The 122,317-nt window shown below is 38.0% G+C and overlaps 2 protein-coding genes across 2 annotated transcripts; both read left to right on the top strand.

Moving 5' to 3' along the window:
* Positions 1 to 30,000: 30,000 nt before the first annotated feature.
* Positions 30,001 to 99,719, top strand: LOC145983900 (sorting nexin lst-4-like). The gene is made up of 12 exons (XM_083117010.1): positions 30,001 to 30,056; positions 54,180 to 54,341; positions 58,587 to 58,736; positions 64,843 to 64,978; positions 70,666 to 70,799; positions 76,394 to 76,522; positions 78,634 to 78,748; positions 80,271 to 80,505; positions 84,154 to 84,335; positions 87,916 to 88,088; positions 90,906 to 91,118; positions 95,610 to 99,719. Exons 1-12 carry the CDS (start codon positions 30,042 to 30,044, stop codon positions 95,655 to 95,657), a joined length of 1,692 nt encoding a protein of 563 aa, XP_082973136.1. The 5' UTR covers positions 30,001 to 30,041; the 3' UTR covers positions 95,658 to 99,719.
* Positions 99,720 to 121,057: 21,338 nt separating this feature from the next.
* On the top strand, positions 121,058 to 121,576 carry LOC145980555 (uncharacterized). Its single transcript, XM_083113582.1, has one exon. The coding sequence runs from the start codon at positions 121,058 to 121,060 to the stop codon at positions 121,574 to 121,576; it is 519 nt and encodes a 172-aa protein (XP_082969708.1).
* Positions 121,577 to 122,317: the final 741 nt, after the last annotated feature.

The raw sequence follows: 122,317 nt of genomic DNA, 5'->3' as shown, positions 1-122,317 counted from the left end.
ACACCGAAAACGACGTTTACCAGTGTAACAAACTTTAGTTCCGCGAGAGAAAACACACAGAACACCTTCTGCTGTGGAGTCCACATGGCTAGTGACGTGCACGTTTACGTGAACAAAGCAGTTACGCGCATGCGGCACCAACTGCCGCAAGCATACGTCACCAACTGCCGCAAGCATACGTAAAAAAACATTTTGAGTTAACATACTTGTAGAAGCAAACCACCAATAAATATCTCAATTACTTCTCAAGTTATTAATTTTTCTTTAATTATACTTTTAAGCTGGACACGCTGTATGATAATATCCAGATCTGATTTTCAGGCATCTTATTTTGGCTGCAAATTGTGGTGAACTACTGCCAGATGTGGAGTTTTTTATTATTATTTCAATAAATTGTGTGCAACTATTAAATGTTCCTTATGGTGAAGTTACAAGTCAGTTTGTCAGTAGGCCAGCTGCAGAATATTCTCCCGATCTTGTACCAGAAAATATCAGATTGGCGAGACAAAAGTTCCAAGTATTCATCAGTGCTTCAACCTCTCCCACTGCCTTGGAGAATATGAGAAACAAATCCCATAAGCCACCTGTACGTGGAAGTGCAAGTGGACAAAACTGTAAATCAAAGGACTCAGGATGTGTGACCCCAGATGAAGTTAAACAGAGCTCAGCGTCAAATCTTAATCCCCAGAATGATATACCAAACAACAGAGGATTTCAAGTTCAGGGTAACAGAAGTGACTCCATGAAACCTGATAATGCTACAAATCAAGGGCAAAGTGTACCAGGGGTGTAAGGGGTGACCTTTTGAGAAGGCATCCAAAAGTCAACCTCACTTCCAAGTAGTACACCCTGGTAACTGCAGTGTTGCAGGCTAACGAGGCTCTGACGTCTGGACTTACAGCCAGTATAATCCTCTGTAGAGTTGTGTTTTGTCATTTATTTTGTCCATATATGTGCTGTGCCCCTGGACAGTGTTGGCTTTTAATGTGGGAAAGAAAGTTTAGTCCTTGGACACAATTGTTAGTTTTAGGTAGGACCAAGTGGGGATAGAATTTCAGGGTGCGAGATCCTGGGGAATTTCCCCCCACCAACAATCTTGGCCTCAAAAATTTGCGGGTGGAGAGTTTTTGTTCCAGCAAACAAAAGATAAACATTTACTTTTAATTTCAAGTGTACTTTACTAAGAATAATATCGAAAACACACAGAAATTAGTGTAGTTGCGAGTGTTCAATGCCATTTCTCTCTTAGAAGATCATTAACAAATCTACATCAATACGCACAATAAAACATTCAAAAGACAAAATTAATAATAATAATACTAATATATTTTTAATTTAGTAATTAATTTTTACTTTTAATAACATTAAAAATATGCATATCTTCTAATTTATATGTATGTTTGTAGGGGAGGGAGTTTGTAGATTAAGATCTTTCACCCCACCACCAGTCTTAAATGATTTCGCACCCTGGGTGGCTACCCACCAGGAATTCTTTGAATTCCAGGAATAGTGTGTGAATTATTGGCTTCGGGAATAGTGTGTGAATTATTGGCTTTGGGAATTGTGCTTGAATTTTTCTCTGTAGATGTAAAAAAGTTGCAACTTTTATTAATCCAAATACCATTGAATTTATACATCTTTTTAATGCTCTGATGGCAGATTTTTTAGTTAACTTTTATAGATGGCAGATTTTTTAGTTAACTTGTATTTTTATATAAGAAGAAAATAAAACAGAATTCTCTCAATCTGTTTGCTTAGTTAGTGCTCTTTACAGAACAGTCACAGATGGAAGATAATTGCAAGATAGGATATCTTGAAGTTGATTAGTTAAATTTGAGTTTGAAATTCTTAATACAATTAACAATTTCATGTAGATTACTAGGTCCCTTAACATTTGTGACTTGTGTTTGTAGATGTATTTCTGGTCTGAGTGTGCTAAATGGCAAATGTAAACTGCAAACTTTAAATTAAATATGCATATACTGTTCAGTTGAATTTAATTAGAATTTGTGGACATGTTGGAATCGCACAGACCCTATTTATACTTAACATATTTGTGTGTCTGAACAGAAAAATGAATTTAGAATTTCTTAAAGATGCTTTTCTCTTTCACCAATTTTGTCACAGAAAAAACAATATCGGACATGCACTGAAGGTAAAAGAAAACTGCACTATTTATGGTAGCCATGTTGATTTCAAACTGAGAAATAAGGATATTGATATCAACCATCAGTATCGCTCCAATTGATTTTAAATTGTTGCATTTAAAATGTTGTACATTGTTCTTTTTTTTTTTTTTTTTTAGGAACAAGTGTTTATATTAGAACTGTTGTTAGGTGACTACGGGTACTTCCTTTGCAGTTTGCCATACAGACTTGTACTTCAGTTAAAATATAGTACTGAACGTAGGGTTGTGAAGTAAGATGTTATTTAAGTGCTAGAATCTTCTTCCTTCTACTTTCATGAAATAAGCAAGTGAAAGGACTTGATTATCACAATGTATTAAGAAAGAAATGATGTATTTGAAAGAACTACTGTACTTCCAGAAGGATGATGAATACATCATATTATTATCACATGTACAACTTATTGAAATGGGGTGTAAGGGATGATCCTTTCACAAGGCACCCAAATATCAATCCTATTATACCTTGGATTGCATTTTGTCAGACAACAATGCTCCGACATCTGGACTTGCAACCAGTGTATTCCTCCATGGGATTCATGTTGTGTCCTGCCCTTGTGTGTTTGTCCCTTCATCCATTTCATCTTAGCACTATTCATCCTCATCTTTGCCAGAGGTGGCAGAAAAACAAAGTAAAATCAATTAATCAAAGTTATTAAAATATAAAGCAGTTATTTGAAAAATGACTGGTATTGTTAACATGCATTATAACAGCAATAGGTACTTTTAACTATGCATTATGCTACAAATTTCAATCATTTGACTGTAATTATAATTGTGTTATCAAAGTTAAAAGTGCCAATTTAGATATCTAATCTGAGCTGAGAGATGCAAACTTTCAAGCTCATAGTTTTGTTAGCAGACGTGAACAAAATATTTAAAATGTGGTATCACTTTGTAAAATTACATGTCTTTATACTTGCTAGTTTTTACTGTTAGATATCCTATGCTGGGTTACTGGTAAGAGGCAATTAGCCATTTTTCAAGTGCGCTCTTGTTTGGTAGGTAATTGCCAGTATCATATATTGTCTATGTAAACCATTGGTGCATTAAATGATCATTTCAGCATATTCACCTTATGTACAGGATACTATTAAATATTCAAGAATGCTGTTTTAGTTACCTTGCTGCAGTATCTCAATTACTGGTAATAAGCAGCATGAATTTCCCCATAAATGGTACTCTGCATCGCATACAGTCACAGAAATGCCTGGGATGTAGAAACTGCATTGATTTTACAACCCAGAAGTGTCCATGACTGTACATGTTCTGAAATTAACAAAAATTACCATGAGTGTAAAAAGGTATGTTTTATTTTTCTGTAGTTGATAATTAAAAGACCAGATTTTTGGCATAAATAACTATTTTTCCCAATCCATTTTTAATAGGATTGGTTCAATCTGGATGGACATCTGACTGTCATTGCAGGTCTGGGAGGGATGTGGGCATGTGGCAACTTAATATATATTTTACCAGTGTTAAGAGAGATAATTTTTGTTCACCATAGGCATCGTAAGCTCCAAATTATGGAAGGGAGTTGATCATGTGAGCCTATGTCTGTTAAATTTTGGAGGCAAATGAAATACTCATGTAAGTAGTGTAACTTCTGTTTTACACACTGGAGAAGTTCAAACTGAAAAATAATTGACAGCGTAAGGGGTAGATTTACATAATGTAATAAATTGAATGAACAATATTAATTAGAAATATAAAAAATATTGTAAAATGGTGGTAGAAATTAGAGATATTGAAATGAGGAACAAGAGACAAAGTATTTTCTCCTATTTTTACTGAGTGAACAATTCCTTTAAAGGAGATTAGATTTTTATTATTAAATACATTGGTCACAAAATAGTTATCCATCAGTATCTGCTTACATTTTTTTCTAAATGTAATGATGATGATTTTAGTGTAATGTATTGTATAGGTTTAAACCTTGGTGTGTCATTCCTATTTTTTGGTTTGGAAGTATGAACTGGACTTGCATGTAGTAAGTTATGATTCCTTGTGTGATTTGTGTACATCATTATTTTTGCTGAAAGCGTTGCTAATTTTGTGAATGAAACTTAATTCTCAAAATATTTCTTTTTTGATCTAGATTGTCCCATTTTAAAATCCTTTTCTGCCAAAAGAAAACTTTGTGCATTTTTGATGTACAGCCCCAGAAAGGTCTAGTTGCAACTATAATTGTATCTGGAGTGGTAATAAAGAATCATCGTGAATTTAAATTCTTTTCTTTTTTAGGTCATTTTATGAATGTTTTTAAGGTAATAACTGCATCATTTAAGTTTTTTTTGTCATTTATTGGTTGGTGAACAAAATCCTAGCAATAGTGATTACTTTACAAGTAACGAGCCTGTATTTTTTTTCTAGTCACAGACAATTTATAGTTTCATCATTGAAAATTACATTATTCAGTGCTCTATTCTCGTGTCATAATTGAATAAGGATATGGAATACAGAATGGCTTTCTTCTTAACCCTAGAAGGGAGAAGCTGGTTCTGCGAGACCCAGGTGGTAACATTTCTCTGCATCCCCAATAAAGTTTTCAACATACTGTACTGTCGCTGTACTACATTCTGTGTGTGTTGCTAGTTGTATCATCAAGACCGCTATTGCATCAGCCATTCTGATACATGTGTGGACCCAGCCCATCCACTTGCGTAATTTTTTTTTTTTTTTTGAGAGAGTTTTGCAAAATTTCAGCCCATTTGTTTTGTACATTTTGTTAGTGGTATTTTGTAAACATTGTGTGCTGTAATCTGTGTTTATGAGAAGTTTTCTCCACAATGGCTCGTCACCTGACATAAGAAGAAATTGATGAACTTCTGGTGAAAATTGGGGGTGAGAGAGACAAAATGAAATTTTTGGTTCAGAGGTACTAAAAACTTTATTTTATTAAAACATATATTCTAAAACAATATTATGCTCTATATTATACACTTGTAGTACTAAAATTGAAATAGTTTTTTATAACCTCTGAACCGAATATTTCACTTTGGGTCTGCGAGACCCAACCCGTCCACTTACGTAACTTTTTTTTGACAAGAGAAGTCAGCTTCACCCAGGGGTTTGGATGGTTTTGATTTGAGGCAGTGAAGCTGGTCACCCTCCCATGCTTGTTATTTTCTTTATCTTCATCAGAGAATGCTTGCAGACATGTCATGCATATGCCCCTGTGCCTCCTTGATAAATCTGCTAATAATCCTAAAATGCCTCCCCTTTTTGATTGAAGTGTTGTTGCTTTAAGTCCACTTTATGCACAGAAAGGATAATCGGGACTGCACATACAGTTTAAAGTGGATTCGAAACACTGTGCCATTGGGGAGACCTGTTCCCTTTTTGATATCTCCCTCTGTAGGCTGTTATTCCTTGGCCTTGTTTCTTGGGAATCTTGTACAGTACACTTATACTTTTCTTCATGTAGTTGGAGAATACATTTGTCAGGATCACCAAACAACCATTGAAGGTAAAAACCACACAAAACATTTGCATTAAATGCATTAGTTTTTCTCAGTTCTGTAAAACACAAAATGGGAAGAGGGTGAGTCATCTGTGTGTCCTACAGACAGTGGCTTGCCCCAAACGTCAATTTGGGAAGGTCTGACCATTGTGGTTTGTTGGTAGCTTGCTTTGAATCTTTTGCATGTGAATATTTTTGTAGGATTCCATGCTAGTAGACCTGCTTTGTTCAGTACATTAATAAGTAGTTCATTATTTTCTTTTTTCAAAGTCAATGTTGCCTATCACTGCGTTATTGAAAAACCGCATAGGCCAGGATGCTGGTGGTTCCACCTACAGTCCGGCCAAAGAAGACTAAACTACCTGGAAAGGACAATTCCAAACAGGAGAGGGGAAGCAGGGTGATGTACTCCCCAAAATTACCCTGTGGTATTTCGCTTGTTGTGTTTGTGATGGCTCTTACAATTCGCAAGAAACAGTTTCGAAGTGGAATAAATAAAATTGGGACGTTATGGCCCCTGTTGCACATTCTACAAAACACCCTCGTTATAGTAGAAAATGTCACAAACCATTCAGTTACTACATTTATATTTATAATACTACATACAATGTTACTATTATTAGTGAATACTATCCTGATTGGTGCTGTGTACATTTGTGCTAATTAAAATATTTACTAAGGAGATCAATTTAATTGAATGATCTGAAATAAAGCTACTGGTTTACAAACAAGTACATCTACTAATGTGACGTTTTGAATACTGTCCACGATGTGTTATGTTTGCTGATATATAGTATATGCATGGCTGTAATTTCGTTTTGAACCCTTACATAATTCGTAAACATCTCTATGTATTTTGGCGGCGATGTTACTGCGCTGAAACTTCAATGTTGTTTCCACAGCAGACGATTTTCAAGGAACCGCTTCCTGCCCAAAGTGCTGTCACCCCTATTTTAGGGATGGCCAGATTCCAGATCCTGGCGGATCCAAAATCCGGATCCGGAATTTTCAGATCGATCCGGATCCGGAATTTTTGGACCCATATCAGTTTTGCCATCCCACATGCGCCTCTTTGGAAAGTAAGAATGTGTTTATAACATATTGTTGCCTGCTAATATACATACATACACACACATATACAGGGTGATTCTAAAGGTATAGTACAAACGAAAACCACAGATACCTCCCATGAAATAGAGACGAAAGTTCCCCTTCCACTTTGCCGAGATATGCCTCCGTGAGGAGCTAGACAATGCCGAAAACGTGTGAAAATGAACTTCACACCTCTGTACAGCCAGTACCAGTGAAGATAGAAAGGCGGAACAAACGAAGTCAAAAGGAACACCAAAGTTGCCCATCCGAAAAACACTAGGCGCCAGCTGCGCAACGCATGCGCATGGGGTTCCACAAAGGAAATAGGAGTGTCCCGCAAGACAAGTGAAGGGAAAGGGTAGCGATCGACAACGGTAGGGAGAAAAGAAGCTATGAAGCATGAAGTAACAATTGCACAGCGGGAAACAAACACCATGACTGAAGCAGTGCAGTCGAGAAAAGTAGTGCGGGGTTGCAGAACCGTGGGAGGACGACGTAGGATGTAAAAACACACCGAGAATGCAAGCAAAGTGGTCCGTGACACTCGACAGGCAACAGACGCGTACATGGTTCGGGGCAGAAATGGCGGCGCTGGCGGTGCAGCGCAAGGGGAGTCCCCAAAACAGTGGGGAGACACCGCAGCAAGAACAAAGCACGGTGCAACAAAAGAGAAAGAGGACCGGATGGGGAATGGTACCTGCCAAGGAGACAACAAATGCGGGACGAGGGATTTCCCGTAGAAGCACCGAGGGGATGTCACACACAGGTCGTGCGCCAGCAGGACAAACACAGCAACTACGGGCACAGGAGGTTATTGCTAATGAAAGGTGCACGTACAGATAGGACCACGTACCCTGTACTGACGTTGTAACAAACGTCGTGATGGGGCCCAATCAGCCTCTTAGAAATGAAGCCGGAGGCACATCGCTGGGTGGGAGCGGGCGAAAGGCTGCTGGAGTGTCGTACGGACCCCACCACTCCGTACGGTGGACGACACTAATGGACGAGGTCGGAATGTTTCCATCCCAATCACCAGGTCCACCGTTCCCAGACCTGACGCGGCTGCTTGCTTCCGAGCGCAACCCCAGCCGAACAACTCGAGTCCCTCCTCGGCCGCAGCCTTCCGCTCCGAAACCAAGCGTGGCCTCACACCACCGCAGCCGCAGACTGCCGCGTGGGTGTGAGACCGGGCCGAGCAAGGCTGGACAGATAAACTGCGTGGGAAAATCATGTAATGAAGCTACGTGGGGGTATGCACGTCTGTTCAACTGCTGGGTTACCCCACATTGGTGTACACAAACACCACACGATCATACGTAGTGCTCCCCGTCGGCTCGAGCAAGATGGACAAAGTACGTGTTGTGGGTGAATGGGGCAAGAATGAAGGACGCTACATGTGTTCCACGATGACGAGGCCCTAGAGTACATGGCCCCATCTGACGGCAGTGGTCAGGTAGTGAAGAGCACAGGCACGGGTGGCTCAGGAACGTCAGCTGATTGTACCACAGCGCCGTGCGGACGTGTGGGCTGATTGGAAGTGCAGCGTCAGGGAGCGTGTCAGTGAAAGAGCCGGTGCGGTGGTGGTGTGCTTGACGTACGACAATTGAGTACGTTGTTTCGAAGCCGTTGCGACCAGTGTGTGTGTGCCACCTGTGCACTGCAGTACAGTATGCCATAATTGGCACTATCCTCACCGTACCATGGAACGCTACACATTTGTAGAACTGAGGGACATGCATTTTGTCTACGGCCTTGCAGATGGCAATGGCCGAGCAGCTGCACGCCTTTATCGCGGACGGTATCCGGAGAGGCGACAACCCGACAGCAGGTTGTTTTCGAACGTGCACCGTACCCTTGGCGAATCCGGTGTGTTACGTGCAGGCCATCATGTCAGTCACCCAAGACATGTGCGCACCGCGGCGGTCGAGGAGGACGTACTTGCTCGCGTGGACGACACACTGTCCACTAGCACCCGTAGCATTGCACGTGCAGTGGGAGTATCACAGTCGACAGTGTGGCGTGTCCTTCATGATGATCTGCAGTATCCCTATCATCCACAGCGAGTCCACGCGTTGCAGGCTTGGGATTACCCACGACGTGTGGAATTCTGTCAACGACTGTTGCAGTTTTGTACCGACGATCCCCGTTTTTTGCGCCATGTGCTTTTCACGGACGAGGCAACATTCACCCGTGAGGGCATCTTCAATTGCCGAAACAGCCATGTGTGGGATTATGAAAATCCACATGCAGCAGTCGAGGTGCACCATCAGACCCAGTTTGCAGTGAATATCTGGGAAGGTATCATCGATGAACAGATTATCGGTCCATACCTGCTGCCACCACATTTAAATGGCCGCCTCTATCGCACCTTTCTTGCATCAGTCCTTCCAGAGCTGCTAGAAGATGTACCCCTCAATGTGCGACATAGTATGTGGTTTCAATTGGATGGAGCGCCTGCACATTTTGATGGCACAGTGCGAACTCTTTTGCACCGTACCTACCCACAGCGCTGGATCGGCAGAGAGGGCCCCGTCCTCTGGCCCGCCCGTTCGCCTGACCTCACACCAATGGATTTCTTCTTGGGGGGCCATGTGAAAACACTCGTCTACTAGACCCCGGTGCCTGACAAGGAAACATTGGCAGCGCGGATACTTGCAGCATCGGCCGAGGTGTGTACCATGCCAGGGATTTTTGATAGGGTTCGCCAGAATTTCCTGCGACGCTGCAATGCCTGCATTGAATGTGGTGGTCGTCAATTTGAGCAACTTTTGTAACAACGTCCGTCCGGGGTACGACTACGTACTATTCCTATCTGTAAGTGCACCTTTGCGTGGCAATAAACCTCCTGTGCCCGTAGTTGCTGTGTTTGTCCTGCTGGCGCACGACCTCTATGTGACATCCCCTCGGTGCTGCTACGGGGAATCCCTCGTCCCGCATTTGTTGTCTCCTTGACAGGTACCATTCACCGTCCAGTCCTCTTTCTCTTTTGTTGAACCGTGCTTTGTTCTTGCTGCGGTGTCTCCCCACTGTGTTTGGGGACTCCCCACGTGCTGCATGTGTTTGTTTCCCGCTGTGCAATTGTTACTTCATGCTTCATTGCTTCTTTTGTCCCTACTGTTGTCGATCGCTACCCTTTCCCTTCACTTGTCTTGCGGGACACTCCTATTTCCTTTGTGGAACCGCATGCGTTGCGTAGCTGCCGCCTAGTGTTTTTCGGATGGGCGACTTTGGTGTTCCTTTTGACTTCGTTTGTTCCGCCTTTCTATCTTCACTGGTACTGGCTGTACAGAGGTGTGAAGTTCATTTTCACACGTTTTCGGCATTGTCTAGCTCCTCACGGAGGCATCTCTCGGCAAAGTGGAAGGGGAACTTTCGTCTCTATTTCATGGGAGGTATCTGTGGTTTCGTTTGTACTATACATTTAGAATCACCCTGTATATAGTGTGTACGCGATTTGTAATTAATTAATACACTTACAAGGGAGGTCTAAGTCTCCCCCTCCGATTTCCATGAAACTTGGCACGTGTATGGAGGGGCCCAAAGGAATAAATTCGTGTTTTTGTGTTTCAGCTAAAAAAAAAAAAAAACTTTTAGGGGGCAAAACCCCCCTCAAAGGTCAAGATGAAGACAAATTGACGCGGGGATCTGACCCCTGCGTGCCACTCCGATTTACATGAAATTTGGCAGGTGTATGGAGGGGCCCAAAGGAAGAAGTACGTGTTTTTGTGTTTCAGCTAAAAAACGGTTTTAGGGGAACCCCCCCCCCCCTCAAATGTCAAGATGAGAAGAAATTGAAGTGGGGATCCGACCCCGAAACCATGTAAATATGGCATAGGAAGAAACAGGGGGCATAGGGCCTCTCTATACACCTGTCAAATTTCATGGAAATCGTAGGGGAACACAGGGGTCAGATGATCCCCACGTCAATTTGTCCTCATATTGACATTTGAGGCGGGTTTTGCCCCGTAAAATCTTTTTTAGCCGAAACAAAAAAAAAACACGTATTTCTTCCTTTGGGCCCCTCTATACACCTGCGAAGTTTCATGGAAATCGGAATGGAACACAGGGGTCAGATCCCCACTTCAATATGTCCTCATCTTGACATTTGAGGGGATTTTACCCCCTAAGACAGTTTTTAGCTGAAACACAAAAAACACGTATTTCTTCCTTTGGGCCCCTCTATACACCTGCCACGTTTCATGGAAATCGGAGGGGAACACAGGGGTCAGATCCCCACTTCAATTTGTCCTCATCTTGACATTTGAGGGAAGGTTGCCCCCCCTAGAACAGATTTTTAGCCGAAACAAAAAACAAAAAAAAAACACGTATTTCTTCCTTTGGGCCCCTCTATAAATCTGCCAAGTTTCATGGAACTCGAAGGGGGACACATGGGTGAAATGCCCACTTAAATTTGTCCTCATATTGACAGTTGATGGGTTTTTGCCCCCTAAAACAGTTTTCTAGCCGAAGCAAAAAAAAACGTATTTCTTCCTTTGGGCCCCTCTATACACTTGCCAAGTTTCATGGAAATCGGAGGGGGACACAGAGGTCAAATGTCCTCTTAAATTTGTCCTCATATTGACAGTTGACAGTTGCCCCCTAAAACAGTTTTCTAGCCGAAGCAAAAAAAAACGTATTTCTTCCTTTGGGCCCGTTTATACACACATCTGCCAAGTTTCATGGAAATTGGAGGGGAACACAGGGGTCAAATACCCACTTAAATTTGTCCTCATATTGACAGTTGAGGGGGTTTTTGCCCCCTAAAACGGTTTTCTAGCTGAAGCAAAAAAAAAAAAAGTATTTCTTCGTTTGGGCCCGTTTATACACACACCTGCCAAGTTTCATGGAAATCGGAGGGGAACACAGGGGTCAGATCCCCACTTCAATTTGTCCTCATGTTGACATTTGAGTGGGTTTTGCCGCGTAAAACCGTTTTCTAGCTGAAACAAAAAAAAAAAAACATATTTCTTCCTTTGGGCCCCACTATACACTTGCCAAGTTTCATGGAAATCGGAGGGGGACACAGAGGTCAAATGTCCTCTTAAATTTGTCCTCATATTGACATTTGAGGGGAGGTTTTGCCCCCTAAAACCGTTTTTTAGCCGAAACAAAAAAACACGTATTTCTTCCCTTGGGCCCGTTTATACACACACCTGCCAAGTATCATGGAAATCGGAGGGGGAAACAGGGGTCAGATCCTCACTTCAATTTGTCCTCATCTTGACATTTGAGGGGGTTTTGCCCCCTAAAACCGTTTTTTTTAGTTGAAACAAAAAAACACGCATTTCTTCCATTGGGCCCCACTATACACCTGCCAAGTTTCATGGAAATCGGAGGGGGACACTTAGATAACCTCCCTTGTTAGTCTTACACTTTGTAATTATATAACACTGCATGTATTATAATGTTTAATTTAATTTTTAAAACTGTAACCGTAGAACAATTGTATAATTTTTGTATAACATTTCTATCTTGTTATATGTGTTAAAGGTTTCATCCTGGAATGGAATGTCTCACATTTATGTGTGTTTTCATTTCCAATACATTCGAATGAATACATATTCGTTCAATGGCATTTACAAAATCACCTCTGACATTTTATGTTAAGAGGGAGGTGGAGTTTGGCGAAGGTCGCCGTGAAAAGTGCTTAAATTTAACATGGGATTTTCTGCATTTTGTAGAATATAACGTTTTAGGACAAAAATTCGCCGGAAAACACGCAGTAGATGTGAACTTACTTTATGAAACTTTGAGTACATGACACATTTATGCAATTTCAGTTCGATAAATGTGCACAAATTCCATTATTTTTTTTTCAATTTCCCATAAGGAAATACGTAAATAAGCACAGAATGGTTATAGGATTTGTGGGTAGCACCAACGAAAATGGCCATTATGATGCATACTAACGTAATGCTTAATCCATTTATGACTAAGCTAGGGAGGGCTTTTCTTTCAAAAGTCACTTGCCAGCCCAAAATGATTGTTTAAAAATGTCATGTGTTATCGACGGCGAAAGATACGGCCGCTTCAGCCGAATTTCATTCATGATAGTTCGCCACTTGGCCACTAGATGTCTCTGTTCGGAAATTGCCCCAGGCTGACGGGAGGGCTAGTTCGCGCGGGTGTTTGAATCCAAGACTACTAGAAGGAAAGGCTGGGGTCAGACACGCCTCTTTTCGCGACTGCCGCGGTGTGACGTCATGGGCGGACAAAACCCAGCTGAGTCTTTACCCCATACGGAAAGAAACGTGGAAAGGCTGATCTGTTTTGTTCTTTTCGCTCCTTTTTTCTTGTATTGTTGGGTTCAGGGTGCGAAATCCTGGAGTGGACGAGGGGGATTTCCCCCCACCAATAATCTTGGCCTCAAAAATCCCCCGGCCAAAAATTTCCCGGGGGGGAAAAGATAAGCAATTACTTTTAATTTCAAATATACTTTACTAAGAATAATATCGAAAACACACACAAATTAGTGTGGCTGTGAGTGTTGAATGCTTTCTCTCTCAAGAGATCACTAACAAATCTACATCAATACGCACAATAAAAGTAAAACAAGAATGCAAAACAATAATAACTATGAAATCTAATTGATTTATATTAACATAGTGCACAAACTAAACAAAAACTTACACATAATAAAACCACTTCAACTGCCATAATTTATTAACATCTTTAACCGGTTAGTAAAGGAATTAGTTAGCTGCTTTACACTATCTGGTATGTATGAAAGTAACAAATTAATTTCTAATTAATAATCATAATAATTATTTTAATTGAGTAATTTATTTTTACTTTTAATAACATTGAAAAATATGTACATCGTATAATTCACACATATGTTTGTGGGGAGGGGGTTTTAGGTTAAGAAGTTTCTCCCCCTCACCAGTTTTCAATGATTTCGCACCCTGGTGGGTTGTGGGGTGCTGCAGTTTACAATGCCTCCAGTGAGGTGTTGCGACGTGTCGTAATCTCCGATGAAAAAATAAAAACAGCGGGTGACAATATATAACTGAACACATCGCATCTAACGAGACTTGTTAGTGGATTGCGATACCAGTAGTCTCATTACACAACATCAGGTTACCATACACTTCAATTGGGTTACAATTATTAGAATAAAAAATAATATTATTGTAATTTATAATAAAGGCTCTCATGAGTATAGTAAGATAAAAACTGCAAGCATATACCCCCAATTTAATATCCTGCCCCACCAAAATTCCTATGTCAATTTTAGGTTCACTCTTGGTATTGAAGAGTTAAATCTCGACCTCCTCCAAATAATTTAATTCTCAATCGCCACACCAAAATTCCCACAACAGTCTAAGCGCAACAGTAATTAATACTCAAGACTTGGCTATCTCCCATCCTAGTACTCAATTTCCTTACTATACAGTTGGAAACTTCCCCAACCAAGGGTAATTCCACATCAGAATTCGTGATAAAATTTTAAGGTTTAATATGTAATAGCTGGATATTGTGCACCTCAAATAGATATACCGTGTTGCCGAGAGGCGACACTGGTATGTCTCGTCGCGTGAAAATTCCATCTCTTCTCGTGTCTAGTCTCGTTAACAACACGAATAATACATAGTAACTGTTATAATTCCCTTGGAAATACACAACTTGCTATTTATATACGAGTGATGCTTAAATGACAACGTAGTTCAACTTCCGTCCTCCATTGTTCTATTATTTATTCAGTCAAATTTTCATCACAATCGCCCCCCCCCCCAAAGTTAAGTGGCTTTCACATACCCGCCTGTGGGCACCCCTGTTCGACATCCCACTGATTATATATATATATATATATATATATATATATATATATGTATATGTATGTATGTATAAAGTGAGCCTCGACTTTCTTCAGTTCTATGTCTCAAGTTTTCGTTCAGTCGAAAGTTGATTAAAAGATTTGTGACATAATACACACGGAACTTCCTCACATTCCTCCCTGTGTAGTTCAAAGATTCATAAGACTCACAACTGTAATCTGAATAAGGAAAATTAATGATGAAATAAATATCAATAGTCGAAGCAAAGTTACCAAATTTGAAGAAGTTAAGTGAAAACAGCTCCTCTCTCACCCCTAAAAGAGAGCAATAGATGAGGTTGTTTTCTTTTACATATTCAACTTATCCATAATTTTGGCTTTCTGCCTTTCTTTATTTAACAAAACGCATGACCAGACATATTAACTTCAATTTTACATGAAACTTTAGGTTTCAGAGAGAAATGTGGCGACCTAAAAACTACCGATTCAATGCAAATGTTAATAGCTGTATAATCCAATTCTGAAGACATACATTATCTCGGATCCTAAGTGAACCTGTATATTCAGTCCCAGCTAGCTTCTGGGCATAATGACGGCTCTTTTTTGTTCATAATTTCTGCATTGATTCCGCTGCGAAACCGTGGAGCGGAGCGATCTGTCCGCCCGTGACGTCACGCCTGACGTCAAGGACCACGTGATCAGGTATGGCCCCAGCCTTCCTTCTAATAGTCTTGGTTTGAATCCTCTGCACAGCTGGGTTCCGTCCCCTCGTCAGAAGGTCCCGTAGCTGTCACAGCTTGATTTATTGCCTCTTTCCCAGGCAAGAAAGCAGGAAGGCCATGAGTTTGTGTATGTTTGAGTGTAGAGAAGCAGAGCATATTTACCGTGAATTGGAACCAGTGACACAGTAACTTTATCTCGACCCCTACCGCGAAGGACGTATTTAGGGGGTCCAGTTGTCCCAACCTCCCCCCGAAAGACTTACCAAGTACAAAAATTAAATAATGAAAATAATGAGATCATAAAATAACTGCAATTAAGTAATGAAAATAAGGTGGTTGTTTAATCGCAAATTGTTTATTTCCGCAAGAATGTTGGAAAGCAATACGATTTTGAATGACAGTACCAAAGAAGATTTATGCAAGAATTATTACTACTTATAATAATATGCAAACAAAATATTACCAGGAATTTTACTTTCGTCAACTGGATCTAACATCATTTTTTCATACTCAATAAATATTATATTCTTTATCTATTTGACATTAATTTCCTTGCCAGGGCAGTGTCTATTTTTTACAAATTTTGCCGACCTTAACTACATGTAAGCTAGATAATGAATACGTGATGTTATACTGCACTGTTGTTATACCGCCTTCTTACCTATTCATGTAATAAAAATATATTAATTAATTTAATATAATTATACTTATTTTAATTTAACATTATTAATATTATTATTTTGAGACATTACGTTCGGACGCCCCTCCGAAATATATATCTAGATACGTGCCTTGTGTTCGATTTGAATAAAATGTAGAAAAGACGGGGAGGGTGGTAGCGCTTCCTCTTTTTATATTTCGATAGTTTTACCTCACATGTAGTACTTTGTGCAGATAGGAAATACGTGTACACACACACACATAATTGATGATTCGCAAAGGAACTTCGTTAAATTTCCATGCTTGTTCCGCTCACAAATCACATCCTCTCCAAATTACAATAACCTACTATTGTTGTTGCTTACATATATATATATATATATGTGTGTGTGTGTGTGTGGTTCCTAGAACTTCACTACTTCCAATCATAAACTTGATGTGACTCTTACAAAACATTTGTTTTTGGAGTGGAAAGATCATGAAAAGGTCTGCTGTTTCTTTGCAAATCTTCAATTAATGTAAAATTTAGTATAAAAACATAATTTTGGCTGACTTGCTAACTTGAGATTTAAATAAATTATTAATTTGAATTCTTCATTAACAATAACAAAAGCGACATAAAATGTAGAAGGACAAGATTCTTGGCTTGGTTGATAATTACATTAGAGATGAACAGGTTAGGAAAGGGGAAGGAGAATTCCCTGTCTTCTTCCTCTTCAGCGCGAACCCTGCCTCCTACATTCTACATGTCCATTCAAAATGTCTTCTTAGTTTCGGATATATTTTGCCTCCCCTATAGCGTAATGGTAAAGATGACCCTCATAATGTCAAAAGGTCCCGAGATTGGTACCTGGTGGACGCCCAATAGTTCAATCCCACTATAAATGTAGGTCCAGTCTCGATTAGCCTATCTATACATAAAGTAGACTTACAGAAACTCAAACTCAAGATACTCAAACTACCGGCATAGGGTTGACGGCGCTTGGTGCTGTGAGAGAGCCCCTTTGCCAAATCAAAATTAGGAAACAAAAACTCATCTTCAGGTGTTCCCCACTTTTTCGCCATTAGATACTGTTCTGCATCGTGACCGTACGGTCTAAGGCTTCATGCTTTGGGTTCCAGCTACGGGACGCGCGCAGGTTCGAGTCTCGTGGATGAAGAATAACAACTTTTCTCCTGATATTTCGGCCAGTCAAACTCGCGGCCAGCGGGCCGCATGTGGGCCCCAGCATCCGTTAATCCTTGGCCCCACTTAACACTTCATGCTTGAAATTATCTATACATTTGTAGTTATCCCGTTTTCTCTTTTCTCGTGATACAAGACCAGACTCATCCAAACTTCAACACATTGACCAATTTTCCCTACACAGGTATACATTCCATTATAGAGTAGGTGTTGTGTCAACTAAGCAAGCTGATGGACAGGTTACTTCTGAAGTACGAAAATATCTTGCCAGCTGGGGGAGGGCAGCGTGCATACTTTCTGTCGCCTATGAGTCTGTTTCTTGATTTTCAAGGATTTACCTGGAAGAAAAGCCAGTTTCTGTAAAAGTTTCAGTTTCAGTTTCTACCAAAATATTCACACACGATCGTTCTGGGAGATATGAATACTGACCTATGTAGCAAAAAAGAAAAGGTTATAGAATTCCGTGATACGTTCTCTGCTTTAAATCTTTCCATTTGCCATTTAAATCCAACCCACCACACGGCCACTTCCGACTCGTGGCTTGACGTCATCTTGGTTTCTGACGAAAATCGTGTAACGCGCCATGGCCAAATACCAGTGCCTGGAATTTCCTACCACGATTTAATTTACGTGTCCTATTATCTTCGCATTCCTAAATACAAAGCAAAACAAGTTTCATATAGAGACTTCAAAAACATTAACGAAGCCCGCCTAAATGAAGACGCTGCCCTTATACCATGGCATTTAATCAGTACGTTACCTACAGTGGATGAGCAAGTCTTATTGTTAAATACCTTTATCCTCCAATTGTACAATAAACATGCTCCAGTCAGGAAGAAGCGTGTTTCGCGTCCCCGTGCTCCCTGGCTGACGGACGAGTTGCACCGGCTTATGGCGATGCGTGACAAAGCGTACACCAAATATAGGAAGGCGATCAAGGTCGGTGATTATAACACATCCATCTTTGAAAATTACAGAATTCTGAGGAACCGTTGCACCCAGGAAGTACGAAAATCAAAGCGTCGATTCGCGTCTGAACTACTAACATACGAAAGCAAACCTGACGTCCTCTGGAAAAAATTGAAAATACTGGGAGTTGGGAAACGGAGAAACCACGAATCCGTGAATAAATTTCCACCGGAAGTATTGAACGATCACTTTTGTGATCTTCCGATCGTCGATGATAATGTGAAACACGAAACGATTCGTAACATTGAAACACGCTCCACAACTGCTCCAAAATTTTGTTTTTCTTATTTTTCGCCGGAACAGGTCAGAAAATCGTTACAGAAGATAAAGTCATCGGCCGTAGGAGTAGATGAAATTTCTATCCTCATGATTAAAAAAATTCTCTACCACGTACTTGCTCCTATCACTCATATTTTTAATTTTTCTTTAATTACCGGCGCATTTCCCTCGTCTTGGAAACTCGCCCTGGTACGCCCTATACCTAAAACAAACAACATAATAAACGTCAACGATTACCGACCAATCAGCATCCTCCCAGCCTTGTCTAAAGCCCTAGAGCATCTCGTTAGCGATCAAACCCGGGACTTTCTAACGCGAAATAATTTAATAGATCCTCTTCAGTCTGGCTTTCGAAGTAACCACAGCACTTGCACGGCTCTTGTAAATGTAACCGATGACATGAGGCTAGCCATGGACAATAAACAACTTACGATTCTGGTACTTCTAGACTTTACAAAAGCTTTTCAGACAATTGATCATGAAATTCTACTCGCCAAATTATCATCGATTTTCAATTTTTCCGACTCCGCGGTTAATTGGTTCTGCTCCTATCTACAAGAACGTCGACAATGTGTCGTTGACCTATATGGAAAATCGTCGTGGAAAAACATTCTTTGTGGTGTCCCTCAAGGCACTGTACTCGGCCCCCTCTTATTTGCTCTGTATATAAACGACCTCCCGACGGTGCTTAACTGCTGTAAATACCATATCTATGCCGACGATTTTCAGTTATATTTCTCTTTCCCCCCGCAAGAAATACTGCATGCAATAGAAATTGTGAACAATGACCTTAAACAAATAAGTACTTGGTCTGCACACCATGGCTTACATCTAAACCCGACTAAAACCCAGTGTATTCTTGTAGGTTCCCCTAGAATTTTGAGCAAAATAGATAAATCTAGCCTCCCTAGACTCAACGTAAATGATATTCATCTGCCCTTCTCCACTACTGTTAAGAATCTGGGTGTGATACTCAACCAACATCTCACCTGGGCAGACCAAGTTAACTCTGTATCTAGAAGAGCTTTCGGTGCATTGCATTCACTCTATCGGCTCAAAAACTTCCTCCCTGAACGCATAAAAATTAAACTGGTCCAGTCTCTTGTATTTCCCATTGTTGACTATTGCGACATTGCTTTCTTGGATGTCAATCACGAGCAAGCTAAACGACTGCAGCGAATTCAAAATGCCTGCATTCGTTTCGTTTTCGATCTAAAATATTCAGACCATTTGACATCGTACTTTGCGAAGGTCGAGTGGCTTAAATTAAGCGATAAACGTAATTTTCATAAGTTAATTTTACTGTACAAAATCCTCCAAATAAAAGACCCGCAATATCTCTATAACCGATTTCAACATCTTTCCGACTTTCACAGCCACAACACCAGATCGCGCGAAAGGTCTCTGCTGTCCATTCCACTCCACAAATCCAACTTTTATGAAAATTCTTTTACTGTTACCTCAGCAGGCCTTTGGAACAAGTTGCCACCTGAAATTCATGTCTCTTCCTCAATTGTGACGTTCAAAAAATTGTTAAAGTTACACATATTATACAATGAAAATTAAATGTTTGATTTCCCTATTAATATGGCGGGTGCAGAGAATGATAGAAGGACGTAAGGCACAAAAATGAATTAGAGTAATAGTTAAGATGAATTATCGTCAAAGTATACCGTTTTGGACTGTGTTTTAAGTATGTGTAATATTGGACTGTGCTTAAGTAAGTGTTGTGTTATGTATTTGCTTGTACGTGTGTAAGGGCAAAAATATGTATGTGTGAGTGTGAGTGTGAGTGTGTGTGTCCGTATCTATAGGTTAGATTACCTTTCTTATATGTAATTTCTCTTTGTATTTTTTTATTTCTCTGTAATTTTTTATATATTTTTTTTCTTCCTTTTTTTTCAATATGTTAATTATTTCATATTCATTTTTTTTTGTAAACATGGTCAAGTGGAAGAAAAGGCTCCACAGCCTTAACTTCGCCATGTAAAAGAAGACGAAATAAATAAATAAATAAATAGAACCATATCGCTGCCCAAACTTCGTTGGAGTAAGAAAAGGACTATAGAAGAGGAATGTAGATTTTTCAAGTGAAATGCTTACTTTTGTTGTGAATTGAATACTGAAAAGCGTAGAAATTGTGTACCATGAATAAGTAAATTAATTCAGAAGTATTTCTTTATCACGAAATAAATTTGCCATAATCTGTGGCGGAGTGGTTAGCACAACCCGTTGCGACACCAGAGGTTGCGGGTTCGAATCCTGGCCTGAGCATGGGTTTTCTTTGTATGTGTCCCTTCATCAATTTCATCATATCATTACTCATCCTCATCGTCGCCATTAGGCAAACGTGGCAGAAAAGCAACGCTAATAAAAACATCAGAAATACAGTTGAGGAGAGGATTTACTTAGTCAATGAACAATTGAAAGCGAAAATTGTTCGTGTTGTTGCCTTTTCGCTCACAATATGCGAAATTACGCACGTCTGTGAGCTAGCTCGGTTAGCTCCCTTCATTCGTGGATGCGATTCTCATCTCGATATGACAGTAAAACTACTTGAATGATTCCTCCCGTGACACAAGAGTTGATATTTTGAAGGAAGTGGAGGCCATTTTGCAAAGTTACAGTCTTCCGTTATATTAAAACTTTTTAATAAAGTTATAATTTGTACTTCCCAACTTCTCAGGAATACCAGGAATGACAGGAATATTTGTCCACAGTAAAAATACTACGTGATGAAGTTGGAAACAGGTTTCAAGACTTCAGAGGGTGCGAAGGGCAATAATCTTGTTCTGGTCTGCTCCCTTTTCTTTTGATGATGCGTGTGCAAGTCCTGACTTCGAATGGAACTTATTTAATTGCAGTGCAACTCGTATAGGTGGGCTATCCTTGATTTTTCTTATATCTCCCATAGCAGTATCCTCGAATAAGCTATTTTGCTGTAGAAATTTTATTAATTTTGGTTGCACTTGCCTTGGTGAAAAGTTGTTTTCCATAATGAAGATTAATGAAACAGCCGAATGATCAAGAATGACTGACAAAACATTTGTTGTCTGCATTAAGAGTTTCATGCTAACAAAAAACTTATTGCAGACTTTTGAGAAGCTTGTTAAAAAAAACAGTGAAATCTGTGCGAAACGAAACTATAATTGAAAACAAACAGTTACAATTGTAACCAATTTATACTCGAAAGTAACATGTAAAATACTATAACCATGAAAAAATATGGGGGGAGGTCTATATAATTTACATATCGATGCTGCAATAATAATCACTGGAATCCCACCTCCCCTCGGCCCCATTGGGTCGAACCACTTAGTTCTATTTTAAGGTGTTGGGGTTCTAGATGTGTGGCCCGGATAGTTTTGACATTATCGTTATGCGGCCCTACTCACGACTTGAGTTTGACATTGCTGGTCTATAGGACCTGTTGAGGAGATATGTGTGTGTGTGTGTGTGTGTGTCATACAACATCACTACTTCCAAACACACTTGATGTGGCTCTTACAGAAACATCTGTTTTTGGAGTGGAACGATCACGAAAAGGTTTACACTGGCCTCCCCGATTGCGCAGTGGTAGCGTCGTCGCCTTGTAATCAAGGGGTTCAAGGTTCGATACCCGGTGGAGGCACATAGTGGTTCGGATTCAACTTTGAACTGTAGGTCCAGTCCTGCTTAGCCTTACTGTGCATAAAGTGGACTTAAAACACTAAATCAATCAACCAACAAAAAGGTTTACTGTTTCTTTGCAAATCTTCAATTAATGTAAAATTTAGTATAAAAACATAATTTTTGCTGACTTTCTAACTTGAGATTTAAAGACAAATTATTACTTCGAATTCTTCATTAACAATAACAAAAGTGATATAAAATATTGGATAAAATTCTTGCCTTCGCTGAGAATCAAATTAGAGATTTACAGGTTAGGAAAGGGGAGGGAGAATTTCCTGGCTTCTTCCCCTTCAGTGTGAACGGTGCCTCCTACGTTCTACATGTCCATTCAAAATTTCTTCTTAGTTTCAGATATATTTTGCATCCCCTATAGCATAATGGTAAAGGTGACCCTTGTAATTTAAAATGTCCCGAGTTTGGTATCCGGTGGACGCCTAATAGTTAGTTTAATCCCACTATAAATATAGATCCAGTCCCGATTAGTCTATCTGTATATAAAGTAGACTTAAAACAGAAACTCAAGATACTCAAACGATTATCATAGGGTTGGCGGCGGTTGGTGCAGTGAGAGAGCCCCCTCTGCTCAATCAAAATTGTGAAACAAACTTTTCAGTCAGTAAAACCATCGTGGTACGAACATTAAAATTTTTGTTTCAATTACATATTCGACGTCGATCTTGTTCACCAGATTACCAATTGTGATAACTTTTCTCTGTTTTAAAAACTACACAAGGAAACAAGTTGATAACGTGAATTGGACAAGGTTTCTTCTCTAGAACTAATTTTTAAAAGACCATGTCTTAGAGATGCTCTGAAGGATATTCTATTCTTAAAACGCCAATCAGAATAAGGGATCAGCACTTATGTATATTTTCTCCCGCAGGCACGTGACCGGGGGGGGGGTGAGGCTGAAGACCGTTCCGAAATCCTACAAATATGTAATTAAAATAGGGTATAGCGGTGATTAATTTTACTTACATTAAACATCTTGTACAATAACTTGTAATATACTGAGAAATTCATCTTCAGGGGTTCTATTCCCCACTTTTTCGCCCTTAGATGGCAGCTGCTGATAAGGGATGAGCCTTCCCCCTGAAATAAAATTCTGGCTACGGGCCTGCTGTTCTGCATCGTGACTGTATGATCCGATGCATCATGCTTTGAGCTCCGTCTACGGGACGCGCGCAGGATCGAGTCTCTTAGGAGAAACGTATCAACTTTTCTCCTGAGATTTCGGCCTGTGTATAGGACCGGTTGCCACCCACCATCGTGAGGAGATTGGGAAGCTATGAATGAGTCACGGAAACCTACAACAAAGATTAGGGGTTCGTCGTGCTGACCGCACGTAACTGGTTGGACTGGAAGTGAGGCCGGCAGTCGGTAGGTGGGCTCTGGCCCTCAGGGGCTGTAGCACCACGGGTTTACTTACGTATATTGGCGTAGCCATGTGTGGGTCCACAGAGGCTCGGCCTCTCCTCTTAATTCTGTCACTTTATTTTGACCAATTCACTGGGATTGTTTTAAGAGTACTTTGTAACACGTATAGTGCTGATCTTGAAGATCATACTATAATTAGTTGGACTGAAATTTCACTTGGGAAGCAATCAATTAACATTGGGAAAAATCACAATAGGAGAGAGCAACTAATGTGATGAAGGAACTGGTCATATGTTTCCACAGGGGATTCCCATCACCACTGAGAGTTTGTCCCCACCCTTGGCCGATTAGCCGGCCCCGTGGCGGAGTATTTATCTCATTTCGCTACGACGCCAGTGGTCCCGGGTTCGAATCCGGTCTGGGCATACGTGTCCTTCGTGAGCGTCTCTTCGTCGATTACATCATATCATCGTTAGCCAAGAGTGGCAGAAAGGCGAAGTAAAATAAACAAAATCAATCAATATTGGCCGATTAAAGCTGCTGTGAACTCCAACGATGAGAACTGTGCAAAGGGACTTAATTCAGATCATAACAAAGAAAACTACTTCATCAAAGTGTATGTTCAATATTATACTAATGTTTCCTGACATCTTTGTTACTACTGTACATTTTGTTACATTGTTTTCTCCGTCTTTCTCCTTTTCAGTTTTTCGATATGTTATTACGCATGTCCACGTTTCCCCTTTTTAAATTCCAGGTAGTTTCGCTCCTGCCCATCTCTAATAGGGACTCGATTCGTTAATAGTTGAAATAATAATTGTTACTAATTCTTGCCTTATTATTATTATTATTATATATCGATTTTATATAAAAAAACACCCCCTTCAAAAAAATACTTTCTTTTGAACTGATATTCTCTACCTCCTTCTTTACTCTCAATTGATAATTCCAACCTCAACAAGAAAATTCAACATAATTATCGCAGCCACTGTAATCAACCAAATTTATTCAATCAAACCTTCAGTGATGAAGGTTCTGTCTCTGGAGCCTGCCACTCGTCTCGCTCCATGCAAGAGTCAGCCAGCAAGCAGTGAAATGCGAATTGCTTTGCCAGTGGAGAAATTTTAGCCTCCGAAACCAGAATGAAAAGAAACAGGTGGGTGTCCTTTTCCTGGAAACCTCACTGCGGGAGTCACGCGGAGGGGAGGGGGTGGTGAAGGGAGGAAAGTTCTCTTCCTAGTCCTCTGATATGTCGCTAGGTGTCTCTGTATCGCATCGGGCCAGGAAACTACTTTCATGCCAACCTCCAGGCATAGAATAGTTAGACTTTTCTATGCTCCAGGCCACTCTTAAACAAGTAAGATTATTTTTTGCACGAGTGTGTTAGCCGATGCGAAGAAAATTATTTTAGGAACAACACTTGAAAACAAATATTGTAGGACTAACTAATGAAAAATTTCTTTGTATTCGAAGATCATAATACCTTTTAAGGTGTGGTAATATTATAATGGGATTGAGATACGAAACTTTTGAACCCGAATCCGGATCCGGATCCAGATCCGTAACTTTTGGATCCGTATCCGGATCCGTAACTTTTGGATCCGTATCCGGATCCGTAACTTTTGGATCCGTATCCGGATCCGGATCCGTTTGGCCATCCCTACCCTATTTAGCCATTGAACACGTCTGGTTGGCGCACAATATTTCAGCTCACCTAGAGTAATTTGCAATTTTGCAGGGTAACCAGGCTTTGGCACCTGGACGTACAAGTAGTATAATCATCTACTATGGTGCTTGTGTTGTCATCTTCACATCTTTGTGATTGTTTCTCCATTCATCTAATCTTATCATTCAAATGGGGTAGAAAAGTAACATAAACTAAATCAATGAAAACAAGGAAATTTTTGAGAGACCAGGGCTGAGCCGATACCAATACCGATGTATCAGTATCGGCATCGGTTGATTTTCTTTTACGGATACCAAAGATTTTCGGTGGCTAGAAGAGCGGGCAAAGGCAACAGCTCGTCTCAACATTTGTCCTTTCTAAGTTCGTTCACCCTTCCTTGTGACAGACTGTGAGACCAGCACAAGAAGTTTCATAGATTTTCCTAGAAACACTGGATAAAACCCCACCCTCCTGGGAAGCAGATGGCAAGATCAAAGGCATGGGTAAGTGAAAGCTGAACTGAAACGTGAACATGAAGGCATGTAACTGCTTAGTTAAAGCTGTAGGAAATAAACCATCCTTTGCCAATTCTTGCTTGAAGATCGTGGTGGTAAGATAGATGGATGTTTTTAACCCCCCTCTGCACTAATGCTGGGTCAGGTAGTTGCGGAGTTCTTGGAAAAGAGGGATGAAGGTAACTGAAATTAGCTTTGTTCTATCTACGTTCAATCACGAAGGGGAATCAGCAATTTATACTTATCCTCTTCACTTCTGTCTTCCGTGTTACTGCCGGTATCAGCCAATGATGGCTATTTATTTCCGCCGAAAGTCGGCCCCAGTGGCAGAGTGGTTAGCACATCACGCTACGACGCCAGGGTTCGAATCCCGGCCTGTGCCTGGATGTTTGGTAATGTCCATTCATCAATTTCATCACTCATCCCATCTTCGCAAATTAGCCAAACGTGACACAAAAAGCAAAGTAAAATAAAGCAAATCAATCAATAATTTCCGCTGAGATTAGATTGAGAACATACAGCTTTGAATGACAGTACTAAGAAAGAGAAGTTAATCGGGACTGGACCTACATTTTAAAGGGGGACCCGAACCACTATGTGCTTCCACTGAGTATCGAACCCACGATCTATTGATTACAAGGTAATTGCGACACTATCGGAGAGGCCCCTCTAAAGATTTATGTACACCACTACTTACAAAAATGTACATTAAATATTTATCAGGAACTTTACTTTTCATCAAATGGACGTACCATCAGTCTTCTTGTTATTCAATAAATATTCAATTTTTTTTACTTCTTTGACATAAATTTCGTTGCCAGGACAGTTGTTTTTACAAAATTTTAAGATGAATATTTGCTCTTTTATCTCTGATTTTATATTTTTTAGTCAAGATAAAAAGAACAAAATAAGTATTAACGTTGTCTTTCCTCCATTTCTTAGTCTGTGGTTACATACAACAATACTCCATATGCATCGGAGAAATTAAGTAATACTTAATTAATTTTCATATTATTACAAATAATTATATTAACGTATTAAATATAAACAATTTTTTATTATATTTCTCAAACACTTGGCTCGGACTGGCTCCCCAAATTATATATTTCTAAATACGTACCTAGTGATGTGACGAGTTAGTATGACTCGGTAACTAGCCTTTTTATTTTATACTGGAATTATACAAGTATCGGTATCGGCTCAGTTCTAATGAAGAATATACTAGTTGTGTTACAATATTTTTAAAACTAAAGTAATGGGTAATGGATGTGATTGTATTACCTGTTCCAAATCCAAATTATCATTATGGTGGGAATAATTTACAAGGTGAAACTCTTTGAACATGTTAAATGTAATATGTGACCTGGACATCTTCAAATGGCTTTGTACATTTGATTCTGTTACCCTGACTTCCATATGCATTGTCTCTGGCAGTGGCGTGTTGCTGATAGTACTTCTGCATTGAGGAGAGGCTTGGCATTGATTGGGACTGTCTAATCCTTTAGCAACGCTGACATTGTAGAACCCCTGGAGATCTGTGTGCCTCGACTTGAATGGGGTAATGGAGTAAACACTCCTGGCTGTCAATTTTGCTGGCGTTCTCACCTCTTGTCACTTGTCAGTGCCACCAGGAAGCGTGATATTGACACCCTGGTGTAGACTGTGGCATCCCTACTTGTCATCTGATTGACTTAAAGGGCATCAAAATGTTCTTCAAGTGCAGCTTGCATATGACAACTTTCACTGGCCTTTCCCTTGTGACATCTCATTGTCATTTTATTGTTGAGCTTGTCATGGGCTGTCGACTTCTAAGCTTGATCTTAAGGCGAGGAGGGACAATTTCCCCTTGGTCTTTCTCGCTGGGGCAGCTGCTGATCACTGTTGCCAACTTCGCTCTTTTGGAGCCAAATCTGGCTCTTTCGTGCACTCGTTTGACTGTGAACTGTGGCACCCGCCCTCTGCCCCACCATGATGCCACCACTGGCCCCGGCCCAAAAATACCAACTTTTGCCATGAGTGTACATTTTGCACGTGACGTGATATTCGTATAGCTATAGGCTGCGTCACCCACCTTTTGTTTCCTCCCCATGTATTTTTATATATAGCGCTGTGGCTAAGATGAAGATGGCAATTTTGTTATCCGGGAACCCTTTATTTTCGATTTTATATTAACATCATTGGATTATTGAGATGGGTGATGCCGCCAAATCTAGGCGGTGAAAACTAAGAAAGAATAAATTGCCATCACTTTAAAGCTAACGGTAATAGCAGCACCCCTACCCTTCTGACAACTAAAATTACCCTAGTAGGCACTTTATGCAGCCTTCGTTAACCTAGCCCCTTGAAAGTCCTCTTTAGCTATATTAATGGTGAAATTTAGCTCTATTATGCACATCAGGTTTGGCAACACTGCCAGGATGGCCGTAGGAGGCAAGGAGAAATGCACTAGGCTTATGGGACCATTATTTTATTCGTTCTCTCGGGAATATCAAACATCCGATGACGTAGAAAAGTACATGGACGGAAAAAGGACACGTAGAACTATGTCATAGCAGTAGGAAAAGTCGAAACTCCCATTTGATGAGCCGTAACTTGAAGTTGAAGTTGATGTCTCATAAGGAATCCATGGGATTCGGTAAATACTAATTCATCATATTTTTCAAAAATCGTATAAGGCTTAATAATCAACTTAGGAAACCGCTTCCACTTGCCACATGGGGAGAAATTCATACTCTTCATTTCTGCCGGAGATCTTTTTAGTAGCATTGCTCATTCCGACGATATTGGAATAAATGCATGCCTGGTGCGTAATTGTCCCTCTTCGCCTTAAATCCATCCTTAAATAGTCTTACTGTAGGCTCTTCTTGTACTGCAATCACTACACTAGTTGTGAGGCTGTGGCGATTCAGTATGTGATATACAAATACTGTAGGAGGATTTGGTTACTTTGTCAATATTGACTACAATCCTCTTCGGTTTCAGCCAGCAGTGGGCTGGAAAGTGTTGGTGGTATACACCTGTCTTGCAGCTAGATAGGCTGCTTAATTGGATCAGCTTCTTGAGAAATGTGTTGTTTGGAAGTGGGATCAGGATATTCCCTCTTCCTAGTGGTGGTGTTGCTGGTATTTTGTGTTGTAATGCTGCTCTGGTCCGGTGCTGCTACAGGCCTTCTGAAGCAGTGGCATGCCCAGGATGATCAAAAGGGAGGGGGGCTACGTGTACTCTTTAGTAGTGCCAACTTTGCAATCTTTTCCTGCCTTTCATTTTATGAATACTGAGCCAAGAAAGAGGGACTATGACCCCACCAACTCCTCAGAAATGCCACTGTTCTGAAGTTCTTTGTCCAGTTGCATTGCCCATATGGTTTCCCTCCTTGGGATTGTTGTTGCAGTTTGTCATCTGAATGTGTTGATCTGCTTTTTCTGACCAATCTGCGGGGATGCTGAAGATGAGGGCTCCAGTTGTGTGGCAGAGGCAGGCCTCTACTACTTCTACTTGATTTTTTGGCAACTGGGTATTGTTGCAATTGGAATTAAATATAGTGTTATATTTTACGACGCACAAGTTAAGACTGTAGCTAAGGGGACAGAGGGCTCATGCCATGGGAAAGGGGGGGGGGTTGCAACAAGCGGGGCACTGAAAAGCACATTTGACGTGTAATAGAGAATATTTAAGATAGGAGAAATATAGCTTTTCTCGGAGCGATTTTACAATACCGGGAATTTCTCCATTTTGTTTGAAATTCGGCATACTCACTAATTTTGCCCCCCTAATCACGAATCTGCAGTTAAAATTTGGCGCTCACACATGGAAATAGCAAAATAATCTACATTAAGTTTTATTTCTACACCCTCGATTTCCAAATTTCCCAACGATTCCGGGCTCCGCCCCTAGGGTAATTGACCTACCGCCCCCAACCGCTAGCGCGGCCCCGCCTACGCTCCGCTCCTGCTCCCCGGCTTTCTCTATAGAGTCCCTGTTAAAGGCATGTTAGAAATTGGCCGGATTCACCTGCCCCCAAATAAGCGCCAAATTTTAAGTGCAGATTCGTGATTACGAGGCCCAAATTAGTAAGTATCCCAAATTTCAAACAAATTGGATAAATTCCCAGTATTGTCAAATTATACCCTTTTTTCTTCAATAAATGCATCCACCAACCACTTCTGGGTCATGCATTAAAACAAAAGTGCGCAGTGTCTGAACAAATTTTTCCATTTCAGATATGCGAAAACGAAAGCAAACACTTCAAATTCGAAGAAACTGCACCTGCAGGAGCGGGGGAGGGGTAGGATTATGAACTAATCATCAATTTGCATGAGAAGAAATTCCGATCTCTCCTGGCTAAACCTACGCTATTCGCCACCTTGTTGACATCGATTACAGTGTTCGTTCTGGAAAGAAACTTCGAAAAATTCCACTATTCATCCAGTCTGAAATCTTTGACTGTGACGTAAGAAATTGTTAAAGAAGAGTCAAAAATGGCGGTCACTAAGGTGAGTATCGTGGGCTGTTCGTGTTGTTGTTTGCTAGATAATGGGTAAAATATCATTTGCAACGAAAAGTGATTGACTCGTGATACCTACTGTATTAGATGCGATTTAAATTGCTTCATGAGAAAGTTGGACTAGGTGCTGAACTATTTTCGAAGCAATTGACACGTATGCTTTTCTGCGTTTCAAACACGAAAACTGCAAACATATATATTCTTTGTATTTGTATATGCCTAGAACATTTTATTTTTGCATAGTTATTTCGTAATAAACCTTGTATGCTGGGAAGATTTTGAACTGAGAGATTGGTATGTTGATTACTTGTCATGACAGTATTTCAGCGATGGGCGTAACTATTTTCCTGTGTTATGATTGTTTATTCAAAGATAAATAGGTCCAGATTGTTTATTCAAAGATAAATATGTCCATTTCTTTTTGTAGTGTATTTGAGCCTCGTTCAAGAATGAGTAAAGTAAGTCTATAATCGTTTAATTCAGCTTGTGCGAACCCAATGAACATATGTGGTGACAAGCCCCAAAAAGCATTTGGAAATTTTGGACACGTTTTTGCAGATGATGCAAAATATTTTTGAAACCCCTTCTCCTATCTTTCATGGATAAATATGCCTTTTTAAAAATTATAATTGGAATGATTCAATTATTTTACAAATAAAAACGTAGTAAGTGGCTCTGCGGTGTCTTCATACTTCTGTTATTATTTTATTCACCTTTTGGTTTCGTCATCGTTTTATTCCTGTTGAGGTTAATTGTGAAGCTGGAGACGATGAAATAGATGATAGAATAAACACAATGCGTTGCCCAGGTTCTGATGCAATATTGACCACTCCACCACAGAAGCAATGAAACATGGATATTCAGTTTTCCATTAATGAAAATGTGAGGAATTTTCCAGTTCTGTCTTGCAATCTAGCAGTTTCGATTATGATCAGATGGTGACCACCATCTATTGCAAAATCATTTACTGTAGCCCCAACAATAGATTTGTTGTGCATGTAATTGATATCCCATATACAATTTTTGTCAAAGACATTTCAACAGGGCACTTTGTTTATGTGTAAGGTATGGCTATTACTATTTGACATACAATTAAATACAGAAATTCTTATGGCCCAAGTTCCTTTTGTTTAATTGTGATTTGATCTTAATATGGATACATTTCTTGGTACTTGTTATTATCCTTCGGACATACATACATACATATTTATTTTTACAGAAGAAATTACTTACCGTAATAAGTTCCTGTAGCATTGTCGAACATCGGGAAGGTGTTTTGTGTGATGTGGGAATGTTTCATAGCTGAAATTCATGTTGTTCGTTGAAAATTAATTCTCCGATGGACAATAGCTAGCCCCACGAACCATTGGCGTGTGGATAGGTTAGTTCTATTAGGTTAGGAAACAGTTAAAATTTGGTGTTGTGTTAGTATCAGGATCTAGAAATTGGAAATAATTGTGAACCATTGGCGCTAGCCCCACGAACCATTGGCACGTGGTTAGGTTAGGAAACATAGTTAAAATTTGGTGTCGTGTTAGTATCAGGATCTAGAAATTGGAAATAATTGTGAACCATTGGCGCTAGCCCCACGAACCATTGGAGCATGGTTAGGTTAGTTCGTCTCAGGCAAACGAAAAGGCCTATCAGAAAGACATACTGGTAATGTGAAAAATTGCAATTAATTTCATCAAAACAATGTTGATACACCTTCAGGAATGTTCCGTGAAGCAGATACGTAAGTACGAATGTCAAAAATTGATGAAACGAAAAAACTGGAGGTGTCCAAAGGATAGTTTTCTGAATTGGTCTATTTAACGTGTGGTGAGCTAGTGTGTTGTTTACAGTTATCAAAAAGTCTCAATGCTTTCATAATTAGGTTAGGTGGGTCTTGTTAAAGGCCCATTAGAATTAAAGTAACATGCTTTCATAATTAGGTTAGGTGCATCAGTAATGGTTCAGATTGTTTTATGATTTTTTGGTATGAATTTACAATACCGGAAGTATCTCCAATTGCTTTCAAATTCGGCATACTCACTAATTTTGGCATCGTAATAAGGAATCTGCAGTTAAAAATTGGTGGTCATGTCTAGAAATTGGAAAATAACCTTGTCAATTACCGCTATGATTCTTCATACACTAACATGGAAACCATGTTTTCTGATATGAAGACTTCTTCCTTTCTCCACAACGGTCTTGCTAACATTGTTCAAGTGCTGTGCGATAAGTGAGACCCGTTGCATGGCACGTTGATTTGCACGTGAGAAAATGGCGTCTTGCGTAAAGGTGGAAAACATGTTTGCCCCACGTTTACATAAGCTGACCAAGGCTGTCTATATTTCACTTAACATTACATTTCAACCTTCTATTGTCTATGAAGGTTTTCCTTGGACTTGAAACCAAACCCATGGAGTGGCAAGTGCCTGACCACGTTCCTAGCAGGGTTTGAAAAAACACGTTTTTTAAAAAATAAAACCCACCCCACCTGCGCCAGGTGGGTTTAGTCAGGTTTTTTGGGGTTTAATTGGGTTTTGTCGAGCTTTTATAACTAAATTGTGAATACATGTAATAATTCACATTTGTAATTGCCGCTCAACCTACCCTGCACTTCTCCGCCCAGCACACTAACTAGCAGACCACAGCAAACTGCTAAATCATAGTAATGTTTATTTTTTATCCTTTATTCTCTTACGATTCCTGGTTACCTCTGTGGATAGCAAGTTTGTGTGTTTGAATTGATATTAACAGATGTATCAATAATGTTTTATGATGCATTACGATATAAGATACATTACGACTTTTGTCAGAAGCATCAGGAGATCAATTGCAGGTGTGTACTATTATCTTCAGTCAGAAGCATAATAAAATAGCAATAGTATACATAGTATACCCCGATATTATAACACCATTTAACCTTGATTTCGTGATATGAAAAACTCAGTATGCTGACCAAGGCAGAAATTTATTTTATTATAAAACCTAAACTAAACGTAACGTTTCAACCTTCTAGCAAGGTCTTCTGCAGACTCTGCACCAAGTACAAATGTAACAAGGTACAAAACAGGATGATATATATACACAAAAAGTACTCCCCTCCAGACTATTAGAGTGTTGTTCTGGAACATTCTAGCAGGTGGCTTTCCCTTGTCAACTGTACTTTCACTTGAAAGGCTATACATTTTCTTCCATCTGGAATGTGGTTGGACTCTTTTTCTCACGATCTATTTCTTTCTCTCTTGTCCTTTCCACTCTAACACCTTCTTCCATTCTTTGTTTATCTTCAGTCCCCCATTCCAGTTCATTATGTCTTCTTCACCTTTCTTCTCTATTTCCTTGGCCTCCTTCCATTTTCTCACTAGTATTCTCTTCTTCCATTCCTATCTGCTTAGCCTCGTTCCACTCTATGTCATGTCCTGTTTCTCTCATGTATTTAAAAATCGCATTTCTCTTTCTCTTTAAGTCGTACATCATTCCTATGTTGTTTCAACCTGTCTTTCAGCCTCTTTTTCCTTTCTCCTATGTAAACACACTGACGTTCTTTACATTTCACTTCGTAGATAATCCCTTCCTCTTCTCTGTTTTCCTTTTTCTTGTTTGCATTCTTCGCTATTCTTAAGATGCTTCTCCCTCCCTTCCTGTAAGTTTTAATGCCCACTTTCCTAAGCACTTTGCATATCTTTTCTGTGGTCATCCACATACTCCTTATTCCAAACCTCCTATCTTTTTCTTACTCTTCCTCTTTTTCTTTCTTCCTCTTTTCTCCTGCCACTTTTATTCCTTCTTCTGTTTATGTCCAGTCTATCCTCCTCCTGATAGCCATTCTTTTCCAGCTGTTTGCATAGGTTATTTATTTTGCCTTTTTCACATTCGTTCGTGCATATTTTCTTGATTCTGTCCTCCATATTCTTTATAAAATTTCTTTTTGTCACCTCACTTACATCACGTCTTTTGTAGCAGAATACGCGTGCTTCACACTTCTGATGCCAAGTGGTTTCAATTTCTTGTCCTCTCTTCCTTTGCATCAATATATCTAGGTAGCTTATCTTTTCTTCTATTTCGAGTTCCAATAATGTCCCTTTTTCTTCATCTTGTATTTCTTTGACAAATATGTCGACCTGTCTCTTCGTTTCCTTCCATATGGCAAAACAATTGTCCACATATCTGCAAAACAGAATTATTTTGTCACCTCCTTTTTCTACCACTTCCTTTCCCATTAATTCATAACCAATTCAGCCAGTTTTGGGCTTAGGCTAGAACATATATTCAGTCCTTCACTCATTAACATTATTTTATCCCCCATTATACTGTAACCATTATTCCAAATGGTTTCCAGTGCCTTCACTACTGAATAGCTTCCTAGTTCCTGGGTGTATGGTTTCGCATATGTCAGTTTCACTCTGGTACAAATGAAACATGTACGTAGATTAACTTATACTTTAATAACATGAAGCATTTAAATAACACTAAATATAAAGAAGGGTTCCTCACAAATTTACACGAATATGACGAGCCATACAACACCTGTATGTCGTTTCACGACTCAACTTTGACTCACTCTGTGCATGCACACACTGCATGGCAACAAGCTTAATGAGAATGACAATTCGTCTGAACATCACGGCCTCTCTTGGAAGATCAGCTTCCAAAATTAGAATACACAGTAATTATTAGTACCTTTACAAAATAACATATTACACTTGAATACATAGATGACAATAAACACATAGATTACAATAAACACAAATTTTCTTTCTGGTTACATATTTACACTTTCTCAATTGGTAGAGGTGCAAGCTTCATAATAGGACTCTTTAAATAACAGTTCAGTAAATGGATGATTTTTAGGTAACACTATAGGATATTTCTTATCTGAAGACACATCAGCATTATGTAAACACCTACCTACTCATAACACAGAATTATTGTCAATGAATGGACTCAACGAAAGAAGTTTACTGGATGATGGGAGATCTTGTTCTGTTTGTAAACAGTTAATCTCGATCTCATATGCTTCACGTTGGGTGACCTTGACCCAGAACTCAGTCACAGCTGATAACACTTCGGTTGTCAAGGTCTGCTCGTTTTTCTGCATGGAAGGTGCTCTAATCTAAACAGCCAAGCAGTAACACGTATTAATCTCAAGAATGATGAGAATCTCTGCAATAACTCCTTAGAGTCAAAGGTTGTAGTCAACAGCACACAAATCCTTGTTTTTCTTTCTTCCTTTTTAACTTCTTCACTTTCTACTGTAGATAATTCATGCATAGACAACTCAGGCGAGTAAAAAAATGATGGGCCATTCCACCATAAATAAGCTTCACACAACTGTGTAGGGAAAGCACAACGAGAACCAATGTCTGCAGGGTTTTCTTTCAAACGCACATGAAACCACTATTGAGGATTCGGCAGTTCATGAATGAGTGAAACTCTGTTACTCCATCTTGATGGGTGGCCGAGTGGTTAGCACATCGTGCTGCGATGCCAAGGGTCCCGGGTTCGAATCCCGGTCGGGCTTGGTTGTTTGTGAATGTCCATTCATCATTTCATCACTCATCCCCATCTTTGCAAATTAGCCAAGAGGCACAAAATGCGAAGTAAAATAAACTAAATCAATCAATCCATCTTGATGGATCTGATTTAATCCAACATAAGGTGATCTGTGAATCGACCAAAGGAAAATATCGTCTATATGCATTGACAATGATGACTGCACAACACTAATCAATTTGGCTAACAATACAGCAGCACATAACTCTAATCGTGGCAATGTTACAGGTTTTATGGGTGCAAGCTTTGTTTTCGAAACTAAGAATCTGACTGTAACAGTGTTGTCATCATATACTGTTCGTAGATACACTATAGCACATGTACCTTTCTCACTGGCATCACAGAAACCAATCAGTTGACGCATAGATTGTTCTCTCCATTTTAAGCATTGTGGTAATTGTATGCTCTGTAACACAGGTAATTCAGCACAATGTCTTTCCCATATTTCTCTTATGTCACTAGGAATAGGTTCATCCCAATTTAACTGTTCCTTCCACAGTGATTGAATTAATATTTTAGCTAACATTGTGACTGGGGCTAGTAATCCGAGTGGATCAAATATGCGAGCTACCTCAGACAACAACAACCTTTTGGTTAATACAGGGTGTTCACTAGGTGGGTTAATGGAACTCAAAGGATCAGTATCCGGGTGCCACACAAGGCCAAGAGTTCTTATGAATTCGCTATTATGGATGGAAGATATTGTAGGTTTCTCTCGCAAATGCTCAGGAATACTGTTCAACATGTCAGAATGATTCGAGGTCCACTTATGCAACTCAAATCCACCTTTTCTCAACTTCTTCTCTTCTTCTTCTTCTCCCTTATGCCCACTTAGGCATCGGGTCCTTTCAGCCACTTCTTGAAAGAAGTTCTATCCTGTGCCAGTTTTTTCACTTCGTCCGGTGTCTTCCCTCTCTTCTGTGCCAGTCCATAAATGTACTGGTTCCAGTTCAACCTGGGTCGTCCCCTTCCTCTCTTTCCTTCTGGTCGAGCCTCAAATATTTGTTTCGGTTTACGCTCTTCCTCCATCCTAATAAGATGTCTCCATGATTTCAATCAGTGGTTCCTGATTCAGGCATTCTCTTCTTATTGTTGTGTTTCGTATCATATCTCTCCTTGTCTTTCCTACAGTTTTTCTTAAGAATTTCATTTCTGTAGCAGTAAGTCTGCTCTCCAATTTAGTTTGCATTATCCAGCTTTCTGATCCATATAATAGCGTGGGGAGATAGACTGTTTTATATATTTTCATTTTTGTTTCTTTACTAATCTCCTTTTTACCTATAATGGTGTTACTAATATTATAGTACAGATTATTTGCTTTCTGAATTCTGTGATTAATTTCAGAGTCCATTTTCCCGTCCGCAGTTAGTATGGTTCCTAAATATTCAAACTGTTCTACTTGTTCTAAGGTCTTATTATTCCAATGAATGCACATCCTTGCTGGTTCTTGTTTAGTGAAGTGCATGACTTTCGTCTTGCTAACATTGATTTCCATCTTTCGTTCTTTGAATGCTCGGCCCCACTCTAGGACAGCATTTTGTAGGCTGTTGCTATCTTTTGCTAGGAGAACAATATCATCAGCGTATACTAATGTTTTTACCCATACCGATTTCATCTTATAATTTCCAATTTTACATTTTCTTGTTCTTCTTTTGCATTGCTTTATAATTTGATCCATGAATAATATGAAAAGAAGAGGACTAAGTCCATCACCTTGTTTTACACCTTTTCCCATATTAAATTCCTTGGAGGATTGTCCATTTATTCTAACAGTTCCTTTAACGTTCTTATATAGACTTTGAATTATTCTAGTCAGTTTTGACGTTACTTGGAACTGATGAAGGGCCTTCCATATTTGTCCTCTTGGTACTCTGTCGAAGGCAGACTTTAAGTCAATAAAATCTGTAAATATTTTCCCTCCTACTTAGTATCTTCTCTATTGCGTTCCTCAGGGAGAAGATTAGATCTTGAGTTTGACGATGAGGCCTGAAACCTGCTTGCTCTTCTTCCAATTTATCTTCCACTTGTTGCCTTAATCTTTTCTCTATAATGTGTGAATATAGTTTCTGGGCCATTGGCGCTAAGCATATTGCTCTATAGTTTGAGCATTCGAGGGTATTTCCTTTTTTATGTATAGGAATTATTACATTCTGTTCCCAATCTTTTGGTATTCTCTCTGTTGCCCATATTAGTCTATATAAGTCCCATATCCATTTTTCTATTTCCTTTCCTCCATATTTTATAAATTCTGGATGTATATTATCCCAACTGGGTGCTTTACCAGTTTTTAAGGATTTAATTGCCTCTTGTACTTCTTTTAGTTGGATTTCTTCCTCAGCTTCCACGTTCCCATTTTCTTCCCTCATGGGTCTTTCCTCATACAATTCCTCTTCTTCTTCTCTAAAGGTTTCCGCATAATATTCATTCCACGTATCTAAAATTTCCTTCATATTGGTTTTCACCTCGTTATTCTTGTTTTTGATATTCCTTATTTTCTTTCCTCGTTTTCCTTTCAGATTTTTCAACACATGCCAAAATTTTCTTGGATTATTTTTATGATTTTCTTCTATTTCCTTTCCAAATTGTTCCCAGGTTTCCTTCTTCGCTGTTCTCACTATCCGTTTTGCTGTATCTCTTGCCTGTATATAAGCTTCTTTGTCCTCCATTCTTTTGGTCTTTAAGTATTTTAGCCATGCTTTCTTTTTAATTGCAACTTTTTCTTTCACATTATCGCTCCACCATCTTGTCTGCTTCTTTTTATTTGTTATCTTTACTATTCCACATATTTCTGTTGCAACTTCATTGAGGCTTTCTTTCATTACTTTCCATTTGTTTTCCACATTCCATTCTTGTCCATGGTTTTGTTCCTTTTCTCTAAGTTTTTCTTTCAGTTTCCTCTGAAACTCCATTCTTTTATTTTGGGTTTCTAGTGTTGATATTTCAAGTTTAGTAAGGTTTATCTTAATTGGTGCAGGTAGTGGTTTGAATCGGGTTGTCATTACTAGTAGTCTATGTTGAGTACTGAGCTCGGCGCTGCGAAAAACTCTTACATCCATTACATCATAATGGGTGTTTTTTGTATATACGCAGTAATCTATTGTGCTCTGTGCTCCTCTGCTAATTGCTTCAAAGGTAATTTGATGTATTCTTTTATGCGGGAATGAAGGAGTTTCCGATGCGGAGCTCGTTATCAATACAGAACTCCAGCATTTTATCTCCATTGCTGTTTCGGGTCTTTTCAGCACCATACCTTCCAAAACTTCCATGTCCTCGTCTAATTTCATTTCCCACTCTAGCATTCCAATCTCCCATTATAATAACGTTTTCCGTTACATTTCTAGCCTCATCTAATGTTTGTTGGAGGGAGTTGTAATATAGTTCTTTTTCTAGTTCATCTTTATCCTCTGTAGGAGCGTATACTTGTATAATGGCAATCCTACGGTTTAATTCCAATTCTAAATTCAGTCTTATTATCCTAGAGTTAACTGCTTTCCAGTCAGTTACTCTAGTGTTCAGTCTTTCGCTAATAATAATTCCCACACCTTCTTTTGCTCTACTCCTTCTTTCTACTCCTGAATACCTAAGAACATATCCTTTTTCCATGTCAACCTCTCCTGATCCTTTCTTTTTGACTTCACTAATTCCTAATATTTCTAGTTTGTATTTCTCCATTTCCTTTACAATCTCCACTTCCTTTCCTGAGAGGGAGGTGATGTTCCAGGTTCCAAATCTCATAGTCCGTTTTACCTTGCATTGTTGTCGTTGTTTACTCTGTTCGGCTTCTATTCCTGTGTTTCTCTGAATATGTATTATTTCACTTCATGTGGGTTATTAGCCCTACGATGAACCTTTTCTCAACAATTGTGTCAATTGTTGCTGTATTTCTATTGCTTCTGGAACACTGTCAGCTCCAATGCATACATAGTCTATATAAAACTGTTGCTTTAAGACTTGTGACGTGGGAGCAGGATTTGATGAGACTACACGCAGTAATTAACAGGAAGCGGCTACGCGGCGACTCACCTTCAAAAAGGTTTTAGATCCGCTCTTCACGTTACAAGTTGTATACTTCCTTTCTTTGTGTCGTACTTCCGGCACAATGACGCAAGAGTTTACGAGCGACGAGTACAAGAAGCACGAGACAAATAGGGAAGGAGCCCTGAAAACAAAGAAACTCACGTACGTCGCACAATATGCACAATAAGTTTCAAAAGGGTTCAACAGCGAATAGCAGTACCTGCCTTCTTCGCTGTAAAAGTAAAATTGCTGTAATATTCTTCCAACGTAATTTTCCCCTTTCGTTTCTATTATTACTATTATATCTGTTATTCAAAAAGACGTGCCAAAAGACTGCACACTTATCTCCAATCCTCTCGTTTAGTTAAATCGTGGATTATTTTTGTAACCAATTATTTATTTCGCAATTCTTGCCGTTTAGATTGCAGCAACAGAAATTAAGATTCCACACAATTTTAATTAACAAGCTCAAATGTATTCTTGATTGCTATTCAGTACATCATTCATTTAATACAAACATACCCAAAGTGTAGCTACTATGAGTAATTTAACAACACACTTTCATCATCAACAATTCGAGCGTCCAGCGCTCCATTTAACGTATCGGATAGTTCCCCCATTCAATTTTAACAATCAAGTGCAAACTACAAAGTGCACGTCCACTTAAACAATCTTATATCTTTTGCCAACTACTCTATAATAATAATATTTCGTACAGAGGTTTTACCTCTATTAAACAACGCACATTGCGTGCTTGGATAACAACGTACGACTCATCTTTACTCAATCGAACATACAGGCCAAAACGACCCTTATTTTACTTTACTCGTTATACTTTACTTTTGTGTCCCCATTTTCTAATGCATCGTTAGTGCTACCTCAATGCGGATATGTCTATTATCGGGATACGAGAAAAGACAAACAAAAGGAACAGAAGGGATCGTAGTTATTCTATGCCTTTGCGTTATTTTTGGTTCAACCGCGAATGCGCCCACATTTGACGTCGCAGGAGAAAAGTCTAATTTGACCTGGAACTATAAGTTCGTTGCACAATTCAAAATCCAATTTTGCCCCAACAGACGTTTTACTCAAAAAGGTTCGTAAACAATGGCCACGCACAGTTTCTGTAATTATTACGAACGCCAATTTACAAAAAGGCCTGGTTCGCGTAATTTATGCTGCGTCCACTCTAGTTTTATATTCTATACTTCGATTTGCTTATTTTGCCCTTGCCGTCGTGCGCCAACGAAAATATACACTAGGTTGTAACGCTACGAAAAGTTCACCTCACAAAAAGGGCAAATACACGAGGGCCAATCACTGATGCAAATATGAATTTAAAAAAAATGTATATAAGTTCACATTGTCATATTCACGGTCTAGAGATTATTGTACATACCTCCCCACGAGTGTCAAATCACGTAAAGTTGCATGGCCTTCCTTCCGCTAAAGTCTCTATGCTCGTTTCATCACCTTCTCCCCATTCAGCGGTCGGCGTGGCAGACGTCAATTTTACAAGTCGTGGATCGGGTACACTCTTGCCGGCGTGGACTAGATGATACGGATCGCAACGGAATGGAGCCGTTCGGAGTGGGCGTGCTATGTAGAAAGGCTGAGGGCGAACTGAACTGCCTGGTGCAGCGGGATTTCCGAGCAGACATAAGCTGCAAAAATTCACCGCCAGGGGCAGCACCAGAGAGAGCAATCGAGAGGCAAAACGCCCTCGATGGCTAAAAAATTGGACTAGCAATTTTTAATTACGTAAGGTTGGGCACTCGCAAAAGGGACAAACGTTACAGACTTCTGCTGGAATCGGGCAATTTTCACCATCTGCTAACTGACATAACACACTCATAGCAAGAAAAGCAGCTGGTGCCATGCCATACGTGAGTGTATTTAAACGATAAACAATCACAGATTGATTGGGGGATTCTCTCCACAAAATTAATTGGTAGTCTCTGTCCTGGGGATCCACTTTTATCTGGCGATACATCCGAACATAACTCGTCAATGCAATAAGATGGCCACAAAAACGTAACAAAATGGATAGTAACTCTGGCTGTTGTTTACCTCCATTCATTAAGACATCATTCAAGGACACGCCTGTGCTAGTTTTACTCGATCCATTAAATACTACTCTCAGTTTCATACTTGTGCTTGTCTTCTTTGTTATATAATGATGCGGAATGAAATAAGAATCAGCGGGGGTGCTGGGTGGTTCACAGTCCACCACTGGTGTCATATGATTCAAAGCAATATTCTCCTGCATGAATGACTTGTATTGTTCTAGTCTCTGGCTATGAACTCGAAGCCTACGCTCTTGACTAAGTAAACATTTCATCGCCTTATCCTTTGAATAGCCTAACTCGTCACGGTTGAACTTTAATGGTAAGCGGACGACGTACCGACCATCATCCTCGCGATAATGTGTTCGTAGAAATGTTCCTCGCACAATTGTTCTTCTTGGATCGGCACTCGTAAGTTAGGAATCTCCTCCAATTCAAAAAACGTATTCAGTTTCGTTCAGATCATTTTCTTGTACAACAATGTGATAAGAACACAGAGATTGTTGAGGTCTTTGTTGAGGAGTTTTGCCACAAACAACCCATCCCAAGTTGGTTTGAATAGCCATGGGTTCATTCATTCTCCCCACTCTTCTTCCACTTATTAGTAACAATGGGAAAAGATCAGCCCCGATAAGCAACTGAATAGTGTCAGGTTTGTGATATGAAGGATCGGCAAGTTCAATGTTACGTAAATGTTTAAAACTCAGGGTTTTAGGTAAAAATGCTTGTGGCACTGTGTTGGATATTTTCTTCACATCTAAGGGTGAACAATGATAGGAGCTGTCCCCATTTTTAGAGAGTATGTTCAAATCAACAGTAGAGTGTGAATTGCCGGCGTTTACACCCGAAATTCCAGTAACCAACACAAACACATTTTTTACATTTGAAGACTAATAATTGGGCTGCGTTCTCGCACAAAAAGGATTTTTCACTAGCACTATCCAAAAGTGCTCGCAGGGAGGGAAGCTGATTTTGTTTATCCTTTACTTTCACAACAGCAGTCGGTAACAAGACATGCGTTGCGCCACACTGCGAATCAGATGTTATGTGCGAGACAACTTGCGGCATTGCCACGTTTCCACTTAACTTAACTCTTTGCGATGTTTCACGTTGAATGGAAGTGTGGTGAAACTTACCACAAGACCTACACGAGCCTGATTTACACCTATCCACAAAATGGGAATTATCAAGGCAGTTCAAACACAAGCTCTTCGATTTCACAAACACTTTCCTCTCTGGCACAGATAAGCTCATATATTCTTCACATTTACTCAAAAAATGCGATTCTTGACACACAGGGCAAGAGGACGACATGTGAAATGAATTAGCACGTCTTCTAGCACTGAGTTCACTCTGGGAGGTGGGGGGTTTCCTTTGGGATCCTGGTGTCGGGTCCTTGGAAGATGTAGATGCTGCGAGCGCTCTCGCTCAGCTGTTCGAAAGTAGGAATTTGCTCGGACGACACGCTCAGCTCCCATTGTTGCCTCGAAGTACTGTTCAATTTCTCCACTGTATGAAACACTAGGATAGCGTCCCAATGCTGCACTGGAATGCCCAACACACGTAAAACTCGAACACATTCTGTCGTCACGTCAACCAGCTTGCGTAAGCCGACAGCAGACTCAGTTTGTAATGAGGGTTGAGACACAAGTCACTTAATTGTGTCGTTCACTAGCGTGTGTTCCTGTTCATGTCTGTTAGTCAGAATGTCCCATGCTTCTTTGTAATTTGAATCGGTTATCGTTAAAGACTGTAACAATAACGCGGGTTCAGCACGGACGCTCGATTTCAAATACTGCAGTTTTTGCGCGGGCGAAAGTGATGCGTTGTTGTGTATGGATGTCACAAACAAGTCTCTAAAAGAAAACCACTGCTGCAGATTTCCTGTAAAAGTAGGCAAATCTAACCTCAGTAGATGCACATCACTCACTGTCTTCGTCACGGTAGTTTGCTGTTTTTTCGCGAAGTTTAACTTGGCCAATGCTTCGTCGAGCCTGTCCTGCACTGAACCAATTTCCTCATCATATTGATCAAACTGGTAATTGGTGCACTTTTCTGAGATTTCACGGATCAGTTTTTGAGTGTCTTCTGTTAATTGTAAAGCTTTGTCTATGCACACTAAAACATTACCTTCGGTGAGATCATCTGCCTCCATTTTCTTCTCTAACCGCGTGATGTCCCGTTTGAGAAGACGTTTGTTTGAAAGTATTTGCTCCATATTTAAGTCTCGAAACACGTAAAGTACATACACGAAGATCACAGTCACACCCGGCAAGGAATACGGTGCACTGAATTGCTGGTAAGCACAGAAACACTCTCTCTCGAAGCTCAAACACAAAGCCGTTAATAAGGTGCATTTTCTCAGCGGGAACACAATGGATGACCAGGCCGTAATGAATCGAATCAACCATTTATCCGGGCACAGGAGGACCATGAATAGCTTCCTAGTTCCTGGGTGTGTGGTTTCGCATATGTCAGTTTCACTCTGGTACAAATGAAACATGTACGTAGATTAACTTATACTTTAATAACACGAAGCATTTAAATAACACTAAATATAATGAAGGGTTCCTCACAAATTTACACGAATATGACGAGCCATACAACGCCTGTATGTCGTCTCACGACTCAACTCGGACTCACACTGTGCATGCACACTCTGCATGGCAACAAGCTTAATGAGAATGACAATTCATCTGAACAACTACCCTTTCACTATCCCATTCTCCTATAATTTCTTGTCCCATTCTCTTTTTAACAATGTCCAAAACGTGTCCCGTCTTGATGCTCGGGAACATACTTTTCACGACTAAGCTAAACATTGTTGTCTTCATGTCATTCAACTTAAGTCCTTTTATGAGGTCCACCACTTGTTGACTGTTCTTAACTGCTCTGCTTTCTTGCTGTATTACTAACACTTCAATAACTTTCTTTATTTAATTTATTTTCTACGGGTTCCAAAATATTGTTTCTGCAGTCCATTACTGGTCTCAACTTTATCTCCTCTTTGTGTATCTTTGGAAAGCCTTTCAAACTTGGTAGTCTTCCTGTCTCCTTTATGCACTTCTTGAATCCTCTCCTCCTACAGTCTTGTATGACCCTTTCTCTTATAGTTTGTTCTTCTTCTGTTCCACAAATCTCCTCATATCCCCGATAGTAGATAAAAAAAAAAAAAACTGACTTCAGATAAAGTTGGTGATGGTATACAGGTTTATACGTTCAAATGATAGAGAATCTCAAAATATTGATTGTTTTTTTTTCTAATACTAAAGTTTGTAATTGATAAATCGATATGTTTTTTTCCCAAGAAATACGCTGTTAAGTAGAACGTAATAGTTGTGTTATTGTAATAATGTAGTAATCATATAATTCTATGCTATTTGTTATCAGTGGCGTGCCCAGAATTTTTGAAAGGGGTTATGTGTACTTTTTCTGTGTAGTCAGTCTTCATTTTGCCATATTTTCTTCCCTTTGACATTCTTTTTTTAGAATTACTGAACCAAAATGGGGGGTGGGGGTTATAATCCCCACCAACCCCCCCTTCGGCATGCCACTGTTTGGAATACAAACTGCAGTAATGAATGTATTCAATATTGAGCACTCATAAGTACGTGCTGTTCAACATACATATTGGAATCTTTTGTCTAAAGTACATGCAGAATGTACAGCTTAATATAGGCCTATGTAATTTCTTAATAAAGATTAAATGTTTTTATTGGTGTACTAATTCCATTCTACTTCATTTCAATATTACAAGTGTTGTTCATTTTAGATAGCAAATTTAATCTAGAGTTATAATGATGGTCGTGATCGCATTGTAAGAATCAAAAATGCAATCTTTATTAGTATACGTACACCTCTATGACGTTCCTTCATTTCAGAAATCATTGAAATACCAAAGTTAATGAAAAACCCACGGGGTTTTAAAATGTATTTTTTTTTAAAGTGGTTTCTACTCAGTTTCAGTGGTGAGGGAAGAAGTGCATCTGCTGGAATGAGTGGTGGAAATACCAAGGTTCAAGTTCCTTTTGTTTTTTTGCAATTTCATCATGCTACGAATTTAATTTTAACATGGTTCGATTTCGATTTACTTATGTTAACACATGCTGTGGAGTTTTAGCGATTACTTAAGACTTCATTCATTATATGCATTCATAGTTAAGTTAGGCAGGCCAGGTTTGGTTCTGTTAGCATTAAAATGAAGTCCCTTAATGCATTCTACTAAGGTTCTGATTTACTTCTACAATAATTCCCACTAGTCTACGATACTTAGTCACTTGTCAACGAAAAATGCATTGTCCATGGAAAGCTCACATGCTTGCATAAGGTAATTTTTAAGTTGTTTTTTTCAACATAAATAACTTTCTTTCAAAATCCAAACAGTGCTCATTTGTTTAAGGAAGGTCCAAAATTCTACAATAATTAGTCTTCCTGCTAGGAGAATTTGAAAAAAAAAATATCATAAAGCAATTTGAACAGTTAACCAATACCAATTTCGAACACTGTGCCACCTGTGCTGTATAATTCTCACAATGCAGCGAGGGAGAAATTCCTCTGTACATGACTTGTAGCAACATGACCAATTTGTGATTAAAACACCTCAAAATGGAACTGCAAGAAGTTAGGCCTAAACAAGAGAGTTGAGGGCTTACCCATTGTGGTAGCACTAACAGAGACAATTCCACACAGGTAAAACAGTGGCACTAAAAAATTCAGCAAAACCAGGCTGGCTTGGTAGCTCAGTGGTAGAGCAATGGCATGGTGCCAGAGACCCAGGTTCAAGTCCTGGTTGAACCTGCATTTTTCGATGAAAAGCCTACGTTGTGCATCTGTGTGTGCCTAATTTACCATAATCTCAATTTGTGTGTGTATTTTCCATGGGAGTGTCACAAATATGTTTGGAGTGATGGAAACTATTTTTGAAAGTGAATTACATGACTAACCCCATTTTAGGTAAACTTCTTGAAATCTTGTTTACTTCTGACAGTCACATTTCATTAAATGCCTAGAGCACATATTCATGGTGAATAAAATAACAAGTTTTCGGTGCATAAACTGTGCACATTTCATGATCAAAAGTGGTATATACAAGGGTCGTTCAAGGTTGACCGGTACTTTTATTTCTGCAGAGGAAATAGGTAGCAGAAGAAACACCAAACTATGTCAGTTTTTCAAAGTATTCTCCGTGCGCGCCGAGGCACCGTTGCCATTGTTCTGGCAGCTCCCGAATTCATTTGGCATAGAAAGAACTTGGTTGTTGTCGTAGCCACTGGAGGACATCGCTCCGCAGTGCTTTGTCTGTCGTGAATTTCTTCCCACCCAGATGGTCTTTAAGGGGTGCAAACAAATGATAATCACTGGGGGCTAAATCCGGACTGTAGGGGGGATGTGGCAGAACTTCCCAGCGCATGTCGGCCAGAGTTGTTGTTGTCACATTGGCCGTGTGAGGGCGGGCATTGTCATGGAGAAGAATTACATTTCCAGACAACATCCCAGGTCTTTTCTTGCGAATGGACTTTCATACAGCACCACTCAACAATGTGGAGCAATACTGGGCATTAATCGTGCTCCCTTTGTCCAGAAAATCCACATGGATAACGCCCTTCATGTCCCAGAAGACACTTGCCATGATCTTTCCAGCGGACGGCTGCGTTTTGCTTTTCTTGAGGGGCGGGGAACCTTTATGCCGCCACTCCATGCTGCGTCTTTTGATCTCTGGGGTTGAATTGTGCAACCATGTTTCATCACACGTGATGATGGATTGTAACAATTGATTGCCTTCTGCTCGAAACCGATTCAGAAGCTGTTCACAGACCGTCCTGCATGTCAACTTCTGATCGAATGTCAGCTGGCGGGGAACCCAACTTGCACAGATTTTGCGGAAGCGTAAGTGGTCGTGAATGATTGTCTCAACACCCCCGACACTGATATTCACCTCGGCAGCAATATCCCGCACTGTTACTCGCCGGTTCTCAAGAATCATTTGATCAACACGTGCGATATTCACTAGTTGACTGCAGTCGGGCGAATGTCTCCATGCGCTTCATTTGTCACCAGCTCCCGTCCTTCCCGAAACTGCTCACACCATTCGTACACTCTTGTCCGCGACATCATTTGTTCACCATACTGTGCTTGCAATCGTCTGAAAATCTCAGCTGGTTTCTCTCCTTCACGAGAAATTTGATTACACACCGCTGCTCCACAGCCACAGACACACTGCTTGCCGCCATGTTCACTGCAACTGCTGCGCATGCGCGAAATACGTCATGCCGGGTGCTAGTTACTCGCGAAGGATTACATTACGTCACCCGCACGTTTCATCATGATCCGGCTATTCATCGATTTTTTACGTACGTAAATCCCGGTCAACCTTGAACAACCCTTGTAGAATGGCATTTCGGTGTTAAAATGGTGAATATAACCCTAAATTTAATATTAAAAACTACACTTATTACACAAATTAAGATTTCCCTTCTGATAGTACATTTATGTATTTATCAGAGTATTATGTTTATTCCTGTGTAAAGCAGAATTTTTGCTTCTCAAATATTTACAGTAGAAGAATTAATCAATTTTCCATGATTTGCTTAACTCGCAAGATGTGCATTAACATCAAGTTTTATATTTGACACAAACTAGGGCAACAATATTAATTAGGTCCTTGATGATAAAGATTCTAGCACAAACTAATATCATAGACCATTTTGCTGATATCTTAATTGCAGGATATAACTGTTTCTACTGTCGAATTAAAAATTATAGATATTCGAGTTTGGACTCCAATTTAAAATTAACCAATAAACCTACATAGAAACGAGTTAGAGCAAAATGATGGTTATTCAATTCTGCGTTAATTGATGCTAACCAATTGTTTTTAGATATGCCTTCTGCTTTTATCATCAGAACAATAAAACTTGTATGTTGAACATGACAACACCACACACAGCAATATCCATTGAGTCATGTAAAGTGCAGGCTGGCACCACGAGTCAGTGTGTGCGATGTTGTCAGGTTCCACATGTTTACTCCATTGAATAAAAATCTGTATAAATGTGAATTTATACTACAAAGAAAGTTATTTCGCAAAATTGATAAGAATGGTTTCTTGTCAAACTTTTAAATTCTGATAATTAAGAATTGTCTTTAAAACCTTTCTGCCTGCACCATACTACAATTTCAACCACGATCGGACAACCTGTTTTTTATTTGTAGGAGAGAGTGACTGTTTTCAAAACTAAGAAAAAATGCACTTTTTTGTTCTCATGATGATAAGAAATAGAAGGCATACTCAAAAAAGAAAATAATAAGAATTTGTTAGCATCGATTAATGCAGAATTGAATAAGCTAAATTTTGATGAAACTATTTTTTTATGTAGGTCTATATTTAGGTTTTTATGTAGGTAGTATCTATAATTTTTAATCTGACAGTAAGCTCATTCTCCCACCCATTCATTCTTCACTTGTTTTTCAAAACTGTGCAAATTAACATATTCAATACAATATCACAAATACACTGATATATGCCATAAAAATACTGCTAGAGGTCTGCAATGTGATCCACTGCCCACGCAAATACCACCTGCCATGATAGAAATATATACCTGCCCACTCCCATCCCATCCTGCACAGCTGTTGTCGTGAACCAGCCCGACTTGCACATCCGACTTGTTACTTGTTATTGATTTTTAGTTAAGGTTATTACATACAGTTTTCTACCTACATGTGGGCTGATCACAGCGATGGGGTTGAAATGAAACACCACTTATTATGACTTTAGAATTGGTTTGGAAAGGGGGAGGGTGCTGTTCACATTAACCTTTTGGAGTCCAAGGCCATTTTCACAGGTAACCCCCTTGGTGCCCGTAAGTGCCTTCATCCTTCCCAGAATCCTCACTTACCACCAAAATTAACTATTTCAGGACCAGTAGTAGATTCATTTTTTCTGAATTTGAAAATAAATGAATCAGTTATTTTATTTTGATGTATACTACAATCTTCTAACCCTCTTAAAGACATTTTCATAGAATATTTTAGGAGTCGAAGGAAATTGGAGGCGGGGGGAGGAATTATGCATGACTTGCATTGCATGAGGTATGTTTTGGTTAAAAAGAATGCAGAAATATTTTCATAACAATATTTTTTCTCACTGATTCATGCTACATTTCACTCCGAAACAGGAACACAGCTGTTGAGGGCTGTTTCCAGCCACTTGAAGAAATGCGGATATCCTTGTAGAACCATAGTATGTAACTTGGTTCTAGCCACTCGCAGCTAAAAGCAGCAGTGTTAAGAAGACTTCCTGTTTGTTCTATTTTGGTGGCCATGCTGTCACAGGGTGGCGACAGACCTGGAAAACCAGGAAAAGTCATGGAATTATGAGGTGTTAAAAAAAGTCAGGGAATTTTGTCTTGAATTTTTAAATATATATATACAATATGCATATGCATTGGATTATCATTTTTTCTTGTCCGTATGGGAGTAGTTAGGGGGCAGAACTGTCAACAGATGGAGGGGATGGGAGCGGGTGGCACCATCCGATAGTTGTCGCACATCGTAGTAAGGCATTTTGTTGGACAAACTAAAGAAACATGGGAACGAATAGGCTTCATTGATACATACGATTTTTGTCGAATATCGCCACCCGACAAAGTATCTCACTACAACATGCGACAGAAATTGCATGCATGGCACTCGTATGGAATTTATTTTTCTTTGATGTCTTCGGACTGTAACATCCAACAAAAATCGCATGCATAAACAAGAAGAGCTTTAGACTTCAAATGTGCTGCTGGAATTTTATTACTCTGCAGGTTTACTTCACCTTATTTAATGTAGCAGTGCTTAGGAAGGTTTTCTTTCATCATCCTGACGTATTACTTGTTTCACACAAGTTAACATACGTTTACAATGACATTGCACTATTCTTAGATATCAAGAAGAATCCAACAAAACTACAAAACTGGATATACAGCGTGGGCACAAAGTCGCTTTCCCCAAGTATTTGATTTCTTCATTTATTGGGGAAAGCAACTTTGTGCCCACCCTGTATATTGAATACTATCACGAAAAAGTGAAACATAAATCTGCATTGGTGAACGTTATAAAAATTGGGTTGCCAACTCCCAACCTCAAATTTACTGCAACACTAGTATTGCAATGAAATTAACACCACTCTCTGTCCTTTCTGTTTATACTCTTGAGAGATGGTCATTAATCTCTCACTGAGTGAAGTTAATGTCCAATATTATGAAATAAAATACTAATAATAAATATGTAAATATTTTAATATCATATGTACTTGAATCATTCAATCATAAAAGTATATCACTTTCTACAAGAAATGACTTTTCTCTGCCAGCCCTGCTAAATTTTCACTTTCGATCTACTGATTTATATTTCATGAAGCAAGACAATGCCTGAAGACAGCATGCCATGCACACAGCTCATTCGTTGGTGAATTTCCACAGCATTGTGCCCCTCGGCCTATATAAATCATATCACACTACACACCTCACAGTTGGTGGGAGATTCGATTGTAACAGACATCTCTATGCACCCATCACTCAGGTTCAACTGAAGCGTTGGCCTTGGCAGGGGGATGCCAATCACGCTGCGGGACACCCTGCTTCCTAGCGCTTCATGGGCCTCCTGGTGGCACCATTGGAGGTTGAAAAGAAAATAGCTCTCGTATATCGGTATCTGTCACGTGCGATTGATTGATTTAAATTTTTTGGGTGCGTCACCACTTACGATCATTATGCACCCTTCAGTATGTACGTGGAATATTCCATTATCTAAAACCCTTACCTTAAAATTAAAAAGGGGGTATGGAAATTAACTTTCACGAAGAGGCATAGTCCATGTGACTTACAATTTGAAACAGTAGTTTAAAAACGCCATGAAGGTATAATTTCAGATATTTGCCATAAAATGCGCTAAAATGCAAATGTGAATTTTGGGAAAAATAACACCGAATAGTAAAAAATAAAATCAAGGTCCCTACCGATTAGACACAAATAAAACAAGAATATCAGTTGTAATTTATTGCATTAGTAACAGTGAGTCCTAACCCTAATTTTCAGCATAATCACCACCGTTGTTCTAACATTTGTCATAGCATGGCACTAAATTTTGTATGCCCATGGCATATGTGTCTGACAGCAAAGACTGGAACTATCTCTACCGCAATGTAGCTGTCAAATCCTTCAGAAACCTCTTCAGTTAAACAATGAGATGAAAGTCGGTACATTCAAGGCCAGGGCTGTACTGGGAGTGGTACAAGATCTCTCACCTGAAGTGATGCAAAGGGCCCGTGTATACTCAGCTGTATGGGGTTGTGCATTGTCTTCACCATCGTCTGACCATACTATCACTCATGACATCCGATCTGCACACCTCACACAATTCCTGGTGGTTCTGTGCCAAATTTTGAGTGTGCAAAAATCTGATTACTGCATGTAGGTTACATCGCAGTCTGTGGGAGACTGTATGAAAGATGCAATCTTTAACCTAGAACTGTCTGCTGCATTGCAACTGTACCAGATTACAGCTACATGCCACTTCTTCCTGCCTGCATATGTGTGTGTTGCTCTCCGACCACTAGTGCTGTGTATGGACACCATTGGAGTTTTTTTCAGGACGACACTCTCAGAAGCTGTTATTAACAGTGTGTTCCTGTTTTAATGTGTGGTTAGCTAAATCAGGTACCTATACAATGCAATACTATAAGTTCCTTGTATTAAATTTCTAATATCTACATACCCTTTTCGTCAGCAATAATGGTATAACTGCATGTACTGTACTGAAGCAGAAATCCCGTTGATAATGTAAGGAAATATGACACTTTCTTTTTTTTTTTCAATTCAATTGTTTCACTTACTTGCAAGAGTTAAGTTGTTTGCTTTACAGAGAAGAGAGAAGTAGCTTTATGCATCGAAAAATGAGTCCGCTCTCATGGTTCTTGCAAGCAGAGGATTCCAAACCTCAGTGGAAATATCAACATATAATACCGAGAATGTATAAGAAGACTGATAAATTACAATTGTATTTCTTAATCACTCTTCACTCTTATCTCATTTAGTTGTAACTTTAAAATAGAGGAGACTGATAAATTACAAATTGTATTTCTTAATCAATCACTCTTCACTCTTATCTCATGTAGTTGTAACTTTAAAAATATTAAATCCATACCTGGATCTGTATGAGTTTATTATTTTCATTTGCAAAGACATCAATTTATTTTAGTTTGTAATTGTCAGGGGAAACTGTAAATTTTGTCCTGGAAAAGTTAGGGAATTTCATTTCTGCTTGTTTGTAGCCACCCGGTGTCAGTACAGCACTAGTCGAAGAGAAGGTGTTCAAAACAAAGTGTATGTGTGTGTGGGAGAGGGGGGAGATCATTTATCCAAGTTCGAATCTTCAGCGTAGTACAGGTCTGTCTGCATAATGTCATGAAAGTACTACAGTTTACTGTAGTTTAAATTGACACAAACTATTATAACTGATGTACATGGCTATATATTTGTTAATTATATATTCAAAGGGAAAGGGGGGGGGGGGGCATAAGACCATGCCATAAATCCACCCTTGTTAAAAACCAAAAGGCATATCACAATCCAAACAAGGACGTATTTAGGGGGGTCCGGATGGACCCTTCCCTCCCTCGGAAAAACTTACTAAAATTTAAAATAGTGAAAAATATAATCTCTTGATGGAGGGTTATTTATTTCTACCGAACTTATTGGAAGGCGACCCAGGTTCGATACCTAGTGGAGGCACACAGTGGTTCGGATTTCACTTTAAACTGTAGGTCCAGTCCCAATTAGCCTTACTATGCATAAAGTGGACTTAACACCAACTCAAACTGGAAGAAAATATTGGAAAGCAAGGATTATATTGGGATCATACAACTTTGAATGACAGTACCAAAGAAGATTTATGTAAGATCTATTACTATTATGCATAAAATATTACCAGGAACTTAACTTTTTGTCAACTGGATCTAACATCCTTTTTTTGATGTTCAATAAATATCAAATTCTTTATCTGTTTGACATTAATGCCCTTGCCATGTCGGTCCTTTTTTTTAAAATACATAAGCTGGATAATGAATATGCACTGTTATATCACTATCTTCATACAGTCTTTTTGCCTATTCATGTAATAAAAGTATAATATTAATTTGAATATTTTAATTAAATATAATTATCTTAATTTCAACATTATTATTATAATAATAATTATTATTTTTATTACTGTTATTATTATGGGACACTTGATTCAGACCACCACCCCCCCATCCCCGAAATATATTTCTAGATACGTGCCTGAGTGCAAAGTTGTGTTTTTAGGATAGAGTGTAGAATCACATGTGGTATCCGATAAATCCTAAACAATGGCAATAATTTACTATCAATCATTTTGTACATATTATTTTGTGAAATATTACATTGCATATACTCATATTTGTGTTCTTTCTTTAACAGGTTCGGGCATTATATGATTTTACGGGAGAACCTGAGACTTCTGAATTGTCTATTACTGCTGGTGAAGAGTTGACAGTAACCCGACACGATGTTGGAGAAGGCTGGTGGGAGGGAACAAATGTTCGGGGAGAAACAGGTCTTTTCCCTCAAGCATATGTTGAAGTATGTATGATGCATTACATAAGTTGCAATTTAGTGTTTGCACAATTAGTTTGACATAATTTTAGCATTATTTGTAGTTATTGCCAACGAACATGGTATTCAACAACCTATGTTGCTATTTGATGCAGTTTGTTAAAAATGCCTCCAAAGCATGTGCCAAAGAGCATGCATGCAATGTTACTTATTTGACATTATTCATTGTCTAGTTCTTTTATCTACATTTCGATTAGGCACATCTTCTCTTGTCTTCAGATGAAACTAATTTATTGTAGGATTGAGCCTACAATAGACCTGTAATTTTACTTCAAATCCTGCCCCCAGAATACTGTGCTACTTTTGTTTCCACTTTTGCTACTATTTTCTGTGGAGAGGGGAACAAATTTGCTTGAATTCTATCCTGGATAACTTACTTTTAGGGTTTTGGGCCATTGCTATGAAGGCTGCTGCTTTGATTGTTTGCAGCTTTCAATTTTGTTGTGTTGTGTTGTTCCACTGAATTCTATGCAATTCATTCCATGCATGTTCAGCTACTTTTGACCTACATATTTCACCTTTGCATATGTGCTTCTTGTGTTCTTCTATCCTCTTGTTAACTGGCCCCCGTGGCAGAGTGGTTAGCACATCGCACTATAGTGCCAGGGGTCCCGGATTTGAATCCCAGCCTGGGCATGGATGTTTGTCACTGTCCATTCATCAATTTCATCATATCATCAATCATCCCCATCTTTGCAAATTAACCAAAAGTGGCACAGAAAAGTGAAGTAAAAATAGCAAATCAATCAATCTATCCTCTTGTTGGCCCTGCTAACATAGCATGTTGTTTATATGCAGATTTTGCTAGCTTGTTGTGGGCTTTCTTGTTTGGTGGGTTTCATAATTTGCTTCTTAGTGTCTTCTTACTGCTGAATGATGTCCTAAGTTGTAATTTTGAAGCTATTCTGCTTGTCTTTTCTGACAACCGAGGAGGGTATGGTGTACATACTGTGCCTTTTTAGGCAGCCTTTGCATCTTGCTATTTGTCTGCTTGGCTTCTTCTAGCCCTGGAACTTAAGCAGTGGATTATAGCATTCTTTGTACTCTTGGAGTAGTTTGATTTATAGTGTAGGTATCTGGTATGTGTTGGCTTTTGTTTCACAGCTGTTGATATTTGATTTCCTGATCTATCTGCTAGGACATCTAGGAATGGGAGGCATTTGTTTTGTTTCTTTTCCATAGTAAACCTAATTGATGGATGCATTCTATTCAGGGGCACGTCAAGTATCTGAGCGATGTTTGCTGAGCAACATTTTCGCTCATTGACCAGACAGATAAATTAATTTTAATTTACTTGTCAAAATTTTCATTTTCACACACTTCCACGATTTTGCAAAAACTACACTGTATGCAACACTTTCATTTTAATACAATTACAAAAAGTGGAAATTTATATTACTTCTGTTACTTGAACTTCCTCTGTAATTACACTAATTACTCCATATTGCAAGCCGTTAATCACATAACACTTCTTCATTAGCTGCCATCTCATGAGATCGAAACACAAAAGGATATATTCTGTGCCTTAAATCTGTGGTGAGTAAGGTTCAAGCTTGCTCAGGAAGCAAACGAGCAGCACTCACCGAACAACGCTTATTTGGCCGTCAAGTAGTTGAGCGATCACGTTGCTCGCTGAGCGCTCAGATGCTTGATGTGCCCCTGATGGAAAAAATTTGGTACGTAGTGTGCAGTCACAATGTGGTCATATTATGAATGTATCATGTACAAACCTAACCCATGTCTTAGGCTTTCTGGTGCTTGCTTTCTGGTGCTTTGGGTGAGGGCTGTCTGTTCGAAGTGTTCCATGTATATGTTGTTAAGTATTGGTGATCCCGTTGCCATACCCTCTTGTTGTTTTTAGAAGACATTGCCCATTGGAAAGTATGTTATCTTGATACAGAGGGATGGTAACTCTTATGATGGCTTCAGCCACGAGTGTTGTTCGTTTCTGTAGTGTAGTTTATTGTCTTTCTGAGGGGTATCTTTGAACACTATTAGTGGTTCATCTGTGGGGAAGTTTGCGAAGAATCATTATTAGGGAACAGATTTTTAGGTGCTAAAAAAGAGGGATTTAGAATTTTGTGTACTCCATTTTAGGACTTTTAAATGCTTATAATAAATTAATAGGCATAATTATTAATTAATAATAGTTTTATGAAATAACTGGTTTTAGATTCAATTTGTATACAGAAGTTACTATTTTTAGTGCAATGAATACTATTCTTTGATTATAAAACACATAAAATTTGTCCAATGTAAAAACGTTATCATATTTTGAAGTACTGCACCACCATATACTTTTCAATGTTCTCCGTGGTGAAGTTCTTCCAGTTGTCTGTGAATAGCCACTTGTACAGTCACAGACACTTCTGGGTTGTTACAATCCCATTAACTTTCAATGTGATCGTTACCACCCAGAAGCGTCCATGGAGAACCTTCTCTCCATGCTGCAGGAAGTTATTGGTGCAAACTTCATAAATGCAACTGCTCCTAATTCCCAAGGCAGGCTTGGGGCTCCCCAAGGCTTAATGGTAAAGTCGTCACCTTGTAACAAAGAGGTATTAGGTTTGATATCCTTTGGAGGCACATAGTGGTTCGGATTCCACTTTAAACTGTAGGTCAAGTCCTGATTAGTCTATCTGTGCGTAATGTGTGCTCAAAGAACTGAACACCAAAACTCCAACCACAGGCAGGTTCACAGTGGTATTCTCTCCTTGATGAACAGCCTCTTCTATATTAGGGCAGTTGTAGTTTCGAGCACAAACCCTCCCCTTTCACCTAACTGTTGTGTCAATGGGGGAAATAGACGACGTGATTGGTCACTTGGAGGATTGCCTTTCCTACTCATTACAGCAGGCACTTGAAAAAGCCAATCAGGCAGAGGTATTCTTGGAATCTTCCCGCACTCTTACACTGTTGGAGGCCGGGAATAATACCGGCTCCCTTTCAACAACTGAATGATTTTGTAGCTAGGATTCTGTGTCTTTAATTGCCTGGGAAGTACAGCATTTAACAATGGAGAGTGCCTCATCCAGTCAATTCGCTCCACATTTTTCCAAATTCAAATTCATGATGCAAGCTGGAAGGTGGCAAAAATTTGTACAGACGTTGACATCCCTTGCTGTTGCATTGCTTCTTTTGCTGCTTGGATTTGTTCAACGTCTCAAAGTTCAATGGTTTGAAACCTTTGTGATGGAAATTAAGGGTCTTTCTTAATAAAAGTTATTTTTAAAGTTAATTCATACTATGGGAATGATAGATGTGGTAATAGATAATTAAGGTACTCACATTTTCCGCGAAGCACATAAAATTCCACAACCATAAAATTGAGAAAGTACATGTCAAATACAAAGCACACACTCTGATAGACACAAAAATTAAAGAAACACACGCCATCATGCACTACAACCATGAACTGAACATAGATAGTGGTCAGGCACACCACGCCAGGCTTCCGTTACTGCAGCAATTAACACCGGTGAACAGCAGACAACATATACAAAGACATACAGGCAACAGCAGCACACCTAGTGGCGATTTAGGAAAAAACAAGAAATGCGCCCAGCAACAACACAATGAATTCCAACGAGGATGGTGCCAGTAGGTACCAAAATTAATAGAAAATAATGTAAAACACCTTCGCAGAAAACGTGAGTATCTTAATTAAAGTTAAGCGATTTGTTTAATAGGCATTTTTCAAGTCAAGGCATTCATAGGAATTTATAGTTAATTTAGGCATTTCTAGGAATTTACAGTTCATTTAGGCATTTTTAGGTCCTATAGAATTTCAGTAGAGGGCTGCTATGTAAATGAAATGCAAAGATCTCTAAATAGTATACATCTAGGACATAGCAAAAAAAAATAGGTATTGATCTAGAAATCCATTTCCAAATCATTAGGTATACACAACAGTGAGAATCAAGTGATCGAAATGGAATATGAATCAGGCATTTCAGTAAGTTCATCACAAGAGACCTATTCATATTTGGGAAATGAGAGACATGGCAGTAAATAAATACAGAGAACCTTAGTACTCACTTTTACCATGAAGCTGTTTATCATAGTTTTATTAATTTCAGTTTCATCATTATTGGGACGTGTATTGAAAAACAACTTTGCAGACAGAATTAGTACTAAGGTTCTCTGTATTGATCAGAGACCTAGGTAAAAGTATACGATGCTATTTTTGGTTCCTTTTTTTTTCTTTTGTAGGAGATACAAGCAGCTAACAGCCTGCCACCTGCTATGCCACCACCACCACTACCAGAAGGTTTTAAGGAAGCTCCAGCACAAGAATGGAATGCTGATCAGGATTGGGGACAGAACTGGAATCAGGATCAAGGAGGTTATAATAATCAGCAGGCAGGTGACTCTAAGAAAAAAGATGTAGAAAAAGAAAAAGAGAAAGAGAAAGAACCTCTTACTCATCAACAGTCTCACAGTTCTACTAATTCAACTAACAAGGTGAAAACTTCTGTCTAACATATTAATTGTGCAGTGCAGAGCTTCAGATGCTGCAGTAGTAACCCCAGCTTCTGTAGATACACATCAGTCCAGTAGTAAGCAGATGCTTGGCAACCAACTGTGTTTTTTGGATGTTTTTTTTTTTTTTTTTTTTTTTTTTTGTATTTACATCCTGTTTTCCTTTAATTGCCATTTGCTATACAGCTTCTTGAATTATTTTTTATCCTAGAGGTGCACTGACACAAGCATTGAGATCCAGCCAGTGGTGTATTCTGAAAATTTGAGCTGGTTATCGCAACAATTCTTATTTATTGTATATATATATATATTTATTATACACCACATCTAGATTAATTAGATATAATACAGAGCATTCCCTGACATTCGCTACGAGGTGGCCAGGGGCGTGGTGCTGATCTCATCACCCCCACCTCAGCTGTGACCAAGGAAGTGTGGGACCCTAAGTCCACACCCTCTATATGCCTTCATGGCATGGTGCAAAGCACAGGGGAGCACTTTACTTTTACAACTGATTTTATGTTGTGCTGAGGTTGGCAACAAGTATGCTCATATGATACACCTTGTGGGTAAGAAATAGTGTGGGTAATATGAGGAACTGATGTTGTGCAGCATATAATATAGACTGAAAGTATTTGGATATCGTAAATTTGCCTATATATGGTATGTGTACGAAAATATTGATAGTTGTTTCACATAAATTTTCATCAAAGTTGAACTTTGAAATTGCACCAACAAACCTGTCCTACTTGCATCAGTTTGCATTGCATTCAGTATTGAATAATTTTTAGTTACTACGGGGTATGCAGTGTTGCCATATGAAACCAATGACAATTTCAATGCAGATTCATAATCTGCATTTATCATGCAGATTTGTAAAGTGTTTGGCAAAATATCAGATAGTAGGATGTTGTGTTGTTGATGTTTTACCTCTGGCTTTGAGTACTGGATGCCCAGGGGTGCCCATCTCCCCCAAGGCCTATGATGCATTCCCCCCCTCCAAATGTAGAAAATTTGCTGCCCCCCTTTATGCCGAATTATTTACTCAAATTATTTTTGTCAGACAAAATTTGCGGAACAATATAATACAGACCTATTTAAGCTATATATGTGTTCTTTAGGTACTGTAGGCTCACTTTCATGTTTGCTAACATAAGACATACAAAACTGTTCAGGCTCACTGCCATTGTTATTGTACGTAATCTTATTCTTCACGTTTTGTCTGCTTGACTAATCTTGCATTAATACGAACAGCATCCACCATCCCCCTCTTCCAAACCAGTTCTAAAGGCATAACAGGTGGTGTTTCATTTCAACCCTATCACTGCAATCACCCACAGGTAGGTAGAAAAACAGTAGATAATAACCAAAACTAAAAATCAACAACAAGTCAATCAAACGAAACAATCCCCCATTTAAATTCCCATGATGCAGGGGTGTCATGAAACCCTATGTGGATGCCCACTCTTATTTGCAAGACCCAGCATGTTTAACATTCACGTTTGGCAATTGACAACTCCAACATTGCACATTCATCTGTCTTCCTCTAGTACTTTTATTCTTTTAGAAATTATTTGTAACCATAACATGAGCTTAATAAATTTAAAGAATTATATAACTTTAGATTTACATGCTAGTGTATGATCAAATCATTTTAATACCTTCATTGTTAATTCATGCTTACAAATAAATATTTATATTGAAAATATTTTTCACCTTAACAACCTTTCTTCATATAATGCTGATAGGACAACTTGAGAACTTGATCATATCAGAATCAAAGAACCAAACACTTACCACATGATTTTTCTCAAATTTTCGCTAACGACATATTGGTTTCCTTAGGGGAACGGTAAAGATGATATTGCAGTCACATTAAAAAAAAAAAAAAAAAAAACTTACTGCATGTAGATGTCGATTAAAGTGTTTAAAGTTAAGATGAGGGAAGGGATGGAAACTTCAACCATAGTGTTTTTTTTTTTTTTAAAAAAAAAACAAAAACTTGACGACTGTTACATGATTATTTCCTTGACCTCAAATCAGCATCATATAGTTGTTCATAGTGTTACCATTTTGAACATTTGAAATAGAAATCAATAAATAGGTCACCAATGCTGTTGAAATAAGTGACTTGAGTAGCCCATAATGATGATTGCATATAACAATATATTGGAGGTAGTTCACTGCTGAAAAATATGCAAGATAACATTAAAATATATTTAGTGAAAACATATGATGATGTCCAAATCCTGGCTTTTCATTCGCTGATGCATGGTCGGTATATCAGCTCCTATTTCTTCTGTTGCTTTCAAGTAGCTTTGCAATTGTCCTCATGGTGTTGGGTCAACACCCTTGAATTGTTTGATCTCCCATGGGCATCCAGGACTGCTCACACCAAAGACGAGAGTGCTAACCATTGGCTTATGCGAGCTCAGAGAAGTTGAAATGCAATGTAAAATAACCAAACAAGAAATTTAATAATTTAACTATATTTTATATTCATAACAACAAAATCCTGTAATTTTGAAGTAAGGTAGATGAACATTAATTAAACAGTTCCATCCCCAGTTTCCGCTGCATTACAAGTTTTAAAGATGTAATGGGAGACAATAAGAATCCTAACCAGAAATAAATGGTTTTGGTGAAGGGTGTTTACATCAGGACTTTTCATTCTAGCTCTAGCCATTGCAACTGATATATTTTCTATTTGATCATGAATACATCCAGTAAGTATTATTGGTAATATTACACTATTATACTTGTATTTAAGAAAAAGCAGATATTGTGCACCTCTAACAATATTATAATTTTCTTTTGCATGTATATAGTATGTTAGATGCTTAAAATATTGTAAATCTCATTTCTGTGTAAAACATTTGATGCAGTAAAAGCTTAATTATTGAGATAAGATTAAGGAGGAAAACTAGGGATGGGACAGATTAATCGGTACTCTATCGGTATCGGCCGATATAGGCATATCGGTGTATCGGTTTATTGGTAAAATTACCGATTATTTTACCAATCCGATATATCGATAAATGTCTTATAATTTAGTGCAAAATTCTGCCATTTTGTTGTAATTTTTATGGATGATCTCCATGCCCTTCTTTCTAAAAAAGTAAATGTCTAAATATTGAACTTCTTTTGCACTGCAGTCACCTCGAAACACACATTTATTAAGTAGACCAATTAACATTTCAGGTTCTTCAAGGACCATTTCTAATTTTATATCGGATCGGTAGAATATCGGTATCGGTACATTTTATATCGGTACTTTATCGGTATCGGCCAAAATTTTATATCGGCCCATCCCTAAGGAAAACTAATGAAATAATTTTCTGACCAACTGTTTGTTAGATATATTTCAGTTACTTGTGACTAAGATTTGAACTTAAGTGATTTTTCCTGTCAAAAGGTTTCTCATGCATTGGTTAGATGTAACAAACATTGGCCCTTGTGATTCAAATTAGATAGTATAAACACACTATTTACATATTATTGCCTGCTTGAGAGACATAGTTCCTAATGAGCCAAATATGTGGTGCCTATGATAACTGTTATATTTTAATGTTATTATACAGATACAGGAAAATTCCATTACTAATTAAGTGTAAATGTATGTATAGGATGATCCAATTAAGGCACACATCAAAATTGGTTGCAAAGAATGTACTCAATAAGCATATTTTGGAATGAGAGCATATGTTTGTTTATGATGAAATTTCTTGGCAGTATGTAAAGCACTTCTTATTAATAAAATCCTCTGCCCCTGAGGAATAGCTCGTGCTTCTCCTTAGTGAACAACACCATACTGCAGACTATAGCACTGCATGGGACCCCTTTTGCTCCCTCATACTCATTCAAGTCTCCCACCATCGAGAATGTTATGCCAGTACCAGTGGGGGGGGGGGGGCAAACATTGAAGGCCAAGGGCACCTGCAGGGGCACACAGAGGAGCAATTGCCCTCCCTCGATTTCAAATTTTATGCAAATAAAAATACATTTCGTAAAAATTTTTCCCCGCTTTGCTCGCAATATGATTGTTTTCTGTAATGTATTTAAATAATATGTGTTGTATATATGTATTGAATAAACTTTGAATATGTACACAATTTAGTATTAGCATGTTGCATATGTGTAAAATATATCGTGTACATGAAAGTTATACATGTTATGTACAAAAAGAATTATCTTCGGAATACATTTATCATTCATTTTCTGCCATTCAAAAATACAGTTTGTGTGCTTGTTTTCCATTATTAGCTGATGTGAAATTGAAAGTGTTGAAAAAATATTTCAAAGAGTTTGTTCCAATAAAATGCTTTAGCACCAACTTCTGCCCCCCTTTTTTTGCATAATTTATGAGGATAATCATGTGAGGAGGAGGAGGAGACGACGACGACGACTATTATTATTCCAACCTTACATCACCCACCCCAGGAATCAACAACGACGACGACTATTATTATTATTATTCCAACCTTACATCACCCACCCCAGGAATCAACCACCACCACCACCACCACCACCACCACCACCACCACCACCACCACCACCACCACGCACCACGACGACGACGACGACGACGACGACGACGACGACGACGACGACGACGACGACGACGACGACGACGACGACGACGACGACGACGACGACGACGACGACGACGACGACGACGACGACGACGACGACGACGACGACGACGACGACGACGACGACGACGACGACGACGACGACGACGACGACGACGACGACGACGACGACGACGACGACGACGACGACGACGACGACGACGACGACGACGACGACGACGACGACGACGACGACGACGACGACGACGACGACGACGACGACGACGACGACGACGACGACGACGACGACGACGACGACGACGACGACGACGACGACGACGACGACGACGACGACGACGACGACGACGACGACGACGACGACGACGACGACGACGACGACGACGACGACGACGACACGACGACGACGACGACGACGACGACGACGACGACGACGACGACGACGACGACGACGAACGACGACGACGACGACGACGACGACGACGACGACGACGACGACGACGACGACGACGACGACGACGACGACGACGACGACGACGACGACGACGACGACGACGACGACGACGACGACGACGACGACGACGACGACGACGACGACGACACGACGACGACGACGACGACGACGACGACGACGACGACGACGACGACGACGACGACGACGACGACGACGACGACGACGACGACGACGACGACGACGACGACGACGACGACGACGACGACGACGACGACGACGACGACGACGACGACGACGACGACGACGACGACGACGACGACGACGACGACGACGACGACGACGACGACGACGACGACCACCACCACCACCACCACCACCACCACCACCACCACCACCACCTCCTCCTCCTCCTCCTCCTCCCCTCCTCCTCCTCCTCCTCCTCCTCCTCCTCCTCCTCCTCCTCCTCCTCCTCCCCTCCTCCTCCTCTTCAGAGGTCCAAGCAGGTGAAAATCACTTGGAGCAAGGTCTGACTGTTAATGTGGTGTGGTAGTAACTCCAGCCAACTTCCTATTGTGCAAATCATAAGATCCATCTGTCTGCAAGTTGGGGACATGTTATCCATCAATTTCAATGCTTGGGCATTTAATTTGCTGATTGCTCAAAGGAATGGCTGTGGTAGGCACAAGTTCAGGATTTGATGAACTAAAGATGATTTAGTGGCTAAATTATGAGCAATTGTACTGATATATCATTATCAGCTGATTATCACTGTCTACTGATCAATTTGTTGCTCCCATATTTGTTAAAAATTGACATTTTATTTATTGTTTTTATTTAAATTGTGTATTATTCACAGTGTGGTTTATTTACAATTTTATTTTCCAATTTTATGGAAATGCTAAAATTTCATATTTTGTAATAGTATTACTTGAATAACTTGCAGGGATATGAAGGAGGTGATTGGGATGATGACTGGGATGATGATTCAGAAGGTGGAACACAATCAGGAAATCACAGCAGTCTTGGAGTTCCAACCAGGATTACCAAATCTGGAAGCGCTGGTGATGTTAGTTCAATGGGTAAGAAGCTTTCTTTGTTCTTTATAGTACTTTATTGATGCAAATGTCTTAATTAGCAACGAGCATGAAGGAATCACATAACTCAAAGCTATATATGGAAAGCACATATCCTTTTTTGTTTCTTAAGAGAGAAAATGTAATACAACTAAAGTTGTTGAAAAAATTACAAGTTTCATAATGTGCATGTTTGACATAAAATTGCATAATTCAGTGCAGAACTTGAATGGTAATACAGTGAAATCTCAGTTATACGTTTTATGGGGGGCAGAAGGGAGAAAACATATAAAGGAGAGAAACATATTATTGAAAAATAATTAAAAAGGTAAAATTAAGCACAGAAAGAAAGAAAAGCTGTACTCCATATACACCAAAGTTTGCTATATTGCACTAATCTTTGCTAAATTGTTATTTTAAATTCACAAAATCACGAGAAATAGACAGTGAAGGTTCCAAGGGGTGGAAGGGATGCAAGCAAGTTTACCCATTTAAGGCGAAGAGGGACAATTACTCACGAGTTGTGCATTTATTTCAATATTGTCGGATTGGGCACTGCAATTTAAAAAAAGGGATTACTATGCAAGAGAGTATGAATTTCTATCCATGTTGCAAGTGGAAACTGGTTTTCAAGTTGATTAGTAAGTTAGACAGGATGTTTGAAAAATATGATTAATAACTATCTACAGAATCCCATGTATTCCTTATGGGAAATCAACTTCAACATCAAGTTACAACTAATCAAATGGGAGTTTCCACTTTAGCTACTACTATGACATAGTTCAACGTGTCCTTTTTCCGTCCATGTACTTTTCTACGTCATTAGATGTTTGATATTCTCGAGAGAATGAATAAAATAATGGTTCCATAAGTGTAATGAATAGAGCCCGGAAGTTCAGGCATTTATTTTCGTTAAAATAGGCAGGCAAAAAGGCATTTATAATGTGCTAAATAGGCACTAAAATGAAAAAAAAGCAAAATAAACCAAAAAAAAGGCACATTTAGAAGTCGCTTACTTTTATCTATAATTTCTGGCAAAATGTTAAAATCTAAATTGGGAAGAGCATTTCAATTTTCTCCGTCTTGATTGCACATAACTACAAGGTGCTTTTTTAAGTAATAAACATTCATTGATAGTCGTGTGTCAGAGAGAATGTTTTTCATAATAGAAAATGATATTTCTACTTGGACAGAAGTTATTGGAGCATACATATAACAAGCTAATGTAGCTGGACTCATTTTGGTAACAGCATTTTCACCTTTTAGAATATCACAAATTGTTTTTAATTGTTTCAAGTCCTCATTTGCACTCACTTTTCCGCAACAGCTCACCCCTTTTCTCCTGGCACTTCCATCATCTGCTGCATAGATTCCTCGAAGATTTTCATGGATGCTATAATTGTAATTGTCTCTGGCAATGCACCATAATGTGCAAAAGTAAACTTGAATAGCACAGGAGTTTTTTCACTTCACGAATTGAAGCCGCTTCATTTTCTGGAAGAGCATCGATCACCTCGCTGATTTTTTGAAGCTTGTTAGCATAATATATAGCTGCTGATATCCAGGTTCCCTATCTCGTCAAGACTGGTTGCTGAGGTAAACTAAGCTCAATCGCAACTTCCTGAAATTTTCGGGTTCGAGAGGGAGATTTCAGAAATATTTTCTTTGTGTTCGAAATCAACCTGTCCACTTCAGCAGTCAATCATGCACAAGAAATGTTAACCGAAAGGCAATATCCTGACTCGGCATGAAATACATTTTTCTCACACTTTTCTCCTTCAGCAATGTTGAAACATGCGTAAGTTCAATATTACTTAAATAAGGTGAAAATTATTCACATAATAAACGGAAGAAAAATAAATGCCAACAACGTTTTTTGGGAGAAAAATAATTTATATACACATTTTTTTTTAAAAAAATGGTCAAATTTCATTGAAAAAGGCAAGAAAAGGCATTATAATTAAAAATAGGCAGTGGGGTCCCAAATAGGCAAAATGAAAAGGCTTCCAAAACATTTGAAACAACATAAGAAACGTATATCCGGAAAAATTTTATCAATATATGCAGTAGATAAAAAGAGGCATTTTGCCAAACTTCCGGGCTCTAGTAATAAATTTCTCCTTACCTCATACGGCCATCCTGGCAGGGTTACCAAACCTAATGTGCATAAAAGAGCTAAATTTCGCCATTAATAGAGCTAAAGATGACTTTCAAGGAGGTAGATTAACGAAGGCTGCATAAAGTGCCTCCTAGGATAATTTTAGGTGCCAGAGGGGTGGGGTGTCGCTGCTGTTGCCGTTAGCTTTAAAGTGATGGCAATTTATTCTTAATTTTCACCGCCTAGATTTGGCAGCGTCACCCATCTCAATAATCCACCGATGATCGTATGATTCCCGGATAATAATATTGTCATCTTCACCTCAGCCATGGCGCTATATAAAAGTAGCTGGAGATGTAAGAGGGGGTGGGAGACGCAGCCAATATAATAATATCACGTCACTTTGTGGGCCGGAGCCAGTGGTGGCATCATAGTGGTGCAGAAGGCAGGTGCCACAGTGCACAACCAAATGAGTGCACGAAAGAGCCAGATCTGGCTCCAAAAGAGCGAAGTTGGCAACAGTGATCAACACCTGCCGCAGCGAGAAAGACCATGGGGAAATTGTCCCTCTTCCTCTTAATCTGCTCAGCTAATTTGCTGAAGAAAAAAAAAACATGTTGAACATTAGGATGTTTATCTCAATCTTATATTTACCGTTACTCTTGTTTCCTGCTTTATACATTTTCCAAGACCTGCCAATGACAAAAAATGCCAGAAGCCTCTGTATGCCAGGCGACCTTTCCCTCCCATCTTCCTTGCTTTTGCAGCAGTGTCCTTCATTCACCATACAACCTTGAACTCCTGCCTTAAGATTGGGAATATATGAAGGGCTTGGGTGTAAAACATGGTAAGTGACATTTTGGTCATTTCTGAGTTCATTAAGAAAAAATGTTATTAGAAGTTATGCTGTAGATAAATTGTTTTAGTGTTGTGTTTACTAATTTCAGAAGGCTTCACTGAGTGCAATGCAAATTGTATGACATGGCAATTTCACTTGAAAATTGAAGGATGGTACATTTTACTTTGTAACACAAAAATAACCAAAATGTCACTTACCATGTTTAACACTAAAGCTCTTCATATAAAAGCTGCTTTCCCTAGGGTTTTAACTGGGGATGTACAATATCGGAAATTTGATATTGCAATATATCGTCACAGATGATAAGATATTTTTTATATTGTCATATTGGTGATAATATACATATCACCAAAATATCGTGACGATATATCCCTGACATGATATATATCACCAAAATATCGTGACGATATATCCCTGACATGATATATATCACCAAAATATTGTGACGCTATATCATCTAGTTGATATCACCTAGATGATATTTTTTCAATTTGTGATATATCGTCTGCACTATATATCACCCAACACTAGTTTTAACACATTCTAAAAGTGTGACTGATGTGTGGTGGACAATTGAGAACATGGCTCAACCACATGCTGTGAGTAATAAAGATGAATTAAATTTTGTACAACCTTATGAAAATCATTGTATCATAAGTAGTTTATGGAGCATATCAGGAAACTGAACCCCCATTTAAATTTAGAAATACACTATTCTATTTAATTTGATATTCTTTTGCTCAGAGACAAAATACAAATTACAGTGAATTTCTGATCTAGATTTTGTGTGGGACCAACAGAACAAAATGTTGATCTCGTGTTAGATTTAGAGGATACTAGTGATATTGGTTGGAATTCATCACTGATTCAGAGCAAATCCTTTTGTAGGCCTCCCCGATGGCACGTAGCTTTGTTGCCTAGTAATTAAGGGGTCCCGGGTTCGATACCTGGTGGAGGCACATAGTGGTTCGGATCCCACTTTAAACTGTAGGTGTAGTCCTGATTAGCCTTACTGTGCATAAAGTGGACTTCAAAACACCAAGTCAATCAAAACCAATACTTTTTCACTATAGAGTTTAATTTAGTGTAAATATTCTGAACTACTTTGAACTGTTGCAATTGTCAAGTATTGGTTTGGTATTCAGTTCAAACTGGGATTAGCTTAGCCTTAGTTAAATGAGAAATATGATTTTACCAAAGATGCATATGAATGATTGTGCAAATTTGGTGTTGGTTGCATGCATAATTAGTAGAGAGTACAGTAAATTCTGATTTATGTATATTCCCTAGAGGATTTTAACATCTAGAAACTAACAGCCATTGCGAGCTTAATCAAATGGCAATAAAATCTTCCATCCACAAGGCATGGATTGTTTATAAGGTTATAAAGTTGAAAAGTCATGAATACAGATTGTTTTTTCCTGTTGGTAATCTTATTACATAATTTCATTTGTTCCCTGAATGTTTCTTGAATGTAGCTTTTTGGAAGTGCCCTTTTCTGCTAATTACGGTTTTCAGATTGTGCTGAAACTTGGTATGCAGGCTATGGAGACCATCCATGGAGGAGTGATTGCTGATTAAAAAAGAAATAGTTCAAATTTTTCCCACCAGGCTGAAATGTGCCTCTGAAATCTGGTGCACAGTGAACATTATCACAGGAAATACTTTGTGCACCCATTGATATCACCGTCTCTTATGCTTGCAAAGGGTCGTTCACATTGACAGGGCCCATATTGAATACTGCCGTACCGACATAAACTCAAATTACTAGTTGTTGTTACTTCAGCACCACATTTCAACATGGTGGTGAAATTTTGAACCACTTTTGTTTCTTCAGCATTCGTTATGGTCTCCATAGTCTCTATACAAAGGTTCAGTGCAATCAGTTGCTTCAATCGAGTTCCAGAGGCCTCTGAGTAGGACAACTTTAATTGTGGCCACCAGTACAGATAAAATGTTAACACCATGGAAGATACCTGAAGATCATCCTTAATATGGAAATTTCCACATTATTTCAGATTTCAATATTTCCAAAAGAAACTTGGATCATTTCTGTTCTGCTATTTAGCTCTTGGAGAGATATGGATGAATAAAAGCTATGTACTTGATGATGGGTAATTAAATACTTTGGGCTGTACAGGGTAATACAGGGTGATCCGTTTGGGTATTGATAAAATAAAATGGATGTGAATTTTTTTTGGTTAAATGTAATTACGTGAAATATTGTATACAAAAGACTGAAAGGTGGGAGTTTTTATTTTTGTACACTACTAACAGTTTGGTACAGTTTTCAGGTTTCTACATGGCTTCCATTGCGAACTCTGCACAACTCATAATGGTGATTCAATTGATTCTGTCGAAAACCTGTGTGATTTTTAGTTTCAAACTATCATTGTCTGAGAGTTTCTGTTCAAGTTCTTCCATCTTTTGGCCAATAAAGATTGCAAAAGGACACATTTAGCCTGGTTCGTAAATGCCATTTTAGTAATTTTAACAATAACGAATCCGTTCAAACTTCATTGTTGCCAACACACTACAGCAAACTCCCATGTTTCACACACGAAAACGCTAACACAGAAATTTCCCTACTATCACATTTACGTTTCTATTAATATTTTATTTTATCCATACCCAAATGGATAACCCTGTACATTTGCCAATCTTCTTCAATGAATGTCTGCATTCAGTTAAATATTTTATGGTACTGATACTTATTATGGGTTTTTATTATTGTAGGAAAAGGTGAAGGAAAGACTACAGTCAGAAGAAATTTTAATCGTTTCTCAGCATTTGTAAAGTCTGGAGTAGAAAGCTATGTATTAGGAACCTTAAAGAGCAGTGTGCCAGAACACGAGAAGGTGTACATACTGGTAAGTACTAAGCTCTTTTCTGATAAATGATCCCTGTTTTGGGCTGTACTGTGATAGCTCTTTGATGCAGGTTAAGAGTAGGAAAGCAGTAGCAATATCTGGAGTGTGGAAAAATACCATTACCTTGATATTCAACAACTTGTAAATTATGTTTATCATAAATATCCAATATCTGTCATCGAACTAGGGCTGATACTGCTCAAATAATTTCCAGACTTGAGGTAATCTGTGCTACATGAATGAAGGTGTCACAGGATTTGTTCTAGTGTGAAACTTTATATTGTACATCAAGTCCATATTAATTAACATAATAACCTGTGGTGCAACAGCCCATGACGGCCAGGGCCTACCTACTGACTGCCGGCCTCACTCCCACCTGCCGAGGTGGAAGATCATCCAACCAGTTATGGGGTGACGTGTGGTCAGCACGACGAACCCCCAGTCATTGTAGGTTTCCATGACCATGTTACCATACTCATTCGTAGCTCCCCAATTTCCTCACAATGGTGGGTGAAGTCAGTCCCATACACAGGCCAAAATCTCAGGAGAAAAGTTGTTGTGCTTCCCCCACGAGACTCAAACCTTCACACATCCCGTAGTCAGAGCCCAAAGCATTTCATGCCAGATAGGGTCCACTTAATATCATCTTCCAGTTGATATCTCCTTGCTTGGGTTCTTTCTCCATGAACCATTCTTTCCAGTGCATCTTGAAGCAAATTGTTCCTTTGTAAGCCAAAGTCCAAGCGATTTTATTTTTTGGTTTTTGACTTTATCCATTTCATGCACTCCAATCTTAGCCATAGCTACATGTCTAAAGCTTGTACATCCACTTTTCGGCACTCCATCATAGCATCAGGTTTGTGCACCATACAATGCTATATTCTACACAAAATACTTCATACATTATTATACCTTAGTTCTTTGTTCAAGGAAAATATATATACACAGTGTGTCCCAAAAAAACGTTATATACTTTAGCAATAAATAACAATAAAAATATTACTCTGAAATCATAACTACTATGTTTATACAAAAATTTAATGTACCTGAGAGGTGTCTTAGAATTTTAGAGTCAATGTAAGTCTTCAAAGTGGCCACCATTAGCATCCAAAAACTGTTGATGCCCCAAACTGCTGCACTATCGCTCATCGCCATCTGAGAACATTACATTACACCTTCATGCTCTGTGATCTGTGCCATCTATTGAGACAACATGGAACTACACTCTCACCCTAAAATTAAATTTTCATTTAAATTTATTCCAAAGATATTGATGAATATAGAGTGAGCCCCTTTGTTCAAAAAGGCTTCCTTCACCATTGTTATTGTTCGATACCCGGTGGATGCATATAGTGGTTCGGATCCCACTTTAAACTGTAGGTCCAGTCCTGATTAGCCTTACTGTGCATAAAGTGGACTTAAACACCAACTCAATCAATCAATCAAAAAACATTGTTATTCTTACTTTGATTTCCTGACTGAAACATGACTTGTAACACATCCAGGTATTAACTTGTTATTAAGTTGTTCATTCTTTTGCCTTTGTGCAGTTTTGTAAACCATGCCATTTTGTGAAATTTTCTTTTATAAATATCTTTGTGCATATAATATTTAACATTTTATAGAAGTACCGGGTGTACAAAAAAGAATGTCCTAGTTTTGAACCTCTGTTATTTCATACATATTTGGTGTACAACAATGATATATATATTAACGAAAGAGTAACACTCACAGTTTTTTTGGTTCACAAATGTTCAATGTGACCCTTTTGTGACCCGGCACACATCCAAACGATAAGACAGCTCTTCCCACACTCTAACAAGCATGTCTGTAGTGATTGAGGTTACAGCTCTTCGTATTCGGCGTCGCAAGTCTGGTAGATCATTTGGAAGGGGAGGTACATATACAGCATCTTTAATAAAGTCCCACAAAAAAAAAATCACAAGGGGTCAGATCAGGTGACCTGGTGGGCCATGACAAGCAAGTCCTGTCATTCTTTCCAGTACGACAAATCCAGCGGTCTGAGACCACACCATTTAACCATTCCCGCACACAAGTGTGCCAGTGAGGGGAAGCACCATCTTGTTGCCAGATAAAGTTCTCTGGTTCAGCTGATAGAAGTTGTGGGAACAACCATTCTTGAAGCATATCCAGGTAGGTTACCCCTGTGACAGTTTCTTCCGCGAAGAAGAACGGCCCATAGATTTGACTTCAAGACACTGCACAGAACACATTGAGTTTAGGTGAGTGTCGTTCACAATGCATGAACTCGTGTGGATTTTTGGTCCCCCAAATATGAACATTGTGTGTGTTAACATGTCCCGAAACATGAAATGTGCATTCATCACTAAAAACAATTCGATGTAAAAATTCATCATCATCCTCATGCTGCAACACTTCATTTGCGAATTCGAAACGTTTAACAAGGTCGATAGGAAGCAAAGTTTGTAAAAGCTGTAACCGGTATGGACGCATTTGTAGACGTCTTCGTAAAATAGACCACACTGTCATCACTGGCATTCGTAGTTCTTTGCTGGCCTTGCAAACAGATTTCTTCGGACTACGAACGAATGCTTCCCGGACACGTTCAACATTTTCTGCAGAAACCCTTGGCCGACCTGTACTCTTTCCCTTGCACAAACAGCCTGTGGTTTCAAATTGCTTATACCAACATCTTATGTTCTTCGCAAGTGAAGCTTCAACATGGAACTTCGCACAGAAAACACGCTGCACAGATATCACTGATTCACATTTTGCCAAGTTCAGAACACAGAAGGACTTCTGCTCGGGGCTCGCCATCTCGCCTATTCTATTCCTTTGCTACACCAGCGCCGCCAACCTTGAAAATGGAGAACTAATGAACACCAATAAAATTTCAAACATTCAAGTCATGAATGAACATTGAACGAACACTGTTCATGTATTCTACAATAAGCTATAACAATTTAAAACTAGGACATTCTTTTTTGTACACACTGTATATCAAACAGTACAAATATAGAGATGTACATTTAAGAACATTGACCTGTTTTCTAGATCGTTATGAAACCATGTTTTCTAGATCGTTATGAAACCAACACATCCAATTCCTTGCAAGGCCGAGAGATCGGGAGAAGTGTGTCAGGCGACGCTAGGCGAGATGCCGACATTTTCGACCAATAATGTCCTGCTTATTTTTGTTGACATATCTTTAGCATGCAGATATTTATATTAATATTGCAAGACTAGCACTAACCTGTGTTATAAGAGTTGTTCAAGTGATGTCCACCTACATTCACACATTCCTGGCATTGTTTGATGAAATGTTGTTTCACACGCAAAAGAACTTCTTCCATAATTCTTCCAAGTTCTGCCCTTATATTGTCTTTTAGTTTGTCAATACTATGAGGGTTGTTTTGGTAGACTCTATTTTCTCATAATGTAAGGACAAGACGTATAACCATCTCTCTACCTGGAGGTGAAACGCCAGGGAATTTCTGTGCAAATTGCCCACACACGTCTCGACATGAGTGTGTTTTCACGTAAGTGTCATACATAAAAATTCTTTGTTCTAATGTGAACTTTGCGGCTGGCATTTGAATCACTTACACATAACACACACACACTGCAATAACACAAAGAAGTAGCACGGCAAGTAACCAAAAACCACACTCTTTCACACAGTACGAAATTATTCCACTCTTGGTTCAAAGTCTGTCCCTCACTCCACTCGTAGCTCTGTCCAGGGCAACTATAGCCACAAAGGAAAGAACAACTCAATCCCGGAGCTTTCAGATTGCATGCGATGCTCACAAAAACCATTGACCTTTAGACTCCCAAGCAGGTTCTCGCTCTGGCTTCTCAGCGGGAATTTTAAATTTGAACACTCTTTGGAGGAAAATTGTTATAACTCTGGCACTATGGGAGGAATCTACTTCAGATAACTTTTGTTTTGCAGCTAAAACATCAGCGCTTGCAACTGTGTACAATTCAGAACGCCGGACCGAGGAAGGGGGCTTGGGGGGCATGACCCCCGAATTTCAATGGAAAAAACATAAAAATCTGGAGTTTGTCCCCTCTTCTCCCGCTATTTTGGGGAGAAGGCACGAACTTTAGTATTATTTTCAAAGAATGGACATTTCTTAAGAGAATGAAACATGTTTCATGTTCTTGGGTGCCATACAAGTTAAATAATAAGCTATTTTTTTTTTTTTTTTTTTTTTTTTTTTTACGACAAATAGGTAATTTGCATTTTTGAAGGAAAATTGTTATAACTCTGGCACTAAAGGAGCAATCTACTTTGAATAAGTTTTGTTTTTCAGCTAAAACATCAGAGCATGCAACCGTGTACAATTCAGAATGCCGGACCTAGGAAGGGGGCTTGGGGGGCACAACCCCCGAATTCCAATGGGAAAAAAACATAAAAATCTGGAGTTTGCCCCCCTCTTCTCCCGCTATTTTTGGGAGAAAGTGCGAACTTTAGTATTCTTTTCAAAGATTAGACATTTCTCAAGAGAATGAAACATGTTTCATGTTCTTGGGTGCCATACATGTTGAATAATAAGCCAAAATGTGATTTTTTTTTAATGAAAATAAGTAATTGCATTTTTGGAGGAAAATTGTTGTAACTCTGGCACTATGGGAGCAATCTACTTCGGATAAGTTTTGTTTTGCAGGTAAAACATCAGAGCATGCAACCGTGTACAGTTCAGAATGCTAAACCGAGAAAGGGGGTTTGGGGTGCGCGACCCCCGAATTTCAATAGAAAAAAAATAGAAAAATCTGAAGTTTTTCTCCCGCTATTTTGAGGAGAAGGCACAAATCTTAGTATTCTTTTCAAAGAATGGATGTTTCCAAAGAGAATGAAACATGTTTCATGTTTCTGGGTGCCATACAAGTTGAATAATGAGCCAAAATGTGAAACTCTGTTCGGAAATGTATCATGGATATGTTGCGGAGGGGGGTGAGGGGGGTCATCAATGTGAATTTCTCAGGCTTGCTCCAGACCGGTGTCCGAGTTTCCACACAAACATAAGACTATGAAGGTCCAAAAAGCACATTTATTTCGTAATCAGCACCATGATACCATATGGTATCATCGGGGCAGTACGACCTTATTCTGATCATACCATACGGTATCATCAGGAGAGTAAAGGTTAACAGTTTAGTCTGCAACGTAATCTTGATACAGTGTTGCACATTCGAAACCTCCAAACGATTCTGAGCGAAGCAAAATGCTTTCGAGGGTAAACTTAAAGAGGGACGTTACTGGTCGAAAATGTCGGCATCTTCGCTAGCGCTGCCTGCCATACTTCTCCCAATCTCTCGGCCTCGCAAGGAATTGGATGCACGGTATTAGGTAATCATGATGAAATTGTTTGTTTGTGTAAGTTCACATTTATCTTCCCTGATTTGAATATGTTGCAACTATTTTTGGGTCAAGACTAACCATTTACATTAGATTGTTTCAGCATTGTTCAGCTTATGTACATAATATTTACTAACATTTTACTCCTTATAGGTAGATAATGTTTAAAATATCTGTAATTTTGTTTCTAACAATAATTTGTATGTAACTCTATGCTAGAAACTTATTGTCATTTCATGCTTTTTAGGAAACTGATGATGGAAGTATAATGTGGCAACCAAACTCGGAACCATATTCTTGTGTAGTTGCTTCACCCAAAAAGGAGTCAAAACTTAAAGGACTGAAAAGCTTTATTGCATACCAATTAACACCTACAGTGAGTGATTAATAATATTTTTTAATAGTTTGAGATATAGTTGTGTGTGGTATGGAATAACAAAATGCATTCCAATAATAGTTTTATTCAATTGTATGCTTTGCGTTAGGTATTCACCAAAATATCTTCCAATAATTTGTAATTAGATTAAATATATTCTCACCTACTATGAAGAATAAAAGTACATTAAAATCTAAGACTGAACCGGAACTGATGCTGATGTACTGACACCAACTGATACTTTTCAGGAGCCTGGGTATCTTGCAGGGACCACAGAAAATGCAATGAAACAGTTTTGCAGAATTTTATTATCGTGGAAAACAAAATAAAAAATCCTAATTTTCATTAATTTTATGCTCCAACATTTACAAAAAGTGATTTCATAAGTAAATTACAACTATTTTAATATTTGTGTATCTCATATGTAATTATTTGAAAAACACTTCATAGGTTGATGACGTATTCATTGCAATCAAGTACACACACAGATATTAATGTTTATTAGGGATTGACTAATGTGAAATTTTTGCTGATACTGATAAATATACTAATACTAGTAACCAATATTTTATTGATCTGAAAAAATTGCAAATGTTTTTCAAATAACATAAATTGTTGGTTAATGTGCATACCCAGGTGACTGCAATGGGTTTTGATTTGAAAAGGAAACTACATATTTAGAAATTTCTAAGACAAAACCATTTAAGTCGCTTGGTTTTGTTCATTAATGAAGCAAGTGAATAAACATGCAAGTTCTTCATAGAACAATTGTAATTTTATGTCAGATTAGTACTTTATTGGTTATCATTTGGTAAATTTTATATCTGTTCTTATTGTCATTGGCAAAACTTTCATATTGGCTCGTCCCTACTAAATACAATTTCATTTCAAATTACTTACATTCATTAGATGGCAGGATTAGGATATTTTGTGTATTTCAATACATATAAATTACAATACAAAATACCTGTTAGTACTTGAATTAAAGGACTAGAAAATTTTCAGTTTCTTTGTTCACACAAAATCAAGATACCATAGATTTGAAAATTGTAATTTTGAAAAAAAAAAATTGGTTCTTGATAATAATCATCTTCTTAATGAATGCATGACTTGGATGGGGTTTTCCTTGCAAAAAGAAACTGTAGTTAAAATTTATTTAACAGAAACAGGTCATGTGAAATTTGCCTTGTTTTCATGAAACACGCACACACAAAGTTCCAGACCATTCAGCTTCCAGCCTAGTAACCACACTCCAAACACAATATTTTTTGTGTGGCAAAATCCAGATTCCAGAACAAAGGAACTTACAAAAATCATACTGAAAGTCACAAAGTATGACAGAGTCAAAACAAAGCATTGCCCTGTATGAAATATGAATGATTTGATCTCTCTTTTGAAACTTTCAAAAATTAAAGGAATCATCCATACTTCACCCAACCGGCTCTGTCATAGATAACACTGTCAAAGAAACCCATGCTATCATCCAACAGAAACCAGCCCTTAACCTGGACAATGGACAGGCACACCCAACTTGGTACCCCATCCTCAAAAAGATCTCCTACCAGAAAAAGAAAAGATGCGGTACGCATACTCGACCCCCCTCCAGCCACGCTGGAAATGGGAACTGCACTGCACGGAGCAGCATGACCCAGCCCCTCAACCACCACCTGGCAGTGCCACCTGACAACAGGATGCAAATGACTCAAACCAGGATACACACACCAGCGCCGCCGAACGGGAGAAATTGCAACTACCACCACCCGGGAACAAACAAACCATCTCCGCTCCAGATACCCTTAGTGAAAGAAGACAGAGGATCTTCGTAATTAATCGGATTTAACTATTAAATTGTGCCACGCGGAAATACGAAATTTCTAAATTTCACGTAAGTAATTTTAAACCGCGTTTACCGCATCCATCATGAAATCAGAAGTGACTTAATTATTGTTTTTTTCTTTAGTTATTGAGATACCACTTTTGATATCCTAATCTTGACAGATGTTTATTGGAATTTTGATTTATCACATCCCTATTCTATACCAATTAACTGCTGTCATGAATGGCTCATGTTCTGAGTAAAATTATTTAAATGTTCATTTTCTTTATTTTAGTCAACCAACATACAAGTCTCGAGAAGATACAAACATTTTGACTGGTTGCATGAACGTTTAGAAGACAAGTTTAGCTTGATACCTATTCCACCGTTGCCAGACAAGCAGATATCAGGTAATGATTTTTCAATAATCCATATCAATTCTTCTTGGGCCTCCCCGATGGTTCAGTGGTAGCGTCATCGCCTTGTAATCAAGGGGTCTCGGGTTTGATACCTGGTGGAGGCACATTGTGGTTCGGATCTCACTTTTAACTGTAGGTCCAGTCCCAATTAGCCTTACTGTGCATAAAGTGGACTAAAAAACCAAATCAACCAACCAACCATATCAATTCTTGTTACATTTAATGTTTAATGAATAAGGAAAAGTGTCTTGCACTGAAATGGATGTTACACTCCACCATGACCAATGTGAATTATGGCATACTAAACTGAACAAGACTATCTGTTAGTTGAATAAACACCATTTTGTATGCAAATTTAAAAAGAAAGAGATTAAATTTTTGTTGAAAGTGTTGTGGAAGTACAAATTGTTGGGTGAACCGTAAGCAGAGAAACTAGTAAGCTAGACAGAAATGTCCAAAAATTAAAAGAAAAATAATTTTGTAAATGATAATGTTCTTAAGTGCGCAATCTTAAGGTTGGTTTGCTCAAGCTCTTTTTACTTACTTACTGACTGTCCTGTTCACCCCTCTTGCCGCAGTTTTTTCTAGGATAGAAAGAGCATTTTAAATAATGGAGATTATTTGAAATCCATACTCTCCTTATTTCAAATGCCAATATCTTCATTACTACTGAAGATGGAGGCATAGGGCCTTGATAAATGGTGCCAGCAGATTGTTTTTTTTTTTCTGGAAGAAGTTGACAGATAAATTGAAAAATCGTAACCTTCACAATCCATATAACTTCTTAACTTTTTGCTTTATGCATGTGCACACAGGATATAGCAAATTGACAGATATTTAGCAGTCGGCAGATGGTATACACAGTTCAATACCATGAAATGCCAGTACTGGCAAGAGTGACTGATGCTGCAGCTTTCTTCTTTGCTTGATACCTCAGTTCAGGAAAAGTCACAAGCAAGACTGCTTTATTGAAATGTGTGAATCACATGGTTTATTGCTTCTATCGTACAACTAGAGTTGACCAGTTTGCACAGTGCCATTTGAAAGCATGGTGAATTCCTGTTGGATAATAAAACAAATTGTAGTCATCCAGAACTGGATTTTACAACTCGGCAATCAGGACCTTAATTACAAGCTTGATGTGCAAAGACACTAGACATTTCAAAGCTGTTTTCATTTGAAAGCATTGACCATATGATCGCCAATTCGCTATCCACTATGTGCATGTGGATACATGTACACTCCTCTTCCCACTAACAACATCCTAGTTTTGTAGTCAATTTTTGCATAGATAAGCTAGACTTACAGTATAAAGTAGGATTTGAATCACCAAAATATGTTCCCACAGGCAACAGTCATCAGGGAGGCCCATCAGGTTTGCTGTTTATTTAATTATTTTTTTTATCATGTTTGGCATTCCCATCCTTGAACTTGCATGTATTTATGATGAATTGCGTGCATTATTAAAAATGACAGGAAAATCCATTGATATTTGTTTTGTTCTTTCACATAGGAAGGTACGAAGAGCAGTTCATAGAGCACCGCAGGGTCCAACTACAGAAATTTGTGAACTGCATGTGTAGGCATCCAGTGTTGTCTAGATGCTCTGTCTGGCAGCATTTCATGACATGTACAGATGAGAAGAGATGGAAAACAGGGAAACGAATAGCAGAGAAAGATGAACTTGTTGGTGCAAATTATTTTGCAACTTTTCAAGCTCCTGAACATCCATTGGATATTGCAGTTGTGTAAGTAGGACTAACTCTCTGGCATTTCTAAACCCAAAGGTTCATTGCTGCAGCAACGTAAATTTCTCAATCCGCTCCTGACCATCCTTATCTTCTTTCAGGCCCATTTTAATATTGTCATTCCACCTTTGCCTTGGATTTCCTACAGGTCCCTTACCATCAGGTTTTCCAACCAGGATCCTGTAAACATTTCTATCTTGTCCCACGCATGTCACATGATTGTCCTACTGAAGTCTTCTTGATTTAATTACCGTATTCTAATAATGCCAGGTAAAGGTAAGGTAAAGTTCCGTGTGTATATGCGTAACACCGTGCCATGAAGGCACATTTAGAGAGTGTGAGGGCAGGGCCCCACACATTCTCAATCTCTTCCACGAAATTTTTACAATTCTAATTCGTGAGAAACCCGTTTCCACTGAGACCTATGGAAAGGAAAACAATCTCTCATTTATTGCAAGTGAAACTCGAATAATCTTGACACCAGTCACACTGGCGCCAGCAAAAGTCTGGAGATAATCGGGCAGAATGAATATTGTATTTTAACAGATCTACTAGAGCATTTTCTGTTACAAGATTAACTTGTAAGATAAGATCTGTCGGGACACACAACACAACCTTTCTTGGCACCAGAAAAAAAGAAAATACGGGGCTGTAAATTTCGTTCTGTTTCGTCTGTGTAAACATCGTAAAAAAAGTCGTTTTCTTTCTTTCAACCACCTTCATATTCATCCCCCTCCCCCATTCCAGGGAGCAGTCCAAACTCTTTCTCGACTTATATTGTAATCCAGCCTGAAAAAGGAAACACACAAGCGATCTGTTTGCACCCAATGCATATTCTAGGACACATTAAACAGCATCGCACTCGATAATCATTCGGGTTTCGAATTCGATTTCACTTTAAACTGTATATTTAGTCCTGATTAGCCCATCAGCATAAAATGAACTCAAAACAAGCTTTATGAAACCTGTGCATTTTCACATATCAAAATGGTAAATTGTTATTTACTCTCATGTTAATTGACGATTTAGTGTTGGATTATTTAGGCGTATTCTTGATGTCAAACACCCGCTCCTCCAAAAGTTTTCCCCTTCAATAATGTCTTTTTAATCAGTCTCGGCAACCATTCCTACATTGTGCACTTTTTTTCCCACATGAATGGTTCTGAAGAAAAGCTGATTCGAATTGAATTTAAGTTTTGCTTATCAGGAGGTGCAGAACATGAAGTTATTTTAACTCTTGTTTTCCTTTCTGGAGATCGAATTTCGTTATCATTCAAAACAATAACTTTTTCCTTCGTGCTGGATGAGTCATTGCTGTTATCGGCAAGCAAGAGCTTTGCAGATGCTAGACAAAACACTGGTGCCAGCTGCAGTGTAAAAACAAGGAGACCAGCTGGAAGTTCGAGCAACAGGTGGCAGAAGAGAAAAATCCCGGCATTTTAAAGATAACGCAACTGTCTAAGACAAAACTTTTAACAGGAGTGTAAAGAAGAAAGAAATGACCCTTGCTTTACATTTTACCATGCAACACAATAATACGGGCAATATTTCCTAAGCAGACAACAGCATTAAAAAAAAAAAAAAAAAGGACCTGAATTCTGCAATTATCAACATTGCCGTGCACACCAGTGGCGGAGAATGAGCTGCGGAAAGGGGGGGAGGGTCATTTTTTTTACTTATTCTATGGATTTTTGTTCGTTTTCAAGAATATATCCAGAACTGGTTGCCCCATTTTAGACATCAAAGGAAAGGAGGTCGACTTCCACCCTCACCTGTAATCAGCCCGTGTGCATACACGAGCAAGAAAATCATGGCTGAAACAGTCGGCCACGTTTGCTGACAGGAAAAAAGGGAGAAGTCAGTCAGCCAATGGAACACTTTTTTTTGGCAAATATTATGACATCGACACAATTAGGAAAACGTATGAAGTGGGAAATGGGAGTTATGGTGCACGTAAGATCGAAGTAAACTTTTGTGGAAACCTGGATGACAACGCATTAAGCGGTTGACGATCTTTAGTTGGTCTATGTGGTTTTGATTATATCTTAACAGTTTCGCTTTTTTATGAAGTGTTACAGGGAACAAAGAACACGTTTTGAATGAATGCAGTTACCGGAAGTTGTTGGCTACAAGGCCAAGACCTGGGGAACTCTAGGTCAGAGCTGGACAGATGGGCCAGACTTCAAGGTGCCATGCTTCTGTATTTTGGAACATTCCTGCAATCTTATCTCTCAAGGTGGTGTATTTACCGATGAAAGAGCTTGACCTGCCATACACATTGTCAAACACTGCAAGTCCAGCAGTCATTTCGGGCTCCCCCCCCCCCCCCTTCTCCGCACGTTTCAGCAGCTTTTAGGACAAGGAAACAAGTCAAGGTCGATTAAAAATAACATCCAAGCTCATTCGATCTTCTCTTCCTTCTTGCATATCTAAAAGCGAGCGTGGCAAAACAAGCGTGGCACGTTTGATAGCGGCTGTCGGGTACAGGGTAACATTGGTGCGCTTGAGGGAGAGGAGGGCAGAAGTCAAATGCTATTGGATATCACTTGGGCATGGTGTGGTGGTGTCTATTTTTAGTTCAGACCCAATTGTGAACGGTGAACGGTAGAGCGCTTGTGAAGGGAATGAGTGAAAAAAAAACAATGTATTTTTCGGCCGATTTCCTTCAATTTTTCAACTTTTTTTTCCCAAATTTTTCAACTTTTGTCTACATTTTTCACGGTTCTCGGGAAAAGGGTTGTTACTTCGAGAGGGTCGTTATATCTGGACTCATAGAATTGAGAGTTGACTTATGTTATTTATTTTCTCATTTGTATATTCAGGTGATATTCACAAAGAATGAAGAAATTTCTCTTGTACACCTTATTGAATATTGATTTTCTTCTGTTGTGTTGCTGGTTACTATGGTGATTTTAGTTAAATGCTGAATAATACAGTGTTAAGTGACATTGGTCAATTTCTTTAATTACTATAAAATAATTATTGCAACGAACTACCCACACTGGGTAGTTGCAAGTTCAATATTATGTAACCTTTTCCTTTTCCACTCACCTGTTGTTTCCTCTATTAGGTCTAAATATCTTTCTCAAGATTTATTTTCTAAAACTCTTTAATTTTTGTTGTCTTGTGCTGTTTCACATCCATATTGAACTACCAGCAAAGTTACTGGTTTGTATATTTTAATCTAGATATTAAATGAGACTACAAATGTTTCTGAATATAAAAGCAACATACATCACCTGAATTATGTTTTAATTTGAATTTGCTTTTTAATACCATTTTCATTTGTTTATATTGTGCCAAAAATATTGGAATTTAGAAAGTGATTCAAATAGGTTATTATCATTAATTAAGTTTCAATTAGTTCTCCTTTAGTTAATAATCACCAATAATTACATTCATGTACAGGATCAGACTTCTTAAAATAATGTTAGATAGTATTTTATATGATGTTGATAGGTGGAAAATTTACAATTAGTTTTCTTTCCATTGTTGAAAAATTTCTTATGTATTCCATATTAGACAAATTATGTGAATTTTATATATTATTGACTTTTCCACCATATTTAATGAATTCTGCTGGAATTTATTCAATGTCATGTGCTATTTTATTTTTTTAAACCTTTTATTACTGCTTTTTGAATTTAGTGAAAAGCAGACAGACAGTTGTTTTAAGTTCATCCATGGAATGGATGGAGCTGTAAAGAATCTGATGGCAACCTCACTCGATCAAACAAAGAAACATCAAGGGCCATACAAAAGGGAATATCAAAGAATTGGTCAGGCTTTTAGTGCATTAGGACATGCTTTTGAAATGGAAGGCTCTGCAGGTAAGAGTAAACATTATGTAACTCAAATTAGCTTTCTATGTTCTTTCTTGGTCCAAAATTTGTATTAAATGCAAATAAGTACTGTGTATTTAAGAAGAAACATCTTACATCATGTTCCAGCAACATTCTTGTTAAAAACACACACAACAAATAAACAGCATGATGAAAGTTACTTCTAAAGTCTGTCCAAGCTTTCGACTCCATCTCGGAGTTATCAACAGGGCTGGTCAAGAGATAGCGAAGAAGAAGCGGCCAGGGTTCCAATGACCTTTACTTGACAACAAGAGAATAATAATGATATACACATATAGTGTTGTGTATGTTTTATACTTATAATGTTTATTTCTTCACTTAAAGTAAATAAATAAATGTGATTTCTTCTTGTATGCAACACAACTATCATCTGGTAATATACATAAATTCAGTGGAACCCTGATTTTATGTTTCTGAATTTTACATTTTCCACATTATACATTCAGTCTTGATGGTCCCAATAGCAAAATGTTGTAAAATCCTCGATTTTACATTTTCCCACATTGTAAGTTTTACAGTTGGGTCCCCTGAAAAATGTAAAATCGAGGTTCCACTGTAACTAGATTTATATATAATTTAGTTTGTTTATTATTTTTATGGCTGAGCTAATAACACAATATCAGGAATGATACTCTTGCAGATCTGGACTAATATTTTAAGAATTTGAAAGTGTTCAAAATAGTGATAAATGTTACAATACAGGAAAACCTCGTTAATACGAAATTCAAGGGACCAAAAAATGTCAACTTCGTATTAAACGACTTCGAGTTATCCAAACTTTCCAAGATGGCACCTGTTTTCAGGTGTAAATAAAGTAGAGTACAAATTACCCCCACAAAGGATGTTTTATACTTGGTGGTAGCTCAGAAAATAAGCATTATATGTACTTTATAATAATATTGTACGTTTTAAAGAAAGTGTAAAAAATGTTACACAAAATGAGAACACTGAGCTTAAAGCGGACACAAAGATTCCAAGGAAACGGTTAACACCATTTATCCAACCTAGTTATACAATCGGTTATGCACGGGATGCATGTTGTGGCAAAAAGTCATAAAAAACTGTATTTTCTTTTAATTGTGCAAAGTCCTTGCTCTTCCACGAAATTCTTACAATTTTAGTTCATAAGAAACCCGTTTGCAGGGAGACCTACGGAAAGGAAAACAATCTAGTTTATTGCAAGAAGTGAAACTCGGAAGAATCTTGACAGTAGTCACACTGGCGCGAACAAGAGACTGGAGATAATCGGACAGAATGAATATTGGATTTTATGTGCATTCACTAGAACATTGTCCGTTACAGGATTAACTGGTAAGAGAAGATTATCTTGTGAGAGAACACAACCTTTCCCTGGCATAAAACAAAACAAAAAAATCGGGGCTGTAAATTTTGTTCTGGTTTGGCTGTCTAAAACACATCGTAAAAAAAAAGTCACGTTTTCTTTGCTTCAGTTAACTTCAAATTCGCGCCCCCCCCCCCCCCGCCCCCCCCTTGCCCCTTTGCAGGGATTAGTTAAAACTCTTCCTCAACTTGCATTGTAATCCACTCTGAAAAAGTAAACACACAACTTGTGATCTGTTTGCGGTTTGGATCCCACTTTAAACTGTATATTTAGTCCCGCTTAGCTCATCAGCATAAAATGAACTAAAAACAAGCTTTACGAAACTTGCGTATTTTCAGATTAATCAACAATTTATTGTATGTTTCAGGAGTATTTTGGAGGTCAAACACTCGCTCTGCCAAAACTTTTCCTCTCGTATTCCTACATTGAGCATTGCGTTTTTTTTTTGTTTTTTTTTTTAACAGCAGCATGCTAATTCTGAAGAAAAGTGGGGATTATATGGCTTTTTGAGATTCAAAACAATGAAGCTTATTCCTTTGCACTGGATGAGTCATTGCAGTTATCGGCAAGCGAGAGGTTTCCAGACGCTAGACTAAACATTGGTGCCAGCTGCAGGGTAAACACAATGAGACCGGCTGGAAGTTAGAGCAGCAGGTGGCAGAAGGGAAATTATCGGCATTTTAAAGATAACCCAGTTATCGAAGACCGAAACCATTCACACCAGTGGCAGATAATGAGCTGTTGTAGGAGAAGAAAGGGGGTCACGTTTCTTTTACTTATCATGCAGTTTTTGTTCGTCTTAAAGAAGGTATTCAGAACTGCTTGCTTTTTCTTTAGATGCCAAAGGAAAGGAGCCCGTGTGCGCACACGAGCAAGAAAATCCCCCGTTTGCTGATAGATAAAGGGGAGAAGTCACTCAGACAACTAAACACTGTTTTGGCAAATTTTATGACCGGCACAGTTGGGAAACGTATGAAGCGGGAAACTGGAGTTGCAATATATGTAAGATCGATGTCAACTTTTGCGGGAAACCTAGATGACAACGCATTAAGCGGGTTGACAATCCTTTAGTTGGCCTATGCGGCTTTGATTATCTGTAACAGTTTCCCTTTTTTTTATGAAGTTCTACAGGGCACAAAGAACACGCTTTTAATGAAAGTGGTTACGGGAAGTTGTTGGCTACCAGGCCAAATGTTGCTCGCTCACGGGAAAATGCTGTATCTCGAGCTCAGAGCTAGACAGATGGGTGACACTTCAAGGCGCCACGCGTCTTGTATTTTGGAACATTCGTGTGATCTTATCTCACATTTCTCATCTAACACTGGTGAATATTTCCAAGGTGGCGCATTCAGCGGGGAAAGAGCTTGACCTCCCATGCACATTGACAAAGAATGTCAGTGTCCAGCGGGCATTTCGGGCTGCTTCCCTCGAGTTGTCAGCAGCTCTTAGGACAAGGAAACAAGTCAAGGTCAAGTTAAAATAAAGTCCAAGCTCTCTCCACATTCGATCTTCTCTTGTTGACTTACGCAGGTGTCTACTTCGAATTAAGCGAAACCAGTTTTGCGGAAGGGTCTTGTAAACAACTTCGTATTAAAAATTATCCGTATTTCGATTTATCTGTACTGAAATACATTATAAATCCTATCTTATCAGCTGGGGAATAGGAAGAACTTCGGATTAAAGGGTACTTCGTATTAACCAATATCGTATTAACGAGGTTTTCCTGTATAAATATTAGATTGTAAAATATCTCCCTCCTTCCCTCTCCCACTTCTCTCTTTACTTCTACCACAATTTTAGAGTAGAATTAATGAAAGTTCTGAATTTTTCAGAATTATGATGACATAGTAATTGTATCTGATTTTATTTTATTTCACTATTTTGTTATGCCTTGCAAGATACCTGGACTCTTGAGATATGTCAACCAATACTGATGTCCTAGTTATTATTGTATTGAATTGTTACCTGTAGTGTTGATACAAATTTCATATCAGTACATCTCTAATAAATATATTAATATTAGTTTCAAAATTAATAGATTTGCTAAGTTAAGATTTTGTAAGAATAAATGACAGATTCTTTTTTTTAGATCATTTGTTTTGTGATGATTTAGTTGTACTTATGAAATTGAAATCCAATAAACAACCTGTAACCGCTATTGTGTTTAGATTATATAGGTAGACCTATATGTATTTTCTTTTCCAGGGAGCCCAGTTGATAACTTGACTCATGCTATCAAAGTCACGGGAGAAACATACAATGATATAGGAAGATTATTTGAAGAACAGCCTAAAGCTGACTGGGAACCATTAGGAGATATGCTTCACATATACAAAGGAATATTGTCATCATTTCCTGACATACTTGCTGTTCATAGGGTAAGTGTCAATTTCAGTGGCATATATTTTATATCTGTTTCAGGTTATCTACTGACTGAAAATTTTTTTAATGCTGGGAATAATGAGCATGAGGATTTAAATGTGGAATCGACATAGCTTATTCATTCTAAACAACTGGAACAGAACATTCATAAACATTAAAATGCATTCATGATGGATGCGGTGAACACGGTTTTAGTGATTAATTTTGAAAGTCCACTGCCTTCATTAACTGAGAATGCGGCGTCTGTGATGGAGATTGTAGTGTGTCACTGCTTTGTTTGTTCCCGGGCTGCGATAGTTCCATTTTCTCCCATATGGTGGTGTGGTGCATGTTTCTTGGTTTGCACTGTGTGCTGTGCTTTCCTCTGGCAGCTGTTTTGGTTTCCATAATCTGGCAGTGTTGCAGGGTGGTGACTGGCAGGTTGGGTTGTCTCCTGCAATGTCACACCAAGTAACACAATGCATCCAAAAAACATCCAAATTCACAACACGGAAACTCTAAACTTTACATATTCAATACTAAAATGCATGTTCATCATAATTGTTTCAGGTTTGTACACAAATTAGTAGATGATATTACACACACCCCCTGTAAGCAAAAGTAATATCTTCTGTCACTGTTATTTGCAACCTTGGTGGCCAAGTGGGTTGAGTATCATTTTACCACTGATGGTTCCATGTTAAAAAAAAAAAGGTAGGGGAAAGGGGCTTCCTGAAGATGCTCTTGTCTCCTCCACCTGCATACTTTAGTCACACTACGTTAAAATACAAGGTTGTTAGTTACAGAGTGTGTACTGGATTTCCCTGCTTTTCTTTGTTGTTTTCCCTTTATTTACGATTTCAATTCACTCTAATAAGTTCAAGTTTCATTTTTCAACACAGTTTTTGTTCGTGATTGATTTCGCCACCTGTCTAGTAGCTTGGTTACGCATGTACTGTCTTGCCATGTGTTGTGTGGTTCCTTTTTCTCCTGCTTGCATTCATGTAGGTGCTAGTTGACATGGGCCTTTTACTTTCTACTCCTCCGGCATGGACATAGTATTTTCTTCTTTTGCCACGCATCGGGATTTTGGTGCTTTCAGTTCCTGGTCTCGTCTGCATCCATGGGAAGGCATTCGTTTTCACTCTCATATGCAGGCAGGCTTTTTCACAGGTGCTTATGGTCCATACTTATTTTTTTTTGTGTGTGGGCATGTGGGGAGAATGGGTAGGATGAGCATGCCTATTTTTGATGACAGAAAGCCAGTTTTTATTGAGGATCCAGGGTTGGTGTTGAGGTCAGCGGGAATGGTCACTATTGCATATGTTTCTTTTGAGAGTCTTTCTAACATGTATCTTGCTTGTATAATTACTTTCGCACAGTTTGTGCTATGGTTTTCGTCAATGAGGTGGCAGGAAAGGCCCATTCCTCTTCTCCCGAACTGGTGATCTTCGTGTTCCTTGAGCCTGTTTTCCAATCGGCATTTCGTCATACCTATATATTTGCCTCTGCAAGTGCAGGTGATTATGTAGAGGATTCACTTCTTGCATTGGGGTTGGTGTAGTATCGCTTGAAATGGGTTAGGTGGGAGCCTATGGAAAGGGGGGAAGGTGGCATGTTACTTACTACTGCTATCTCGAAACAGTGCCTAGTCAGTACGTTTTGTACATATATATATATTTGTTAGGGCAGGGTAGGCTAATCCATTTTTCTTGTATCTTTTTCATTCTGGTTGCATGGCTAGTTTTGGTTGCATCCAGGAGGCAGAAGAGTTCTTGTTGCTTGTACCTATTGTTGATGCCTAGGGAGATGATGCAGTTGAATTCAGGTGCTTTCTCACAGGCACTTTCAAGCATAGACAATAAGCGCCTGTGAAATAGCCTGCCTGCGCACGCTAGTGAAAATTAACACCTTCCCACATCGGCAGACTATGAGACTGGGAACCGAAAGTGCCAAAATCCCGATGCATGGTAAAAGAAAGAAGTACCAAGCCCATGCCGGAGGAGCAGAAAGTAAAATGCCTGCATCAACTAGCACCACCATGAATGCGAGTGAGAGAAAAAGGAACCACACTATCCGTAGCAAGAGAGTACATGCTAGATGAAGCCAAAGACAGGTAGCAAGATTGATGATGAACAAAAACTGTTCGAAGGAATGAAACATGAACTTACTTGAGTGAATTACCTCTCTATGCATAACCACCAAACAGATATCTTTAGATACAATTATGATTTCAATTTTACTACATACCAAAACGAGGATCATGAGTATTTATTGTCCAGAATAGTCATTGCCTCATTGGTTTACATGGAATAGTGGTGGTGAGGGTTAAGATTGCATTTGGTCTTGGTTACAGAGTAACTGAAGCTAATGCTTGGAAGTATTAGGTCTATAATTATTTACTAGTTATATAGTCTTAAAGTTAGAGAGGACAAATTAGTACAAATAAGGTTAGTATGTGTATTTTGGTTCCAGGTTCAAGTTCTGGCCTGGGTATGGATGTTCTTTGAGAGTGTGCTTTCATAAATTTAATCTAATCATCATTCATCTTCATTGCTGCAATTAGCCAAAAGTGGCAAAAAGCAACATAAATTAAGAAATAAGAGATCATCATTTGCCAGAGTTGCACAAAATGCTTCTAACCACTCATATGTGTCTCCGTTATTGTACACAGTCTTTAGTTCTTCCTTCATCTTTTCTCCAACTATTCTAGAAACATGTTATTTTAGTCTTCTCCATTTAAATGATAAGTTTTTGGAACATTTTTGTTATTTAGTATAAAAGCTGTGTATAATAAGTATTATTGTCAAGAATGTTCAATATTCTTGTTTCAGGATGCCATACAAAAGAGAAAAGAATGTGAAAAACATGCACATGGGCATGACCCCAAGATGGATGCAGGTCAATTACAAGAAGTGTATCGAAGAACAGATGTCATTTCATTTGCCCTACTAGCTGAAATGAACCACTTTCATAGTGAGCGCACTGTGGATTTCAGGCTGGCAATGCAAAACTACCTCAAAGAGCAGATAAACTTTTATGAACAGGCAAGTATATTCTAAAGTTACTAATGGTATTCAATCTTATTGTCAGATAATTTCCTTTACAACTTGATTAATATTATTATGAGTTAATATACATTCTGTCAAATAAATACCGGGAATTGTTCATGTAAACAACCCATGTAAAAGGTATGAAAAACATTTTTTGGCTGTAAGTTTGTACCAATGTACCTAATTGTCATGTAGAGTTTTGGTGCGATCTGTTGACCAGTTTGTTTACAGCTGTTGGTTAAGTTAGTCGACCTCAAGTGTGCCCTGCTATTTTGTAATGGATAAAAATATTGAACATAGTGTTTGCCTCAGATTTTGTGTTGCTAGCGAAATTTCTTGTGCTGAATCATTGAAAATGTTGGAGAAGGCCTACGGTCAGTCTACTTTATCAAAAACACGAGCAAATGAGTGGTACAAAGTATTTAAAGGAGGACAAGAAGTGGTTGAAGATTTGCCTCATTCCGGTCAACCTTCAGTGTCATTGACTGACAAAAACATTGGCAAATTGTAGGAAATGGTGAAGGAAAATTGTCATTCAAGCTTAACCTTTAAACCGCCGCCGGGTTTACTGAAGTAACCACTGTTTCGCCGAGGTTTTTCCACGCGAATTTTAAATTTGTACACTTATTTCGGAAAAACATTATAACTGGTAGACTATTGGACCAATCTGCTTCGGGTAAGTTTTGTTTTCAAGCTAAGACACCAGGGCATGCAACTGTGTACAATTCAGAATGCCTACAATGAAAAGATTGGGTAAGGTGGGCCGTGTCTCCAAATTTCCATGAAAAAATAATAAAAATCAGGACTTCGCCTCATCTTTCCCCACTCCTATGGGAAAGGATGCAAACTTTAGCTTTCTTTTCATAGTATGGACCTTTCATAATGAAATGAAAGTTGTTTCATGTTCTTAGCTGGCACACATTTACACCGCTGGGCAGGTTTGCCAAATGTAACCCCTGATTCGCAGAGGCTTTTCCGCGCGATATTTAAATTTTATTTCGGAAAAACGTTATAACTCGTGGACTATTGGACCAATCTGCTTTGGTTAAGTTTTGTTTTCAAGCTAAGACACCAGGGCATGCAACTGTGTATAATTCAGAACACCAAAATGTAAAAGACTGGCTGGGGTGAGCCGTGCCCCCAAATTTCCATGAAAAAATAATAAAAATCTGGACTTCGCCCCATCTTTCCCCACTCCTATGGGAAAAGAATGCAAAATTTAGTTTTCTTTTCATAGTATGGACCTTTCATAATGAAATGAAAGTTGTTTCATGTTCCTAGGTCGCACACAAAATGTAATATGAGTCAATATGCTGAAGTCTGCATGCACAGCTCGAAAAACAAGGTTAACAGGGACTCTAACACATGACCTGGGCATGTTGAAAGGGAGGGGGGAGTGCTCCAACCTTGATGAAAGCGTGGAAATATTACCTAATTCGTCTTGTCACATGTATGTGACAACGGCGACAAGAACCTTACTTTGTGTGACACATATATGTGACAACGGCGGTTTAAATGTTAAGGGAGATGGCTCAGGATCTGAAGTGTCTCATGAATCCATTCCCACCATTTTAGTTGATGTTTTGGACATGAGACACATTGCAGCATGGCTTGTTCCAAAGGAGCTCAATTTTCTTCAAAAAAAGCACTGCAAACAGGTTGCTGAAAACATTCTTGAACGAGCCAAAAACTCAACGAATGTCATCGATCAGGCACTGTATTTGCCAGATATGGCCCTTTGTGACTTTTTTGTTCCCAAAACTTAAATTACCACTTCATGGAAGACTTTCTGAGTTCATTGAAGCCATGAAACAAAATTCGCAGAAGGAGCTGAAGGCCATACCAGAATGTGCCTATAAGAAGTGTTTCAACAACTGGATTATTCATTCGCATAAGTGTATTGCATCAAATGGGGCCTATTTTGAAGGCGACAAAAAAGTAGAAAAAAACTGATAATTATACCAATATTTTGAGCTTTATTGTACAATTCCCAGTATTTATGTATGTGTTTATGTGTAGCAGTGTATTATTGAAATGGAATATATATTTGAACAGGAACTATGTATGTGAAATACTCCAAATGATGAAGAACTTGGAATACCAACCAGATTAGTTCTGAAAAAGTTTGAGCTCTCCAGGACTAATGTTACATTAGGTCTCCAAATCTACAAAACCTTTCTTACAATATCCCATGAAAATCTCTTCATAAATATTGGTAAACTTAATCCATTGTACTACAAACGCATTGTATTAATGTTTGGTTGTGTTTGTTTATCATCTATTTGTCATTCAGTATGTAATATGTTTTAAGTCATATTCTGAATTTAGTTTATATTTAAGGATGGGCCGATATGAAATATTGGCCAATACTGATAAAGTACAGATATAAAATTTACCAGTACTGATAACCAATATTCTACCAATCCGGTATAAAATTCCAAATGGTCCTTGAAGAACCTGAGTAGTTCATTGACCTTGTTAATAAATATTTGTTTCCAGGTGACTGCAGTGCAAAAGAAGTTGCATATTTAGACATTTACTTTTTTAAAAAGTAGGGCATGGAGATTATTAGAGGCATGCATATTTTGTTTTTGACGAAAACACGAAATGTGTAATAACACATTGTAATGCTAATTTTTCATGTTTCTGAAAGGTGTGAGGTGCATTTTCGTACCCTGTTTTTTCACGAAATGATGCGAAATGAACTGCAAAATGCGAAATTGACTCTTAAACATGAAATTTACCGTTTATATACAGACGCGACACTTTCTGAAGTCAGAATTATCCTGAGAGTTATGCAATTCATGGAAAATTGATTAATTTTGCTGCAAACATTTGAGAAGCAAAAATGGACCCCTTTATACAGGATAAACTTAATATTCTGGTAATGATTTAATGTGCTATTAGAAGGGATATGTTTATTTTGTGTAATAGTGCAGTTTTTAAATCAAATTTGGGATTATATTCACATTTTTAAAACCAAAATGTCATTTTATATACTGCTTTTCCACCGCTATAACAGCGAAATTTCATTTTATTTACTGCTTTTGAACCTGAAATTGACTCTTTTTTTTGTACCGAAATATTGCTTTTTTATTTACCAAAAATAGGTGACATTAGAAATTATCCAAAAGAATTATAACAAAATGGCAGAATTTTGCACTAAATTATAAGATCCTTTTTTGTAGCTAATCAGTAGTGATTTATTCATTCTATTTTTTTTGAGTTTTAAATAACAGTGGTTAAAAGTCCAAAAAACTAGAATAAATTATAAGATATTTATAGATATATCATATTGGTAAAATAATCAGTAATTTCACCAATACACCAATATGCCTATATCAGCCAATACTGATAGAGTAACGATTAATCTGTGCCATCCCTAGTTTATATTCTCTACATTGCTGCTACAGATGAAATTTCATTGTTATTTTATATCCTTTCAACTTATGATCATTTTATATCAATATACATTTTAACTGTTCCTCTTAATATTGAAACAGCTATTTTTATCTTTATCATATGCATTAAAACATTTCATTGAGTAAAATTTCGGTGAAGGAACAGTAACATCAATCTTGTTACCAATGATTTTGGTTTCAAGTCCCAACCTGAGAATGGGTGTTCCTTTGTGAATGACCCTTCTTCATCACTTTCAGCTTCATTGTTGTGATAAGCCTAAAGAAGCAGAAAAGTCACATAAAATAAGAGAATATAAATAAGTACTCATAATTGGGAAAAGAGAGACATGGTAGTATATAAATACGGAGAAACTAGTACTCACTTTATCCGCGAAACTGATTTTTCTTCTTCGTTCTATTAATGCCAGTGGCGACTGCCACCATCCTCGTTCGAACAAGTTGGACAAGTTCCAACAAAGATGGTGGCAGTGACCACTGAAATTAATAGAACGAAGAAGAAAAAATCAGTTTCGTAGATAAAGTGAGTACTAGTTTCTCCGTATTTATAAATAAGTATATTCAGTAGTTCAGATTCTTCATGAAAAGTTTGACATCATATATTGGCACTCTTATCAGCATTGAGAAAACTCGCATATTGGCTTGTCCCAATGTATACGGTACATTCTTCTTCACTAGACTTCAACCTTACCTAGTTGTAATTATTAGCAGAAAGCTTGAGAAGCACATGCTTGCTGCAGTCAGCACCAGGGCCTCATGTGCTTGATAGAGATGTTGAATGAACTTTACAGTTGCGTACACATGGAGAAAATGGCTGGATATGTCCCTGTAAGAGATGTGGATCCTCTTATTTTTAGGTTGATTCATCATTGTAATATTCTATCCAGGTTATTGGAAGTTCATTTCAATATTTTGAAAAAAAATACAAAGCTAATTTTGACTGAAAATCCATTGTTTTATAAACCCCTAGTTAAAATATTAACACTCCTTTTTACTATTCTGGATTGATTGAGCACCTAGTAGAAATATCTTTTATTGTGATTATTTATGTTTTTTATGTTTTCAGATTGTGGAAAAGCTGCAGAGAGCACTGACGTTGTATGACCAGCAATAATCATTACAGTCATTCATTGTTATAATGAATCTGTTCAACAATTGCCATTGTGTAAATAGTCCTTTACAAAGAAAATATCAAGCAAGTATAGTGCATGATGCAATACTTGTTGACTGTAGAACTTGGAACTACCCCTTCCCATTCTCACATATTTATGTATGATAGCGGTTTTAAAGAAAGTTCCTTAATTGTGAAACGAATTGCCAATTATCATTGCTTTATGTTGCTAATGATATGTCAGTATGATAGTGTGAGGGAAAGTAACACTGTACTTGATTAGAGTATTATTAAAAAAATCAGCTGCATTTGAGAGAGTTCATTTGCAATATGTCAGTTACTGTTAATTATTTTTCTGTCTCTCTGCACATGTTAAATGTTTTTTGCTGAGAGGTAGATATAGTAATTGCTGAAATGTGATGTGACAAATTGTTCTTTGTTAACATAAACTTTGTGTACAAATTAAGCACTTGTTACTGAATATTATGTAGCTTGGTCTGGTTCTAGTCCTGTGATAACTAGGTGTTCAGGCTGTTTAACAGAACATTGATTATGTAAATAGTATATATACAAAATAGAGTATACTGTACTGTAAATTTAATGTGTCACTTCGTAAGTTTATGCATGTCAGCCCCAACTTTGTTCTTGATGTAAGTTTTTCATTAGGCAATGTAGTCTAAAGTCTTATCAAAATTATGGTTGGGTTTTACATGCTGCTTGCACATTCCTGTTTTTGTGATATTACTCAACATTGTCACAGGCCAATCTAAAAACATTAAAAAAGGCTAAAAAAACTATATTGCAACACCTGTAACAGCAAACAGCAATATAATTCTAATGCACTGTCTTCAAAATGCTGTACCTGTCATTGTGTTCATGCATGTTTTCTTTTTATTTTATTTGCGCGATACTATTTAGAAGTGATTAATCATATATCACTCTCTCAGTAGTCTTTTTTCCTTGTAGTTTGCTTCACTTGTTCTAATGTAAAATGTTTCTGAGCAAGACACACATGCATATGCGGGCAAACAATTCTAGTCAGTGCCCATCTTCTACAGGATTGCTGTACTCCATCTGATTTATCTTGCTAATGAATGTACTCAACTATTTGATAACAACATTACCAGTAATTTTTTGGTGTAATTATTGTTAGTTATATGTCTATGAAACATATAATCAGCTTATTTTGATTTTTTATGGCAGGTAATAATTTTCAGAAGATAATTATTTGTTTTTTGCTTTAATTTTAAACCAGTATCTTCAGTTTTTATATATTTATATCTTTCTTTATTATGTAGTGAAATCTATATATGTGAACTAGTTGATCATGTAGTGGCAGTAAGAGAGATTATTACATTTAAATTATCTGTTTTTGTTGGCAGACTACCTTTTTTTAATCACGGTTCAAGATATAAATTGGTAATTGGATTTCTTTAAATATGTTACAATAATAACTCTCTTCAAAACGTGTTCTTTGTGTGCACATTAGTTTGTGGGAGTGTTTGTGATAAATCACTAGTCGGTGCATGCTCTATTAGAGAATGAGCGGATATGAATGATTGAGTGAATGTGCTTGGCATCTGCAATACCATATTGTTGCATTCATTGTTCCCTCCCTTTTCTTCATTTTTTCTATCTTGAAATTGATCACAAACACTTACCCTTATCAAATGCCCAAGTTTCAACATTTATTTTCAGAACAAGGATTTCCCAGACTAGAGTAGTAGTGTTATTCAGGAAACATCACCGTTGTGTGTGTTTACATTTACAATCCACAAACATGTTATTTTCCTAATAAAATGAAACTTGGCAGCAAAGAAATGGATCACTTGCTTCTTCTTTTGCAACAGCATTTTTTCTGTCTTTATATTGGTGTTGGAATGAAGCACATTTTCTTTTGCCTGTTGTGCACAGTATAGCTCTTAAAGTTGTATGTTGGTGCTTCAGTTTGATCTAGCTTGTATGCTATAAGAGGCATATGCTCACGTATATTGTATCTTTGTGCAATTCTATTTTTTGCTCAAGTAACATGAAACATGGTGGTGGGGTGAGTTGGAATGCTGTTTCTTCATGCTTTGAGTTGCTGTTTTAAGTCCACTTTATGCACAGTAAGGCTAATCGGAACTGGACGTACGGTTTAAAATGGGATCTGAACCACTTGTGCCTCCACTGGGTATCGAATGTTTCTTCATGCTAGCTGTTGATATGCACCCTTGTATAGTCACGGATGCTTCTGGGTTTTAATATCCCTGTATACTTTCAATGGTGATTGCTACAACCCAGAAGTATCTATGACTGTACAACTGGATTGCTTGAGAAATTTGACATGGTGTTATTATTTACACTTTAAGCTCTCTGTTGGTAGATGCTTCATGCATGCTTACAGTTGCCGTGCATTCACTATCTTGCTGACTACTTTTCTTGAATCAGAAAATATTTTCGGGCATTGTATTCAATTTTGAGTGTTGGTATTTTTCTTCCTTTTTTTGCCTGTTCCAATTTGCACACAAACACGCGCACAATCAAACATGTATGCACATATATATGCATATTAGTGCTAATTCGTTAATTCTCTTTTATGCCTGTATGTTCATTTTTTAATCAACTCTCAAAAGATATCCATGCTGGTATTTTTTTAATGGATCCAACCAGCCATTACTACAAAGTGTGAATTTTACTTAATGGTCAATTAGGATTTGTATGTGATAGTATAGTCTCCATAGATAATATTTATGTAGGTCAACTACTGTTTCCATGATGAAAAGTAAGGATATATTTCTAATCATGGATGTAAGAGAGATATTAGATGTTCAGAAATAAGTTGGTATGGTAGATGATCGAGTTAAACAACTTTTTGCTGGTGTACTGTGTATTAGTGTTTTGGAAAGGGTTAGAAACTGAGCATTCCATTATCTTGTTGCAGCGTGCAAGTTGTATCCGTGAATGATTGAACAAGTATAAGTGAGGCTCTATATTGAGTACTTGTAAACTCTCTCTTCTTCGCTGGTGTATTTCTTGAACATCACCAAATATACCAGCTGGGGCTATTATGTTGAATCAAATTATACCTTAACCTGTGAGATAAATGTAAAAACAGAAAGTTGTCTGCAGCTGTTCGTATAACACAAAAGACAAATGCATTCTCTTGCATACATGTTTATATGTTTCGTAAGACTTTCTCAGTGACAAGTGTGTTCATACAAGCTTTCTTCCACACAGTGTACTACTCAGCATGCTATGCAAATTTACATACTGGAACAAGAACTGCAAACGTTCTGGTGTTAATTGTACTCAGCAAATTCATACATATACATACTTTAAATTGAAGAATTAATGTATATTTTCAGTGAACATCTTGAAAAGAATGAAAATTTTTAAAGACTGAATATTTTTTGACAACACTATTTATATTATAAACAGCAAAGATAAATCTGTAAAGAGCAATGTAATCGTGATTTCTTTTTCTCTTACATTTTGTGAATTTTTTTTCACAAGAGAAGATACAAGGCACTTAGGCATGCATGTAGAACGAGTGTGAATGTTAAACAATCCTATTTATTCATTCCCTCTCTCTTCCTCTAAAATGTATTGATATTTATACTTTTGATGTGTCAGATTATTATTATTATTATTTTTATTATATTTCTTTTATGTATGTAATGCATGATCTGTATTTTGTGCAGGAAAAGAGTTTTGTGGGAAATTGGGGGAAAATCTGGAACATGTTCCATCAAGTGCCTGTTTTGTTTTGCTCTTGAGATAGTCTTCCGGTCTTGGACAGAAGAAAAAATGAATTTGTAGATTTGTAAATATTTTGTATATATTCAACATGTTTCTCCTCATCATCAAACTGGGACAGTTAAGACTTTTTCTGAACATGAATATTGTCCACACATGATGAAATGTACATCATCTTGAATATTCTGCAGAAAAAATAGTTCCATATGTTATGGCAGTTGACATTTTGTCCATCAGAATATTGTGGTTCCTTTTGTCCCAGTTGGCATACTATATATTCAATTTTTCCCCATGCAAGCACAAATAAATGTGTACCTGCAAATAGTATTACATGTTTTATTTTGGTGTCTGTAAGTTTGAGAAACCTTAAATGTGAGAGCTGCCAGTACTAATTTTTAATTTTCCTGCCATACATATCACCTACATCTTGGCTGATGAACCATTCGTTGAAAAGTATTACGCAATTTTGGAAAAGAGATACTTATTAGATTTGAGACAACATGTAACAAAAAATACTGCTTGTTTTTCTTATGCATTAATCACTTTTCATCAAATGATACTTGGTCTATTGATATGCAACACTACAGAGGAACTTCGATTTTTTGTTTCTCAGTGGACCAAGCTGATGCGGGGAAAATTTTATAACATTTAGTTATGTTGGGACCATCAAGATTGAATGTATAGTCTGAGAAAGTGTTAAATCTGGGAACGTAAAATCGAGGTTCTACTGTATTCCCATTGTAGATTGGTGTTCTGTTTCTTTCATGGAGATTTACTATTAGTACAATGGTATTGTAATTACTACTTGCCCTATTTATGAACATAGATTTTTCTGTTGTAAGATCCACTGTCCCATATCAAAAATGTAAATTATGTAGAAGAAAATGGGGACAATAAATGTATTTCATTTAAACAAATATTTAGTTTAAGGGTCACAAGTAGGTTTCATCTTTTATGAATAATTGTTCATAGTGGCATTTTAAACTTCACATTTAGAGAAATTTTAATGGAACAATGCAAAACATAGTATATAACCTTCATATTAGTAGAATGAGCAACAGAAACGGTTCTCCATGTGAAAGTTTCATGATCAACAATGGATATGATTAAGGGAGTAAGCATTACTTTCATGTTAGTGTTCACTGAAATCATATAGAGAAAGTTCAAGGGTAAAAGTAAATGTAGTCGTCATTCCATATAATTGTTTCCAAGGCTACAGAAAAGGTGATTTTGAGGGAAGGTGGGGAGGATAATGCATAGGAGAAAGACAGTGAATAACATCATGTATAATTTATGGCTAAATTAAAGAAACATTGTTGCATGAGAGCCCATGTAACAAAAGAACATGGTCTTTACTAGTAAAAGAAAGAAAAGAAATAAAAATCATTAATTCTCATTGCTATTTCTTGCATCTACTTTATTCATATTCAAGTAGCACCATCAACTCTCCTCACAATGTTTGGTCAACAGTAAAAATTTGATCTCCATTGTGCAGTATTTGCACAAAAAATTAAAATAACTCTTGCACAGGGTCCTTTACATTTGATAATGTTTCAACTATCTTGGATTGTCTAAAGGTCAGTAGAAACTTGCAGTTTCAGTAGAAAAATGTCAAATCGATGCTAAACATTGATGTATTTCAGTGAACATTACCATAATTTTACTGTGCAGATTGGAGGAATAATAAATGATGTCTTGGCTTGGAAGTTTTGAAGTGTGAAATCTTAAGCAAGATCTCCACTAATTTGTAGTGTATAGACCTTCAGAATAGGATTATAATATGATAGTTTATTCATCCTCGCATCACTTCAATGTAAGCAGATGGTACTTGATCTAGGCCAGCGCTAAGTTTTCTGTTGTCCACTCTCTTCTTGTTGATGCCAATATTGTGCAATTCAAAAGATTATAGATTATGCAGAGTTACAAGTTAGAAAACAAAGAATTTATCAGTCAGTTTTATCGGTTTTCCACAAAATATTTGTGTCCATTACAGAGTAATCAATATTAATCAATCGGTTATTTAAAGAAACACAAAATTATGTTGATAGATTTTTGAAATTTTGCATATATTTCAGAATTATATTAATTGATGAAATTCAAACTGATTCTTTCAAATATTGTTATATTAGCAACCGACAGTTGCCAGTATTTAACCATAATACCAAAAATTTCTGCTCTAGGAATCTTAGGTGGATATATTCAGTACGACTTTAAAATAATTGACTTTTCCCTGTGTTGGAAATAAAATGCTTATTAAGTATTTCTTTTTCACCAAAATGATTTTTTAAAAGCAACACTATTATGCCACGTGAAAATTATTTCCTTTTATTCCATGATGAATCTTAGCTAGTCATGTATGTTATGTCATTATTTTAAATATGCAAATTATGTAAAGAAGTGTGTAAATTGTTTTCATGTGCATATGTGTAGTTCATAAAATGATGAGATTTCATTAACATTTGCAGTGCAATCAATAGTGCACAATAAATTACAAACACTAAGCATAGGCACTATCTGCAAAGAGGCTCACTATATGCACTAATGTAGTCTGTATTTATTGTCTTATATTTTAAGCTTAGTAATTTTGGGCCAAAATTATAAATTTTTATTTCTGTGTTGTGTTTAGGTGTGTGCATGGTGATTTAACCTCACAATTTAGGTAAGCTCATGCACACAAAAAACAAATGACTCAGTTGAATACTTCGCGTTCTATTAAGTTACTTCAGTGTTGGAAAATCAGGTAGAGTGAAACACCAATTTTATAATTAAGGTACTCACGTTTTCCTCGAAGCTCTTTTACATTACTTTCTATTAATTTTGGTAGCCACTGCCACCATCCTTGTTGGAATTCGTTGTGTTGTTGCTTGGCACGTTTCTGTTGTTTTTTCCTAAATCGCCGCTAGGTGTGTTGCTGTCGCCTGTATGTCTGCTTATATGTCGTCTGCTGTTCACCGGTGTTAATTGCTGCAATAACGAAAGCCAGACGTGGTGTGCCTGACCACTATCTTATGTTCAGTTCATGGTTGTAGTGCATGATGGCGTGTGTTCCTTTGATTTTTGTGTCTATGAGAGAGTGTGCTTTGTATTTGACATGTACTTTCTCAATTTTATGGTTGTGGAATTTGATATGCTTGGCAAGTCCGTTGGTGGGTTGGGCAGTTTTTGCATTTGATATGTGCTGCTGAATTCTCTCACTGATGGGCCTGATGGATCTGCCGATGTAATGAGCCTTGCACTCGCATTCAGCATCATAGACGCCTGGATTGTTGAGGGGGGAGAGGAAGTACCATTTAGATTTGTTTAGTTGGTCAGCTATTTTGGTGGTTGGTTTGTGTGCTATTTGAATGTTGTAGGGGAGGAGGGCTTTGGTAAGGCGGTTGGATGTGGTAGGATGGTAGTGAAAGGCAAACCACTTGGTTTTGCTACTGGGATCTCGTTGTGATGGTGGAGCGGGTTGTGTTGACTTGGATTTCAGCTTTGCTGCACCATGTGGAGAGTTGACATTCAGTATATCCATGTTTTAGTGCCACTTCCGTGATTGTTGCTATCTCGTCCCTCAGGTCGTCTTCTCTGGAACAGTAGGAGAAGGCTCTTCGGAAGAAGTTTAGCCATACGTTGGCCTTTTGCTTGGGTGGATGGTTGGATAGTGCATGGATATATTGGTTGCCTGCATCTGGTTTTCTGAAAACTGTGGTGCGACAGCAGCACACCTAGTGGCGATTTAGGAAAAAACAACAAGCGTGCCAAGCAACAACACAACGAATTCCAAGGAGGATGGTGGCAGTGGCTACTGAAATTAATAGAAAATAATGTAAAACAGCTTCGCGGAAAACATGAGTTCCTTAATTATCTATTACCGTGTCTCTCATTCCCATAGTATGAACCAATTTTATGTTCCTGAATTTTACATTTCCTGCATTATCCATTTAACTTTCTTGATCCTAATACATCAAAATATTAGAATTCTTTCCGTATTTTATTTTTCCTGCATTTAAGTTCATTAGAGACAATCCCCTGAAGAGTGTATAGTCTAAGGGTTCCACTGTTCTTCTTGATATGATATTGGAGAATTGACCAGAAACTGTCCATTTAACTATTCATAATTATTAACACATTTTATTTATAAATATTTCTTCAGGTTATTTATTGGGAAGTTTATATCTGCTACCTGAATAACATGGTTACATACAGTTAAATGGTCATTTGGTGCCATTTAATTTGTCCCATCCCTATTGAAAAGAGCCACAGTCATCCACTTTGTAGGAGCTCTCTCTCTCTCACATGGGAGACCTTGGTTCATTTCTTGGTGTGCATGATTTCAGGTGGAAATTTTTGTGCCAGTGTCTTTACCCAACCACTAATCAAAGAGTGCCAGGTTGAGGGGGAGGTTAAGACGGCTGATGCATGATGCTGCTAGTTTGAATGGAAGAAGGCAGAATTGAATGTTAAATATTATCACATTCTAATGGTCGAAATAGCAGTGATGAGGAAAACCATGTTTGATGTTCAAGTAAAAATAAGGAAATGGAAGAAACGGTGATGAAGCCAAATACAACAGGATACACTGCAGAGGAAATTTTTAAAAATTTGAAGTGATTTTGTTGAAGATTTCAAAATAATTACATCACGTGACACATGGAGGTGATATAAATTAATGATAGAAATAATCATAAAGGAAGCAACCATTCATGGAATCAAAGGAGGACGGACAAAAAGGGCCAGGAAAGAACTGCCGTAAGTATCTCAAATTGCTGAACGTGTGCACTTGGTGAAATATATAGTAGTGATGCTGTATATTCAATCAATGCCATATGAAATAATGTAAGTATTGAACTGTTTTTTGAAATTTCAGCATTGTAACAACAGTAAATAAAAAGAAAGTTAAGAATAGTTGACAGTTATAGGTGCCTATATAAAGGTGAGACAGAAAGGACCATGTTCAAAATTTTCTTGGAGATATAAACTGAGAGTATTACTTATACATGGTAATGGGAACAATACTTGCAAACATTCAGAATGTTTTTGTGTTTACTGTGGAATGTTAATGGCTCTGAACAGAGAAAACTAATACTGAATTCTCCCATTGCTCATTAAAATGTCCCCCATGAATGAAAGAATATTCTGAATTTTCTGTGGGACAATGAATCATGGTATGAGCACATACTTTGCTCAGTTGATAAAACCTACAGAGTCAGTGCTGACACTAAAAAGAAAATGGCATTCTGGAGATAAAATCTATCAAGCTGGATAACTCCTGCCCATCTATATTCTAATTGCAGACAACAAGTTGAAGAGGAAGAAACCCACGGAAGAGCTTTTATGGTTTTGATGCCCGAGGTGTAGAAAATTAGGTGCTTAAATAAGGCAATCCCTTTTGTGCGATAGGGGAGTGTGTTGCATCAGGAGGTTTTTTGTTAGATCTTAATTGGATCCAAGCAAAATATTGAAGTTATTGTTAGTGGAGACTTGGTATCAAGCAAACTTAAGCTGTCATCTTATGGTTGAGAAAGAGATCAGCATGACAGCAAGAGATGTCCATGTCATTCCAGATTCATGAGAAATCTCTCCGTCATCATCCCTCCATTATTGATGGAGCCTATGGAAAGTGAATTGCTTGCTTTCTCGAAATTGTGTAGGAATTAGATGATTCTTTTTTTTTTTTTTTTTTTTTTGTATGTGCTTGATAAAGTAAGCTCTTTTAGTAGTGTAATCTCACTAATTGTTTCAAGTTTGTCAACAGAATCAAAGAAAAACATTGTACTCACAGAAAAAGAGAGATCCTTGAGACACGTTTCTTCCATGTAGCAATTGAAAGTCATTTCTCCCACTCTTATTTTTAGATTGTATTACTCCTATTGTCAGGGCTGTCAGAGTTGCAAAAAAACAACTAGTGACATTACATAAAACAAGATTTGGTGATTCATTTCAAATGTATGAAACTGGAAAATGGCCATTGTCATCATTGTGCCACTACACAATGTTTAATTCTCAAATTAGCTTTAATTATCCTGAACCCTGAAGATTGAGTTTCAACAGTTAGGATCTGACAAAAATCAAGTATTGTTTAAAAAACATATGCTTTTCAAAATAACTGGGAAAAATTCTTTACATTTTTAAAAATTTGAGAAATTTATCCTGGAGAACCTGGAATTATACTTTCAGTTTTGGCTTTTCATTAGAGTAACTAATGCGTACACTATAATGCTATATATTACAGAACTTAGAAAATGAACATAGGGTAAATAAAATATGAAAAGCACAAAGAGAATGTCCAAACTTAATTTCGAGCTTCAATGTGGAGTGAAGGCTTGATCACCCTCGATTAACTGCCGTTCTGTAGATTTTTCCTCCTCTTTGTGCAGGAGTTAATTTTGAACGAGAAAATTATAACCACAGATATATTTTGTTCATCTTCACTAGTACGTTGAGAGTGCATAAAGCTGTTATACACACACACAAAGAAAATAACTCATCCTACTAAACTATTTAGAATGGTTAAGGTGTGGTGACTGACTGAGTACTTAAATTTGAAGTGAGAAAAGCTGGTTAAAATTTTAGAATCGGTTCACAATTTAGGGAAAAATAGATGCAAAACATGCATCATACCGACTTAACATATTTTGTACAAACTACTTCAGGGTGGCTACTCGCTGGGAATTCCTAGAATTCCAGAAATTAGCGTGAATTATTTGCTCCGGGAATTCTGCGTGAATTTTTCTCCGTATACGTGAAAAATTGCAACTTTTATATAAATCCCATTGAAGTTATACATATTTATAAATTTTTATAAATATTTTCACAGTTTAATTTTTAGTTTTATCGAGAAAGGAAAAATAAGGCTGCATGAAAATAACAGAATTCTCTCAATCCTTTTTACTTTGTTAGTGTCCATTGCAGAACAATATATCTGGCAGATGGAAGATTATTGCAAAATAAGATACTTTGAAATTGATTAGGTGAATTAACAACTTTTCAAATTTTTTGTATATCCTGCAGCATTTGAGACTTGTTTTTGTGTATTTATTTCGAGGCTGAGTTTGTGAAATGACACCTTCAATGAAATGTTTTAAACGTATATACCGTTTAATTGAATTGAATTAGAATTTTTAGACACATTGGAATCACACAGACCCTTTATATTGTTAATATATATATGTGTGAATTTGTGTGGGTGGTGAGAGACAGTAATACATAAGGTTGAACTAAGGAAAACATCCTTTGTACCCTTGAATTTTTGGAAAGTTCACCTTGAAAACTGGGAATTATACTTCAATTTTATCATGGTCCTAAAGTAGCCACCTGGTTCTTTCACTGCGGAAATGTAATTAACTTTTAATTTATTACTTACTACCTTCTCTTTGTAATGAACATTACTAAAGTATCTTGTACATTTATACTTTTAGCACACAAATAGTATATTTGTTTTCAAGAGCCATATTCTTGTATGTTTTCAAAAGTAAATAAACACCATTTCTGAAGCTAATAATATTAATAAATCTTTGCCTATCTGAAGCTATATGTTGTCTAAGTGGCCAAGCTTATTTAATGGTTGACTCATGATATCTCCGCTGATAGTTCTAGGTTCAAGTCCTATCCTAGACTGGGATGTTTCTTTGATTTCATTTAATCTGCATTCATCCTCATTGTTGTGATTAGCCTAATGGGGCAAAAACATAATGTAAAATAAGAAAAACTAAAACATTGAGGATGTTAATAGAGAAATGCTGCAATTTAAAGCAAATATTTCACAGTACCACACCCCCTATACGCCTTCATGGCATGGTGCTAAGCACAGGGGAGCACTTTACCTTTTTTTTTACCATATTTGATTTATAAAAGGATTTTGGGTGGACTGAGAAAATTACTTGTACTACATGATAGCCATTTCATAATTTCAATGAACAAAAGAGAAAGATAAAATCCACTTTGCACAAAATGTAAGAAAATGAAATATAATAGAGGAAATAGAAACTTGTTTTCCTTCTTTCATAAATGGTTATTTTTTTTTAATAAAGATGTACACTTTATTAATTTTGGACCCAATTAGTAAATTTCTGTAACATTTCACTACGTAGAGCACAGTTGTAAATTATCTACATTAATTCAATTATATATATTGAATATGCAAGATTTGAGGTATATTTTCAGCCGTTAATCCAAAAGAGTTAAAAAGATAACATTTTGTTGATGAACATTGTGTCCTGCATGAAAACTTTTGTTGTAAGTTAAATGTTATGCAAATACAAGTTAGTTTGAATGTATCATAGCAGATAGTTTTGTCAGGTATCATGTTTGTAGTTTGGAAATAGCAAGAACTAAAGTATACTATTTTAAAATTATAAGAAAATAATGATTGTTAGTCAGATCACTATGAAATAGACTTGTGGTTGTTATAGTTGACACTGAATGTATTTATTGAATTTTACTGTGCCCAGGATAAAAATAGTAACTTGGACTATCACTGTGCAAAGTGTGTGTTTTTCCTCGTAAATTTTAATTGCTCTTAAGTTTTTAATAGAATAAAAGTATATTAGGTTAATGTTAGTTTTATAAGTGTTATTTTATTTTTGCTTGATCCATTCACTCTTATTTACATAGGTTATGTAAAAAAAAAACATGAAAGTTATATTTGAAGAAGTCTTGATGTCAGTAACTATGCATGTGCTAGATAGCAGTGCTATGTGATGGGCAGAACTAACGTGTACTATGTATATTCTAAAAGGTATACTTGTCAATTTTCACCAATGTATGTAAACTCTGACTACTTGTAATAGCATAAATATATATTTTGTCATTTCACTGTATGGTATGCTATTGCTAGAAAAAAACATCAAAGCTGAGATTGTTATCTAGCATTAGAGAAGCCAGACTTCATGTAGCTTTTCTGGTGTAATAGATTATCTCAAAATGCCTTAGGCGCACCAGAACCATTACAAAGTGCATAGAGTCATATTGTACATGTACTAGCTTGTGTAATGACCACTGTGTCATGATTTCCATCAGATATATATTTTGTGAGTGCCGTTATTTCAATGTCATGTATTTATCTTTTTGTAATATGTAGATTATTCCTGTTCTATTTTTTCATGTCGCAAAGGAAAATTGCTCTTGAATTTTATGTTTGCCTTCAAGGTGTACTGTTACAGACCAGAAACTATTGTAATGCTATTGCAGTTCAAAAGATCTTCTGGCTTTGGCACTTTATATAGTCTAATTATAGTTTACGTAACTGAAAAGCAGAATCCGAATTAGATCAGTTTATTGGCCATGTGAAGAATAGCACTCTACAGGCAATTTATAAAAATTATAGCCAACCTGTGTGATTTTTTATTGATCACACATTTCAAGGATTATAAGCATCTTACACTGCTAAAATAAAATGTAATAGTCTTACATTTTGAAACAGCACAATTGGGGTAATGGATGATATTCAGCGAACAACTTTTCCCACAGTTCATTGCACGAAATCATGCCTGCTGCCATTCTTCTGGCAAGCATTGCAGAGCATGTTGTAAACACAATTGATGAGCATTGGGCTTACAGTGTTTGTGACAGTGGTTCAAGGTACAAATATAATGATTATATTCTAAATCTAGTCCTTACCAGTGTGTCTAAAAAGGTGTTATTTGCCAAAAACAACAATCTATAAAGGCAGGTAACATCCAAAAGAAATATAGGACTAGGAAGCCTTGTTTCTGCTGGAAATAGGGCCTCTCTGATAGCATAGGGGCTAGTGCTGTCCCCTTGTAATCAGGGAGTCCATAGTTTGATTCCAGATGGAGGCACATTTTAAACTGTAGGTTTAGTACCAATTAGTGTATCTGAGCATAAAGTGAGTTACAAACAAACCTCGACTTGCAAAAACAATCACTCAAGAGATGTTCCCAACTGCAAAATTTTGTTCTTTATTTAATGCAATAATATATAATTGTCGCTTTTTGCATGTGTATTGAGATAGGCATAGAAGATTTACTGAAAACTGTATTCAAATATACGCATAGTGTGAGTGCATCCACTGATTGATAAATAAGCCACATTTTTTATGAATATTATTTCAGATCGTATAACAACCACACGCGTTACAGTCTCACGATATAAAAAGTAGGATAAAATTCATCTAACACTAGATATACACACAGTACTTGCCCTTCAAATACGATTTATATATCACCCCTATTGGGAAACCTTGCCAGAACATGTGTTCTTTCGGCAATATTTCCCATCATGCCCTGCACCCCTGACATCAAAATGAATATCATCCATTGTTTTGTTTGCATCTAATAAGTACTCAAGACAAAACAGAGGAAGCAATGAAAAATGCCATTTAAGTGTCTGTGGGAGAATGTTATTCTTTCGGTTTGTCCATCTCCTTTTCAACATTTATAAGATGCAAACAAACTGATGTGTACCCTTTTCAAAAGAAATAAGTTTTACAAGGTAAGATTATGAAATTTTCAGCATGTGGCAGTTGACAAGTTATGTGAAGGTAAATGAATGGAGTTTGATACACTGACAAATTTTGCATGGAGCTTCTGCATTCCAGTTCATTGAGATTGGTTTGTATAAATGTATAAATATACAAAAAAAGTATAAATGTAGAAGTCATTATGACTTGTAATTAGGGATGTGATGAAGCAAAAATGCCATATTGAAACCAGTATTGCAATATGTAAAAAACTGGTATTAAACTGATTCCAATATTTAATTTCTTTCTTCTGAAATGTTAATTACAAAGAATATATGATTTTTTTTAACGATATTTATGTAGTGAATTCTTGTGCTGTTCTCATGTAAGGTAAAAATGAAACAAATGTAATTTTGAAACTCTGTTTTCATGTAATGATTTTGAATTTTACAACTTTATCTCTTTTTGTCAATATATGACAAATGTTTCTGTACCACTGTAATGCATCTAAGATGTTTATAATAGCCACCTCATTGACCAAGCTCATTGATTGACCAACTCTCAATCTCTCTGCTGAAGGTTCTGGTGTAGAACCCTGGAATGGCATGGATATTTGTATGTGTTTTTTTCCATCAATTTCACTTAATTGTCATTCATCTTGATCATTGCAATTAGCCAAAAGAAACCGAAAAGTAAAATAATTTTTGGCACTGTTACTTTTACCATGCTGAAAATGACATTGTTTTGTGTTAAATAATTCTGGTTATTAAAATCGGTTAAACATTTCCATTGAAATCTGTTCAAAATTAGCAGTGAAGACATCAGTATCGATAAACTTTCTACTTCATCACATCACTATTGATAATCAACATAAGGTGTACATAATTTATTGTTGCTTTGTGATGAGATGCAAGTTAAAACTCTACTTTTATGTCTGACATTTCTTTCCTTTCACTTGATATTGTAAATCAGGTGTAAATGTATTTGTTTATCATGATATCATTATTGATATTAAGTTATGATTTTTTAAAAATTGATTGGAAAGCAATTGGAGACATGACTCGAGCTGGATTTTAGTATGCCAAGAGATGAAACCAGAGTTTGTGCATTAGTGCTGTAGTTGCTCTGTATTTGTTTCATGCCACAGCTCCAGGTTCTAACTTGGGAGCAGCCATAATTTCCCACTTGCTCTTTGTCAGTTTCAATTGCACTGTTTGTTGTAAAATGTACTTTGCCTTCTGAAAATCAACATCAAATAGCAGTAAGTATGTATAAGAACTTTTATATAAATCATACAAAATTGTAAACTTGCATGTATTTCATGCTTTGTTTTGGCAATATATTAACAAAATTATTTGACAAAGAAACGACGTACCTTATTGTAACATCGTCATTGATTAACAACCTCTGTTTCTGGCCCTCCTGCAGAAGAACCTAAATTATACTCAGTCATGCCACAGCCTTTGCGGGCCAAATCCTGCCAGGCAGTTTTTTATTGGGTGGAATGTGGTTAGCTCAACATATGCCACTGCCTCTGTTACTTGACTACCTTGATTTCATTTACAAGTGGAAGAATTTAAATCAATTAAAAATTAGAATGACAGTTCTTAGTTCAACAGCATAAGGTTGTTCACTAAAAGTGAAGTAGTTTCAATAACTGTGATTTGTACTAAAGAGATAATTTTTACTCTTACAAGAAATTGTGGTTTTGCACCATTTGTTCTAATCAATATCTGTCTTTTCAGACATATTTCCTCTTGCTTTTAGTAATAATTGAGATATAAAGTATACAAAATAATAGGAGCATTAAGAATTGTAAGCAACTTATCAAGAATTTTTGGTATCCAGTTGTATTGAAAAAAATATTGAATCGTTCTAAGTCTAGTGCCATGGCCATGAATATAGGCAGCTGGGTAGAATTGCGCTGGTGCCCCACATGGCAAAGCAAAGCAAAAGCGGGGCAAAATTTGCTGGTTCCCATGCACGGTGGCAATGTCAAATGAGCTGCATTGCCTAGTTCAAGCATCACACTGATCTCTCTCCGGGACACTTGTGTGTCATCCCTGTCGTTTCGAGCAAATACTGTCAGTTTGTATCACATGGATTACAAAGACCAACTCTACAACGAGATTTTCCATTCTCTTAAACCTCCAAACACATATGGTTGGGCTCCGACATGATAGCAGTGAAAACTTCTGTCACCTGCCTAATTTCATGGCCGTTCATTTAGTGTGATACCCATCAGCACATTTTAAGTTCTTACTCTTCACCAACCATGCCAAAAATCATATTTGTTATGCTTTTTCCTCTTCTATTCATTAACATGCTAATTAATATTCTCAAATGTATATGTATAAAATAAGGAAATATTCTAAAACTATGGTGGTATTGATATTGACCAATATAAATTATATCGGTATCAAGGAGCGCTGGTTTAATATAATCACAAACTGCTTGGGAATATTGTTGGACTGTGAAGTGTAAAAGAAATATTGAAACTTTAATTCTGTGACAAAATTGAAATTACAGAGCTGGAAGTGTTACAAAAAGCTACAGAAGAAAGACTAGGTACCAAGCCTCTTTACTGATAATTTGACTAATCTGGAAAAATATTCAACATTTTTTCCTGGTGTATGTTTTCTGTTTCCTTCCCATTGTTTGTGTGTAATGTGTGTGCATCATCATTTTGAATTTTTATATTGATGAAAATTTGAATTCATATTGACTTTGAACCTGGGGTGCACAGGAAATGAATAACATATATGATTTATTTTCTTTTGTGCAAATTTGTAATGAAGCTGTCATCTTTAAAGCAATGCAATGATGTAATTCAGCTCATGTAATAATCATTGCTGTCACCTGCAGGATAATTTGTAAATGATTACTGTTAACGCATATGCATTTCTGCAGCATAGCCTTTTCTACAAGTTTTGTTGAACTGAAGTTGCTTTTTTTCAGACCTTATTTTTCTGGGGTCACAAATTTTAGAGGTAATTTCATGATTCATTTTTCCGGAGTCACTTTTTCAAATCACCAAATTTGTTCACTGTATTTTGCTCAATACGAACTTGAAGATCTTAAACAGAAATATGTAGGTTTTCATTTGATTTTCCTTGAGTCTGTTGTGGGATCAGGACACAAACTTGGGGCTGTGGCATTCTGTACCAGTGCCATACTACTGTTTTCACTGCTCCTATTTCTGTGTCTAGTGCCCTCTGCCCATGATACCGCAATTCACTGTTGCTTTGGGATTAGGGTTCCCGATGCAGATCCACGTGTTATATTCAAGATTAATGCACACAGATGATCAGTCATTGAAAGTAAATGAAAAATGTGGCTCCACCAAGATTCAAACCCAGGAATTCTGTGCCAGTCCCTAGTATTGAGCTACTGGGCTAGTCCATGGGCATCAGGAAGGGGGAGAAAGGATTGAACTGGTTGGTCAACCATCCCTGGAAATGGGTAAATGGGTATTATTAATTTTAAATATATAAAAAAATATGTGGTAAATATTCAGTTGTTAACTGCAACATGCTGGTAATAAAGCTCAATACCTAATGTAGGCCTATGCAATACATATCACTAATGAAGCCACATCTATTAAAATGGGATTTTGATACAAATACTTGTTGATTATGTTCATTATACTGGAAATCATTGTGTGAATTGTAAATCATCACTTGTGTATCTGTATTGTATCAATACATTAACATTAAAATAACTACTGGGTAACTTTTGATTTATGGATCCTTTGTCCACAGATGGCACCAATTTATTGGTTTTATCTGCTGTTAATGGTCCATACTACTGACTCCATTCTTGAATCTTTTAAACCACCATTGCACTGCCTGCTCATTCACATCATTACCGAAAGCCTGGTATATTTTCTTTCCCGCTGCTCCATGTATTCTCAAAGTTTAAAATAATGTAGCATACAGATCCTTATGCTGTTTGGAGTACCCATGCTTCCTCACTGGCATGTTAAACTGCACCGATCATAACCTGCTGGTTTAACATGTTAATGCGTACCATCAACTGACTATCGTCTTAACTGTCTAACCTTGGAACTTGTCATCAGAAATTGACAGAAATTTCTTGGTCACCTTTATAGAACACCTACAAGCATATTTTACATTTTGGTTGTTTCATTTGAATTGTGATATTTGAGTTTGAATAACTCAAGGATACCATTACAAATAGCAAATGAGATATCCTATGTAAGTATTTCATTATGATGAGTTTTAGGTACTACAAAAACTATTAAGAGAAATTTATTAATCTACCAAAATGAACTGGCATTGTGAGTTTCATAATAACTGTTATTTTGTTAAATATATATTGAAGCTTTCCTAGTAATAAATGAAGATATTTTCTCAGGATATCACTCAAGTGAGATCTGGAAAGGACTACCGAGCTTTTCAGAGAGTGAAGTGCAGGGGTGAGACCAACCACATATTGGATCTCACATAACTCATCATTTCCACAGGCTCTTATGGCCAGCTGCACACACACATGAAACTACATTGGGCAGGCTGGTATACTGTACCTTAATTACTTCTTTATGTACAAAGAAAGAAAGAAAATAGAACTATTGCTTTCATGACAACCTGCAACCCCAAAGTATAGTTGAGTACTGTATATATATGGTATCATCATGTATGAGAAAGAGATGGAAGTCGCATTTGTTCATATTACTGTGCTTACAAATTTGCTTTCTTCATATTCTTGGCAGGGTGCTGAAACTACCTTCCTTCCCAATAACTGTTTATGGTTACTTATGTTACCTGTGACTGCTATTTGTCAATTACGTTGTTTTGTTCAGCTTGCTCTGTGCCCGAGCACATTAAGTGGTTGGCTTTCAATATTCGCTCTGAAGTTCCCAGGTTCAAGCCCTGAATTTGGCATAGGTATTCTGTGAGAGTGTCTTTTCAGCAATGTCATCCAATCATCGCTCATCCTCATTGTCATGATTAGCCGGAAGTGGCAGAAAAGTGACACTAAATAACAAATAAAAAAAAACAACATATTTTGTTCCTTTGAATGCATGGTAGGTTAGGCATACAAAAATTGGTGTTTCTTGGACCACAGCGGTGCAGCTGGGTTCAGTGTCCTTGCTAAATGGTTACAAGTACCTTCCTCATATGATTGTGTGTGAAGTCAATGATAAAATGTGAAATATTCCACAATTTCTAGAACAAAAATTTAAGATTACCCAATCAATAGAGAGCACATGCAGCTAGCTGCACACGTTTTCGTCAGGTGTTGCTCAGAAGTCAGAAGGTGTCCAATGTAGTCTGACACGTGCGACTGTGTAATGGTGTGCAAAAGCACCATGTGTCATGGGGCAAAACATGAAATTCTGGCAAGAACCATGGGGTGAACACACTGTGAAACGAACTTGACATTATGCTGTATCATGCTTAGGTTAGGCAAAAGCTGCCTGTGATTGTTGAGCCACTCTGGATTGTCATGGATATTACATTTTGCTCTTGTTTAGTAAAATAACTTAAAAGTGTCGCATATTTCGCTTAAACCAATTCCGAAATTAAAGCCATAACATGCTTTCTTCCATTATGTCATGGTTGTTATGCGTTATATTGTAACATTTGGAACACATGTTTGATCATTGTGCACACACATTAATATCATTATCAAGTAAAAATTCATGACTATTGGAGGATAATGTGTAAAGGCTTTAATTTCAGTAACTGGTGCAAGACAAATATGTGCCATTTGAAAGTTATTCTAATAAGAATTGCAAAAATACAACATTATGACAAGTTGGAATAGCTCTGTTCCAGTTGACAGTTATTCCAATACTTATGTATAGCAGTAAAATTGGCCATAGTTCTGATTGCTTAATGATTTTGCAAGGTGTAGAAAAGGACAAGGATAGAATTTAGAATACTAGAAATTAATGTGAATGTAAGCTCCAAGTTCGAAGAAACTAATTTCTGCATTTTAAAGGTGCAAAAAGTATTAATATGGAAGCAAGTATGTTGTTAAAAGTAGGTTGTGCAAGTGATCATGCTCATAGGTTGCTGCTGTCTGAAGCATTCTTTTCGAATGGAAAACTTGAGAAGGATAGTATGGACATGCTAAACTGCATTTGTTCCAACTTGTCACCTTTTCCATGCTAGCGATTGCTCAACAATTTCTGTGCAAATCATAAATGAGGAAAACGTCATCAGCTAGAAGGCAGGGAGGAAATGGAAAGCACTGAAGAATCGCTTACGCACGTGGTGCTGCCACTTCCTAGTTTATTCCTCACTTTTTTTTTTATGCCATTCAAGAAATCAATTGTGCCCAATTAGTATGGCAATGGTCAAGTGTGCTGTACGAAAATTTGTACATTCCCATGTAGCTTACTGGCTTCTCCCAATGGAAGGGGCTTGACAGTGACAACACCATGTGGTTTCTGGGAGACAGACCAACCTTCCGCGAGCATGGCACAATGACAACACAGTACAAAACATTCACCATCAAAAAAAGATCCTGAAACACACACTCTACTGCAATACACTGTCTGTGTGTGTGTGTGTGTGTGTGTGTGATGACAGAATATGTGAAGGCAACACATGTAACATATTGCAGTGATGTATTTCGTTTTCTAGGTGTCCCATTTTTATTGATGGTGAGTAATTATAATGCAAAGAGCTTAAAAATTGACCTGCCTAACCTACATATGTAACTGTGCCCAAGTTCCTTTTGTTTTATTGCAATTTCATCATGCTACTTATGCAATTTTTACATGGTTCGATTTCGATTTATGTCTTAACACACTGTTTTAGCTATTACTTACTGCATGTTTCCTTGACACTGGTTTTTCACTTCCACATAATTCTGTACTTCCCAACAGCTATTAGTTTACTCTCAAAATGTTTGAATATTTTGTTCAATACATGCTTTTGTAGTTAGGTTAGGCAGGCTAGTTTTAGTTCCCTTAGCATTTTAATAATAACCATAAATGCTTTTGTGGTTAGGTTAGGCAAGTCAGGTTTAGTTCTCTTAGCTTTCAAATAAGATCCCTAAATGCTTTCCACTATGGATCGCGGCCTGCAAAGTACCTCTAACATATTATTTTACGAATAAATTTGACTTTTTCAAAATGAAAACTGCTGATTAGTTTCAGGATGGTTTTAAATTACTTATACAATCATTCCCACTAGTCTATACGATACTTACTGTTGCTTCTATCAATGGAGAATGCCTTGTCCATGGTGAGCGCTCATGCTTGCATAAGGTAATTTTCAAGTTTTTTTAAACAAATATTTTTTTTTCGAAATCCAAACGGTGCTCATTACTTAATGAAGTTTCAAATTTCGTGTGACAATGATTGCCAAAATTCTGGGATAATTAGTCTTTCTGCTAGGAGAATTTGAAAAAAAAATCATAAAACAATTGGAACCCTTATCTGTAACTACTGGATTGGAACAGATGAAAATCCATCTGCACAAAAACGCAGTAAGAAATTATAAAACCTATTCAATATGTATAACCATGTATAGCATTTGATTCATATAGAAAACATGTACATATCATAATGATATTGGAATTCTGCAATCGGAACTTTGGGCACAAAACTGCATGCCATTCAAAATGTGGATCATACTCAATTTTGAGGGAAACATCATCTAGTAGAAATTATTTAATAATAGTATTTCACATAAGATTCTTTTTTGGAATGAACAAATTTATTTGAAAAAATAGGCTTACATTTAGAACACGTTCGAATTTAATTCAAAGGCACATTTAAAAATATTTGTCTTGTAATATTATGTCTATTATATAATACCTTTAATTTTTCTTGATATATATCAATAGTTTTTGAAATCTAACTTTATCAAAAAGTCTGTTGAAAGTATTAACATATGTGACTACTTGTCGGTACTTGTATACTCAAAAACGTCTTTTATAACATGCAGGAAATTTACTTTCAAGAATGCCCTTTCTTTGCTATCTGCTCTATTGTCTATGATCAGCAGAAATTTAAACCCATAGGGCCCATAACAGCCACTAAAAAAATGAATGAAAACAACATTTTGAACAAATTCAGAATGCAAGTCTCAAATTCAAATACTTATCAAACAATAAGCACCAACTGATAATATATTAAAATTTTAATTTCACTTCATGTATGAAGTTTCCACCACATTGGTTCTAGCAGTAATAGGATATTCTTCTTTTATAATCTATCATAGCATATGGTTCCATATGAATACAATTAGTTTGTATTACCGTCAGCTTGTTCAACAATTCTGAATGCTATGAATACAATGGTCATGTATTGACTCAAGTGGAAACTTCAAATTCAATAAGTTCAAAGTGAAATAACGAGTGAGTAGAACATAAGAATAAACTGTGCATGTAAAAGCTGCTTCAGAATTTGTTGTACACATCTTAACTTTTTCACATTCTTCCAAACATGTTTCTTCTTAAATAATATTTATCGCATGATGCCTTGCAGGGGCTAGTCAAATAATAACATGTGTAATACTGCGTATTCCTCCCTCTACTACAACTACATACACATTCCACATCTTGTGGGCTTTTTCGCACCATTCTTTAAAGAAGCGCCATTCTATGTATTTGCGCCATCCAATTACTTTGCGCAATCCTACGAATGTGTGCCATATTATCCACTTGATACATCTGTATACTATGATCAGTGGTGTTAAATTGATCGGCCCAATTAATTTGAATGCATATCTCACTGTAGCCAGAAGCATAACATAGCTGGACAAAAAGTTCAGCATTACTTTAATTTCTTTTCTTCCTCTTATGTTTGGTGCCCCAAATGATGTGTCGATGAGCCTCGTCAAGCAAAAGGTGATCCCAGCCAATGAACACAGTCTTGGCCATTCTAAACCTCCAATAAGCAACAGCAGCAACATCTGTGGGTAGGCTTCAGTGGCTCTCATATGGTAACTCTCCAACATCAGAAGTCGGTTAGGGTATGTGTAGAAGTGAATTCGGTTATGGTATGTGTAGAACATTTCATCATAACTGAAGATTCGACGCCGAACTCTTATAACCATCCTGTCATGTGCATACTTCAATGTTATGCCAACAGCGGTGGCAAGCACCCAGCCATACCTACGAGGGGGTAAAACTGTCCAGGGTGGTTCTGGGAACTTTGGGGAAAATTCACGAACGAGGGCGACATATTTACCAACCTTTAAGATACCGAATATATCACCGGGCAATATTATAATCATCTTCGTTGCTAGATAACTCTACACGCCCACAACAAAGATTGTGTATCACGCACTTTCTACGTAAACATGCAACACGTTGCTTCTGGAACAACGAGGTAGCAGACTCGAAAAATAACAGCTCGTTGTCATAGCAACCTGTCCGCCAATCGCGTTTCACCGCTGCGATAACAGTTGAATTCGGCACCGCGCATTGAAGTTCGAAATGAAGAAGGAAAGTACAGGGTCAACGAAGTTAGTAATAAGTTGTGTTTTATACAGCGTATATTGATACACCTGTAGATCTTCTGCAAATATATTGTATAAAGAAACAAACTGCCGGAGTACTTGTTGAGGTCAGTGTACAAATCTTAGGCCGTGTGTGAGCCAAGATAAAGCGAGCAAGTACAAATCTAGATGGCTCCAGAAATAATATTCTAAACTAATTGTTATGTGGATTTGTTGACAAGAGTTAGTTCATGCATGCTAACGGCGAGCCAAGAACATTTCTTTCGATAGAACGTATTTCGTTTAGGCTACTACCCGAGGAGTGAGCGAGCAGGCAAACTTGTATCTGGGTCCGAACTTAAAGGCTGGTTTACATGGGTTGAGTGAACGGGAAAGTTACTGGGACCAGTGGCGGCCGGTGGCAAGTATAATGGGTAGTGGCAACGTGATCAAGAAATCGTAAAAAAAAATACTCTGCAATTCCCCCGCCCCCTCCTTGAAGTTGCCCCACTGGCCAAGATGTTTATCCTCGTTTGGTAACGTGGAAAACAGTGTGGGTTTAAGTAATAACACACTAATACGATTCATCTTCACTCACTAACCTATCTTTATACACTACAGGACACTTCACTAAAAACACAATTACAAGAGGAAGGGAAAACAAATCCTCTCAGCTTCTCCTCCCCCATGCACACATATTCCAACTGGATGTCGAAAATATCCTAGACATTTGTTGTAAAAAGAAATTGTCGAGATGCCAAAGGAAACTCGAAACACGATAGGATTTTTTTACTTTTATATTTTTAAAAAGTCTAGATGACCCTCTAGGCGCATCTATCTATTATCAAAATGTTCATTTAAGTTTGGAAAAATACTAGGTTCGTTTCTCCAAAAGTTGGCAAAGTAGATAGTACCTTTTTCACGAATTACTTCCCAGGGCCTACCCGATGGCGCAGTGGTAGCGTCGCCGCCTTGTAATCTGGGTCCCGGGTTCGATACCCGGTGGAGGCACAGGTGGTTGGGATCCCACTTTGAACTGTAGGTCCAGTCCCGATTAGCCTTACTGTGCATAAGGTGGACTTAAAACCCCAACTCAACAACAACAACAACGAATTACTTTCCCAACGGGTCTTACAAATCCGTCGTATTTAGCGACTTATCTCTGAAGATGGCAACTGTCTCAACACTGCGAAAGTTCCCTCGCTGTGCCAGGCGACAGCGGGCACAGCTGGTGTCTTATGGGCTAACCGCATTGGCTAACACCACTCCCTGCCACCTTCTTCCCGGCTCATGGTGGAAATGTTACTCGCTGAGACTTCTCCAACCCTCTGCAAGTGTTTCAACTTGGTTAGGCCAGCTCTTGGGTGGCGCGGACGCTGCCTCGCCGAGGGTACGAAACAGCTGGCGATGCACGCAGTGAGGAGGTTGGGACGGTTCATATCTAGTCTATGGTTGGGGCGGTCGTCACGTCAGCTTGACCGATTGCAAGATTCGAATCTCCTTGTCTGTAAACTAAAGTGCGTTGCAAAATGATAAGAACGGTATGGAATTTGAACATATCGTAGGAACGAAAAGGAAACAGGAAACGAAAGTGATGCGAATTGACAGAGAGAGGAAAGCATGTTATGAGAAACGTGGTACTGTTCAGGGAGACGTGTATGTGTAACAGCAGGCAAGGTCGAAGTCAAAAGAGCGTTGCAAAATGATAAGAACGGAGTGCGATTACCTCAGTAGATGTCGTTGCCAGTGGCTACAGAGGGCGCTATTGCAGCTAACGTGCAGATCGCGAGGTATTCATGCCCTGTTGAGGAGTACGACAGCATTGATGAAGGGGCAGAATGGGTCGTCGAGCAGGATTGTCGGAACGTGAAAAGGGACAGATATTGGCATATAAGGAAGAGGGAGTCTCTTCGAATGAGATTGCACGCCGAATTCGTCGCAGCGCCTGTGTAGTAAAGAATTTCCTAAAACTTGGAGACAGGTATAGAATGAAGAATGCACCGAGAAGGCCGCGGAAATTGACGCCCCGACAGGAACGTGACGTCCTGAGGAAGCTGGCTGCTGGTGAAACATCCCTCAGACAGTTGGCTCGTGATCCTCATATTCATGTGCATCAATCAACGCCATCACGGGCTGTGAAACGCAGCAAACATCTCCGATATCGCAAGGCCAAACGACAGCCACGACTCACAGCACGACACAAGGAGCGTTGCGTGCACATGAGGAGGACAGTCTGTAATGGTGTGGGGTTGGTTAGGTTATCATGGGAAAACAAATCTCGCCTTTCCCACAGGCCGTATGAATACGATCGGATACCAAAACGTCCTAACGGACAATCTATTGCCATTTGCCAATGACATTGGTGGCGATCAGTGGCGTTTTCAGGGCCTCTCCGATGGCGCAGTGGTAGCGTCGCCGCCTTGTAATAAAGGGGTCCCGGGTTCGATACCCGGTGGAGGCACAAGTGGTTCGGATCCCACTTTACACTGTAGGTCCAGTCCCGATTAGCCTTACTGTGCATAAGTGGACTTAAAACAACAACAACCAACCAGTGGCGTTTTCAGCAAGACTATCTTCTGGTTTCTTGACAGGAATGTGCACGTTATTGATTGGCCTGCGATATCCCCTGACATTAACCCCATGGAAAACCTATGGGGTCTTCTGAGCCGTTCAGTATACGCCAATGGAACCCAGTACAACAACGTTCATGACCTGAGGAATGCTATCGTTGCTGCATAGGATGCTCTTGATGCTAATCTATTGAAAACGCTGGTGGACAGCATGTGTGATCGGGTCTTCAAAATGGTGTACTGCCATGGTTCGTGTATTGGCTTTAAAGCAGGTCTGGGATGCAGTTCTTATCATTTTGCAACAGTAAACATGGTCACTTTTAAGGATCGTTGCTTTGTACCTTCTCCTTGCCTGCATATGACTTCTGGTCAACACGTTTTCTCTTTCTGTACATTAGGTGAGCATTGTAATGTGTTGTGTGCCTGTACCTGTATCAGTAAACGTGTCACACTTACTTTTTGATTCGTTCTTATCATTTTGCAATGCACCTTATCAATGCGGTATGCATTTCTTCTGAGGGTAGTGCC

This window comes from Lepisma saccharinum, chromosome 2, assembly GCF_977018435.1.
Source record: "Lepisma saccharinum chromosome 2, izLepSacc3.1, whole genome shotgun sequence".
NCBI classification, from domain to species: domain Eukaryota; kingdom Metazoa; phylum Arthropoda; class Insecta; order Zygentoma; family Lepismatidae; genus Lepisma; species Lepisma saccharinum.
The sequence above is the reverse complement of the archived record's forward strand: the minus strand, read 5'-3'. Positions and strand labels throughout refer to the sequence as shown.

Coding starts and splice junctions, on each gene's coding strand:
- LOC145983900 (XM_083117010.1), top strand. Junction 64,979..70,665: donor TGGTGATGTTAGTTCAATGG/GTAAGAAGCTTT, acceptor TTATTATTGTAG/GAAAAGGTGAAGGAAAGACT. Junction 80,506..84,153: donor CCATTGGATATTGCAGTTGT/GTAAGTAGGACT, acceptor TTTTGAATTTAG/TGAAAAGCAGACAGACAGTT.
- LOC145980555 (XM_083113582.1), top strand. CDS start 121,058: ATGGGTCGTCGAGCAGGATTGTCGGAACGTGAAAAGGGACAGATATTG.